Here is a 144,179-nt window from a genome sequence, read left to right as displayed (position 1 = left end):
ATTGACTTTTCAAGGAGGTTTTTTTACTGTTTACCCAGTAACTCCATTCTTTACAAATGATTTTGCTGTTTTATCTCACATCGCTCAAATTGTCCAGTCTATTTATTGGAAAAATTACAATTTAAAAAAATATACGATAGGAAGTGTCATGTTGTGAACTACGAATAAACACCTGAGTGGCCACAGAGTACAGAATGGATGAACACCAAAGGACATCAGCTGCTTTATTGGGGGAACCCTTTAAATGACAAACTTTGTTTAATTCACCTACATTCTATTTTTGTTGTGCAGATTGACTTTTTTAAATCAATATTAAAATCAGAATGTCTTACAGCACAGGAGGAAGCCATTCGACCAGTTGTGGATTGGGGCTTCTTTAATAGGCCAGCCAATTGAATCCCAGGTCCCAGCTTCTTTCGCACGATCTTGCAAATTTGTCCTTTTCAAGTATCCATCCAATGGCATTTTGAAAGTTATGGCAGAATCTGAGTCCAACATTATTTCAGACAGTGAGTTCCAGATCATACTATGGCCTCTGGTTATTGACACACTTTGTGCTTTATATGCTCTGTCTGAGGCCAGAACTCTCCATTCACCTGACGAAGGGGCTAACCCGAAAGCTTGTGAGTATATTATCAAATAAATAGGTTGGACTAAAACCTGGTGTTGTCAGACTTTTTACTGTATTGACACACTTGCCAGAGGAAACAGTTTCTCCTTAAATGCTCTATCAAAGCCCCTCATAATTTCCCAGATCGCTATTACATCTACCTTTAGTCCTCCTGCTCAAAGGAGAACAATTCTAGCTTCTTTAATCTCTCCACATAATGGAAGTCTCTCATCCCTAATATCATTCTGGTCAATCCCAGAACCCAGGACCTTGACATCCATCCTATGATGAATCATTGAGTAAATTGGGCCGATATTCTCTGGAGTTTAGCAGAATGACAGCTGATCTCTTTGATTCATACAAGATTTTAAATGAGTTTGATAGGGTAGACACTGAAAGATAAGGCAGAAGTTTCTGCCTGCTCTCGTCCCAAGACTGGAAAATCCTGCCCAAGGTCAATGGACCTTCGCAAGGTCATGTCCTGCTCGCTATGATTTCCGTGGCGGTGGGATGGGAAAATTTCGCCCATTGTTTCTGTTGTTCGGGGAATCTATAACACAGGGGCACAGTCTCAGGACAAGGTGTGATTCACTTCACACTGAGGAGGAGGAAGAACCTCATTCAGAGAGTTGTAAGTCTTTGGAATTCTCCAAAGTTAAATTTCTGCACTTTGGAAAACTTTAATATATTAATGGCACTGTCTATGTGATAACCCCAGGGCTTGCATGTGGAAATCACTGATTATTCACCCTGTAGGACTTGTTGAATATGAGCTCCCTGGGGTTGGTAATTAACTCATACAAGTCCTGGGGTTATCACATAGACAATGCCATTAATGTATTAAAGTTTTCCAAAGTGCAGAAATTTAACTGGAAGGAAAAATTAGAAGTTTTTTTTAATCATTGCCATGTGGTCTTCCTCACCCTTTTGTCCAGGCCAATGGTTGGGGTTGGTAAGAATGAGCAGGACATCCACAAACCAGTCTGTTCACTCCAAATTCAGAAGGCTACTTACATTTGCAAAGTGGAATAGGAAACAAATATTAGTCACTAAAATGGTAAATGACAATAGCAGGTCTTTGAGGCAAAGTTAATGCTGGCACAAAACATGCATCCTCAGCCAGCTTTGATGAAATATTAAAAGCCTTTGATGAATATTTTAATGTTCAAGTTGAGGAGTACTCAGAGTTGAATAAGAAGGACGGTAGACTCAGCTTGTATACCGAACCTTATATAAAGCAGACCCCTGAGTGGGTCCATCATTGTATTGTCCTGGTTGGGACCTGTTTGCATTCAGTACAGTTTTGTGGTTTTGCTTTACTTTATTTTGTGCAATGGAGCACTGGAATTATTATAATCTAAATGCAAGTTCTTGTTGTTCTGCTACAGATGTTTCTTCAGCCTGCTTAATTCTCCTGCTCTCTACCTATAAAGGTGGAAATATATACTTCATTAAATACTTTGACTGATAGGAAGTGAGATCGTGCAGAATTTCCGTCACAGTTAAGCCACATGTAACAAAATTAGACACTACAATATGGCTTGTGTCATTGTCTTATGTTGTTTGGTAAATGCAAGGAAAATCAACCTGTTACTGGCTGGCATATCACGTTGTTAAACACAATGACTGCTGGTTTTGTTGCAAAAACAAGACAGTATAAATATGCTGTGGTTAGGTCTGTCCACAGTTTGCAACTTAATGCATCAACATGCAGAGATAGCGAGCTCTGAATTTAGTGTTGACCTACCTGCATGTGGAAACCAGCTAGTGGTGACAGCTGAATAGCGAACATAGATTGATTTTAACATGATAGATCAGTTTGCACGTGCTGGAATATATGTAACATCTTCGTTATTTTGTGTTCTTCAATGTCTTTGAAAAATAAACATTTTACAAATATTTTTCATTGTAAAGCAAAGGCCCACCTTATTGTTTCCTCTAATTTTGTTGCACGAGATTTAATTATGATGGGAATTCTGAACCGCCTTTTGCTCTATCTCACTCCCCAACAATCAAATTACTTTACTACAGTAAGATATTTTGTACATTTTCACCTTTACTGATGGAAAGCAGGAGGAAACTTGAACATCTTAAAGAAACGCAGAACAATGGCACAATGTTTATCACTGCTGTCTCACAGTGCCAGGGACTCGGGTTCGATTCCCTGCTTGGGTCACTGTCTGTGCGGAATCTGCACATTCTCCCCATGTCTGAGTGGGTTTTCTCCCAAAGTCCAAAAGGCGTGCTAATGAGGTGCATTGGCCACGCATTCTGCCGAACAGACAGCAGAGTATGGTAATTAGGGGATCTTCATAGTATCTTCATTGCACTGTTAATGCAAGCCTACTTGTGACATGAATAAATAAATAACTTCCATTTAGATAATGTTAATGTATTAAAGTGTTCCACAGTGCAGAAATGTTAATAGAAGGAATATTAAAAGTGTTTGGATTTTGGTGTGTGGCCCCCTCTACCTTTTTCCTCTCTGCACTTTGTTTAATAACCACACAGTAAAGATACAAATCTACCTCCAGTTATCTGGCTAACCATAACATAGATTGCTGTCCCACTGCTGATGCTTATTATACCTGCGTTAGTCCAATATTTCTCTACATACTATGGCTGAAGACTGGCAGACAAAAAGCAAAGTAAGAACATTCTCAGTGGAACCAAATTGATTTAAAATAGTATTATAATAGAACAAATATTTACAATATCAGTAGCATTACATCCTTTTGAAATAAACAGTGACTAAATTCCCAATAGCATTAATTACATTAAGCATGTTAACCATACAACTGAACTTTCAAAGAAAATGGCTCAAGGCTATAAAGCATATTTCATCTCAGAAAGCAATGTGTTTGAAAAGATTATCTACACAGTGATTTTCTTTTGGATATAGAGGTACAGTTTGAAAATAAGTACTATGGTGGTGGTGTTTGAGACAATAATCATTGTAGTCACAGTTTTGTATTCAGGGTAGGAAGAAGGATGGTAATAATTTAAAATCTTAGTAATACCGTGACTACATTTATCTGAATCACAAATATAAAGCGAGAACATTAAATTTGTTAAGTGGGCATTTCTGGTACCCTTGAATCTCATTTCTTTTGATTTTTAAATACGATATATGTATGATGTATTTTTGAAAGTATGTGTGTATATATACACACATGTACCTATATCAGTCATATTACTTATGCATTTACTTTCAAAAAGGCAACTTTCCAATGGGTGTATCTACAAAGATATCACTATATATAAGCAGAATTACACCACAGACTGCAATGCATAAGAACTGCAACAGGAAATATTGGCTCAATTAAACTTATTGTGAATTACAGTAGCAAAGCTCCTCGCCAGCAAGTGACAATAAATGTTGAGAATGACATTTCTTTCTTTATGGGAACATGTGCGATTCAGTTGTCAGGAAATCAACAATAAAAATCAGAAGTGAGAAAAATCAATGGACTAAAATTACAGTTTTGAAAGGAGAAATAGGCTAAACAAACTAGAAAGCATTACATGACAATGATTCATGTGCATGGTTTTAATTTAGCATTTATGAAAGTTAAGCAAATTTCGCAAAGGACACTGGGCACAATTTTCTGGTCCTGTTTGTTGTGGGCGCAAGTCCCTTTATGGTTGCCAATTCTCGTGAGAAGGCCATGACAGGATTTGTGCCAGCGTAATCTCAGAACGAGACCTTACCCATTGGCGAAGCAATCAGTTTCATGCACAGTGACTGTATGAAACTGATTTCCATCAATTTAATATATTTAAATGTAGAAATGCTTCACTCCACAGCTTCTGGGTTCCCCATATGTTCCCCACACCCTTGCTGGCGTGACGGAAAAATGGAAACCGGTCACGATGACCATGCCAGGGACTCGAAGGGGAGAATAGCCCCCAGATGGTGCAGGTTAATGTCTGGGCATTGCCCCCATGGGCTTCCTATTATGTGAGAGGAGGCCCAGTGATGACGGTTCAGTGAGTGGGTACTCTGATGCCAATGGTGTCGGTGATTACATGGAGGGCTGTCTACTTTAATTTGAGATCAGGGTGTCTGCCGACCCTGCCAGAATCTTTATGTCCCACTCCTCAGGAATGATGGCACAAAACATTCCTCCCTGCTTTTGCTTTTGACAAAGTGGCAGAAAACCTGGAGACACAACCTGCCAACATGTTGGTTTTGAGTCAGAACATGACACTTTGCCATTTTCTGGGAAGTTTCTGTCTTGCAGAATTACTTCTAAATAACGCTTTTCAATTTTTATTTGTAATATTTTCACATGTTCCTGTTGACCTTGACATGCTTGTAATAACTTATTTTGGTCAGCTAATTGATGCTTTCTTCAACTATGCACATTCCCATTCATATTGCATCATGTAAATTTTAAATGCTACCTTAATAACAAATTGGAAACATCAAGGCCTCTAAATGGTTTGGAAAACTTTGATGCAAGTGTGTTTGTTTCAAATGTACTGGTCATAACGAAAATGCTAAGAATTTTACAATATCTGCTCAAATACAAATTAAAACAACAAATGCCCATCTCAGCCCAAAGTATATTGTGCAAATGATGTGGCAGTCCTCAATTCTCTTGTCAAATACATACTCTTGTGCAGAGTACAACAATTGGTATTGGTATAAAGATATCCACTACATGTGTTTTAACTCAAAACAATGATTAAATGGAGCTTTTGAAAGGTTTTTTCTTCCTTAATCTTGTTGCTGATCCAAATGGTATGGTATTCTAGTTCTCAGGAAAGAAACAGTTTCAGTAAGTGTGCTGTGTGCCACAATCAAACACTCCCAGTGCAGATATAGCGGGACAATGAGAAATACCCGCTTCCCCTAAAAATGCCCAAATTTATTTTGCTTGAAACCCTTATAGTTAGTATGGAAAGAAGACTTGCATCCCATCTCCCTTGGTTAGATTTAAACCCAGGTGTAAAAGTCCAATCCTCTTCAGTTGCCATTTGCAAAATAATAGATGGTTCAAAACTCTATTGCTAAGTACATAATTATAATCCAACATTGGGCCACCTGTTGCCTAATGCAACAGATATACAACGTATTAATGTTTTATCGAGTCAGTTATCAATAGGATGAGGTCTGTGCCCCCAGGTAGTAACTCCATGGTGGGGGATGGTGGGCACAACATCAATGGAGTGCCCACGCCCCTCCCCCCCATCAATGCAATAGTTGTGACGGCCAAATCACTTTCAGTTTTGGATCTCATTAACATTTCCTCGGGAAGCATCAAGTGATTGTTCTGCGGAAAATCAGTCGACAAAATGACTCCAGAAGATTCCCAGCAGATTTTCAAGTGCCTAGTGAAAACATTTTCTTCCTGATAAGAAACAGCCGGTCAACAATTGCGAGTCTCCTTGTTGCAAATTTGTCACATCTTCCATCAGGACAGGTGGTGCATTGCACAGGGAAGACAAATAGGTGAATGTGTCATCTTTCTTACAGCAACCAAATGCAGAGTTGCACTGATGTGGAGTTGCCAGTGTTGGACTGGGGTAAACACAGTAAGAAGTCTCACAACACCAGGTTAAAGTCCATCAGGTTTATTTTAAATCACAAGCTTTCGGAGTGCAGTTCCTTCATCAGGTGACTCACCTGATGAAGGAGCAGTGCTCTGACAGCCCATGATTCCAAATAAACCTGTTGAACTTTAACCTGGTGTTATGAAACTTATTAAAGAGTTACATTAGCAGAGGTTGAAGAACATGCCCACTCTATCATCTGTGAACAGTGACTATCAAACTGTTGCTGTTTAAAATTGGGTAGAATCTTTCCAATGATGGGCAACAAGACCAGACAAAAATGTAACAATTTATTGATGTGTGTTCACATTCTGAAATAAATAAAAATAATAATTTTCTTTCATTTGATGTCATGTGAGAAATAAGTAAGATGCTGTGTGCTTATGTAATATTTTAATACTGCGGCAAGCTGTACCATTTATTTTGTCAGCCAGTCCGTGCCAACAATATAATCTTGAGTACATTGTGGATCCATCTATGCAACAGAAATAGACCCTGTTCCATTAGCACTATTTTGCCAGCATTCTTAATCTGACATTATTCCTATAATCAAATCAGATTATATGCAGCCTTGAACAACTAACACAATACTGCGTTCATTTCAATCAAAAATAACACAGATTTCTGCTGCTCTATCTGGTGTCATCCTAGTTAAAATCTTTCCTCAAAGTTTATTTTCTCACACGGGCAAGTATGCTTTAGGCTTAAACTATATATTTCATCTTGTTCCTGTTGCAAACAAAGCTTTTATAAAATCCACCTGAAATGTGTGTGCGTGTGTGTGTGTGTGTGTGTGTGTATGTTGGGGGGAGGGTGGCATTGAATTAAGCTTAGAAAACACATAATCATGGGTTTAAGAACACTAACACAATACTGATTTAGGAGTGAATGATCTACACTATAGAGAGCCCTGATAAGAGCTGTCATTATAGTAGATAGCTCTAACTGAATAACAAGGATTCCTCATTTAAAACATATTTTGAATTTATAAAATGGATGCAGTTTGCTTCTGGAATACATTTTGTGGAACTTCAGCAATGGCAAGTTACAGTAAGGTTTGATGGGATAAGGTAGCAAACAGGGACTGCATTCTGTGGGACAATGGTTCTATTGAATGCGGCTACCTCATCAGCAGTTGTCTGGAACAGGATGGCTACCAATGCCAGTTTGATGAATAGAACTATACAGCTCCAAGCTGATAACACAGGTGCAAGGCAGACATAAGGATTTTCTCAGGGTCAGATGAGTGTCACGTGGATTTGAGTAGTTGGGAATCATTTTCCGATCTCACTGTCAAGTGTCCTGCTTTGCTGGGCAACAAAAGAGAGGTAACATCCATAATTAATGACAAATGAGATCCCATGAGGTCAGGATGCATATTGTTACTGGCTGGAATTAGGGACAATGATGATTATTGACTGATTTGTATTAATGTTTACTGGATTATGCTCACTGGAAAGGTGGGAAATATGATTTTGGAACTGTACAATTGCCCTCACAGGGGCATTGTATTTTAAGAGTGATATTGGGCTACCGGCATTCTATACCTTGAGTGCTGGGCAGCTTTATATCATTCTCCCATTTGATTAATTGGTTAAATAAAGTCACATCTTAAAATTAGTACGCTGAGTTTCATGAGTCTCTGTATTCAGCTTAAGTTTAGCAATAGTCAGCTTCAAGATAAAACCCCTGTCACCACCATCCATTCACACAGGGTTAAATCAAATCTGAGGATGCCACAGTTTTATTTTTGCCAGAGTTAATTTGTAGCCAAACGCCAAGGCTGCTGATTTGGGAATGGCCAAATAGTCTGGTGAAAAAGCAAAGGATAATGTTGCATGGAAGATATAGATAGATAGACAGGCTGACTGACCAATAAACAGAGAGTGAAAGACTGGCAGACAGAAAGAAAGTTTTTCAAAGTCTATAAGAATTCACGTGTAAAATTTTATGTCACAAAATCTATTCTGTACATTTATTTAACTGTTTTCTTTTACAGAAGACAATATTTATAAGCATTGTCACTGGTCTAATAGATTACATTAATACAGGTACATTAATATGCCACAATGTTTCATGAAATAATGATTTAATAGAAGACATTTTTCCCCTTTTACTCAGATATGTGGACTGAAAAGCACAGTAATTAAAGTATGGTTATTTGCAAACGGCTTTAACCTGTCCATTTTAGACAGCACCTAATTTCCGTTCTATTGAAGTCAATGGAGAGTAAATGTGGGCAGCTTGTAAAATGATCAGATGGCCAAAACTGTTCAATTTCTCAGTCAGCAGTTCAGGTTAGAATGACCCCTTCTAAGGTATTAGAACCAGTAATAAATCAAAGTACAGTTACATTAAAACTTTCTCTTATTTGTAAAAAGACACAACCAGATCATCATTTTTTTTTAAAGCAAAGTAATTATTTCCATGAAACAAGCAAGGGATTATTGCAGTTTCTACAAAACTACATTTGAGAAGGATATTTTGCATGATCACTTTCAATTAAAGGAAATAATGGTTGGGTAATCTCTTGAAAGGCACCTTTCACCAGAAGCGGCACATGAAGAAATGTCAATCTTTGCTGATGAACTGGGCACAAAGATACTAAAGTACAAATGTTTTATGTATTTTTGAGGGGTGATTTTATGCTTTATGGTGAAGAATGTCAGTGCTGGTGGAAATGAATAATTAAATACTTCTCAAACTCTACTGGAACACTAAACACTCCTGGCACATTAAGTACAGAGTTAATCTTCCTTTATCACAATCCAACAATATGCCCTGATGTCCCCCCTCAGAACAGCTGCTGTCTACAATTCCAAAGCTGCATTTTGGTTTCTATTACCAGTTACCAAGTTAGTGGCAACGAACACAGTCCTGGGTAGATTTGTAACCTAAATTTAGGTTAATTGGGAACTGGGAAATATTATCCAAACTAACTGCAGGTATTAATACAAGACACTTCCATATTCCACTTTGAATTTAGGTCCAATATGGCCATGGGCTTATACACTATGAAGGGAAATTTCCTGTCCCACCCGCCATGGGCGGGAGTGGAGGGGGTGAAGTGGAGTAGACCATGCAAAGGTCCATTGGTCTTGGGCAGGATTTTCCCATTTTGGGGCAAATGCGGCCAGAAAAGTCCACCCTATGACTTACAAGCACCCACAGAAATCTTTCTAATATTTGTACATGAAGAATCATTGCCCTTTTGGGGCAGAAATAATAACCTGTAGTTATATGGCAAGTGATTTTAGAATGCACTGGCATAAAATATAAATTAGATCAATTGCCCTTTGTAAACTGAAGAAAATAGGACAAGTGAAGGCAAATATATAGGAATCACCCCAACACTTAAGCCTTGGTTTATAATCCTGGTGAGAGCTCTCATAAAATACTTCAATGGAATACTCATCAGGACATGTTCCTACAACAGCCTTATCAACCTAATTAAAAAGGAAATTTTTTATCATTAAAAAAAAACCTTCAATTAGAACAGTAGAAAGAGAGAGGGACTGGAAACTGGACAAAGGAAATTCCACTAACAGTTAAAAAAATCTTAAGATACTGCAAAATTAAGGTGCCAAAGGAAGGAAATGGAGTGTTTGTTCAGTGAGCTGTGTAGAAGTAGTGGATGCAATTTGTTAAAGGTAAGACCACATTTGGCTGCAGTGAATGTTCCTCCATGGGTGAGTTTGGTACAGTAATGATCACTGCAGTATCTTACAATGTATTAGGGGACTGACAGCTGGTATACAGATGAGCGGAACAGTGGTTAGCACTGCAACTTTACAGCGTAAGGGACCCAGATTCAATTCCGGCCTTGGGTGACTGTCTGTATTGAGTTTGCACGTTCTCCCAGTGTTTGCGTGGGCATCCTCTGGATGTCTAGTATCCTCCCATGTGTGAGTTAGGTGAATTGGCCTTGTTAAATTGCTCCTTAGTGTCCAAAGGTGTGTAGATTAGAAAGATTAGCAGGGTAAACGCATAGGCTTATCGGGGTAAAACCTGGGTAAGACACTCTGACAAAGAGTTAGTGCAGACTCAATGGGCCAAATGGCCTCTTTCTGCCCTGTAGGAATCTATGATTAGATGGGTTTGTTTAATACAGATATAAAATGACTCAGTCAACAGAATAGATTTCTCCCTCATCAGGTTAACACTGTTAAGATCAGTGATGCTTCGAAGATAAATTTTATCCTCAGCTTGTTAATGGTCAGAGGATCTGTACTCCAAATAGGAGGCATTTACAAACTTCATGCCAACGGGAGTTTAAAAAAAATCGCATGCTAATTAAATTAAATTAAAAAGCAACAGTGCCAACCACAATACTCTGAGTGGTACAAAGTTGCATATATTTGCATTTATTTAGTTAACCGATCTCTAGGTTTCATAAGCAATAATTTGCTATTTGTATTGCATCTTTTGTTTTAATAAGGAGCATCTTCATAAATGGCAGATGACTCATTCACAGGTAGCTCCTCAGTAATGCAGTGCATCGCTGTTTCACTCATCAGTTTCCTCGTAAATTACACTCAGGATGATGTGAGTGGCATCTATCTCCAGAGCTCATTGTGTTCCAATTACCCCAGATAGTCCTTCACTGTGGGCGTATTGCAATAACTATTTCCCCAAATTAACTGAGGTTAACTGTGAGATTATAGATTGTTTTTATATGAGCTTAATGAGGAAATTGATGCTGATGTATGATTCACAAAGGAACATCCTCTCTTTTTGTTCAACAAATCAATGTTTTCTCCTTCAACAACAAAAACAGAAAATGCTGGAGAAACTCAGCAGCTCTGACAGCATCTGCGGAGAGAGAATAGAACTAACGGGCCCTATTCTACCAACGAATTGTGCCCATTTTTGGGTGCGAAATCATGATAAAGTCAGGCGTGAGGCCTTTATCGTGATCTGCACCTGAGTCTGCGCAGATCGCCACTTTACCGAGACCCCACGAATGGCGGGGATCCGTTCTGCACACAAATCGGGCGCAATGACAATTTAGATGCATTTGCATGCATTTAATTTGAATTAATGAGCTGCCTGCCCAAGTCTATTAGCATTTTCCCCATTACCACTGCATTTACCAATCTGGAATCGCGCTTTTTGGGACCTGTTGAATAAAAGTCTGAGTGGGGTGCTCCAGCTCTGAAGAGCACATTCAATGATTCCAACAGCTCTCTGACTCAGATCAGTGGTGGAGGAGGGAAGAGGGGAGTGAGGTCAGATCGTTGTCTGGTTGGGGGCGGAGGAGAGGAGGAGGCGGGTCAGATGTATCTCTGGCGGGGGGGGGGGGGGGGGGAGGTGTGCCGATTGTTGTCTGATGGTGGGGGGAAGGCTGATCGTTGTCTGGTGGTGGGGGGTGGGGGGGAGGCGGGACAGATGTTCTTCTGGAGGGGTAGAGGAGTGAGGTCAGACCATTCTCTGTGGACGGAGGGGAGTGAGGCAAGTTCGTTGTCTTGCGGGGGGAGGAGGAAAGCGGGTCAGATGGGTCTCTGGTTGGGGGGGGGCAGATGGATCTCTGGTGGGGGAGTGCAGATAGATCTCTGGTGGGGGGGGCAGACGATCGGTGGGAAGGAAGAGGGGCAGCGGTGGCGTCTGTCTGGGTAGTGGGGGGTTGGATAAGGGGGTGGATATGTGTATGTGTCCCCCTTATCCACGCCCCGCCCCACACTACCCAGCGGCAGCGGACCCCCCCCCCCCCCCCCCCCCACCCCGCTCCACCCCCCAATCAGAGATCCATCTGCAACCCCCACCAGAGAATCATCTACCAGCCAACCCCCTCCGGAGATCCATCTGCCCTCCCCCGCCCCCAGATACATCTTAACCCCTCTCCCACCCTGACCCTGAGATACACACTCACTCCTGGGCTGCTTTCTACAGCTCGGGAGTGATCAGACATGGGCGCGCTTTTTCAAATCTTTTTCTGACTGCGTATGCGCAGTTCAGGGCTCCAATCGTTCCAGCTGCGCTAAGCCCCGCCCACAGCGCAAATGGGATTGGAGACGGCTGAGAGCGTATGGGGGCACCTGAAAGCGGATTTCTAAGTTGAATCTGTCCTACGCCCAGAATCAGCACTTAGAATGAAAATGGTAAAATCGGCCCAACATTTCAAATCTGGATCAAAAGGTTTCATTAGAATTAATCCTTTACGTAAAGGATTAATTCAACTGATAGCTATTGAGCATGCATCTAATGGGTCTATGTCAGAGTGATGTCAGTCATGGAGAGAAGATGACTGAGATGCATCTGAAAGAGTTGTTGCAGTTATATTTTGGCCTTGTTTAACCTTTGTAAATAAATGAGTTTTCAACAAAAGGCCTTCAGCAAGGTAAGAAGTTAACAAACTCCGAGATAAAACTACAATAATAGATGGTGGCAGTAATGATTACATCCACAGAGATACAATGGAAAATGGCAGGAAAAGCCTCAAATGAAGGCCAGCAATTGCAGTTTAGTGGGTGGAGGATTCAAGGGCAACTCAGCAACCATACAGAAATGACAAAATAATGAGGGCAGCCCAGTTGTATAAAGGATGTTTGCAGTATCATTATCTTCAATTATGAAAATCAGTTGGATACTACTGAAACACAACTAGTTTGAATTGGTCAGGTACTCATTTATATCAATGTCAGCACTCCACTGCTGATATTCTTTTATTTCTCCTAAGAAGGGAAGACAAGAAGCATGGGACAAATACAACCTTGATTCAGGGTAAGAAATGGCTACAACTTCACCCCTATAAGAATCAACTCAGTGTATCAATGACCCCAGGCAACATGAGCAACGGTAAAATTGGCAGACATTTTACCCAATGCTGTAATGTCTCAGACGTTGCAAGAAATGAGAACAAAGATCTAGTTAGCACTTTGCTATATGTTGTTGGAAGTATAACAGATGATTTGATGAGAACTTGGCCAAACTTAATATAATGCCTACAGTGCAGAAGGAGGCCATTTGGCCCCTCAAGCCTGTACCAACATCAATCTCACCCAGGCTATATTCCCGTAACCCCACATATTTACCCTGCTCATCTCCCGGACACTAAGGGGAAATTTAGCTTGGCCAATCCACCTAACCCACACATCTTTGGAGTTTGGTAGAAAACCAGAGCACCTGGAGGAAACCCACACAGTCATGGGGAGAATGTGCAAACTCCACACAGACAGTCACTCAAGGCTAAAATTGAACCCAGGTTCCTGGTGCTGTGAGGCAACAGTGCTAACCACTGTGCCACCATGCCACCCCTTGCAACCATCTTCACTAAGCATAATGCCAAGAGTAGGTTTTGCCAATTGCCAGGTGGTTAAAGCAGTACTGTTCAAATTAACTATGCTTATTGCACCCTTTGGACAGTATTGCTTTAACCACCTGCCATTTGACACCATGTTGGTCCCTGAAATATTCTAAAGGATAAGTCCAATATACTCCAGGGCATTGCTGACTTTATATCCCACAGAAACATGGCAAATAAGTCAAGGGAGTCTAAATCATGTTGCAAAGAGTTGGCTTAACACTCAGTAACATATGTGAGTTTTTCCAGTCCCACAATAAAATTCCTAGGGCGCATTACACAAGCAGCTGAGATTACTTCAGACCCATAGATAATGGAAGAAAGGAATGGCTAGAAATACAACAGCACTACAAAGCTTTACGGGAAATCAACAAGGATGCTTCACTTTGCCCAGATAAAAGTGTTAGTCATAGTAAGTGGCTGCTGTGGAAGAATCACTTTCAACTGGTCTTTAGCTTCAAGTTGGTTAACTGTAAGACATTTCCTCAATCCACGAGAAGCACAAAGCCCAAAGTGTTCCAGCTGCCTCTCTTTATGGTACAATCAATATCACACATTTAACCATTGTCTTATCAAGGTTATTGCTAGACACTGTGATTAGTAGTATATTAAAATGGGCACCTCAGACTCCTTTTACAACAGGACCAGGCATGATGCTGGACTAATCATCAGCAGCAATCATTCATACAAGTCACAATGATACTAGCATCTTCAGAGGTGCCAGCCCTCCCATGACTGTAGCAGTTGATGCATCTGCGATGTGACAGGGAGATGTATCACTCCAGGACTAAAGTGATGGCAAAAGACAACCTGTTTACTGCACACCCAGGTCATTAACCGAACAACGCTATGCTGTGATTGAAAAGGAAGACCTCACAACGATATGGGGATGTGAGAACTCTCCTGTTATCTACTGGGCCTGCACTTTGAGAATGAGGTCAATCACAAGCCATTAGTTTTCCTAGAATCCCTACAGTGCAGAAGGAGGCCATTTGGCCCATCAAGTCTGCACCAACCACAATCTCACCCAGGCCCTATCCCCATAACCCCATGCATTTATCCTAGCTAGTCCCCTGACACCAAGGGTCAATTTAGCATGGCCAATCCACCTAACCCATATATCTTTGGACTGTGGGAGGAAACAGGAGGAAACCCAAGCAGACACAGCAAGAATGTACAAACTCCACACAGACAGTGACCCAAGCCAGGTATTGAACCTGGATCCCTCGCACTGTGAGGCAGCAGTGCTAACCACTGTGCCACAGAGCCATCAAGTTACTTGAAAGAAATCTCAAAAATACCACTCAGGATTCACACAAGGACACACAAGAAATAGAAGCAGGGATTGGCCACAGGCCCTTCAAGCCTTCTCTGCCATTCAACGCGATCATGGCTGACCTATACTAGTCTCAACTCCTTTTCTGTGTCTTAGCCCTTTATTCCCCGATTGATCAAATATTTATTCAGCTCCATTTTAAATATGTCTAAGGATCCAGCCTCCACTACCCTTTGGGGCAGAGAATTCCAGAAATTCAACACTCTTTTGTGCAACAAAAGTTCTACACACCTCAGTTTTAAACTATCGGTTCTTTGTCTTGTTGCTATGTCCCCTTGTTTGCACTAGTGCAAACATCTTACCATCTACCCTCAGCATCTTATATGTTTGAATAAGATCACCCCTCACTCTTCTAAACTCCAAGGAATACAGGCGCAGACTATTTAGTCTCTCTTGATAGGTATACCTGTAATCCCATGAATTAGTCTGGTGAATCTCATTCGGAATGCCTCCAGTGTTACTATGTCCTTTTTTAGATAAGGGGAACAAAACTGTAAGCAATATTCCAGGTGAGGCTGCACCACCACCCTGTACAATCTCCCTATTTTTAAACTCCAGCCCCTTTGCAATAAAGGCCAGAATGCTGTTTGGCTTCAGTGATTCCAATTTATACGGGTGCAATACAATGTTATGTACAGGATAAATATCAGACCATGACATATACGCTGTCCAGGAAACTCACCCCTTACCCAGTGCTGGAACACAAAACCTTCACAGCAGAAGATGAAGCCATGACAGTTTTCATTATCAACTATTTGCTGGCAACAGATTAAAAATTGTGTAAATTTTGTACAGCCCAAAGACAAGCTGACAAATGCACCCAGATCTGCGAGTACTGCTCGGACAGTTGGCCATAATATACCCCTAGAAACCCTGTCTTGAGGCAATATTTTAAATAGTGGCACCACTCAATACAATAGTGTATGATATGAGTGGTGGTACCACAGCTCTCCATTTGGAAGATCCACCAAGGGCATTTTGGCATAAACCAGTGTTGACTTGGGGCATTGCAGTGTGCATGATGGCCAGGGATTTTATACTCTATTGAATAGGTTGTCTCTAAGTGTGTCACCTGCACCTCACTATCCACAGGCAGGAGCAAAGAGAGCCACTTCTGCTCTCCTCCTTCCCATCAAGGCCTTGGGACCAACCTGGTATGGACTTGTTTGACTCAAAGAGGAAAATACCTCTTGTAGTGGTAGATTATTATTCCTGCTAAATGGACGTGCAAATTCCACAATGGCTCATTCTGAGGCTGTTAATGACTCCTTGAAGAAATTGTTCTCTACACATTGCATTCCAGATGTTATCATTTATAATAATGGATCACAATTTTTCAATCCTTTGTAAAACTGTATGGATTGGTACTTGCCACAAGATTCCTGAGTATCTGCAATGTGACAGAGGAGCTGATCGGGGACTACGCACTGTCAAAAACATCTTAAAGAAAACTGATGATGTTGAGCTTGCTCTGTTTACTCGTCGCTTCACACTATTACATGGGTATGCTCCATGCGAGCTTCTGGTGGGCCACAGGGTAAAGATCCAGCTTCCTTCCCTGTCCCACACCAAATGTCACAGTGGAAGACCATGATGGAGCTAGGAAGACAGAAGAAGCCTACTGAGCGAGTCAAGCTCGCACATTTCATCAGAGCCATAGGGCTCAAGACTTTCTCAGAGGGATGGATCAGAGATCAGAGCTGTGAAGGAATGGTAATTGAGAAACCACAGCAGTCAAGCTTGTATCTGGGCAAGACACAGTCAGATATCACTTGAAGAACCATAGCTGCCCGCATTTTAATGGAAAGAAAATCCATTAATAGCAAGAGTAGCAAACCCTGAACCTCAAGAGAGCAACATATCTACTGAACCACAAATGAGGTAGTACAAGAGTGACAACCTCCACAAACTGACCTCAGAGCAACGAGTCCCATTTGCCTCAAAAGGAGCTTGGCACGTATTCAGTGAGACAGATGAGACTGCTAAAGAGAGACACTTTCCCATTCAGAGAAGAGACTTTAGAAGGAGATGTGGAGAAATTTGTACATAATAGTGTGGGGACAAGCGCTCAAGGGGTGACAGAAGGTAAAAGGATAACTGTAACGATTGCTACTGAGCATGCTCAAAAGGAGACCTGTCACAACGGTGTCACTCACCGAGAGATGACGGAGAAGTATGTAAGAGAGAGCAGCTCCAGCTGTGCCTCTGGCTTCTTTAACCTTGGTTAGTAGTATACTAGTAATTATATAAATTTCTAACAAAAGGGCTTCTTCTTGAGTTAAAAGTTAATGCATCCTTAGATAAAACCACAATAATGGTTGGAGGTGTCCAAATGTCCATTGTATTTTACTGCCTCGCCTGCCCCAGAATCAGAGCGGTGAGGCTCGCAGAACGGAATTCTCCATCGGCCTTGAGGAGGATTTTATGAGCCTCGCCCAAGCGAGGTCATAAAATCCATAGCAATGCACTTAGGACTGTGTCGATAAAGTCCTTACATTGATTTGGAATTGTCTTTGCTGCTATTTCTACTGTTGTTTACAATATGCAGGGTCACAGGGAAATCTGGTCAATTCAATTACACATATTTATAAATGTTTCTGCCACATTTCTGCCACGGATGCAATTTTTGGTGTAAAGTGAACTTAAAAGAGACTGAACATCTACTGGCATTGTGGAATGCTACTTCCTAACCTTGCCCCAGAATTTCTTTCTACCCCTACTACAAATAGGGCCAGTGATGTAGGATGATGTAAGGGCCAGAGGATGTGAGTCTCAGTCCTGGCACTTCCACATACCCGGTTCTTCAAAAGCCTGGCCTATCTGGTGAAATGAGGCATATTAGACCCTAACGACGGGTGTTTGAGGTCCCAGGTGGTTTGAGCACAGCCCAAGGGTGCAGCCCAAAGATGCAGCCTGGGTCTCCAAAGAACAGCATCCAGTTTGTAGCACAGTAATTCTTAGGATTATGGGGTGGCGGCAACTGTAATCATTCTACGGGTTTCTTGAACACCCACTCACTTCCTCAACCAAAATCCACAACTTAGCAGGCACTGACATCTTGAACAAATATCACAATGGCAGGGTCAGTCCTGACCCCACAATGTCAGCATAGATAGCGAATGCGAGTGAGTGTGAGCCTGTATCAATTCCGGAATGACTTTCCTCTGAATATTTGGCCCCTTCAGTGTTTCCCAGACTTATCATCCACAATACAATTCTGCACAGTAAGACACAGTTGGTAGACATGGAGTATGTGAATAGAAGGTTTCATTTATTAAGGACAACAATGTACAAAATGAAGAAGAATACCTGAATCAAATAAGCTACAACTTGTGCAATGGTATTATATGGAAGGAAATGAAAGAAAAAAGGATGATCTTACACTTATATGGCAACTTCCATGACCTCAGGACTTCCCATGTGCTCGACAGCTAATTAAGTATTTTTGAAGTTTAGTCACTGTTGTAATGTAGGGGTGGAATTCACTGAAAGTCGATGGGAATAAATTTACTGTTTTTCTTTTTTTTACAAGTCCATATGAAACAGAATGAACATTTATATGGATTTTGTAAAGATGGAAATCAGTTTACAGTACCACTCAAATGATTTTTGAGGACAGGTGTACTTAAAAACAGTTCAACTCCCAAATGTATCTCCAGGTCTTAAAAACTTTGCAATATATAATGTAGTTATTACATTGTATTTTGGTGGAGGAAAGAATAACTTGATCAAAGGACATGCTCAATGCAATTTCTCAATCGGCATATCTGATACTTGGGATTACAATTTTGATTTTAGTTTTATGACAGTAAACATTTTTTATTCTACCCAAGGTTTACGTTCACCTGTAGCCCTGTTCTTCCTTTACTCGAGGTGATGAGGTTCCCTACTTCCAGCTGTATTTTCCAAGGCAGAAAATGGAGAGTCCCTCAGATTTTGGAGATCACTTATTCACCACAGGGGGCAAACAGAAGAAACTCCAAGTCAGACTGAATGGTAGTCAATCACACATGACTCAACCATTGAACCACCCAACCTTGCCCTTCCCATTGCATAGTGTGAGTGGGAAGTTGTTTTGAGCTGAGGCTTTGCTGCATTTTTTTTCAGAATTACTGCAGTGCAGAAGGGGGTCACTTGGCCCATCGAGCCCGCACCAGCAACAATCCCATCCTGGCAGCCCCACTCATTTACCCTGCTAATCCTCCGACACTTAAGGCCAATTCACCTAACCTGCAGGAAACCCACACAGACATGAGGAGAATGTGTAAACTCCTCACAGTCACCCAAGGCCGGAACTGAACCTGGGTCCCTGGCGCTGTGAGGCAGCAGTCCTAACCGCTGTGCCACCGAGCCACCCATTTCTTGTTAAACCACTCTGTAAGTGAAACTTGCTGAATGCAATCAGTTTCAAAGAATGGAAAAGGGAGAATTTCCACCTATCTTAATTTTATTTACAGCAGTGCTCTGCTTAAATACTTCAACTCCCAGTGGCCCACCATTCGGTTCCTCCAGGATCATTCAGTTATTATTACCTCATTACAACCTTGGTCCAAGCTTGGACAAAAGAGTTGAATCCAAGAGCTGAGGTGAGAACAACTGCCCTTGACATTGAGGCAGCATTTGACCAGGCATAGCATAAAGGGACCCTGGTAAGAATGAAACCAATGGGAATCAGAGGGAAAACTCTCCACTGGCTGGAGTCAAACCTTGCACAAAGGAAGATGGTTGTGCTTGTTGGAGGTCAAGCATTTCAGCCCTGGGACATCATCCTCAACTGCTTCATCAATGACTCTCCCTCCATCACAAGGTCAGAAGTGGGGATATTCCCTGATGATTGCACAGACCTATTCTTAATTCCTCAGATACCAAAGCAGTCCATCCCTGCATGCAACAAGACCATGGGCAACATTCAGGTATGGTCTGAAAGTAGCACCCATTACCCCATTACCACCTAGTCGGACAGTGTCACCAGATGCATGGGATCACTATCACGCTTCCAGCCCACACACCATCCTAACTTGGAACATTGCCATTCAACCATTGTCGCGGGGTCAAAATCCAGGAACTCCGGACGGAGCAGCACTGCAGGAGTGCCTTCAGCACACAGACTGCGACAGTTCGAGAATGAGACAGACTGCCACAAATTAAAGGTCAGTTAGGGATTGACAGTAAATACTGGCCTTGCCAGCAGTGCCCGCAACACATGAATAAAGAAATAAAATCAATGAGAAAACATGCTACATAAACAAAAATATCTAGAGTTGATATTCAAGCATGTCTGCTCCACTTACAGATCAAGCTCGCTTGTTTCATTTATGTTGCTGCTGCTAAAGCTCTTTCTTTCTCTTTAACCCTCGCTTGTCTGTGTTTGATGTGCAATTCTGATATCCAACAAAGATCGTTTTTTGTGGTAACACTTACTGCGCACATCGGTATTCAGTAAATTTTGCTTTTTAAAAGCACTTGGATTAAAAGCTCTGACTGAATTACAACCAGTGTATTCAGTGTCAAGAACAAGCTGTACCTTTTTTTTCATTTCAATATGCCAGCATAAAGAGGGAGCCTTCCTTAATTTGAGCTTTTTACTTGTGTAGAACGTGAATGCAAAATCTGTGCAAAAGGTCATGATGTCTGTTAATAGCAATCTGTGAAAATGCTGTTTGCTCTGAGTGTATCACACTGATCCATAGCTTCAGTAAGTCTAAGATATATTTGCAACTCAGGAAGTTATCAAGAAGCAGGGAAGGATACTTTTTGACATAGTTGGTCTGAGGTACAGACAGTAAAGAAACAGCACACAGCAAATATAATAAAGGAAAAGGCTGCACTGTGGCACAGAGTTTAGCATTGCTGCCTCACAGTGCCAAGACCCAAGTTCATTTCCAGCTTTGGGTGACTGTCTGTGTGGAGTTTGCACATTCTTTCCATGTCTGCATGGGTTTCCTCCGGGTGCTCCAATTTCCTCTCACAGCCCAAAGACGTGTGGGTAAGGTGGATTGGCCATGATAAATTGTCCCAGGGGGGTGAGCGGGGTAAATATTTGGGGTTATGGGGATAGGTCCTGGGTAAGATGAATTCAATGCAGACTTGATGGGCCACATTGCTGCCTTCTGCACTGTAGGGATTCAGTGTTCTATGGCATGAGTTAATTGTGCAATTTGTCTGAGGTAAACAGCTATTTTAAAAAGGTCAAATCTAACACAGAGAACAGATCCAGACACACCTAACTTGAAATGTCACTGCATTGTAAAGGCTGTATTATGTAAAGATGTTTGACATTCTAAATAATTCAATGTTTGCTTTTTGAGCTGAATTCAGCTTAAACAAAACTCGTCACTGATCCTACAAAGAAGTTGTTCCTTTGCTCGCTGTCTGGAATGCAGAATATAAACCAGGAAATGTCATACTCAAAATTTCTTCATTACTTTTATACTAATGTTTAATTCACTGCCACTTCTCTTGAAGGAATGCTCACTTTGAAGGTGTTCAGCTCTTAGCTGTGTGGCTGTTTTGCCTTGGCCACTCTCAATGCTTTCTATTTCACTTCTGTTTTGCTCAGCTTTCCACCAAACTCACTTTCACGGCCACATCTCTTTCATCAGCAACTGTCTCCATCTCTGACTTACTCCACATGGATTGTAACTGGAATTCCACTCTGAGCGTGTCAGGTCTGCCAATGATTACGGATATCTCCAAGATCTTTGAACCACCAGAATCCATGCTCAATGCCAACACAGCCAAATGCACACTCTCAAATGCTCTCATTGGCAGTACTGACTCACTCTTTCTCAGAGCTGTCCTGGTCTGCAGTTCCATCATTCTCCTTATCAGATGTTGCAACTTAAAATATTCTCTTCTGCTTTTTAGGTGTTTGAAATCAGAAGTTTCAGCAACTCATAAATACCAATGACCCTCCAGCTCCCTCTTCCCCTTAATTTCTCTTTGACTCCCAACCCTTCTTCCAATCTTATCCTTGTTGGGTTCTCACTATATCGTCTGAAGTTCACCTCTCTTGTCCCCAGACAATCAGCCCTCAGTGAAAACCTCAGCTTCATCCCCTTGTGCTGCTATCACTATGAACTTTAATCTTCGCATGATCTGGAACTCTTATATCACTCTGATGTCCATGTCCACTTCTTGGGTCAAGAGTCTTTCCTGCACATAATGGAACTTTTCTCCCAACTTCAGAATTCTCATTCCAACTGGACCCCTCCCTGTCTCCTCTGTATTGAGAACTGCTGTTATGAATCTAGCTCATTTTCTCTGCTCACCTCAACAATCCAGCCAACCTCACTCTAAACTCTCAGCACTACATTCTTTCAGATCCATCCCTCTAATACCGTAAGCAAACCTGCTGACATGGATGACATTATTGTTTGGTCTACCAACTTCTCTGTCTCCCATTCTGGTGATAGGCTGTCGACAAATGTTCACCATAAGCCTACAGATTCACACAGCTGCATTCACACTCCGCTTCTGCTGAACATCAACTCACTGACACCTCTTCCTACTCCCCACGCACTGTGATTGCACCGTCCAGCACCAAACCATCATTTCCAAGACTGTCACTGAACTCATCACGTCTGGGGATACTGGATGGGATTTACAGTCCTTTCTTTTGGTAGGATATTCCAGTCCCACCAAAGTCAGTCTCTGCTGCTGGGATCCCGGCAGTGGGCAGGGCAAGTCAGATTCCTGGCACTAACCTTCTCTTCTTCGCAATGGACATCGAGGGGTGAATTTTCCCATTCCGCCTGCCACGTGGGCAAGGAATGGACCATGGAAATTTCTGTTGACCTCAAGTGGGGTTTTCTGGTTTCAGGGCGAGTGCGGCTGGAAAATACCACCTCCCAGTCTCTTGAAACCACCAGAACATCTTCAGAGCTCTCCACATTTTGGAGCCTCAATTAGGCAAATCCATCACCATTCTCCTCCAGCTGGCTGAAGATATTTTAAACAGCTTCTCATTTGACTTTACTTCCATTCACTTCCTCCAGCAGTGTTGTTGCTGTGGTGCTTCTATGGATCCTTGCTGTGCCTAACGCCCATCTCTTTGTAGGTTATGTAGCACTTTGTTCGGGTCTACTCGGGTTTCCTTCCTAATATGTTTCTCCAGTGTATTGAAGATAGAATTATTCCTTTGGAGCCCTGCTCCAAAATAAAACATTAAAAAAAAATCAACTCTGCTTCCAATTTTCATCCTGCTCTCGCCTTCACATAGTCCATCTCAGACTCTTCCTCCCCTTGTCTTCTCTGTCTCCATTTCTGGCCATAGGCTGCCAACAAAAGTACATTGTAAGACACATAGCTGCATTCACTTCCTCACACTTTGCTTCTGCAAAGACTGTATTCAGGTCTGCATGGTTTTTGGCATCAGTCACATGGGTTTTCAAAATGTCATCTTCTATTGCTTCTGATAGATAATCCCTTTTCCTCAACTGCAGCTTGCCTGCACCATGGTTGACAGGGCTCTCAACCAGGTCCGTTCCATATTCTCACACTTCTGCTCTCAACCGTATCTGCTCCCTCCAAGAACTAAGAATGGGTTGGCCTCGTCTTCAATGTCCAATCCAGCAGCCTCCACATTCAATACATCATTTCTGCCATCACTTGCCTGATGTCACTGCCAAACACATCTTATCCTCCTTTCCAACCAATGGACCATTCACTGCACAACATTCTGATCTACTCCTCACTCACCTCAAACAATACTCATCCTTCCAATCGTACTTTGCATGCAACGCCTGGCTCTTTGAGCTTTTTCCTTTCCACCAACCAGGGCCAAACACACCTTCACAGTGAAGCAATGATTTGCTCAATTTGTTTTGTATACTGCTCATAATACCTCTTTGTGTTGTGATAGGAAGCCGTGATAGGAAGAAATCAGTGGAAAATTTGGGTTACTACTTTATGGAACACCTCTGTTTGATTCCATAGACATGACCAAGTTCCTGGTTGCCTGTTTTGTTAATTCCCTGTTCTACTCCCACTTTGATCTCTTAGCCTTTAGCCTCCATTGTTCCAGTGGAGTAAAATGGAGGAACACAACTCTGCAGCTTTCCATTAGACACCTTGTAACCTTTCAAACTCAACACTGAGTTCAACAATTTCAGGTCACAGCCTGTCCTCATTTTTTGGATGGCAGCTATGGGTGATGATTTTGCTTTTCCCATTTACAACTCTTCTCATCCCTAATCTTTCTTCATTTATCCCACTGCCATCAACATTGGCCTTGCACCAACCTCCTCTTCCTTTCATGGAATCTCTCCTGTCTTCCTCCCTTTGATAGGCTTCCCTTTTGTCCCTTTTCCCCCCTTTCCTCCTTAATCTGTCATTGTACCTGTTTATAAGCAGTTACATCTCTAACTTGTTTCAATTCTGATAAACGATCACAGGCCTGAAACATTAACTCTGTTTCTCTCTCCACAGATGCCGCCAGACCTGTTGTATTTTCAGCAGTTTCCGTTTGAATTCTAAACTCATTACTCCTGTCGCTTTGCGTGCAGTCAATAGATTGGCTGGCAGATGTTGCAAAGCCAAGCAGATTTGGAATTTGTGGGAATATTGGTATAGATTTGAGACAGGGAAAGCCAAATACTGCAAGTGTCAAAAATCGGAAACAGACTAGCAAATGCTGGAAACACTCAGGTGAGGCAGCATCCGTGGAAGGAGAAACAGAATGATAAAATGTTAGGTGCATTCTGATGAATGGTTACTGATCTGAAACACTAACTCGGGGTTTATTTCTCTGCAGATGCTGCCTGAGCACTGTATTTCCTATACTACTTTTTTGAAAATTTTATTAATCTGCCTTGTTAACAACTAACACAGGAAGTATACAAAGACATGATGTATACAAGGACATGGTGTACACAAGGACATGGTGTACTCTAGCACATTGTAAAACAAACCTGCAGTTAGGTCCTTGAAGCTGATCTGTACTGTGTATGCATATAAGAACTGTTCGAAGAATCTGTGTCGGCAACTTTATGTACAGAAGCCGGTGCCAACTTCAGACGGACAAAGAAGTCGGAAAAGAAGAAAAATCAGTTGAAGGTCTCCAATTACAGACAAGGATTTCACTGTTCTCTGAAAGACTTTAATATAAATCAGTTTGATCAATAAGAATCGTTCGCCCAATGATAGCCACCAAATTGGAATATTATCTACTCAAAATTGTAACAGCCTCAGTGTAAGGACTCTCTGTACTGCCACCCCTCCCAATGACTTGCTTTAATGTTATTAAAGGAACCTGCTTTTACCATGCTGTATAATATCATAATCCACTTTGCTACTGCAAACGTCACAAATACTGGACACTCATTCCTATAGCATTTCCCATTTGTTTTGCCATTACATAGCCCACTGCATATTACACATTTTTCTCGGTTAATACATCCCAGCAAGTCAGAATTATCTTAACATGCAAGCACAACTTAATACTTTTCACAATCTCTCGGCGCAAACAGGCTCAGCATCAGTCCCTCTGAATACATTGGAAAGCAGCAATCTGGACCTAACGGCTCGATCCCTTCTCTCCTGTTTTGAGCCCTTGCCCTCAATGATGTTCACGACACCTTTTGGAGTGCTTCCTTTTTCCCCACTTTAGTACTGTTCCAACCATTATTTATTCATCTTTAATCCAGTGTCCACCTGGATTTGGGGATGATAGTATTTTTATTAAAATTGACATTATTTAATATATTATTGAGTTTTGTGCTCAAGGTGAGCCCCGTGTCAATGCTGCAGGAAAGGACTCTGTTCCCTCTGTTCCTATCCACTGTGAGTATCATTCAATCCCAGATTAAGTGCACCAGCAGGAAGATGGCGCGCAAAAACTTCCTCCACATCCTCCTGGCAACTTGCCTTAATTGCAAACTCTGCAGGGCATTTCCCCCCAAAGTGCACAGCTGCAATATTTCCCTTTTCACACCAGCTCAGACTGCTAATCCAGCTGTTGTGAGTGCTAACTTGCGGGCAAGGTTTTGTGCTATGGACCCGTGCTCACTGAGAACTCGGTTGAGTCTTTTTATTTAAAACTCATTTCATGTTGGCTTTTTAACAGCCATTTCAGAGCGAGAGAGAGGAGATGCTTTGTACAATTGGCACTTTTGTAGTTCTGTTTGTGTCTTTACGTGTTTTTTTTTCTCTGTATAGAAAGGCAGACGGGGGGGACGTTGAGGGGAGAATTCCATCCCGTTCAGCTGGGTTGCATTCATATCCAGGTCCCCAAAGTAAAGGGATAATTTTCCAATTGTTTCTGCCACCCGATCCCCAGTAAGAAAGGTTCATCGTAACAGACAAGGAATTGGTGGGTAGTAGAATGATTTGAAATTCTAACTGTACTCAGCACTTTCTAGACTGCAGATTTTTGGAGCGGTTCACAGTTTTTGAGTGTTAAATCTGCTTTTTTTTTCCTTATAATCTATTTTCTAAGACCAGTGACAAAAATTTAGCTACAGTCACAATGCCTCCGTGAAATGTACCACATTAAGAATATACCACTCGGAAGTACCAGAACGGAAAGATAACTCCAGTGAAATTGAATGATAAAACTTTCACTGACTTGTAAGTCTGGTATTTTGTGTGTCCTGCTGAACAGTCATTTTTCTAATTGAAAGAAGAGTTAAAAATTCAATGACTGCGGGATGCTTGCAGCAGCATGCTTCTTGGGGGCGGCGGGGGGGGGGGGGTTCTGACCAGAACACTCTCCGTATTGTTCTTTCACTCGGATGCATTATAAAGAACTTGTGCACAAAATATATTAGACCGCAGCTTCATTTTAAAAACTGAAGAAAATATAATTGGTCCACCGTGACAACATAAAGGAACACAAGAGGAGTGTTAACGCTTGCTAGTGCTGAGGCCAGGCTGCAGGTTTCAAATTATTGCCCGAGGCCCGGCTTTGTCATCCCTTGTACGTAAGAAGGTGAAGTTGTAAATAAAGACGAGGCTTTTGCCAAGTTGGCACTGTGCAATGTCAAAGCCTGGTTTGGGCTTCGGGGATGTAGATTTCAATGCTATCTGCACTCTCTGTGGCAGAGTTTTGGCGATATGAAGCTGCCCTCTTAGCAGCCATGAGCCTTTTCCTTGCTTCCTGCCTGTGTCTGTCTGCAAGCTCCAATGACTTCTCCCGCGCCGGGGGTAACCTTCCTTTCGACGGTTTCTTTGGTATAGGAGGCGGGATCTTGGTTTCATCCTGTCAACAGAAACATTGGATTAGCGAATCACCAAAGTCCAATTTCCTCCTTACTTTACCTCCTTTCCTGAAAAGCCTGAGGTCACTGCACCAACCGGCTCAAAAACACAATGGACCTACCTGATATTAAGCAGACCTTTCCCTTCACCCTAGCTATGACTGCAACACTATTGCTCAAACTTTACCGCCTCGTAAGATCCCACCCGAGGCCAATGGAGAATGCCGTTCTGTGAGCCCATGCGTCTAAAGTGCTGGCATATATTCTGCACCCTCTCCTTCCCTTCTCCCCTCTATCAAAATGCTATATAAAATGCTGGCATATATTCTGTCCCCAATCCTTTCCTTCTCCCATATATCGTATATTCTGCACCCTGTCCTTCCCTATTGTCAAAATACAATACACATCATTTTAACCTGTGCTTAACGCTCTCTCCACTTACATTATCTGTACCTTTGAGACGTGATTACCTGTAAAGACTCACATTCCAATCATTATTTTGTAAATTGAGTTTGTGTCTTTATATGCCCTGTTTGTGAACAGAACTGCCATTCACCTGTTGGAGCTCCGAAAGCTAGTGGCTTTTGCTACCAAATAAATCTGTTGGACTTTAACCTGGTGTTCTGAGATTTCTTACTGTGTGTACTCCCAATATACTTGACGGTAATAAATTAAATCAGAATATATTAAGCTGATCTTTCTCTACACCCTTACTATGACTGCAACACTACATAAGAACATAAGAAATAGGAGCAGGAGTAGGCCATCTAGCCCTTCGAGCCTGCCCCGCCATTCAATAAGATCATGGCTGATCTGTCGTGGCTCAGTTCCACATTCCTGCCCTCTCCCCATAACCCTTAATCCCCTCGCTTATTAAAAACCCATCAACCCGCGTCTTAAAAATATTTAGCGAGGTAGCCTCCACCACTTCAACGGGCAGAGAATTCCAGAGATTCACCACCCTTTGAGTGAAGAAGTTCCTCCTCACCTCCGTTCTAAACCGCACCCCCCCCTCTATCTTGAGGCTGTGCCCCCTAGTCCTATTATCCTTTCTGAGCGGGAAGAGTCTCTCCACCTCTATCCTATCCATCCCATTCATCATCTTATACGTCTCAATGAGATCTCCCCTCATTCTTCTAAACTCTAACGAGTACAAGCCTAGTTTATTCAGCCTCTCCTCATAGCTCAACCCCCTCAACTCTGGCATCAGCCTAGTAAACCTCCTCTGCACTCCCTCCAAGGCCAAAATATCCTTGCGTAAGTACGGCGCCCAAAACTGCACACAGTACTCCAGCTGCGGCCTCACCAATGCCCTATACAGCCGCAGCAAGACCTCCCTACTTTTATATTCAATCCCCCTTGTTATGAAGGCCAGCATCCCATTCGCCTTCTACTACATTCTGCACTCTCTCCTTTCTTTCTCCCCTATGTACTCTGAGTAGTATGCTTTGTCTGTATAGTGTGCAAGAAGCATTGTACACGAGTACACGTGACAATAATAAATCAAAGTTAAATAATTTCCATTTATTAACTGGCCAACTTCTCTTTTAGGCACAAATTCACACTGTGGCATGATTGTACGTGCATCAGTTGTTCTCTGGCACCTTATCCAATTGCATTGCGACATGCAGTTTGACTATGCCAAGCTTCACAACTGAAATCAACCTTGTCCCCAGATAACATCAGGGACATGTGCACTTTCAAACTCGCTTATCTGTAAAGTTAAAGGCAAAATACGGCGGATGCTGGAATCTGAAACAAAAATGAAAAATGCTGGAAAATCTCAGTTGGTCTAAGAGCACCTGTGGAGAGAGAATGAAAGAGATTTTCCTGCAGTTTCTGGTTTTGCTTCATTTATAAAGTTTAAGGGTGAGATTCCCACTTCCATCCCCTGTTTGCGGCATGTTTTCTGACAGTGGATGTGGTCTGCCATTGGCCACTGGTACAATCTTCCAGTCCCACTGATGTCTATTAGTCGGACTGTAAGATACCGTCGGCAGGAAGGGCTGGGAAACCCCACAAAGTTTGACAAACTGGGGTGATCTATAGCTTCACTGGACGACATGGAGTCCAACTGAAGGATTCCTCCCTTTCTAACCAGATCAGCCAAATCTACAGGAATTGCAGGTTGAACTTGCAGTTTTATCAATCAATATATGTCAGACTCACACTGAGTGGTGCATTTGCTATTGATTATAACTGGGGAGCTTTACTCATACTTGTTACCTTCTGCCCACTGCTTGCCATACTTGTGGGTTAGTGTACCATGAGACTCCCGATTACGGAAGTCATCATTTGAGAGGCCTGCCACATTTTTCAATTTTCTCTAAAAGGCAGTAAATACCAAACCATGGGATTAATGCATTCAGGCAAAAACTAATAGTGGGATTTATTTATGATAAGACAATACAGGAGAACCAACAATATACTGCTGATGTATATATCAACATTTGAAACCTCGGAAAGTTCCTGCAAAAATGGGGGTTGACTTGTCTGCCAAGTTTAAGTGAATCACTGACATGGGTGTGATCAGACGCCATCTTTGTTTGCCACTTGTGGTCTACTCAGATCAGCATGTTTTAAACCCCCATGCATCTTTGCAACACCGTTTGTTACCACCCACATAGTCTCTTGCACCTATTTATAAGGGTTGTAAAACACCCATTTGTGGCGTGAAAAATTGAGTTCTAATGACAATATAACATGTTGTGACATAAGGGGAGTTGACTTGTACACCAAGCAAAAACATGATGTTGGGGCTGAAAACAGGGTCATCTTATATTCCAGTTGACTTATACGTTACCATCTGTAATTATATATGTATTAAAATAGAATCAGTCCATATAAAGTTAAGACCAGGCATACATACTTTTTAACCAACTAATGATTTCCATACATGCTCATGAGTAATGTAATTTTTATACTACTCCCATGAAATACCCTGAGAAATTGCATGAGTGAGACATGGCAGAGGGCTCGAGAGGAACAAGCAACATTGTGGTTTCCAACGCTTTCTATCATTGGTGTTTTCCTCACAACATGTCTGGGTCTAGTGTAAACTAATTGCTAACCTTCATTATTGACTGCCACATTGGCGTAAGGCAAACTAGATGGACTTTGGTCTTGTTTTGTGTCACAATTCCACCTATGCTCCGATTTGAAGCCCATAAATGATATTGAGAGAATACTAAACAAAGAATTGAGTAAATGGCTAACAATTCCATTTCCATCGAGAAGGAGAAGGGCAGCAGATAAATGGGAACACCACCACCTGCAAGTTCCCCTCCAAGTCACTTACCATCCCGACTTGGAAATATATCGCTGTTCCTTCGCAGTCCCTGGGTCAAAATCCTGGAATTGTCTCCGTAATGGCATTGTGGGACAACTCACAGAACATGGATTTCAGTGATTCAAGAAAGCAGCTCACCACCACCTTCTCAAGGGCAATTAGGGATGGGCAACAAGGGACACCCCAGTCCCATGAACAAATAATAAAAAAAAATCAAGGAAATTCAAAGACATGGATGGGATTCTCCCAAAAAAATTCTAACTGTCGAATTTGTGTAAATGCTGGAGTAAACCCTGACTCGTTTTCTCAGCAGGAGTTTCAAAATGAATTTCCCACACTGTGTGCACTGCAGAGTGAACTAGCATGAGTCATTCCAGAAACCAGTGGGTGGGGCTTATTCCTGCTGGAGAGGCTGCCAGTTTAGTGCTGAGGGAGCCACTGCACATGCACTAATTTGTCAGTGCTGAGATCATGCGTGCGCACTGGCCCCTGTCTGCTAGCCTCCCGATTGCTGGCCAGCGACCTCACATTGCTGCCCTGCCAACTCTCCCTCGGCCCAATTGCTGGCCCCTGAACATGTCTGAGCCCCAGCCCTGATGCCCTCCTTCCCGGCCCACTGCGATCTCCAGTCACCCCAACTGTTAGTCCCGAAACCTCGCAGTGCTTATCCCTTCCCCCCCACCCACAGCACTGACCCCACCTCCCCCATCCCAATGGCCAGCCCCGATCACTGGCCTCCCTCCCTTCATCCTCCACTGACCCCGACTGCAAAGTGGTAGCGTGGCCCCGTGCCCACAGACCGGCCCCAGATTCCCCAATCAGGCCCCACTCCTCCCTTTAGGCCCTGCCCCATGATACTGCCCTGTGCAGTGCCAAGATGCCCCCTATGCATTGGCACGTTGTCACTTTGGCAATGCCAGGCAGCTTAGACTGGCACTGCCAAGGTCTTCATAGCCAGGGAGCACCACCACCCACCCCTCCCCCCACCCCGGCACCCAACCCTCTGGGGTTCACTCCAACAGGGTCAGAGAGCCAGTTCTTCGCAAGTGGGGAGCTAAACTTCACTGGAGTGAACCACTCCTTGAGGGGGAGAGGGGAGAGGCTACCAGGCCCAGAGATTTCAGTTCTGGGTCCGTTAATAGGATTTAAATTACATTAAAATTTCCTGCTGCATAAATTAGGCAGCTCTGTGGTGATTTCCGATGAGGGGCTGAAGGCACCGGAAATTTGGCACTGGGAGTACGGAGACTCAGACTCTCAGCACAAAATTGGTCGTCGCTGGAGTCTCTTTGTCTGCTGTGCCAAAAATGCAGCACAGCGGGATGGGAGAATCACCCCCACAACGCTTGTAGATGCCTGCACTTTAAATATTTGGATGATCAGGAGCACATCCTTGTAATCGAACCCATTCTGATTTTCCTACCATTCATCACAATACTCTCTGAGCCATCTGACTGTTACCTATAGTTCACAGAAGATTCATAGCACCTGGGTGCTAATCCAGGAATTATCTCCACACCACCCACCCCCCCCCACCACACTCTGCCATTAATTAATCCAGTCAATGTTTAAATAATTAACAAGTTAAATCTAAGACTCTCCCTCAATATCCTGACTAAATCAAACAAACTGGTCTGTATTTTGGAGCTAAAATGGGTTCTGAACTCTGAACTGAAATCAGGCAGTGAAAAATATTTGAATCAAGTTACTTCAAAACTCCATATCATCAAATACAGATATGTTCCATTGTGGCAGTTCATTGCTTCCCTGGGAATATGGTTGCTCACTGGTGCGTGTATGCAATGCTTACAAGAACTTTCCCCTTGTTATACTTGGGCGAACAGCTTGATAATGTTGTCACCAAGTTTTTCCGGTTAAACCCCTCCAGGGGATAAGTGGAGAATTTCTGGGTTTAAATTTCAAGCAATGTCATGTGATTATGTGGCATGGATCATACTGGGGACAGAAGTGCTGCATTTGACCATTGTGCCAGCTGCTTCACGTAGCACAGTGACTGTGTAAATGCTTCTTACATCTGTACCATCTGCTATCGCTATCTGGAGACTGTCCAGCTTACTACCATTGGGGATGCCCCTATCGTCTCAGACATGGTTAATAATACAATGGTCAGGTTTCAGCCTTTAACAGGCCAGGCTCACAGGCTGAATTTCTCAAGGGAAAGAAACAAGGAGTGACTTTATGAGGAAAAGCTCTAAATGCATAGCTAGCCTGAAAACAGGAGAGTTTCAGATGCGTTTTTTGGGCCAGTCCAAATTGCATATCTTATGCACTTAGAGAAGTAAAAAATGGACTAGGCTATTTCTAAACACAAGAGAGAGGGGGCAGGGGTTTAACTCATCAGCAAGGCTGCTGCAGCAGCAGAGGGTGCCATTACACATGCGCAAAGGCAACCAGCAGAGGGCTGAGAGATCTGTCAGCTCTCTGGTGCTGCAGCTGGCCTCAAAGCCAGCACCACCACATTAGCTATCGGGGCTCAGGGGTCGGGCACGACCGATGCGGGTGTACCCTATCCCAGACTGATTGCGCCCGCCCCGCCCCACATCCCTCCCACCCCAGAATGATCGCCCCCGTCCCCCCCACATCCCTCCCAACCCAGACTGATAGTCCCCACCCCCCCACATCCCTCCCCCCAAGACTGATCGCTCCTGCCCTTCCCCTCCCACTCCAGACTGATTGCCCCCACCCCCCCATCCCAGATTTATCACCCCCCCCCCCCCCCCACCCCAGACTGATCACCCGTGCCCTTCCCCTCCCACCCCATCCTTGGTCAAATGCTGCCTTGATATCAAGGGCAATCACTCTCGCCTCACCTCTGGAATTCAGCTCCTTTATCCATATTTGAACTAAAGCTTTAATGAGATCAGGAGCTAAGCGGGCATGGCAGAACCCAAACTGAGCATCAGTGAGCAATTTATCATTAAGAAATTGCCACTTGATAGCACAATTGATGACTCTTTCCGTTAATTTGCTGATGATAGAGAGAAGGCTAATAGTCGGTAATTGGCTGGATTTATCCTGTTGCTTGTGTACAGGACATACTTGGGCAATTTTTCACATTTCCAGATAGATGCCAGTGTCGTAGCTGTATTGGAACAGCTTGCCTAGAGGTGTGGCAGTGCCTTCAGCTGTTTCTTGATATCACATGGAGTGAATCAAATTGGCTGAAAATTGAGATTTGTGATACTGGGATCACCGAAGGAGACTGAGATTAATCACTGACTTGGCACTTCTGGCTTGAAGATTGTTGTGTATCTTTTGCACTAATACTGGGCTCCTGCATCATTGAGGATGGGGGTATTTGTGGAGTCTCCTTCTCAAGTAAGTTTAATTGTCTACCATCATTCATTCATCATTCAGAAGGTGGTAGGACTACAGAACTTGGATCTGATCTGTTGGCTATGGAATTGCTTAACTCTGCCTATTATTGAGTGCAACGAGTCCTGTATTTTGGTAGCAATAATAGGAAGACAGATTACTTGAGTGGGTGTAAATTGAGAGAGGCGGATACTCAGTGAGACCTTGGTGTCCTTGCGCATCATTCACTGAATGTAAGCACGCAGGTACAGCAGGCAGTCAAGAAGGCAAATGATATATTGGCCTTCATAGTGAGAGGATTTGAGTACAGGGGTAGGGATGTTTTGCTGCAATTGTACAGGGCATTGATCAGCATCGTGTGCAGCTTTGGTCTCCTTATCTGAGGAAGGATGTCCTTGCTATTGAGGGGGTACAGCGAAGATTTATCAGGCTGATTCTTGGAAAGGCAGGTCTGTCACATGAAGAGAGACTAAATTGGTTAGGATTATATTCACTTGAGTTTAGAAGAGTGAGAGGAGATCTCAGAAATTTATAGAATTCTAACAGGGTTACACTGGGTAGATTCAGAAAGAATGTTCCCAATGGTGGGGGAGTCCAAAACTCAGGGTCATAATTTGAGGATAAGGGGCAAACCTTTTAAAACTGAGGTGAGGAGAAATTTCTTCACCCAGTGGATGATGAAAGTATAGAATTCACTACCACAGAATGTAGTTGAGGCCAAAATGTTGTGTGATTTCAAGAAGAAATTAGACGTAGTTCTAGGGGCTAAAGGGATCAAAGGATATGGGGGAGGGGGTGGAGGGGAGAAGGGGGATCAGGATATTGAATTTGATGATCAACCATGTCCATAACGAAGGGCAGAGCAGGCTTGAAGGGCCAAATGGCCTACTCCTGCTTCTAGTTTCTATTGTAGCTTCACCAGGTTGACACCTGATTTTTAGGTAAGCTCCTGGCATGTCCTCCAGCCCTCTTCATTGAACCAGGGTTGAATCCATTGCTTGCTGCTAATGGTAGAATGGGGGATGTGCTAGACCATTAGGTTACAGATTGTGGTTGAGTACAATTCTGCTGCTTCTAATGAACCACATGGATGACCAGTCTTGAGTTGTTGGGTCTGTTTGAAGTCTATCCTATTTAGCATGGTAGCAGTGCCACACAACATGACACATTGTTAAAATCGAGCTGTCATCTTCAGGCATCTTGCAGACATGTGTCCACCTTACACCTGTGTCCACAGAACCAATTTTCTGGCTCTAGTTGGCATAATGCTGCCCAATGTATGTTGTGTGCAGGAAAAGTGTCTTCAAGAAAGAGGAAAGGTCCCATAACTGAAAAATGGCATGAAATGAAGTATGACTTAACACCATAATCTGCAAGCCCCAATTATACAGTGTAATTCAGTGAGTTCAATTGAACTTTGTTGTCCACACTTCCAAAGCCCTCCATAAATTTACTTTACCCTATGAAGGCGATCCCTTCCTGACTTATATTCCTGCATGCAACCTTATCATCAGGCTACATCTTGTCACTTACTCCCTATGTTCCAACAATGGCCAGTGCTTATTCAACAGCTAAGTATTGTTTCTTAATTCATTGGATGTGAGTGCCTCTGGCTGAACCAGCATTTATTGCCCAACTCTAATTGTCCCTGAATATAGTGGCTTGCTGGATCATTAAAGAGTCAATGACATTGCTGTGGATCTGGAGTCACATGTAAGCCAGACCAGGCAGATTTCCTTTCCTAAAGGACATTAGTGAACCAGATGGGTTATTATAACAAACCACAGTAGATTCATGGCCATCAATAGAACTTTAATTGTGGATTTACTTCTATTGATTTCAAATTTCACCACCTACTGTGGTGGGATTCGAACGGGGGTCATTACTCTGGGCCTCAGGATTACTAATCCAATGCCAGTACCACTACACTACCAGCTCTCTGGAGCTTCCCTTCTAATTCTATCCCATTTGCTAAGTCCTCCTGACTTTCAAAAACTTCCCCAAAATCCTTCTCTTCAATTGTGACTTCAATCCCCGCATTGTAACCCGCTCCATTCTCTCTCCCCCTTTTGAGTTGTTCACTGTCTTGTCCAATTTAATTTAAAGTTCTTGTGAGAATTCCAGTGTGAGCATTAAAGTTACTATTGATTTTCCTGATGTACTGTGCCACTCTAATTGGATATGCCTATTAAACATTGTTGGTGTCTGTGACATCTTTCATTTATAACCATTTTATAACACATTTCTTCTTATATAATATTGCTGTTGGGGAGATGTTGCCCTTTATAATTTTTCACTGCTGAAAATTGGATTGCAGTCATTAAGGAAAACATTTCACCTTACTAAAAATGCATGTTCCTTTTGTTCCTTTTCATTTCTCTCACTATAAATAGTTCTCTTACTCTCTTGGCGGCAGTTGGGAGGTCTTTAGCCAAAATCTGCTTTGCAGTCTTATAACCACTTCAAAAAATGCACTTTTAATCGTATTTTTATTTCTGCAGTGATAAAATTCCTGAAAAATATATCCATGACCACTTTACCATTCAGTTAACAAAGAGCAAAACCAACAGCAGCATATTTGGGCCTACCTTTCTCTCTGGAGCCTCTGGCAATTTCCAATTATTGGCCTTTATCTGCAGAAGCTCATCAAACTTCAACGTCACATCCTCAACCGACAGCTGCAAGAGATCCCAGAATCCTGCGAGGTCCTGGGAGGTAGGCAAAGGAAAAGCATTCGGGTCCTGAGGAGAAAAAATGAGCAACAAAAGAAAGGTTAAAAACATGTTTCTTTTCCAGTGAGTGCACACACTCAAAAAGTGTCCCAAAAATTAAAATTTGCACATTTGACCCTGGCATATAATTTTTGTGTGGGAGGGAAATGGGAGGATTGTAAGCTTTAATCCACATTACCTCTTCCTGCCCTGAAGACAGTGATTCATGTGCTTGTTAGAGACACTGGGAAACCTCGAATACCACGTTCAAGTAACTACCCTTCACGTTTCAGACAAGCAGAGTCTAAGTATGGCCCTTGCCTCTTTCAACATTGTGGAGGTCACTTACGACTTCAGTGCAGTTGCGGCGGGTGGGTGGGGGGGGGGGGGTTTGGGGGGGGGGGGGGTCATTAGAAAGTGTGCACAGGCTGCTGATTCCCCAATTTCCTCATCAGAACTGCAAATTACTCTCCCACTGTTCCTCCTCAACACCCAGGAGGCCATAAGACGGAGGAGAAAAAGTAGGCCATTCAGCCCCTTGAGTCTGCTCTGAAATTCAATACAACCCATGACTGATCTGATAATCCTCAGTGCCACTTTCCCATCTCATCCCCATAACCTTTGATTCCCTTCTTGATTAAAAATCTGTCCTATCTCAGCCTTGAATATATTTAACAACCCAGGCCTCTCCAGCCCTCTGTGGTAAATAATTCCACAGACTCACTATTCTCTGAGGGAAGAAATTCCTCATCTCTGTCTTAAATGGGTGACCCCTTTCTATGAGATTGAACCCGCTGGTCCTACGCTCTCCCACGAGGGGAACCAACCTCTTGTTATCTACCTTGTCAAACCCTCTGAGAATTCATACTTTGATCCCTTCCAATAAGTATCATTACCTTTTGACTCATTTTATCTTTCCCTTGCCTGAAGCCATTGAAACCAATTCCAACAGTCCTATTGCTTCCCCTGCTGAAATCAATTGGTGACAGGAATGAACCCCAGAGTGGCTAGGTTAAAATGGTCTGTAAATCCTTTTTATTTTTATTTATGCATTCCATCTGTATTCAGGCATGGAATGGGTTGAATTTTCATCAGCCTTTGGAGGTAGATATTGTGGGGCAGGAGGGCAAGCACATTCCAAAAAATAGGCACTTGGTAAGAGCAGAGATGGCTTGATTAGCTGTCTCCTGTAAAGTTAAACCTACAGTACGCTGTGACTGAACACACGCTGAACCTGGAAATAGTTTCCTTCTGAATATTTTCAAAGTTCTGTACTTCATCCTTATGTTTCTCAGGAATCAAAAAGTCAAAGAATAACATATGGTGAGAAAACATGCAAACCTGAAAGAGATTTTCTCATTTTTCACTCTTCTGTCTTTACTTCCAGTCAAAACATAAGTGAGGAAAAATCAGTGAAAAAGCTACTATAAATCTTTTCCTGAAGGATTTACCAAAGATTGTTTTTAATATGGAGCTACCTATAGAAGGTCAGGGATACCAGGAGTCAGAAAATGCTGTTGGGAATAGTTTACAGACCCTCCCCGCCCCCCCCGCTCCACCCCCAACAGTAGTTATATAATTGGACAGAGCATTAAACAAGAATTTATTGGTGTTTGTAACAAAGGCAATGTGATAATTGTGGGGGAATTCTATCCTCATAGAAACAAGAACAATCAGATTGGCAAGGATGGTCTAGAAGGCGAGTTTGAAGAACATTTTCATGACAATTTCTAGGAACAATATCAACTAGGGATAAAACTATTTTAGATCTAGCGTGGTGTAATGAGAGAGGGTTAATTAGGAATGCTATATGAAAAGATCCATTGGAAAATAGTGATTATAATACCACTGAATTTCAAGGTAAGTTTGGAAATGGTACATTCCAAATGACAAATAAAAATTTTAAACTTAAACTAATTATGTAGTTATGTGGGAAGAGCTGGTAAGGCTTACAGGATAAATAGATTAAAACGTATAGTGGTTAATGAACAGTGGGAAACATTTAAATAGATAATTCAAACTGTTTAACAAAAATATATTCCATTGAAAAACAATAACTCAGCAAGAAAGATCCATCTGGGATTCACTCAGTAAGTTAAGGATAGTGTTTGATTTAAAGAGGAGGCTTACAAGTACAAAGAACAATAGCAAGACAGAAGATGTTTTAGAAACCAGCAAAGGGCCATCAAAAAGTTAGAAAAGGGGAAAAATAGGGTGTGTGTGTACACTAACCAGAAATATAAAAACAGATATTAAAAACTTTTATAGCTATATGAAAAAAAGGATAGGTAAACTAAACAGATGACATTATCACAGGAAATGAGGAAATGGCAGAGGCATTGAGTAAATATTTTGTGTCAATCTTTAAAGTAGAAGGCACAATTTGGATACCAGGAATGAAGGATAATCCTAAGACCTAAAAAGAGTAAGGAAATTAAAGCAGTTAATATCAGCAAACAAAAAGAACTGCAGAAACTTCGGTGACCAGATTATGACAATTGATGGCCTATACCCTAGGCTTCTGAAGGAAATAGCTTCAGGACGCATGAGCTATGATTTTGTAAAATACCTTAAATTTTTTGAAATGTCCCATCAAATTGGAAGTTGGCAAATGTAATAGTATGTTCCAAGAAAGGAAGGAGAGAAAAAAACAAGGAAGTACAGGCTAGTTAATCTAACATCTATTTTTTGGAAAAATGCTGGAATGTATGTTAAGGAAATCTTAACAATGCACTTAGAATGGTATAACGTGATTTGAACAGATCAACATGCTTTAGAAAATGGAAACCCTATTTGATAAATTAATTTATTTTTGCATGAATGCAACAAATAAGAAAGATAAAGGTGAATCAGTAGATGTAGATAGAAATCTAGATGTACCTAGATTTCTACAAGGCATTCAAAAACGCGCCACATAAAGTGTCAATAGGCAAGATAAAGGTGGAGTTGGGGCAATATATTAGTATAATATGGATAGAGGATTGATTAATATACCGGAGGCAAAGGGTAGGCATAAAGGGGGCATTTTCAGTTTGGCAGGCTATTAGTGGAGTGCTGCAAGGATCAGTATTGGGCTGCAGCTATTTTATTCTCAACCTATATTAGTGATTTAGGAGACAGAGATCAATGTATCTGAGCTTTCTGATTGTACAAAGCTGAGTTGAAAAGTAAACTTTGGGGAAGACAAGAGAGGCTGCAAAGAGATTATAGGCAATTTAAGTGAATGGGCAACAAGGTGGCAGATGGATTATAATGTAGGGAAGTGTGAAATTATTCACTTTGATCATAAGAATAGAAAAGCAGAACATTTCTTAAAAGGTCTGAAACTTGCAATTATTGATGCTTTGATAGACTTTGATGTGCATGTACAAGGAAAAGAAAAAGTCAGCCCGTAGGTGCAGCAGGCAATTACACATTCGCCTTTATTACAAGGGGACTGGAATACAGGAATATTGAAACAAGTAATATTCTGAAGGGATTTCGTAGGATAAATGCTGTCAGATTGTTTCCAACGGTTGGGGAGTCTAAAACACAAGGGCACAATGTCAGGATAGGGGGCTAGTCATTTAGAACTGAGATGAGGAGAAATTACTTCAATCAAAGGATTGTGAAACTTTGGAATGTTCTTCCCCCAAGGGTTGGTGATGCTCCATTGCTGAATATATTTAAGGCTGGGATAGACAGATTTTTTGGTTTCTCAGGGGATTAAGGAATATTGAAATGGGTGGGGATGTGAAATTGAATAATCAGCTATGATCGTGTTGAATGGCAGAGCAATCTCGATGAGCCATACTCAGATGCATACACCTGCTCCTATTTCTTGTGTTCCATTTCTCAGACAGTAAACTATCAATCTAAGATGGGTAGGGCTAGACAGTGGCACTGACTGATTACTCGGCACAAGGTGGACCAACTCTCTATCCTATTAATCATGTATGCTTAACGGAAAGCAGCAGTGGGGTAACAGGACAAAATGGGGAAGAACTAATTTGCTGAAATCCTGGGGAAGTATCACTGTGATCCTTTGGCTGAACTGTAGCCATTAGTAACTGTTTAAATGTCACACCAACAGGAAACTATTACCATGTGAGATTTATCCAAAACTTCACCAGCTAACCACAGATGTATTGAACTGTTTAAAGAAAACCTGTTTTTGTAAAAAAAACTCTAAAAAATTAATCAAAAATGGCTGCCATGAGTCACTTGATGTCTATACATTGATAACTTCTCTGAAAAGTTCCGAAATGAATTGCACTGCAGAACTTATTGCATGGAATTTCACACCTGGGGTGTTAAGGTCCACTTCAAAAAGAACTCTCTTGAAAGGAAGGCATTAAAAATGCAAAGTGTTGGACTTTGATCAGCTGTGGTTCTATCAAGACCATTGGAACTGTTAACTTGCCAGAAACTCGTCAAACATTCAAAACCTGCTGTGGGGATGAAATAACTCCAATTCCTGTCAATTTCTGTCTTGAAACATGTCAAAGGTTTTGGAGATGATAACATCGGATTGCTTGCTCTGCAAGATGTACGAATCAAATTTTTTATGGGAATATGCAGACAGGAGTTTTAAAAGCAAAATTGGAAAGAGGAGAAAGACATTTGGCAGTCATCTGAACACACCCTGGGAGAGGGTAGTAAAATATCTCTCTCTGAAGCGTATCTTCAACGAAGTACAGACTTGAATGAAGACAAATCCAGAATTTTCCTGGAAACCAATTAACTTCAAACGGTTGCAATGTTCAACAATTTATGCCTCGAAGACAAGCAAAGGTCTTAATCATATATACTTTTAGCTTTTCTTGTGGACTCTAACGTTCTTACTTTTGGTATGCACGTGTGCATATTTGTGTATGTGTGCATGTGTGTACGTATGTATGTGTACACATGTGCGTAAATGTGTGCGCCTGCGTGTGCACATGCACCTGTGTGCGAGCGTGTGTGTGCATGTGTGTATGTGGGTCTGTCACTGTGTCTTATTTTTTCTTGGGTTTAGTAACTAATAAATGCATTCATTGACTCAAAAAAAAAAATCCGATTTGATTGGCTCCTTATTAACAAATAAATACATTTGGATTGTGACCAATGAAGGAGGTGAATAAAAGGGGAGCCAGTTCACTTTTCCTCACCCTGCCATAACCTAAGGATGGCATCAACGTAATCGAATAGAAATTATGCTGCAAGTAGTGAACTCCACTGTCGTGAAGCAGAAACAAAATATTAACAGTTAAAGGTTGAAATAAAAACATGAAACGGAGAAAAGTCAGAGCAGCTTGGTCAGCATCTGAACAAATAGATTAGATTAATGTGACAGGACTTCCGATTAAGATTATGGCCCATGTCCCACACAGAAATATTAAGCTGTCTTTCTCTTTTAGATGCTGAATGAGCAGACTCCCCGAAGCCCAAGTACAATCGAGATAATTTCTCCCATATTACCAATAAACTAGTTGTTCCTTGCAATATACAATTATCTTTTTTCCAACTAAGTTTACAAACTTAGTTAATTGACAGTGAGCCAGTCCAACTTTCCTGGTTGCCTACCGTTTTGAAGTTTACTAGGAAAAGCACAAGGAATGTAGAAATGATGAGTTTACCTCTGCATGCACTCAGCACATTTGATAATTGTGATTTCTGCGCAGTGGTCACATTTGTCACAAAGTTTTTTTCTTTACATGGGATGTGGGCATCGCTGGCTGGGTCAGCATTTACTGCCCATCCCTAACTGCCCTCCATATCAGAGAGTCAGCCACACCGTTGAGGATCTGGAGTCACATATAGGCCAGACCAGGCAGGAACAACACCTTTCCTTCCCTAAAGGACATTAGTGAACCAAATGAGATTTTGTGACAATCGACAATGCTTTCATGATCGTCATTATAGTTTTAATTCCAGATTTTTATTCAATTCAAATATTACCATCTGCCATGGTGGGATTTGAACCTGGGTCTGCAGATCTTGTCACTAATCCAATGACAATACCACTATGCCACCGCTTCTCCATAAGCAACAACTGCAGAAGCTTGAAAAGGAAGTCTCATCTTTGGTGCCATTTATTCAAATATCAAAAAGAACTATTGTTCACTTTAGCATCATTTATCCCCACAGGTGGAATATTTTATTAAGTGATTAGTGCTGGGAATCTTTTTAGGGGACTTGGCTTGGGCGGGGTTCTTGAGATGCAAAATGTGAGAGGCAACTCACTTCATGCATCTGCACATTTGGATCCTGCATATCCCAAGTAAATTGCTCTTCCAGTATGAAAATATCCCCATCTTGCTGAAGTCAGTAACTCATAAGAACATAAGAAATAGGAGCAGGAGTAGGCCATCTAGCCCTTTGAGCCTGCCCCGCCATTCAATAAGATCATGGCTGATCTGTCGTGGCTCAGTTCCACTTTCCTGCCCTCTCCCCATAACCCTTAATCCCCTCTCTTATCAAGAACCCATCAACCCGCTTCTTAAAAATATTTAGCGAGGCAGCCTCCACCACTTCAACGGGCAGAGAATTCCAGAGATTCACCACCCTTTGAGTGAAGAAGTTCCTCCTCAACTCCGTTCTAAACCGCCTCCCCTTTATCTTGAGGCTGTGCCCCCTAGTCCTACTGTCTTTTTTGAACTCCTTGAGGGAAATTCCCCTGATGGAACACAGGAAAAGGAGTAGGCCATTTAGCCCCTTAAACTTGTTCCATCATTCAGTGTGATCATGGCTGATGGCAGCATTTCCAGAAAACATTGCAAACTAAAGTATGCTTTTGGAAAAAATAAATAGGAGTACAGATTGTGATTAATGATAATTTCCTGGAACTCTAAAGAAGTGCAGGTTAGGTTGATTGGCCATGCTAAACTTTCTTTTCGTGTCAGGGAAACAAGGAGGGTGGGGGGGACGGCTGGGGTTACGGAGATAAGGTCTGGTTGGGATCGTTGTTGGTGGGGCAGGCTTGATGGGCTGAACGGCCTCCTCCTGCACTGTGGGGACTCTATGATTCAATGGAACTGAGTTTTACAAGGAGTGGTTTTGGAGACACTCAGGAAAGCAATTTGGCACATACAAATAGCTATTGCTGCAAAGCCTTGGGAAAGACCAGTCCCTTTGTTACCCAAAACAACTGCATACAACCCACGTGGTTTACCATATTCTGCTGGCATAGTCGATAAAACTGCTGGAACTTCTGCGACATGAGAAGCTGGGCACTGCCCACTGCACTGCGAATCTTCTCAAGTACTGAAAACAGAAGAGAGAGAATGCATTACATTCTGGGGACAATCATTGCAACAAGTTGGAGAGAGTTGTTAATTACGAGTAACTGAAAATCTAAATATCTCTTGTTGAACACGTGCCAATCTCCAGAAGAGGGAAAAGGTCAAGCAACCTGTTCCCAGGTCTCTATCAAAACCACTCTTGAGCTGATCGGAGATGCATTTCTTGGTGCAGTGATATAGACAGATGGACATTAACTCACACTATCATCTTACTAGTTGTAGAGCCTTTCAAAATATCAAGAGACTGAGAGAGGGTGAAAAAATAAGTAAAAAAAAATTTTAAAAAAGATTTGAAGAGGATGAACCTCATTAGTATTGTGATCATTCCATATGATTCAGGAGACGATAGATGCTGATTTTTATGTGACATTAGTAGCATCTATTCTTTTTGTTTCATGCAACGCCTTGTTACAATCTAGATTGCGCTGTTTGAAAGGGTGGTGGAAGCAATTCAAATAGCAATCTTCGCAAGACAATCGGTTCCTTAACTTTCAAATGAAAATGATTGTAGGATTACAGGGGAACAGCAAATCTTGTGCATTATATGACTATACTGTAGGTTGAATCAGCGTGTTTGTATCAAAATTAGAGCTATAGCACAGTCATTTTATCTTTGGATTAAGCTTAACAAAAAAAACCATTTTTTTTTGCTCATAGCTCCACAATTTTACTGTATCACAATTTCTTATACAATTAACAATAAGTTGTTAATTCATTAACAATAAAAATGCAGAAATTCCCTGGTACCTCAATGAGTCCAGCTATTCCCATAGTAAGGTTCTATTTTTGATGCATGGTAAATATCCACAGTGCCAGCCTTTAAACACAAGTGCGTTATGCCCCAATCCACTTATATTTGTGTTTTCTTTTAAGCTGATTCGATTTGTCTACTTCAGACACTGCCCAGAAACTCACCATGATCCCCGGTTGAATTATTGGATTCTGCCAATTGCACCGGTTCAAGGGGATTTTTTAAATTGTCCTCATTTCCTTAAATTTACAGGCATGTCTTTAAAGGCATTTCGTATCAAAAGATATCTAAACTACTAAGAAACTGACTGGTGCACAGTGGTGAAATTATTAAATTATTCAATATAGTTTCACTCACCCAAAATCGGGTTCGTCACGAGCGAAGGACTGAGCATCTCTTATGAAAAATGGTTCTCTTTATGATAAGCTCACTTCCAGGTGCATTAATAAAACTACGTCAGCTTACCATTTAAATACACAATCGAATGTAATGATACCCAGTTGTTTTATATTACTGTTTATGTTCTAGTGTATCCTAAAACTATAGGCAGGAAATTTGGGTGCAATGATGAGATATCTCAGAGTTATGAGATGCAAAGGGTTCTGGGTATCCTAATGCATGAGTCACAAAAGGTCAGCATGCAGGTGCAGCAAGTATTTAGGAAAGTTAGTAGAATGCTACCATTTATTGTGAGGGGAATTGAATACAATAGTGGGAAGGTTAGGCTTTGAGCTGAGACGTGCATTGCTGATTTGAATTTGATTTATTATTGTCGCATGTATTAGTATACAGTGAAAAGTTTTGTTTCTTGTGCGCTATACAGACAAGGCATACCATTCACAGAGAAGGAAACAAGAAATTTATTGAGTGCTGAGACCACACCTGGAGTACCATAGTACTGGTCTCCCTATTAAAGTTTATTTACTAGTGGCACAAATAGGATTATGTTAACACTGCAGTGAAGTTACTGTGAAAGTCCCTTGGTTGCCACACTCCAGCACCTGTTCGGGTACACTGAGGGAGAATTTAGCAAGGTCAGTGCACCTAACCAGCACACCTTTTGGACTGTGGGAGGAAACAGGAGCATTCAGAGGAAACTCACAGACACACAGACTCTGCAAGCCAAGAATTGAACCCGGGTCCCTGGCGCTGTGAATTATCAGTGCTAACCACTGTGCCATCCGAAAGGAAGGATGCAAATGCATTGGAAGCAGTCCAGAGATTTACTAGACACCTGGAATGGGCAGTTTGTCTTCTGAAGAAAGGTTAAACAGGTTAGATTTGTATCTGCTGGAATTTAGAAGAGTAAGAGACAACTTGATAAAAATATACAAGATCCTGAGGAGTCTTAAAGGGTAGATGTGGAGAGGATGTTTCCTCTTGTGGGAGAATCTAAAACTAGGCTGGAATCTGGGAGTACGGTGACATCAGGTCAGCCATGATCTTATTGAATGGCAAAGCAGACGCAAAGGGCCAAGTGGTCTTCTTCTGTTCCTCATTTGTGTGTTTTCTGGTGTGTTTCTATGTAAGTTATTGGTTGCAGGCTCACCACAGAAATGGGTTTAAACTTCAGTGCCATTCCTTTGCAAGCCCAATCCAGGTATTTTTGGGTCTTAAGTTCTTAACTTTAGTCATGGTGTAGGTGGGGCAGAGAGGAAACCAAATACAACGTTAAACCAAAAGAGTAATTCCTGTGCATCTCCTGGTGAAAGCATTCTGGGCAGAAGCCTAAGAATGGGTTGATTAAATTCACTATCATGAGGCACGTTCTCAGTATTGAAGGTTGAAAAAGTAACCAGAGAGTAGCTGAAGATGGATGAAAATGATATAATCACAGGTATCATTCTTCTGAATATTATGAACAGAAGAACACATTGAATGTGAAGGAGAAACAAAAATGTCTCCAATCCATCTGGCCTGTCCTACATAATTTATGATTTATTACACATATATAGTGGGTGAGGGGCAGATCAATTAGGGACTGGCCTGTGTGCATCGGGCCAGGATGTCACTCCACCTTTGATTTTGCTACCTGGCTTCCAAAACCTAAATCCATCTCTCTCCATGCCATCTCGCCCTCCCCCCAACACCCCACACCCCTACCTGGGATGTCTGACCACATTCCACCCTAAATTCTCTGCACCTACATCACTCTGGTGGATTGCTCTTCTTTGTGGAAATGTTTGCAGTCTTTGGCAGTTCCCAATACTAAGTTCTGGCACAGCTGGGACAGCTAGAGCTGCTGGCTGCTTTTGGGGGCTGGACTTCCTGTTCATGGAGGTTTAATCCTTAGCCTGGTTATCATAGAATCACACTGTGCAGAAAAGGTCCTCCGGCCCATTGAATCTGCACCAACGTGCAAGAGACACCTGATTTCCCACCCAATCTCATCTGCCAACACGTGGCCCAAGCCTTGAATGCTATGACTTGCCAGATATTTTTAAAGGATGTGAGACAACCTATCTCTACTACCCTCCCCAGCAGCGCATTTCAGATCGTCACTACACTCTGGGTAAAAAAGCTTTTCCTCACACCCCCCAAGCCTCCTGCCCCTCACCTTGAACCTATATCCCCTCTGAGGGGAACAACTGCTCCCTATCCACTCTGTCTATGACATTCATAATCTTGTACACCTCCAACAGATTGCCCCAGTCTTGTCTGCTCCAACAAAAACAAACCAAGCCGATCCAACCTCTCTTCATAACTTCCATCCCAGTAGCAGCCTGGTGAATCTCTTCTGCATCCTCCAGTACAATCACATCCTTCTTATAATGTGGCAACCAGAACCATACACAGTACTCCAGCTTTAGCTCATCAACTTCAACACGACTTCCTACTTTTGCCACCAATGGTGTGTTATTACTGTGGGGTAAGTTCTTTGGAAGTTGGCCTTTTCATGCCTGACTTTTCATATGAGGATTGGAGACTTTTACAAGTTGATGATTTTCCATCAGAACTGAAAAGGACTGGAGATATCACAGGTTTTAAGTAAATACAGACAAAGGGGAAGAGAGTGGAATTAAGGCAGGACAGATTAAATTACAAAGGGCTGATAGTACAAGGCCAACAGAAATGGTAGTGGGACATGCAAGGAAACTACATTTCAGATTAGAAGATGTGTAAATGGGGAATAGCTGAATCATTATTTTAGAATCCCTACAGTGCAGAAGGAAACTATTCAACCCATCAAGTCTGCACCAACAACAATCCCACCCAAATCCCATCCCGGCAACCCCAAGTATTTATCCTGCTAATCCTCCTAGCACTAAGGGGAAATTTGGCACGGCCAATCAACCTAACCTCCACATCTTTGGACTGTGGGAGGAAACTGGAGCACCCTGAGGAAACCAATGCAGACACAGGGAGAACATGCAATCTCCAGACAGACAGTGACCTGAGGCTGGAACTGAACACAGGTCCTTGGCACTGTGAGGCAGCAACGCTAACCACTGTGCCACCGTGCCGCCTGCTATCTAGGAACAGGGCCGGGGTCATCTTCTGAAATTGTTGGAATTGAATCTTAAATCTGGAAGGTTATAAAGTGCCTAATCCAAAGATGGAGGAGCTGGTCGTTAAACTTCAGTGATGCCTCAGTGGGACAATTTAGGAAGCCAAGAACAGAGAGGTCAGAGTGGGTGTAGAGCGGATAATAAAATGACCAGTGATTTGGTGTCACACTTGAGCACAGAGTTGATATATTCCTCAAAATGATCATCCAATTGGTATTTGGTCTCTTCAGTGTAGAGGAGATTGCTTTGTGAACAGTAAATACAGTATATTACATTGGAACAGGTGGAAGTATATTGCCGATTTACCTGGAAGGAGTATTTGGGGCTCTGGACAGTGGAAGGAGAGAAGGTGTTTTATCTCATGCAGTTGCCTGAGATTCCCATAGCTATTCTGATACCAGTTCCATCCATCCTTCTTCCTGTAAGGACTCTATTCCATTCTCACAGTTATTCCATTGGATCTGTTCCAACAATGCTGCACTCCACACCAGTGCTTCCGATATGTATTCCGCAACCATGCCCTCCATCGTGTCTGTCCCATTTCCCACGCTTCTGCTCTCACCACTTCACCTCTTTTCATGATCCATGACATGGTCCTATTATCCTCACCTTCTGCCCCCACTGTCTCCATGGAGACCTCACCTTCCACCCCACCTATCACCACAGATCATCCTCTGCTGTTTCTACAAACTTCAGTGTGATGCTTCCACCAAACACATCTTTCCTTTCCCTTTCAGCATTCGGATAAGTTCCTGGTGACACCCTGCTCTATTATTCAATCACCCTCTCAGTCCCCCTCCATTTCCTATGGCAACTACTCCTGCAAACACAGGAAGTGCCCCTGCTCCATTGTCCGTGCTCCTTCATTTCCATCCTTCACGTGGTCCAGGGCCCCAAACATTCATTTCAGGTGAAACAAGAATTTACGATTTTTCTGATTTATTACACCGTACTTACTGCAGTCCCACTACGTTTCGGCAAATTGGGTGATCATTTTGTGGAATACCTCTCTTCAGTCCATAGCGTAACCCAGTGTTTTGGATTGCCTGTGATTTTAAATCTCTTCTCTGTTACATTCCCACTCTGATTTGTTCTGTGCCAGTGATGCAGAATGCATGCTCAACAATCTCACCTTTCCATTAAACACATTATATATGACCTCTTCCCTCAATATTGAGTACATCAATTTCAAATCATGACCGTTACCTCGGGGTAGCACAGTGGTTAGCACTGCTGCCTTACAGTGTCAGAGACCCGGGTTCAATTCTCGGCTTGGGTCACTGTCTGTGCGGAGTCTGCACATTCTCCCAGTGTCTGCATGGGTTCCCTCTGTGCGCTCCAGTTTCCTCCCAAGATGTGCTGATTAGATGCATTGGCCATGCTAAATTCTCCCTCAATGTACTTGAGCAGATGCCAGAGTGTGGCAGCTAGAGGATTTTCACAGTAACTTCAGCTGCAGTGTTAATGGAAGCCTACTTGTGACACTAATAAATAAACTGTAAATCTATTTTCTCAGATGGCTATTGTTGGTGGTGATTTTACTTTTCCCATTTACACCTCATCCAACCCCATTTTTTGTATCTTTATTTGACCCATTACCACTCTATTTGGTCTTACACCATCATCCCTTTTGTCATTTAATTTGTCTTGCCTCCCATCCAACCACAAACCTTCCCTTTTGTTCTTTATCCAATCCTCTGTGTGGAGTTTGCAAGTTCCCCTGTGACTGCGTGAGTTTCCTCTGGGTGCTCTGGTTTCCTCCCATAGTCCAAAGATGTGCGGCTTAGGTGGACTGACCATGTTAATTTGTCCTTAATGTCCCAAGGTGTGTAAGTTAGAGTTATTAGGGTAAATGTATGGGGTTACGGGGATAGAGTTAGATGCTCTCAGAGAGTCGGTGTAGACTTGATGGACCGCATGGCCTCCTTCTGCACTAAATGGATTCTGTGATTCACTCTTTTCAAGTCTCTACATTGAAACCCTATAGTGCAGAAGGAGATCATTCAGCCTATTGAGTGTGCACTGACAACAAGCCCACCCAGATCCTATCCTGTAACTCCACATATTTACCCCACTAATCCTTCTAACCTACACATTATAATCTGTTACATCTCTAGCTTTTTCCAGTTCTGATGAAACCACTAACTCTGTTTCTCTCTCCACAGCTGCTGCCTGACATGCTGAGTATTTCCAGTATTGGCTGCTGCTGTTACAAATAAGGGGTTTGGCCAGCTTACTGGCTTGATGGCTAGTGTGCTGTTCAGAATAAAGATAGTGGCGTGGGTTCAATTCCCCCATTCTGGCTAAGGTAGACTTAGGACCTACCTCTTCAATCCTGCCTCCTAAGAATGGAAGACAAAGGCAAACTATATCAGATAAAAAAATTAGCAACCACAGACCTTCCCTGTGGAAAGATACAGATAAAACATTAGCAGAAAATGAGCATTCAGAGAACACATGGAATGGAATAGGCTCACCCTCTTCAGGTAGGTCATTCTCCTCAGCTTCCCTCTCCATCTGCTGACACCATCCTTCCAATCGCTCTACTTCTGCCTGCAGCAGTTTGATAAACCAATCGCCATCTCGGTGGCATGGAGATATTCTGCCAGGATCTGGGAGACTGTGAACACTGGATTCCCCCCAGTGGTCCTGGCGCTGGGTGTCAGCATTGTCATAGCGCATTCTGTAATCTTCCTTGTATGCCCATTGTCCTTGTGTGTGAACAGTTCTGAATGAAGTGTACTCATTGGAATGCTCCGGCTCTGAGGAATGTCGCTCAAATGATTGGCCAAACTGAAAACCCTTGTCCTCTGTGCTCACACACAGCCCTGGGATACCCTCCAATTCAAGGTCTGCTTGTACGCTTGTTGTCACGCTGTTTGAACGCTTAAACCTGGCATGCCTAGAAGAAAAAATAGAACCAGAATGTAAGCAATTAACGGACAAACCACAATACCTTCTGGCATTTTACCCGGTTTCCTCCCACACTCCAAAGATGAGAGGGTTAGGTAGTTTGGCCGTGCTAAATTGCCTCTTTAGGGTAAATGTGTGGGGTTATGAGAACAGGGCCCTGGGTCGGATTGTTGTCAGTTGGGACAAATGGTCTCCTTCTGCACTGTAGAGATTCTATATACAAGTCTACACCATGTAAGGTATGGCAATCTAGCCCAATCATCTTCACACACAAAATTCACATACATACATCTCACACTAGAAGAATAAGGAATGGGATCCTAGGTTGGTTTGTTGACATGTTAGGTCAGTGGAACTGAGGAAACTGTAAAACTACACTCCAGTGTTATTAGTTAATTCAATGCAGACTATAATGAGCTCAGATCTGGAATAGTCTTCAACACTAAGGCCAAATACCTTGCCACACACTGCTCTTTTGACACTGAGCCAATATGGACTGCTGGCCAATGTAAAGATAACAACAATAAACAGGGAGCCTTCATTGAAACAAAAGGGGCTGGATTTTCATTTCCCGGTGAAGGTGCGAACTGGATTGGGAAATGTTGAACATAGCTTCCTTTTTGCTGGAGAAGCAATTTCCCAATGTTTTTCCAACCCCACACCATACCAGCTTTGAAAAAGGGTCATCTGGACTCGAAACTTCAACTGTTTTCTCTCCTTACAGATGCTGCCAGACCTGCTGAGATTTTCCAGCATTTTCTCTTTTGGTCCCACACCATTTCTGTACTGCCTTTTTGGTGAGCCAGGAAGGTTTTGGGTACAAAGCTCACACCTCTTTCTGAGGTCAGGGTCCCATTGTGAGGACCAACCATGGAAAAATTGGATTTCCTGCCACACACTATCTTTGTGTGGTAGTTTGGGTTTTACAAGCCCGAGAAAATCCCGCCTCATTGGAGAGTTTGTGACCATTGGGAGAAGCCAGCTGAAGAGTTGGGAACATTCTGAAAGACAAGTGTAAAATGTGTTGAAGACTTCAGACGACACTATTAGATGCTGTATTGCAACAGAGATGTGTTCTTAAAGCAGCGATTCATCAAAGGGAGCTGTCCAACAAAGGTGAGTTGACCCTAACCTTGACTGGTATTGTATAATTGTTGTTATGCATGATGATACTTCTCCAATTAAAAATGCCACATGAAATAATGAGGTGAGGACATCTTCAAACTATTTTGGCAATTGGTTTGCTGTGTTGGTTGAGCCAAGATGGGCTTTCTAATTGGTCGGCCTTCTTATCCACACTCCACTGTGGGATTGAACTGCAATCCCAACCCCCGTACAAAAGTAAAGACCCCGGCAAAATCACACATGGGTCAGCTGCAGGAGGGGCGATTGGACAAATACAGGAATAGAATGGGAACAGAGGGATATGGTCCCGGGAAGAGTAGAGGGTTTTAGTTCACACAGGCAGCATGGTTGGTGCAGGCTTGAAGAGTCAAAGGGCCTGTTCCTCTGCTATAATTTTCTTTGTTCTTTGTTCTCTCAAGTGCACAAGTTGGGTTTCCCGCACCCACACAAGAATATCTGGGTCATACATTCACAACAGTGGCAGCATTTTCTCTCTTTTCCACAGCATTTCCCCCATGCAGGGAAATGGCTGAATGTGCTTATCAACATGTGTACACAAAGCCAAGCGAAGGTGGGTATGAGATAGGAATGATCAGAAAGAAGGCTAAAAAGGAGCAGAGGGAATAAGAGAATGGTCAAAAAGAATAGCCTTGAAGGTACAGAGTGGCTGTACAGTAGAAGGAATTCCGGGCAGTGATGTTGGATGGCTGAAGGTGCAGCTACCTTTGGTGGATTTTTTAAAAACTCATTTTTGGGTATGCGGGCTCCGTTGGCAAGGTTAGCATTTATTTCTATACTCTTTCTCTAAATAGGTGACAGTGAGCAATCTTCTTGAATGGATATTGAAGTGTTGTTTTTCATAACAGTTATATAGAGCTGTATAGCTCACTTCAGAAGGCACTTAAGAGTCAACCTTATTGTTCTGGGGCTGGAATCACACACAGGCCCAGACCAGCTAAGGATGCCAGCTTTATTAAAGTCATTCATGAACCTTCTGAATTGCAACAATGCAATATCTTTTTGGCCCACTTTTACTAATATCAGCCTTTTATTCCCAGACTTATTTTTTAAAATTTAATTCAGATTCTCACACTGTTGTGTTGGGATCTGAATCCAGATCCTTTGGATTAATGTTCAGTCATATCAGCAGACAACCAAAGCCGATGTTGAAACAAGAAGCAGGATGGTGTCAGAGACACAAAGGATGGAATTTTGCTCGACAGGAAAGGCCATGTTTGCCTGTGATGTCCATTTGATAAAACTCTCTCTGATTTGTTCCAATTACGAGGCCTCTCCCCATACTTTTCCAGTTTCCTCATTGTAAAATGTTTCTGACTCCCTTTAAAAGTTTTCATGAATGAGTGTCCAGATTACTAACATCATCGCCTGTCCTGGTCCCTCCATGCCGAAGCTCCAGTTAAGGAATCCCACCAACGCCTCTACTTTCTCGGAAGACTAAGGAAATTTGGCTCGTCCGCTACACTTTCACCAATTTTTACAGATGCACCATAGAAAGCATTCTTTCTGATTGTATCACAACTTGATATGGCTGCTGCTCTGTCCAAGACTGCAAGGAGCTACGAAGGGCTGTGAATGAAGCCCAGTCCATCGCTCAAACAAGCCTCCCATCCATCGACACTGTCTACACATTCCGCTGTCTTGGAAAAGCAGCCAGCATAATTAAGGACCACGTACATCCCAGTCATACTCTCTTCCACTTTCTTCCATCGGGAAGATGATAGACAAGTCTGAGGATATGTACCAACCGATACAAGAACAGCTTCTTCTCTGCTACCATCAGACTTTTGAACGGACCTACCTCACATTCAGTTGACCTTTCTCGACATCCTAGCTATGACTGTTACATTGTATTTTTTACTCTCTCCTTTCCTTCCCTATGTATGGTATGCTTTGTATAGCACGCAAGAAACAGTACTTTTCACTTATGCTAATACACGTGACAATAATAAATCAAATAAAATCAAATTGAATTCTGTTCCCAATATATTTTAGAGGGTTGTTGTAGATGCAGGAACAGGAAACAGAGATTTCACATGAATGGGTCATTTTCTGGTTGGTGAGATGTGATGAGTGGTGTAGCACAGGGTCAGCGCTGGGGCCTCAGGATCCTACAATTTCTATAAATGACTTGGGTGAAGTGATGCTTGCTAACTTTATTGATGAAGCAAAGGTCGGAAGGAAAGGAAGTTGTGAAGAGAACATAAGGAGGATACAAAGGGATATAGATAGATTAAGTGTGTAATGGAATATAATGTGGGAAAATGTGAAATTGCCCATTTTGGCAGAAAGGATAAAACAAAGCATATTATCTCAATTCAGGGGGTTCTGGGTGTCCCATAGTACATAGATGGTAAAAGTTAGAATGCAGGTACAGCAAGTAATTAGGAAAGCTAATAGCATGTAATCATTTATAGCAAGGGGAATGGAATACAAAAATAGGGATGTTTTACTTCAGTTATCTAGGACAATAATGAGACCATATCTGGAGTATTGTGTACAGTACTGGTCTTCTTATTTAAGGGAGAATGTAAATGCAGTGGAAGCAGTTTAGAGAAGGTTTACTAGGTTAACACCCGGAGAATGTAAATATACTGGAAGCAGTTTAGAGAAGGTTTACTAGGTTAATGCCTGGAACGGGTGATGTGTCTTTATGAGGAAAGGTTGGGCAGGCCAGACTTGAATCCACTGGAGTTTGTAAGTGTAAGAGGTAACTTAATTGAAACATGTTAGATCCTGAGGGGTATTGACAGGGTAAACATGGGAGAATCTAGAACTAGGGGTAACAGTTTAAAAATAATGGGTCGCTCATTTAATACAGAGGTGAAAATATTTTTCTGTCAGTGTGTACAGGGTCTTTGCAACTCTTCCACAAATGGGAAGAGGAAGTCTTTGAATATTTTTAAGGCAGAGTATGATTGATTCTTGATAAACAAGGTGGTGGGGGGGGGGGGGGGAAGGTTATTGGGGGAATATGGAGTTGTGACAATTAGACTTTTAATTCCAGATTTTACTGAATTCAAATTTCATCATCTGGTGTGGCGGGATTCAAACTCTAGTCCCCAGAGCATTACCCTGGATCTCTGGATTACTAGTCCATGACAATACCGTTATCTCCCTAAATCACATAAAGGAATATGGCGATAGTGCGGGAAAAAGGCTTTGAAGTGGATGTTCAGCCATGGCCATACTGAATGGCGGAGCAGGTTTGATGGGCTGAATGGATGACTCCTGCTCCTATGTTCCAAAAATGCAACTCTTAAAAGCAAAACAAGAAAATCAAAAATCCCAAAATATGGGAGGTACTTCGTCAGCAGTTTGTTTTCGAAAATCCATATTCACAAAAACTACAACGCATCATCCATGACTGATGCTCTCATTTCCCCAAGAAGCTCTGAAATTTGACAGATATGACTTAACTTTTATAAACCCGTTCTACTTGTCCTTGATTAACCCATGTCTCTCTAAGTGAGTATTGATTTTGTCTCTCTGGAAGCTCTTGACATTTGGCTGATTAATCTATAGCTATCTGGTTGATCCTTCACATTCTTTTTGAACAGAAATATTCCAGTTCTCCAGCACACTTAGTAATGTTTGAGAGAGTTGCGTTCAGAGGCTCTGCTATTACCTCCCGAGCTTCCCTACAGACTCTAAGAACAAACCATAGGATGCAGTGGCTTTTCCACCACTCACTTAGGATAATTAATTGAGTTATTCAAACCAATTGCTCCAACTCATCATCAACCTGAACCCATTAATCTGCAGTATCGTAAGCTTATGGGAAAATTGAGGTAAAGCGCTCATTTAATGAGGTTCTTCATCCTCCATACAGTGATTTCTCTTTTCATTTCCATTTGATCCTATATTTTCTTTAAGTATTCTTTGATTTTTTTTAGGTGTTTATAAACATCTGCTGGTGCCTGGAAGAATTAGCTGGTGCAGATGAAGCAAGGTGGGATAACGGGGGAGAAGAACAAACACAATAAAGTTAATTCAGTGAGGCACAGAGAACCAGGGTTAAGGGTGATCAGGGCTTGGGCCTATTCTCAGCAATTCAGATTGAAGATCTTTGACCTGTTTCACACTCCACTGATGCTTTCTAACCAGCTGAGTATTTCCAGCATTTTCAGTGTTGACTGCAAATATCATAGAATTCCTACTGTGCAGAAAGAGGCCATTCAGCTCATCGATTCTGCACCAGCTCTCCAACAGAACCAATGTCAGGTTACCTCTCCTGGTAACCTGATATTTCTACTCTATTAATCCCTCAACATACATATCTTGCAAAACTAAGGGGCAATTTAGCATGGCCATTTAACCTAAACTGCACATGTAAACTTTGGACTGTGCGAGGAAACTGGAGCTCCCGGAGGAAACCCACACAGACACAGGGAGAATTTGTGATTTTCACACAGATAGACAGTCACCCCAAGGGTGGAACTGAATCCAGGTCCTTGGCATTGTGAGCCAGCAGTGCTAACCACCGTGCCGCCTTCAGATACCCAACATCTGAATCATTTTGCTTTTGTCATTGAATCATAGAATCCCCACAGTACGGAAGGAGGCCATTTGGCCCATCAAGTCTGCATCGACCATAATCCCAGCCAGGCCCTGTTCCCACAATCCCATACATTTACCCTGCTAGTCCCCCTGACGCTAAGGGGCAATTTAACACGGCCAACCAACTTAACCTGCACATCTGTGGACTGTGGGAGGAAACTGGAGCACCCAGGGGAAACCCACGCAGGCATGGGTAGAACATGCGAACTCCACACAGATAGGCAGTTACCCGAGGCTGGAATTGAATCTGGGTCCCTGGCGCTGTGAGGCAGCAGTACTAACTGCTGTGCCACCGTGCTGCCCCTCAAAGTGTTTGGATGACTTGAGTTTTGCTGGAAAGCAGAATGTTTCAACTCACACAGATCTTAATATCGACCAAGCAGGGGGGAAAATAGAATGATAATAGCCTTGAGGTTGGCAGAGGACATGGTGCTGAATGTCAGTCTTGCAACATGCGGCAGCAGAATTTTATTTCCCTCATCCCACTCTGCGAGGTTAAGCAGGTAACTTGCTGCTGGGAATGTTTCTCTGTAATCAGCACAGTGAAGCTCTGCGCATTACACAACGCTCGCTGATGATCATGCCACGCCGGTGGGGAACTGGGGAAATGAATCATCCTCCTTGCTGCGGAGACTGTTTTATTTCACAGCTGGATGGGAAAACGACTTCTCGAAGGAAGACACTAATCATCCACAAAAACTACCGCAGTGGGAGAGCAGCAAAGGCTGAGGAGAACTCCATATCCGCCTGGGCTTCAAGCAAGCATCTGGGGACTAATAGACTTTCAATGACTGGCATGAATCAGAGAATGGGTGCTGGCAGGTGAGCAGTTATATTCCTCTTTTGAGCCACTGTGCTGATACAATGGGAACATTCAAAATGTTTCAAATGGAAATTGGAGAATCACCCCTTTGATCAAATCTATCAAGAGTGGTATTTTCCTCAATGCCTTGGCTGGTGTTGTGATTTGCAAGATTATTACAATTCCAGGACCAACGATTTCAATAAAAAAGAGCCACTAACTCCCTCCAGTGGCCTTGTGGTAAATGCAACACTGAACCATGGTCAACTGCTTTGGTTCTCACACTGTGCTGGGTTAATCACCCTCAGTCAGCACAACAGGGTCACAGATTATAGGGCAACGATTGCGTACAAAGGACAAAACAGTACAGGGAAAGGCCCTTCTCCCACCAATGCACAGTTTCTATTCCTCTGTTTGCCTCCTGTTCATGTGTCTATCAAGATGCAGCTTAAATGATGCTAATGTGCCTGCTTTCACCATCTCCACTGACAGTGCATTCCAGGCATCCACCACCCTTTGTGTGAAAAACCTTCCTTGCATGAATCCCTTAAACTTACCACCTCTCACCTTAAACCTGTGACCTCTTGTAGTCGACCCTTCCACCCTGGGAAAAAGTCCCTGACTATCCACCCTTTGTGTGCCTCTTATAATTTTGTAGACCTATTTATTCCATAGATATTAGGCTTGGCATCAGTAGCCTGGGCTCGAAAAGGGGATGGGGGAATAAATTAGGTCAGGATCCTGACAGCTATCTGCTCGGATTGTGAATTCACAAAATGGATTGGATGAAAAAGCATTTGGCAAGCCCAGTGTGATTACTCACAAACACAAGATAAGCCAAAATATTGTACTGCCTTAGTTGTAAATGGCACATAAGAACATAAGAAATAGGAGCAGGAGTAGGCCAACTAGCCCTTCGAGCCTGCCCCGCCATTCAATAAGATCATGGCTGATCTGTCGTGGCTCAGTTCCACATTCCCGCCCTCTCCCCATAACCCTTAATCCCCTCTCTCATCAAAAACCCATCAACCCGCGTCTTAAAAATATTTAGCGAGGTAGCCTCCACCACTTCAACGGGCAGAGAATTCCAGAGATTCACCATCCTTTGAGTGAAGAAGTTCTTCCTCAACTCTGTTCTAAACCACCCCCCCTTTATCTTGAGGCTATGCCCCCTAGTCCTACGCCAGGGACCCGGATTCGATTCCTGGCCTGAGTCACTGTCTGTGTGGAGTCTGCACATTCTCCCCATGTCTGCTTGGGTTTCCTCCAGGTGCCCCGGTTTCATCTCTCGGTCTGAAAGTTGTGCTGGTTAGGTGCATTTGCCGTGCTAAATTTTCCCTCAGTGCACACTGCCAGAGTATGGCGACTAAGGGATTTTCACAGTAACTCATTGCAGTGTTAATGTAAACCTACTTGTGACACTAATAAATAAACTTTAAACTAATCTGATGGAAATGGCATTTGTTATCCATTAGCTACCATCAGGAAGAAATTATGTTAAATCATAATCTCTGCATGCTCGAGACATTTTTACAAGACCCAGAAAATAAGACTTTAAAAAATGGAAATGCTAATTAAGTGTTTTGATGCAGTGAATTTGATTCTGGGTGCAATGTCTGGCAAGCAGATTGAAGAATAACGTTTTTTTATTTGTTCATGGGACATGGGTGTCACTGGCTGGGCCAGCATTTATTGCCCGTCCCTCATTGTCCTTTAACTTGTTAGGCCATTTCAGAGGGCAGTTAAGATTCAACCACATTGCTGAGGATCTGGACTCACATGTAGGTCAGACTGGCTAAGAACAGCAGATTTCCTTCCCTGAAGGACATTAGTGAGCCAGACAAGTTCTTCTGACAATCGACAATGGTTTCATGGTTCACTTCCAGATTTTATTGAATTCAAATTTCACCATCTGCCATGGTGGAATTCAAATCTGGGTCCCCAGGGCATTACTCTGAGTCACTGTGGGAGGTTAGGGAGGGCAGCCCGGTGGAACAGTGTATAGCGCTGCTGCCTCACAGCGCTAGGGACCCGGGTTTAATTCCTGGCTTGGGGTCACTGTCTGTGCAGAGTTTGCAATTTCTCCCTGTGCCTGCGTGGGTTTCCTCCAGTTTCTTCTCACAGTCTGAAAGACATGCTAGCTAGGTGCATTAGCCGTGCTAAATTCTCCCTCAGTGTACCCGAACCTGAGCCGGAGTGTGGTGACTACAGGATATTCACAATAACTTCATTGCAATGTTCATATAAGCCTACCTGTGACACTGATTAATTAACAAACTAGATTACTAGTCCAGTGACATTACTACTGTGCCACCACCTCCCCCCAAAAGGGAGTTAGATATATACTTGAAGTGAAAAAAGATATATGGTAATAAAGAAATGGAGCAGGACTAATTGGATTGCTCTATCAAAGACCTGGCATAGAAGAAAATGGGCCGAATGTCCTTCTGGTCTGTATGACTCTGAAGGATCTAGATAGGCTGGGTGAATGGGCCAGAAACTGGCAAATGGAATTTAATGTTGGCAAGTGCGAGGTGGTCCACTTTGGTAGGAATAATGGTAGGAAGGGCTATTACTTACGTGGCGAGAAACTGCAGCAGGCGACGGTGCAAAGGGACCTCGGGGTCCTTGTGCAGGAGTCGCAAAAACCCAGCCTGCAGGTGCAGCAGGTGGTCAGGAAGGCGAATGGGATGCTGGCCTTCATAGCGAGGGGGATTGAATATAAAAGTAGGCAGGTCTTGCTGCGGCTGTATAGGGCACTGGTGAGGCTGCAGCTGGAGTACTGTGTGCAGTTTTGGTCGCTGCACTTACGCAAGGATATTTTGGCCTTGGAGGGAGTGCAGAGGAGGTTTACTAGGCTGATGCCGGAGTTGAGGGGGTTGAGCTATGAGGAGAGGCTGAATAAACTAGGCTTGTACTCGTTAGAGTTTAGAAGAATGAGGGGAGATCTCATTGAGACGTATAAGATGATGAATGGGATGGATAGGATAGAGGTAGAGAGACTCTTCCCGCTCAGAAAGGACAGTAGGACTAGGGGGCACAGCCTCAAGATAAAGGGGGGGGGGGGCGGTTTAGAACGGAGTTGAGGAGGAACTTCTCCACTCAAAGGGTGGTGAATCTCTGGAATCCTCTGCCCGTTGAAGTGGTGGAGGCTGCCTCGCTAAATATTTTTAAGACGCGGGTTGATGGGTTTTTGATATGCGAGGGGATTAAGGGTTATGGGGAGAGGGCGGGAAAGTGGAACTGAGCCACGACAGATCAGCCATGATCTTATTGAATGGCGGGGCAGGCTCGAAGGGCCAGATGGCCTACTCATGCTCATATTTCTTATGTTCTTATGACTCCATGATTCAATGAGGAATAAACAAATGTCTTGTTGAGTTAAGGTGACAGACTTACCGTTTATTATCTTCAACTTGCACTCCAATGGAATGGAACTCTCGGAGGCCTTTGCTATCTGTGTCAGAATCAGTCATAGTCTCTGAACTATCCACCTGACACATCAAAAGACAATGACATCTTGTTATCAATTCTGCACCGAACAAAACTGGTCAAGAACAAGGAACTGCTCTGGCAGCCATGACTAAACTAAGAAAATTGATTTTGAAAACTTTGGATTATACAGTAAGATGTCATTCGCCTATGCATGCACATACATATGTGAAAAATATAAAGCACTTTTATCTTAGAATTTTATTCTCCAAGGTGCATAGTAAACACATTTAAAATTAGGGTTAACTTCAAGGAACAAAACAAGACAGGCATCTTTATTGATTGATCTCAGGGAGGCATACATTCAGAAACTTGAGAATCTGTACCTGCTTGCTTCCAGCCCATTAAGTTAAAAATGCCATTACTAATATGTGTTCATTTGATTCTTTAACAGTGGCCAAGTAGGACAGGATAGCATGTTCCTCAGGCAGCAGATCAAGCCTTTCAAATTGAAACACTAACACCTTTCGTGTATATTTTAAAGTACATTTGGTTGACAACTGACTGAATTTGAGAGATACATTTGTACATTTCCTATATTCTGGTGTAGCTAAAAATAAATTTTAAGGTGTTTTTGTAGCTTTTATACTTAACCATTCTAAAGCCACTTTAGAAATGGGCAGACAGTGGCTGTAATTGTAACCCTCTGTTTTGCACCTTCTCCTTTCCTTCTGTATGAATGGTATGCTTTGTCTGTATGGTGTGCAAGAAGCAATACTTTTCAATGTATCCCAATACAGGTGACAAGAATAAATCAAATCAAATCAAAATAAGGGCCTACTTGGGCGGTCAGCAGCACACCCACTAGATATACAAAGAACAGCTAAGATTTAGGCCAAGATTGCAGTGAGGAATAACAAGAAAAACAACAGCAACTTACATTCATATGGTGTATTTACTATAATGAAATATTTCACTTTACAGGAGCACATTGAAACAAAGTGTGACACAAATTCACGTTAGTCGGTTGACCAAAAGCTGGGTTAAGGCAGTAGTTTTTAAAGAGTGTCTTAAAAGAAGAAAGCGAGAAGTCTAAAAGCCTGAACGAGGGTTTCAGCAGCTGATGGGCTAAGGCAGGACAAAGTTGGGCAACGTTACGGAGGTGGAAACAGGCAGCCTTGGCAACGATACAAATACGAGGTCAGAAACTCACCTGGGAGATCAATTGCGGTACCAAAATTGTGAACGGACTGGCTTAATCTCAGACTGTTGCCATGGCGAGGGATGGAATGAGTAGATAGGAAATGGAGTTTGGAGATGGTACTGGAAACAATTGCACCACTCTTCCCAACAAATAAATGGAGGAAATTCCTGCTCATCCACTACTGGATGTCGGATTAGCAGCCTGATAATTTAGCAAGAGTGGAACTGTTAAGAGGGATGCTGGTGAGGTAGAGTTGAGTGGCGTCAGCTTACATGTGAAAATTAATGCTGTACCTTTGGATGGTGTCACCAAGGGGGCAATGCTTGGGTGGCACAGAAAAAACCATTTTAGTAATTATAGACATTCTGAGGGAGAAGACCAAGTTCTGTATTACTGTAATTCCACTGTTGTAGCCAATATAATAATTTATTTATGCAAAATTTAGCACTTTCTAGCTAAATCTACATTCTAACAGTGTTTACTCTTTCACTTTCCTAAGGGAACCACATTGTGTCACATGATATATACAGTATGCCGAAACATAAAGGCAACAGTTCCAATGTTTTGTTCGTCAGACAGTGTCAGGAATGCACGTTAGGACTCTGCATTCAAGGACCACGACTTTGCTGGACTTTAAATGGATAGAAAGTAGCACGCTGGGAGTTCTCGGTTGGTGATACTGGGCAATTGGCTTTCAAATTGCACAGGATACCTATTTAAGGAGGAGAAAAAGCCAGGAAACCTTTACAACAGTTGAGATACGTTCTCGATGATGTTGCAATGATTACCTTGATGTCACAAGGTTCATTATGATATCACAAAGCAACTAAATTACCTTAAGTGTTTCAACATATTTAAAAGAGATGGTCTTTTAAAGGAGTCTCACCATTGGTATTCCCTTCATAATGACATTGTTTTGGCAGAAGTGTGATAGCAGTCAGAACCACTGTGCAGCAGTTTCATGTCACCATATAATGTAGCTCAGATGATGACACGGTGTGATGTAATCAGATGTTTCAATGTGACTTGAGTCATCATGTTAGAGCAGCATTAGAAAACAGATTTCCTCAAACTGCTTTAAGTACATTTTGTGTAAGACGAGGGTGGAATTCTCCAGCCTCGTCCAGTGGCCAGCATCAATCCCGAGGCCCCACTGGGCATCGGCCCAAAAAAAAAATCGGGAATTGGGATGCAATTGGGATTTACCCTGCCTGCCTCACTGGCCCCAATTGGATTCCCGCCAAGAGCGCAGGCGGCAACTCGATAATTATTCAAAACCTCTCATTTCAAATACGTGAGCGGGCTGGATGGCCCACTTGTTAGGCCTCCTGCCATATACTCACCCTCACTGCCAGAGGTCATGTGGGTGTAATTTGGTGCTGCTTTTCAAAAGTAGGCACCTGGCTGCAAGGGATCCGAGGGGGAGTAAGGAGGTAAGAGATCATTTTAAAACTGCTTTCCTTTGGGTGGGGGGGGGGGGGGGGGGGCAGGATTGTGCGTCTCTACTGAAGTAGGTGGGGTTCAAGGGAAGGGGGTGATTTCAGGTGTGGGGGGGTTCTCTCCCCAGGATGGAGAAGCCTTGGCAGATTGTATTCATTCATTCAGTTTCCGAGGTGTTGCAGGTAATCCCATCCATGTCAGTTTCCGAATCCTGTTTAAAACAGTGCATTTCTCTATGTATCCTCTGAAATTTAAGCTGGATACAAACCTCTGTACCAAGGCCATATGGACCCCTGCATACTAGTACCAATTATGCACTCACAATTAAGCCTAGTCTTGGCCTCATGGAGAAACCCCAAACTCAAGCCAGTCCTTCCTGAACTCCCTCTGCATATAGCGAGTGTCAGTAACCCAGGGCCTCTCTCCCTTTAAACCTTCCATGAGCACAGGCAGCTGGAACAACTCATGGAGCTTCTCTCATTCACTGACCCATACCAAATGAGGGAGGGGATTTGAAAGGTGAGTGCACACAAGGATCTGGTGGTCCAATAGCAGCTAAACGATGAGCTGCAGGTAGCCCATATCACATAAGGTGGCACACTGTGGAGACAGTCAGGACGTGCTCCAAGAAGGATGATGTTCTCTGCCTTTGCCCAGGAGCAACTCCCTCTGGTCTCATCCTTATCTGACTGGGTAACATTAACACTATTGGAACCTTGCTGGATCGCAGCCAAGCTTTCGAATGGAACTCACATTTGAGGCAGTAACTGTATCACTCATTGCAGCTCAGCTTCCAGCATAGATTCACATCTCTGACTGAAAGAATCCTTTAATCTGTGGCATCATTGCAGCCTCTTCAGGAGGCTCTTCTCCACTCGTTTAGCTGCCACAGCCATAAGGGCACCTCATCATCAAGCACTGCTCCCCACAACTGATTGCTTGGGAGACACTAGGGAAGGGACACAGCAATTTTCATTAATGCCCAATGTTGAACCCCTGTGCTTCCTATGTGAGAGGGAATTTGACAACTGAGGCATTTTGAACCAAGGTGCATCTGGCAACTCCCTGAAGGGTGCAGGGCTGTCGTGTCCAGTTTCTGGATGGGGCTGGGGGTTTGGGTCTGTTGGGGTGACGGGGATTGGGGGGTGTTAAAGGATGTAATGACTTCAATCAGTCCATTGAGGTTGGCCTAATGGAATCTGAACTCCCTGATTAAGGTGTCAATTGATGAGCCAAACAGGAAGTCTTTTGCTTGTATTTAACCAGGAGAGTCAGTTCCTGTAAACTGCTGACTGATAGCACTCTGTGTACTGCTGTTGGAATTGTAAATAAAGGGATTTTGGTGAAGGGACTTCTTCCTCTGAAGACTTATTACAGAGGGGCTCAAAAAACCCTGGTAGTTTAAAAACTAATAAGATTACTAAATAGGGGAAATTAATTTAGATTAAGGACCACAATATGCTTTATACTTATTTTATACAAAAGTAAGATACTTGCACAGATACTCACATAACTACTGCTATGGAAATTAAGCATATATTTTAGATTTAAACAAGTATTTTTGGATATATTGTGCACCTTGGCCAAAATGTAAACTGGAGCAAAATGGGAAGTCTGAACTAGACAGGCCTTTGGGAACAATAAGCCAAAGACTACAGTAAGAGGTCTCACGGCACCAGGTTAAAGTCCAACATGTTTATTTGATATCACAAGCTTTCAGAGCGCTAGTCCTCAGAATAGGAATGGAGAGTTCAAATTCTCATATTTTAGAAGATGAGTAGAAGTATTCACAATGTGTATAAAGTATTCAATTCTTACTGATAATAAGGCAAAGCGAGACAGTGCAAATGTCTCCTATTCAACTCTGTGGCTTACACTGGGAAAGTGACCTTTGAACCTTATGGATTTATGCAGGTGAGGTTGTTCAGTAATAGTGGGTAGGAACTTTCGGATGCTAATGGCCAATGAAGTCCTAATTCTGCTCGAAGGTAGGATGCAATTGGCCAAGGTAAATAAGGTGTACTAATGCAACTGGAGCATCCAGTTAGCTTGACAGGGTAAGCGGGAGAAATGAATTCTCGAAAATGTATAACTATTTTGCCATTACATTGTAAACTTCAGAAAGGAGTTGTTGTGTCTGGTTGTCATCCTCCCAGCACATGTTGATCAATAAATAAGTCTTTATCCAGCAGACTGTCATTTGTGACTCTTTGTGTTTTTGCTGTGTTCAACTCAATACTTAGCATTGGGCGAAAAGCCCCCATTTCAGGGGATGATGGATAAGGAACAGAGTGCTGCCAATGGAAGGTTAATTTCTGGGTTATTCAGTTGATTGATACTTCCTTGCAGTCAACCAAACTGCCTCAGAGAAGATGCAGTGATGCTCACCCATGAGGTTTGAGCAGGCATCCTTCCTGGCCTGTGAGAACAAGACAGACCTTCTCGCTTTCATCCGATTACTCATCTTCCTGGACCTGTCCCTCACCTTTGAGGAGACTGCAATCCCCAAGGGGCAACACCAAGTCAAGGCTCAGGGTGAGAGGTAGTCACAAGACAGGGCCAAGAGGCTGATGAGCATGGGGCAACCGAGTGTTCCACACTTTCCACCAGATCATGAAGCATTCCACTGCTGTTGTGGAGGGAGGGATGACGGGGACATGAAGCAAGATGAGGGGACGCGGGGCATCGGCTGGTGTGGACAGCAGCTATTATGAAGCATCGCCGTGCAGGGTCTGTCATTCTCCAGCCGCTGCATCAGATAAGTTTGAGAGAAGATGCTACAGTAAAAAGATGGATAGCATTGCTGACTGTGTCTCTCTTTCTCTCTTTTCCACACCCTTACAGACAGAAGGTGATATCTGATTTGGAACCAGGCCAACTGGCCTGATTATTTCTGACTGGTGTTGGGGAGTTGGGGTGGCAAGCACACCAGGATCAGCCCAAGCATGACCCTGCACCATAGCAGCCAGAGCTGGAAGATCAGGGAGCTGCTGCAGAGGCTCAGGTACTGGCTGACCATTAGGCTGAGGAGGGGGAAAGAAAACAGCGATACCACAGACACACTTACACTTCTAATTTTTGTCAGAAAATAACTAGAATCTGGAGCTTTGACGGAGCCGGACTCAAAACATTGGCTCTATTTTCTATCCACAGATGCTGTCAGACCTGTTGAGATTTTCCAGCATTCTCTGTTTTTGTTTGGAATCTGAATCTTTTTTTTGCTCTTTGAGCTGTTTTCTCGAGACTGCTGGGGTCCCTCTATAACCTGAAGCCCCATCGTGCAAACACATCTGGGACTGAGTACCCTTGACTGAAATTGGTGCCTTTCAACCAGTGCCGCATCTGTAGATAAACATTTCTGTCGGCTCTCTGAGTGATATGGAGGACAACTAGTGAGGGGAAGCAAGATGTGTGCCCACAGCTTTAATACAGCCACTAATCCACAGTGAAGCTGGCACAGTGTAGCTACAACACCAGACTGTTTACTACAACAGTATCGCAAACATCAGTGGCCAAGGAAGAGGTGACTAACTGCGCTGTGCAAGGACTTCGACACTTAGAAATGCATTTGTCAGGAAAATCAATTAGGACATTTCACTTTCAGTTTGATCTATACTGAACGAACCTATTGATGTGGAGATGCCAGCATTGGACTGGGGTGGGCACAGTAAAAAGTCTCACAACAACAAGTTAAAGTCCAACAGGTGTATTTGGAAATTTTATTTTCTGTTCTTGTAAATAAGTAAATCCAAATAAACCTGTTGGACTTCAACCTGGTGTTATGAGACTTCTTACTGTTCCTGTTGAGACTTCATTGTACTGATTTAAGGGACCATAGTCCACGGACACCTCTTGTACTTATAACCAGTCTAATATAATAGAATTGTGATAAATTAAGGCTGAGAGTTGGTGGTTTGGCTCTTTCCATCGACTGGGTCCATGCCAACTGAAAGCATGTGAGGAACAACATGTTGCATTTATATAGCACCTTTAACATAGTGAAATACCCAATGCAATTCACATGGAGCACTATCAAATAAACATAGTCACTAAGCCACAAAAGGGGTATCAGGACAGATCAGCAAAAGTTTGGTCAAATTGGAGACCCATCTGCTTTTTGAGCTGTTGCCTGGAATTCTCCGGTCGTTCATGCCGGCAGGATTCTGCCCTTCCGCAGGTTTCCTGGCAGCGTGGGGTGGCTTCAGTGGGAATTCCCATTGACAGCACCAGGACCAGAAGATCCAGCTAGCAACAAGTGACACGCCACCTCCTGCCATCGAGAAAAACACTGCGGGGAGTCCAGAGAATCTCACCCATTGCCCCTTTCTCCCCTTCACTAAGCGGGGGATGGGGTGAGGCGGGGGGGGTGATAGTGTTAAGGCTGGAGACAGGTGGCCTGACAAACCCCTGCTCATGCTAATTGAATCAGAAACTGCAAGATGCAGCTTCCCCCCAAACAGAGGTGGTGGTATCTCTCTACAACAGGGAAGGAAGACCAGGGCAGTGGGGCATACCCAGTGCTCCTCTTACTTGTTGGCTATGTGTTTGTGCTTAGTTTTGTCTGAGCTAATAGCCCACACTTGTTCACAGAATCACAGAATCTCTGCAGTGCAAAAGGAGGCCATTTGGCCCATTGAGTCCGCAGCAACAATTATCCCACCCAGACTCTATCCCCGTAAACCTGCATATTAACTCTGCTAACCCCCAGCTCTAAGAGGCAATTTAGCATGGCCAATCCATCTAATCAGCACATCTTTGGAGTGTGGGAGGAAGCTGAAGGACACCCACGCAGACATGGGGAGAATGTGCAAACTCCACACAGACAATGACCCGAGGCTGGAATTGAACCCAGGTCCCTGCTGCTGTGAGGCAGCAGTACTAACCACTGTGCTGCTCTGCTGCGGACTTATCTGGCTAAACAAACTGAAGAGGAGAAATACTGTTTTCTCTTTAAATTATGTTGAGAAAGTGCTTAGAAAAATAAAGATTAAATCAAATGATGAGATAAAGTTAATAGCTGGGATTTTCCAGCGGATTTTCCGGCCCCACTGAAGGCGATTCCCCCCCTGCCCCCCCCACCCTGTGTTGCAGACGGGGAAACAACGCAAATGACCATTGACTGTGCTAAGACTGGAAGATCCTGCCAGAGGTGACCAATGGCAAGCTGTCTACAACTTCAGCAGGGGGAGGAGGAGGGAGACGGGCAAGAAAATCCCAACCAATGTTTCCGCTAAATGCACACACATCAGCACATTTCTAATTTGTAATATTATCTGGATTGTGCCCTACGCACTGCACGCAAGCAAAAAAAAATTCAACAAAATAAATAATTAAGACTTAAACTACGAGGATGTGAATGGTGGCAGGTCTTAAATTTACACAGAGTGACAAGAGATTGAGGAAATACACTATTCTCGTTACAAAACGATTGAGTGAGGAATTCAATGTGTTCAGAGTGAGTGCAAGGAAGTTGTTCTGTTGAAGAATTGGAGACTTGGCGAAAGGCATAGAAATGCTAACTGAAATTTATCTTAGGGTGTAACTATTTTACAAAGCGACATTTAGTATATTTGGACTGTCAGCTGGTGCAGAAGAATGGGTAATAAGAATTTAAAAAGGTTAAAAAAAACTGTAGATTCTCATTTCTGCGAATAGTAGAGTATAGACCTCACCAAAGCTGCTAGAAATTGTCAAGATTCCAAGTAGGTCACACACATGTACCTAAATATTATAATGATAGAATGGTCAATTTTTTTTAATCGTATTTAACAAAATAAACTTTTAACATAATAGATAAGGCTTACCTGTATCCCTACAGATGAACGCCACTTTCTTTGGCGTGGCTGTAGCTTTGGTTCATCGCGATTCAAAATGCCTTTATTAATTCCAACTCCGTCAGAGCTCTTCACTGAAGAACGACTTGGGGCAAAGGATTCCAGGGCCAGGTGCAGTGCTTTGCTACTATCAATACTGTCTGTTGAATTACACTGGGACTTAATATCTTTTGACCAGGAGGTAGACCGATGTACCTCATTCTGCATATATGCATCCTGGGTTGACTCTGTGCTGCTCTGGGCTGTTACTGAGATAATTGGTTTTGTCGCCATCCGAGGAGGAATTGGAGGAGCTTTCTTGTAATTAAACGCTAGAAGTGGGATTCAAAATGAAAGCTCATTAAAACGCTTTATTGCACCATATTCTGCATTTTTTCATTCCAAATGCCATGGCTCCTAATGCAAATATTCATCTCCTTAGTACTGATATACAATGGGCACTGGTTCCCACACGCTAAAGTCTGATCAATTCAGAAAGGTTTGAATGAAAATGGAGTACAGGTATCATGGAAGAGAGATCGGGCGGCACCAAGACCTGGAGTGAGATCAGGAGACCCTGGAGACTGGAGAGAGTGGGAAGAAATTTTGGAAGGGGGTATGAGAGAGGTTGGAGGGAAATGGATTTTGTGGAGGGGGGGGGAAGAGTGTGGAGGGACAGGGAGGCCCCTGGAGGAAGACACCTTAACATCAATTCAATAAAAGCCTCTCACAGAAAGACACTGATAAATAATGTTGTTCTTCTACTTGAAATCTTCTATATTCTGATTCTGGATTGTAGCAACCTACTTACTCTTGATGTCCCCTCTTAATTAATCCCCTGATCCTTATTATTTGTCCAAAAGATGTACTGGTTAGGTGTGTTGGTCATGCTAAATTCTCCCTCAGTATACCCAAACACATGCCGGAGTGTGGCGACTAGGGGATTTTCAGGGTAACTTCACTACAATGTTAATGTAAGCCTACATGTGACACTAATAAATAAACTTTAAACTACACTTAGATTTAAGAAAGGGCCAATTTGGCAAGACTAACTACATGAAGCTAAAGTCCAACATGGGCCAGTCATTCTGGAGGACATGAGCAATGAAAGCTGGAACGGAAAATAAAAGTGACCACCCTTAATGGTTCAAGAGTGTATCCTTGATTAGAAATAGAATGATCACAGGAAGACTTAAACAAGGTGATTTATTTTGGATTGAGTATTCACATTCATTTTGAATCAGATGCTGTTCTAATGAAATCTGAGTGACATTGAAATGATCTGAATTCAAATCTGAACTCAACTCCATTTATGAATCTTCTATTTTGGCCGAACGAGTTTCTTGAAGTACAAATTTCTCTGAACGAGCTAAGTTGAGAAATGCTCCGAGTCAAACTGAACTAGTCCTTCTGGAAAATGGATCACTCGTTATTATTCTGGGAAAGTCAGTGCAATCAGTTGAACTGCTGATGACAATTCTCCATGGATGGTGTCAGAGAGCAACAAAAGAAAGAGGGAGTCAGGACTCTGATCATCCTGCAGATTTACTGACTCCTGATGTTGTACAATAAATCCCCGTGGCCTGTAGAAACTCATTAAATCCCCCTCAGACAAAGCTGTGACAGACAAATCAGGACCAAAGGCGACTGAAGCTAAATCTAAAAAATAAAAACGTAGGACAGCTGTCAACTTCACAACCATTGCCGCCATAGATGTTTATCATGAGTCTGAACGATAGAGAAAATATTGCAGTTTTTAAAGTAAGCTGAAAGGGTAAAATTAAACATGCAGTTTATCTGAAAATAAATGCTTTCAATCTGTAACAGTATTCAATAAACAAATTTAAACTACGCTTAGATTTAAGAAAGGACCAATTTGGCATGGAACTGTTGGCTACATGAAATGAGAATCCGATATGAGCCACTCATTCTGGGGGACAGCAGCAATGAAGATTGGAAGGGAAAATAAAAGTGATCGTCCTCAAGAATGTATCCTTGATCAGAAATAGCTAGACTTAAACAAGATGGTTTAAGTTTGTTTATTAGTGTCACTTACATTGACACTGCAATGAAGTTACCGTGAAAATCCCCTAGTTGCCACACTCTCGTAATTTAGCTCTTAGGTTGTCTTTTGATAATACTGAGATCTATCCAGAAACTTCCACATTACATTTCTGTAACTATTGATTTGTACTTGACTTTCAATTGTAATCCAAAACACAAATAGCTTTTCCCAAACCAATCGTCAATATTTCTCTCAGCAATAATAAACAGCCTACCATATCATTTTAATTGAAAAAAATCTATCTCCAAGTCCACCAGCTAGTTTGGCAGCTGCAATCTCGTCAAGCAGCACAATATAGACTTGATGGCTTCTATTTTAAACTAAGTGCAGTATTGACAGCTGGAAACTGCCGCTCAGAGACCTGAACAACAATTCAGTACCATTCACACACGGCTAAGGGTGAAAGCTACATAGCTGGCGCTGTGCGTTGGCTATGTGTCAAGTGCAGTGTGGAAGGACAGTTGAATGCATTCGTGTTAACAAAACATATTGGATGGACGCAATTAATATTGCACTCTGACATTGTGAATTTTCTTGTTCGGATTCTTGTCTGCTTTCTTACAGACAATTTTCTGCTTTCTGAGCAGAGACTGATAGCCAAGTTCTGCACACATGAGGACGGCTTCAACCGGGATCTGGGGTTCACGTCACACTATCTGTAATCCCCATGACTTGCCTGGGTTTGTAAAATCTCACTTCCTGTCCTGTCTGGAGACAATACACATCTCCTTAACCTATGCTTAATGCTATCTCCACTCACATTGTCTGCATCTATAAGACTTGAATAGCAGGTTAGCTGTAAAGACTTGTATTCTAATCAGTATTCTGTAAACTGTGTGTGACTTTATACGCCCTTCTCTGATCAGAACCTTCTACACACCTGACAAAGGAACACCGTTTTCAAAAGCTTGTGGGATTACTATCAAATAAACTGGTTGGACTTAAACCTGGTGTTGTGAGGCTTCTTACTCTGATTGTCCGTGAAGCCAATCCCTTCCAGCTTGGCTTCTATGAATTATCTATCCCCGCTAAGGTGCTTTGAAAAGTTTTCAGCTAGAAAGTTGCAGAGACAGAGGCAGATGGATCCTGCATCTGATAGAATGTAAAGCCAACACAGATCTAGGAAGCAACCAATACTCTGCTCTCAATGTCTAATAGTGTCATTTTCTTGGATCTCAAATGACAGACCCTTGTTTTAAATCAGGCTCATGCCCATGAGAAACTGAATTGAATCTGTTCCGATTGATTTGCAACATGACATCAGCCATCAGTCTGGATTCTGAAGCCAGGGCTAGACAGTGAGAGATCAGTGAGTAACTCACTACATCATCCCCTCTTGTTACTTTGCGCACTATCCCCACATGCATTATACATACCTCATTAAATATCACCAGATAATATTTGAGGAAAGGACATTAATTCAGTTGTAATGAAAATCAATGATTTGATATGATTTGTTTGACAACTGGTGTCCCTATTGGTCAAAAGGCTATCTCAAAGAAGCCCTACAGTGCAGAAGAAACCATTCGGCCCATCAAATCTGCACTGACACTCTCACATGTCTATGCAGGCCAGGGTTGACATATATGTATAATGGAATAAAAAGCAAAAGAAAAATATAAACAAAGGACATGTTGTCACAGGGAGGTGCACACCATAAGCAACTGCCTGATGAGGACCCATCCACCTAAATCTTCCATTCAACAAGAAAAATGAAACCAGAACTTCCAGACAATGCAAAACAGGACAGAAGATTGCAGCCCTACTTTCGACCAGACCTGAAGGTAAGGAAGTAAATAAAAGGGATCAATGTTGTCCGGAGATGTGATACAGGAGGAGGTAGAGTGGGTGGACATGGGTATTTATTCTAATTCAGCCTTTCCTTCTCTTGATGTTGTGTTCCTGCATTTCGATTACGAGTCTTGATGCATTGCGATGCATAACTGGCTCCCTTGATACAGTGATTGATGTGATCCAGTTGGGTGTAATCCATCACATGCCTTGTCGTTATGCTTACCAGACTTGTTCAATTGAAAATAAACTTGCACTGATCTGAGTAAGTCCTCGGTATGCATTGTTAAATTATATTGATTTTGGATCTTGTTTGCCTTGCTTATTTTTATATATATAAAAAATGAGGAGGTGCTATTACTGCACTGAGGTGCTTCAGAACACGGGGGATGTTGTGAAGTAGCTTGCATTTTGATAAAATAAATACCCTGCAGAGACTACAGTGCACAATTCACCTACAAATAGACTACGGGCCGTCCTCTTCCATTGCTATCAATGGCAAAGACTGCTTTTGGTTAAACTTCCTGTGCTAGTCTCAGTGGATCCATTCCTCATAACTACATGAAATTCAGCTTTCATGGAGAACACGAGGAAATATAATTTTTAAAGGGGTGAGTGATGAGAAATCAAAGGATTTATATCGAGGGAAATTCTTACCATCCCCTACATGCATCCCTATGCAAGAACATGTTTGACCAAATGTGATGTTATCCTGTTGTTGATTGCACGAGGCCACCTCTAAATAGAAATTTGTGGTGCAAGCCCTGTTTCCATGGTGACCACTTTAAAACACTGATGGCTCACACTGAGTCTAGAGGGTTGGTCTGTAGCACTGATAATACCCGAAACACTTCAATTAAAGATGAGCAATTGGTTTCATCATCCCTCGTTGTCAGTACTTACAAGTGCTGGGTTTAATAGCACCGACACTCGTAGCAGGCATCATGGGTGCTGACATAGAAAATACAGACAAGCAGTCATCATCCTGTGAGCATCCTGCCTGAATGGCACGTAGATAGCTGTGGCTCCGCATTCGGAAGCAGCCAGGCAGATCGAGAGCTTCCACAGCCTGGGATTCCATTTCACCAAAGACTGACTCACACACCACTTCGAACTGTCTGTTCTGATCAGCCTCACCAATCTGCGAGGAAAGCATACGTGTTCCTTATTAATGGAGGTAAAATTGTTTCATGTCAGGTTATCTCATTAAACATTTAACAACAATGACACCAAGTGCAGAGAGCATCCAAGCTGTGACTTGCACTGCCTACTTATCTTTTATGAAACGCGTTTAATATTTGTGTTCTGCTCCCCCCCCCCCCCCACCCCCCGCCACCACCACCCACCCCTCACCGCCTTTGCCCTCCGCCTGCCCTGCTCTTCTCAGGTCAAGACTGAGTTTATTTTTCTTGACTATATTTAAGTACGTCTCGAGGTCGAGCGGTGGCAGAGTGGATTGCACACTGCAATTTCATCTCTCAAATATGGGTTCAAGTCCAGGCCAGATCGATGGAATGAAATTGCCCACTGTCTGTTGTTGTAGGAGTTCTGTGAAACCCAGCAATTTCCATGTCGTGAGCAATCCGGCACAAATTGACATTTAATTAGAAATCTTATCTTGGAGCCCAGAGGAGGAGTTGGGTGGAAGCTGACTAAGTGACACGCTGGTGCTGTAGAGGAGGTCCTCCGAGACTGGGGTCGAGACTCACTTTATGGGGCAGGCTTTGTGTCTGAGCTATACACGTGGGAGCTTGCAAGAATTACTCAAAGTACAATGCAGGCACATCAACATCGATAAGGTGGACAAGTGGGTGGAAGGTATCGGCAGCAGTCTCAAATGCAGATAGATGTGCTGTCAACTTCCAGCATTTTCATTTATTTTACCTCAGTGTGTTTATTTCTTTTAATCAATGACAATGATTAATGTTGACACCAGGCACGCAAAATATTAAAAGATGCTGCCCTGACTTTCTGTAGGGGATCTCTGCTGGAAGATTTGGCAAAACCTCTGGAATTAAAAAATGGCCATTTCACTCAGAGTTCCACTAATCTTCTGCTAAAGCTACCTAAAGTGCAGAAAATTCAGCACTATTAGTAAAACAAGTATAGGAGGATATGGTGGCACAGTGGTTACCACTGCTGCCTTACAGCATCAGGTATCTAGGTTTGATTCCAACCTCGTGCGACTGTGTAGAGTTTGCACGTTCTCTGCATGGGTTTCTTCCGAGTGCTCTGGTTTCCTCCCACAAAGGTGTGCGGGTTAGATTGATTGGCCAGACTAAATTATCTTTTAGTGTCAGAGGGGATTAGCAGGGTAAATACATGCGGTTATGGCTGAGATTGTTGTCGATGCTGGCACAATGAGGGGTTTCTATGATTTCTAAGTACTTCACAATATAGTGCGGGATTTTCTGGCCCTATCTGCTCTGGAACTAGAATTCCGGTCCGAAGTCAACAGACCTTTATGCTGGTCCGTCAATTTTTCCGTCCCACCTGTAATGATTCCCTCTTGGCGGGTCTGAAACATTTAGGCCATACTTTTATTCTTAATATACACAGCTGTTCTAAAAATTCTAAATTTAGTCTCATGAACATCTTTCCCCGGTGCATAGGGACAATCTGACTGAATTTTGTGCACAGCGATGCAGAACTTGGAATCAATGGAAGTTTTTGTGCCGAATGAGTGTTAAAGGGAACATCCCACGTGGAAAGGGGTGCAGTTGGGTCAACTGACAGTGAGAGACAGTTCTCCTACAGATACTGGACACCTCGAGAGCTGCCACCTCATTGAGTGATTTGGATAACTTGTAGCTCGTTTTGAATGCCCGCTGCTATCTCTCGGCTCCGAGGAAGAAATGTACATCACTCAAAATGTTGACACAGATGCTGTCGGACCTGCAGGGGTTTTTCAGCACTTTCTGTATTTATTCTGACACTAGTTTTACTCAGCTTTGCAGTGTGCTTACTGGCAAAGAATGAAAATGTCAAAGCCTGACCCACATATTGTTCATCACCAATGGTGAAGCATCTAACAACTGTTAATATAATCCCCTGCACATTCATCAAATGATAATCTACTACAGGTTAAAAGAAATAATATGTTCAGTATGTATTGTAGGGTAGAAGCCAATTATGTAGGGCATGGATAAATGAAATGTCATTTTACACAGGCAATCACCTCAGGTATGATTTCCCTGAATGACGAAAATCCATTCATCCAGCTAAATGGACTGCAGGGGTTCAAAAAGATCGCACATCACCACCCCCTCAAAGGTAATTAGGGATCAGCAACTAATGCTGCCCTTGCCAGTGACATTCAGATCCCATGAAAGAACAATAATAAAAAGATGGTATGATTGTTGCGTTTCCATGATTTTCAGCTTAGTTTGAGTTACAGTTCACAACTAACTGTGCCTTTGACTGAACAAAAATCCAGGAAACAGAGAAATCATGGAATTGTCTAGATTGCTGTCATAATGATAATATCTCAAATTATTAATTGAGATCAAGATTTCTAAGCTTGTGTTATGGTTCTGTAGTCCCCAGTTAAGCCTTGGTCCCTGCAATAATCCCAGTTTTCTTCAACTTTTGAACAAGAAAGCTCTGATGAAGGATCATCCTGATTTGAAACATTGGCTCTATTCTCTCTCCACAGATCATCGAATCCCTGCAGTGCAGAAGGAGGCCATTTGGCCCAGCAAGTCTGCACTGACCCAATCCCACCCAGGCCCTATTCCTGTAACCCCCACACATTTACTCTGCTAACACCCTGCCACTAGGGTCAATTTAAAATAGCCAATCAACCTAACCCGCACATCTTTTGGATGCTGTCAGATCTGTTGAGTTTTTCCAACATTTTCTGTTTTTGTTTCAGATTCCAGCATCTGCAATATTTTGCCATTATATAAGAATGATTACATCACCAGTTAAGGGAAGAACAAGAATTATTACAATTCTAATTTCAGGAGACCTTTGTTAGTAGGTAATTGCAATATAAATGGCAGGAGGAACATTTCTGGTCATTCATGTAACTTTTAATTACTCTTGGAACAAAGCCAATGCAGATCCAAGAAAGCACCTGAAGAAGCACTCGGATTCTCATTTTGATTCTTCAAGTTATAAACCTGGCTTGCGCCAAGAAGCAAAATGATATTCTCAGGACAAGTGAAAGCAGATTCCTGCTAAGTTGGATTTTATCTCAGTAGTGAATGTAGCATGCAAGTGTAAATAAGATAACACTTACTATCATGCATGTGATAATAAGTGTTCTTTTCTAACACGTGTGTCCACACATCAAGTTCAACAGCCATACACATAACCAGCTGGAGAGGTTGACCCAATATTGTTAGTTGGGCAACATTCTCAGTGCACAGGCATTACTGATTTTGCTAACTCACATCCCTGCATTTCAAGCAAGCAAACATACATACAAGTCTATAATACCAGCTTTGAATTGCTCTAGCAGGGGGCTAGCACAAAAATAATGGCACAGTGCTGCTGCACTGAAAACATTTTTGGTTCATGCACTATCTGTTTTGCTGGATTGTCACTAGCCCACAGCCGCGACATCATTAAGCAGTCTTGTTGAAGTTCCCAATAAGTCTTTATTAACAATACTGAACTACTATTCACAGTAGAGGGTACAGGTATGGAGAGAGTTCCATGGCACACCCTTACATGTTGTGATCTAGCTCTATACTATTGACCTAAGCACGAGGTCAGATGCCTTCCTACATCACTAGTGGGCGGCTCTGTACTCAGCCCCAGATTAACTCTTAACGTACCACTTCTTTCTCCAATACCTTCCCCCAAGTCTTTATCCCCGGCACATAGACTGACATTGTTACTTACAGTTTGATTCAAGTCTTGTGTTGAAATAGGGTTTTAGTTAACTCTGAGCAACTTTGTGATTAATTTTGCAACATTAACAGCATGCATTAATAGAGTTCACATTATCCCATCACTCTCCCGCTTCAAGTCTTTGAAATCAGGGTTTGAGGTGGTCTGGAGGGCTTGTACCCCTCACACTCCTCAGTTGTCATCTAGTCAGGAGAGTGGTAGAATCTAGAGGCTGTTGATCTTGATAGCAGATCATTGGTTGGAGCTGCGGATAGGCATGTCTTCGTGTGTTTTTACCACTAGCGAGTGTTACATTATGCCTAGTTGATCAGGTTGCTGTTTTGGTGGTTAGGTACCAAAAAGTGGTGGTCATTTCTTTCTGGGTGGAGGGTGAGTATCTGCCCAGCTGTCAGTTGCGACCCTTCTTCTTTTTCCTCCTTTTCAATTAATGCTGCTGAAGGATCCTTTATTTCTATATTGGCCCCGTGAGGTTAGAATTGTATTAAGACATATGGCGAGGTGAACCTCAGTTCACTTCCACTTATTGCCTCTGTTTATTTCCTTATCTTTGATCAGTGGCTCACTCACCAAACTCACTAATTTCTTCTAATGTTTTATTACTATCTATTTATTAGTGTTACAATTTTAGGCTTGCATTAACACTGCAATGAAGTTACTGTGAAAATCCCCTTGTTGCCACACTCTGGCGCCTGTTCGGGTACACTGAGGGAGAATTTAGCATGGCCAATGCATCTAACCAGCCCGTCTTTCAGACTGTGGGAGGAAACCAGAGCACCCGGAGGAAACCCACACAGATACAGGGAGAACATGCAAACTCCAGATGGACAGTGATCTGAGCTGGGAATCAAACTGGGTCCCTGGCCCTGTGAGATAGCAATGCTAACCACTGTGCCACCATGCGGCCCGAACTGTTAATGTGTTTAGAATTGAGGCTGTAACAATGGTGTTTGAAATGGGAGACTGCAGCAAGTAATTGTGGAAGTTCTTGGTTGATACAGGGTTTTAAAGGGTGCATGTCTGTGCGTGTGAGACAGTTTTGTAACAGCAGGTTCTTTCTCCTGGGCTTATGGGCTTTCTGGAAAAAAAGATAACACGCAATAAGCAGTTTAGAATTGATAAGATATTGTCACACTGACTATCTTTCGCAGTGGAACGCAAACACTATTTTCAATCTGTTCAAACTTAAAGACCTTGGGCAGAGTCTTCTGTTCTGAGAGCAGAGTGATTCCCACTAGGCAGCAGGATGGCTGAATAAGCGAGATCTTGTGATGTTTAACTCATTATTTATGCATCTGTGATGAGCACAGTGAATCGCATGGCAAGAATTCGCCATCCCTACTATTATTTCATGTGGTCAAAGGTCCAGGTGCCATGTTTAAAGGGTGCTTAGACAACCATTCAATCACTACAAGGTCAGGAGCTCAGGATAACTTGTCAAAAAGGCCCCCAGATGTAAACAACGTGAGGACCACGGTTTAGTGCTGCCTCCTGGTAGATTCTCCTCCAGGTCATCCAGGAAACCTGCTAAAGTCCTGTTTCTGCATAATGGGAGGAGGCAATACTCCCAGCTGACTGTGGTGGCTTGGGAGGTGGTCAACTCGTCGGCAAGTGGCTGTGGGATCCAATGAAGAACCAATGTGCAGTGCAGAATAAAGGTGAATGATCTCCCACGTGCCTCTAGGGTAAGTGCCCTGTCCATTCACTGCAAACTGACATTGTCATCAGGCAGTGCAAGGGTCAGCGATTTCACACATGACCAGTAGATAGCACATCATCACTGAATGTGCACCAAACATTTTAAGCTCTCAATCTCATATTACTTGATGGAAAAAGGTCCTCTTAATCACTTTCTGGGAAGGGCTCAGCAGTTGCAATAGGCATGCACACTTCCAAACTGTGCATTTGTCCATTGGCATCACAATCAATCATTCTGTTTCTTTTCTGCAGGACAGTAACACCTGAGAGAAGTACAGGTGGGTCAAGATCGGAGGGTTTGTGGTCAGAATTAATCTGCTGATCACTTTGAGGAACAGGCCGTAGAGATAGCTGGGGAGGAGTGTGACCATGTCTGTGTAGAAGGTGAGATCGGACTCCGTTGGGAACCCATGAGGGATTATCTAGATCGAAAATGTTAACTCTGTTTCCCTCCACAGATGCTTCCAGACCTGATGAGTTTATCCAGCATTTTCTGTTTTTATTTCAGGTTTCAAACATCCGCAGTACTTTGTTTTTATCTGAGGATGCATCCGATCTGTAGCATTGATACACACACACTGACTGTGGGTTAACTTCATGAGCCTGCTAAGCCAATTGATAATATTTGCTCTGTTCCAGCTTCCATCAAGAAACAGGGGAAAAGAGCAACGCTGCAGCCCCAGTCACCAGCCCACTTTTGAAGAGGCAGCCTCAGAATCTTCAGTGGATGCACTGACATGGCGTTCACCTGCATCCTTCACCAATGCAGATGCATTCACCTTGGTGGGTCTCAATCTGATGAGTACATCACTGACATGGGTCCACAGCTAGCGGAGGCAGTGAAAGCCTGGGTCTCTGACCATCGGAGACAGCTGGAGACAAGGACCCTGCTCAGCGCAATGCAGGTGACAAGCCTCCAGGCTCAGCCCCAACAGATCTGCTGGTGATGCAGAAACAGGCAGGAACATCAAATATTTCCCCACCAGTCCTGCCTCCCGTGTCCTGCCTTGGTATAGCTTGTGTTGCTGCCACCCAATGTGAATGAAGTTACCTGCAGGAAAGTGAAAGGAGCATCTACTGATCTCAATGTCATGGAAGAGGTGAAGCTCACTTATAAACAGCTGTAAAACTGAACATTTCAATTACCTGCTGGCAGGACCTTAAATTGAAGCGGGTGCTTCATTTCTGGCGAGATGGTCTTTCACTGAGCATGGTGGCACAGTGGTTAGCACTGCTGCTCACAGCGCCAGGGATCCAGGTTCGATTCCTGGATTGGGTCACTGTCTGTTCAAAGTCTGTACTGGTTAGGTGCATTGGCCATGCTAAATTCTCCCTCAGTGTATCCAAATAGGCGCTGGCATGTGGCGACTAGGGGATTTTCACGGTAACTCCATTGCAGTGTTAATTTAAGCCTGTTTGTGACACTAATAAATAAACTTTAAACTTTATGCTTGGGATGTTAATGAATGCAAACAGACTTCCCAACATTGTTAGTCAGGAGGCTCAACCCGCTCTTAGCCAGCATTCAAAGTCCCAAGATTAAAATTCTGATTGTTCGTCCTGCCAGCGGGAAATAGATTTTTTTGCCTCCCACCAAATCCCCCCGCCTACCACGGTTCATAGAATCATAGAACCCTACAATGCAGAAAGAGGCCCTTCAGCCCATCGAGTCTGCACCGAACACAATCCCACCCAGGCCCTACCCCCATATCCCTACATATTTTACCCACTAATCCCTCTAACCTATGTATCCCAGGGCACTAAAGGGCAATTTCTTAGCAATGCCAATCAATCTAACCCGCACATCTTTGGACTGCGGGAGGAAACTGGAGAACCTGGAGAAAACCCACACAGACACAAGGAGAATGTGCAAACTCCACACAGACAGTGACCTGAGCCGGGAATCGAACCCAGGTCCCTGGAGCTGTGAAGCAGCAGTGCTAACCATTGTGCTACCGCGCCGCCCAGGTTCTCCCTACTGGCAGGGCTGGAAGATTCCTCCCCTTGTCACGATGATTATCATTTCACAAACAGGAGCACTTCTGTCACCATGAGCTTTCTGCAAACCTGGTACAGCTTCCCAGCTTATAATCCCTGTAACAGTGGAGCAGTTTCAGTTGCTACAAAACATGATTGTCTTGGAATAATGGCACACATTGAAGGCCACCTTCTAGTGCAATCCTTTGATACATTCTTCTGCATGGAGAACCAGAGGTCACACAACACAATGCTGCATGTGTCACTCAGTCGAATAGAATGACATACAATAATATCCTGATACCTGAAAATGGGAAAGCAGCATGTATGCTTTCAAGTAGTCATTTCTATTTGTGAATAAGGGGTTTTTAGTGAGCAGCTTTCCCTGAGTTAATATTAAGCATGTCTGACTTGTTTAGCCTGTCAGAATCCATCTAAGTATCTTCTTTTGTACTCCACTTTCAGCGAGCTATGACAACATTTGTGCTCCTAATACTCTTGTGTCAACCCAATTGTGGTGACTAAAAATAACCACCTTGGACAGGGATTTCGACTAATGTTATCTGATTGTAACCCAGACACCATGTAGTCAAGTCACTGACAGTATGGGATTCTCACTGCTCACCTTGGAGCTTTTCTTTTCAAATCAAATATCTTTGCCAAAAGCTTCCAAGCACAGTGGGGCTCTGCCAATCTCCCACTGATCTCCTCCCATGCTCGCTGGAGTTCCTGGCTCGCAGATCACCATTTAATGTATTAATTAAGATGGGTATTAGGCGACTGAGCAACATGACTTTTTCTTTGCAATGATTGCCTACTCGGTTGCATTGAACATGTCTAGATCCCCAGAATTCAGAGTAAATTCAATACATTATTGTAAATACGCTGAAGAAATGGAGCTAATATGAATTCTGATTTAATTCATAAGAGCAAAACATATGTAAATTGTACCCCCAATAATTCCCTGTACTTACCTTCTGTTAAAACTTTTAGCTCCTCATAGAATCCTGCCATTGCAGAAGGAGACCATTCGGCCCATCATGTCTGCACGGACCACAATCCCACCCAGGCCCTATTCCGTAACCTCACATATTTATCCTGCTAACCCCCCTAACACTAGAGTTAATTTATCATGGCCAATCAACCTAACCCGTGCATCTTTGGCTTATGGGAGGAAATCGGAGCACCCAGAGGAAACCCACGCAGACACAGGGAGACTGTGCAAACTCCACACAGACAGTGACCCAAAGCTGGGAATTGAACCCGAGTCCCTGGTGCTGTGAGCCAGCAGTGCTAAGCACTGTGCCGCCATGCCAACCCACGTCCTAACAATCTGCTTCTGAATATCTTTTGCATGTTTATTCTAATAAATACTGAACAAAGAAAAACCAGGGATGTCCTGAAACACCAAGGGCAAGATACACCGGCCTCCCAGCCATGTGTTCCTGCCGGCGGGAAGTGGTGCATTGTTTTTAGGTTAAGTTGATTTATTAGTCATAGATAGGCTTACATCAACACTACAGTGAAGTTACTGTGAAAATCCCCTAGTTGCTACACTCCAGCACCTGTTCAGGTACACGGAGGGAGAATTTAGCACGGCCAATGCACCTAACCAGCACGTCTTTCAGACTGTGGGAGGAAATTGGAGCACCAGGAGGAAACGCACACAGGGAGAACGTGCAGACTCTGCACAGACAGTGACCTATCCGGGAATTGAACCCGAATCCCTGGTGCTGTGAGGCAGCAGTGCTAACCACTGTGCCGCCCAGTGTTTTCGAATGGTGGGATTCTGTGGTCCCATCGCTTTCAATGGGAATTCCCATCAATGTCACCCCCTACTGGTGGGAATCCCACGGTCGGGGGTCTGCTGCCGGTAGAACCGGAAAATCCTGGCCATAATATTGGACACAGCTAGCACTACTTACGTTTAACCATTCTGGTTGTGTTACAATCATGTGAGCCTTGTCAACTAAAACTCATACTTCTACAGCAGCAACTCACCAAGACTCCTTCAAAAGCAACATCCAAACTCTACCACGTAGAAGAACAAGGGCAGCAGATGAGTGGGGATTCTTTCACCTACAATTGTCTTTCAAGACACACACAAACCTGACTTGGAATGATATGGCCTTTCCCTCTGTCACTGGGTCAAAATCCTTTCTGCCAGCACTGTGATTGTAGCTACTCCATTTGGACTGCAGCAATTCAAGGAGGCAGCTCCACACCACCTTCTGAAGGGCAACTAGGGAAAGTCACTAATTTAAAAAATGTGCTGGGGGAGACAGCGAAGCTCACATCCCGTGAAATAATAACAAAAACTTTATCGCACGCTGAATTGTCTCAAAGCAGGTCACACAAGAAATAATTGGAGGGGAGGATAGCAGCCATTTTGCTTCAGGATATCTCACAGGCATCAATCAATAACCACTCAATCTGTCTTTTTTTGGCAGAAGTTGCCAAGTCACCAGCAGAAATCCTACTTCTCTTCATGTATTACCATGGCAACTTTCAGCTGAACAGTTGGATAGGATCTCATTCCATCAAGAGGATGGCACATCAATAAATGCAGCAGAGGCTCAGGGGCCAATCTTACCAAAAAAATTCCAGGCACTGAACGAGCATGAAAATGGGAGAGAATTGCACCCATTTTTTGGGTGAGCACATATCTTATGGCATTTAGGAAAAAAAAAGATCTCAACTGTGGTTCTCATCAGTAAGGGGGGTGTGGATGGAGCCTATACATGCTGAGAAGTCAGCTGCTAATTGCTGGATGCGCTATTACACATGCACACCAATCTCTAAGTGCACTGAGCAATCTCTCACTCCTGTAGTCTCCTGGACATCATCCCTCCAACCCCCTGCCATTTGCCCTTCCTGGGTGCGAGGCTGATTATGCCAGCAAGTCAGGGCTGGTAAGATCGTGAGAGGCAAGAAATCGAGTATGAACCCAATTTTTCGCCTTTCGCCCAAATTTACCAGCTTGCCCCATCAATTGATTGGCATGACGGGCCAGTAAGATCACCCCCTCAGTGTCAGCTTGGCGGGGCACTCAAATATACAAGCTCCTGACCCAGAGACAACAACTGATCTGACAATTGACAGTTTACATATATTACTAAACAGATAAACTACAGCTTCCAGGAGATAAACCACTAACTGATCTAATAAAGTAACACACTTGCCTTTTAGTCACTGGAGACAACATAATATTTTGTATGGGTTAAACTAAATCTTGGTCGTGTACACTGGTTCCCATAAAAAGACCACGAATGAAGCCACTCCAGTCAAGTTTTGTCCCATTTCAAACAATTTAAGTCTGTTAGCCACCTTACTGCACAATTTCATACCTGATCTTACCTGATTGTTGGCACTGAGCATTCGACCGTAGCCCTGACCCCTGGGGAGAAGCTTCGATGGGGTGCGGAGACTAGACCGGTGCAGGTTATCCAGGCTGTAGTTCATTACAGTATGTCCTTGCAAGTAGGAGTGGTTGCAAATGTATGGATCAGAGCAGTGCTTACAGCTGAACCTGTGTGGGTAAACAGAAAGGCATTACTGCAAAAGATATAACACACAGAAAAATATCAGGAGTGACACTGGTCTTGCCAGTGTCAGCAGCAAATCAAGAGGCTGTTAATGGAAAAATAAATTCAGATATGTTGACTCACTCCCACCCAACGTCACGTTACCAGAAAATACCAATTTCACCCATTTTTTTTCCAGTTGAGAAAGGATTCTAACATTTCATAGGAACATAGAAATTAGAAGTAGGAGTGGGCCATTCGAGCCAGCTCTGCCATTCATTATGAACATGGCTACCACTGAGCCTCACATCATATTGGAAAAAATTCTTAGGGACAGGATTTACTCGTATGTAGAAACAAATGGACTTATTAGTGATAGACAGCATGGTTTTGTGAAGGGGAGGTCGTGCCTTGATCGAGTTTTTGAACTTGATCGAGTTTTTCAGGAAGTGATGAAGATGATAGATGAGGGAAAAGCAGTGGATGTTGCATACATGGACTTCAGTAAAGTCTATGGCAAGGTATCTCATGGTAAACTGGTATGAAAGGTGAAGTCCACACGGTAAATGAGGAGAGCTGGCAAGATGGGTACAGAACTGACGTGGCTATAGAAGACAGAGGATAGCAGTAGAGAGTGCTTTTCTGAACTGAAGCTATGCCTAGTGGTGGTTCCACAGGAATCTTTGTTGTTCATCGCATGTATAAATGATTTGGAAGAAAATGTAGCAGGTCTGATTAGTAAGTTCAAAGACAACACAAAAATTAGTGGTTTTGCGGATAGTGAAGAGGATTGTCACAGGATATAGCAAGATATAGACTAGTTGGAGACTTGGGTGGTGAAATGGCAGATGAAGGTTATTCCAAACATGTGTAAGATAATGCATTTTGGAAGGTCCAATGCTTATAGGAATTATACAGTAAATGGTAGAACCCTTAGGAGTATTGACGGTCGGAGAGGTCTGGGTATACATGTCCACCGATTACTGAAAGTGGCAACACGGATAGGTCAGGTCATCAAGAAAGCAAACAGCATGCCCCGGGATGCAAAGGTTAGAGGGATTAGCAGGGTAATATGCAGGGTTACAGGGCTAGGGACTGGGTAGGATTGTTGTCCGTGCAGATCCGATGGGCCGAATGGCTTCCTTCTGCACTGTTGGGATTCTATAAATAGACACGAGGCATACACCCTGCCCTGTCACACCCTTTTCACCACCTCACCTCCCAATGTCCCTTCCTGGTCTTATGTTACTTGCTATCACTATCACTTCCTCCTGCCCTTCAAATCTACCATCACATGAAGAAACTGGTATAAAGAAAGTGGTTAATTTGTAAAAACGAAAACAAACTCCTAATCAGTATCACATCAAAGCCAGCTATTCCTTTAATACTCTTAAAACTGCCAATCAAAATGTCAACTCAACGCCCCTGGTGAGATAAGTGGTTCTTGGAGCTTTTGGGACCAGCTGTAAAAACCACCCTTGGAAAATGTCATAAGAAAGCATATTGAAAGAGCAGAACTAGGTGTTAATTTTTTCCCCTAAAGTCTATCAGTCAATCCACTCCATAATACTTTTGTTTCAAGGACTGGAGATCTAAGCAATTTAAGATCATAAGACTTAAACAGCTCTTATTCATCTTTCAAAAGTGTTTATGCCTCCTCTGTACATATATGACTCTGACATTGAAGGGTAAGACAATTGCGACGGCTAAAATGGTATGAATTTGGACTCAGCACTAAGCTTAAATGAACCCCTGCTAAGTGTAGATTTCCCGCCCGTGTTAATCACGCTGCATATCGTGTCCTCTGGCACTTATTGGATCTGCTGGAAATCAGCTGGCATGTTTGTATCCAAATCCCACCTGACATTTTTAAAGGACTCTAGAGTTGGCTTAACTCTGCAAAAATCCAGCCCTTAGTTGCTTCTTCAATTATTAACTTAATTCAACATTAGATACTTTGGAGGAGAAATTTGTCTACATAGTATGGCTTCTAGCAAAACAGTGCTGGCTATGTTGATTCCACAGGCAGTGCCATTATCCAATATCTTTGTGACTTGGCCTTCTTCAATGATATTAATGTATTCTGCAAGCAAATTCCTCCTTCCCCTTTTGTTTCCTGACAGAATGTTGCAAATGGAGAAATGTTTTGTGGTGCTGTTTTAATCTTTAATCACAACAGTTATGGTAGTAACTGTGACACTCACAAAGAGCAGACACAGACTTTACTTACTGGCAAGATTTAGTGGACCCTGTGACTTTTCTTAACTGAAAATATTATAATTTTAAAACAATTAATTCTTAAAGTAGGGAGAGGTCAGCAGCATATTGCTTTGCTACTCAAATACGCAGCTCAGCCGTCCTCCTATTACACTGCCACTCTCACTCCCACAAAACACAGACACGGACATACACACATGCACATGCATACACACACACATGAACACGTGCATGCATGCACACACACATATACACATGCACACACAAGTGCATGAGTATGTATACACATGCATATACACACACACATGCATGCATGGACACATGTACATATACACATGTACACACACACCCATGAGTGTGTGTACACGTACATGCACACACACATGCATATGCATATACATATACACACACACACACACATTTGTTTTTTTTTCTCAGCTGGACAATGCAAAAGCAAGGATTGAGGAAACAAAGGTAAGAAAGTTAATATAAAACAACCACCTTATAATAATTGGCAGGGAACAATGATGCCAAAATCTAACAACAAGCTTTCTTCTCAAAGACTCTCAGGTGGGAAATAATTTGTAACACAGAAAAATGAATAATCAGTATCAGCAAGATCTTGCGACTGAGACAGAGGGTTGTGGGCTCAAGTCCCATATCAGAGGCTTGCACTCATTATACAGGCTCAGACTTCAGCGTAGTGCCCAGAGGGTGCCACATTGTCAGAGATACCACCTTATAGAAGAGAGACTAAAGCGAGAACCTGTCTGTCGTCTCAGGCAGATGCAGAAGCTGACCGTTTTGAAGAGGCGCAGGGGAACTCTCCCAGTGTTCTGGATAATATTTATCCCACAATGACCACTACTTCAAAAAAAAACAGAGGTCTAGTGCATTGCTCTTTGTGGCATCTTGCTGTGCACAAATTGACTCCTGCATTAAAATAGCATCCAAAATATTTTTGTGAATGCTCTGCGGTCAGGAAAGACAGCATGTGAATGAAAATCCTTTCTGTGCTTTGGCAAAGGGGGAAACCAAAAGCAAACCAGGCCTTCTGAAGCACATTGCGGCATCTTCAGCCTGTGGAGAGTGTGTCAGGTAAAATGTCAGCTGAATGGGTCTATTTCATTCATACAGTGCCTGAAATAAACTTAGCAGATGACAGCTATATTATTACTGTCACCCTTAAGTACACTAACAATACTTAAATGTCTCTTAAAATGACAGGCCTGGGATCTGTCCTAAAACATCAGTGCTCCTTGTATTACTGGAGTCAGTTAGAAAGAAGCTTCCATTTTCATTCCAATTTTGCGCGAATGCACAACTGTAATTAGGAAATGGATTGGACATAAAGATCCTAAATAGTGCTTTAAATAATAATCACTTTGTAACAATTTGACCAACCCTTCTAATATCCCTACACCCCCCTGAAAGATGCAGAGTATTCGCTTTCAACTCTCCCCTCCAGGTGGCAGCACAGAACTACCTAGTCACGGTTTAAAGTATAATCAATTGTACATTTTCAACCAAAAATCCTGCAGTGGGATGGATGTGAATGGTTACCACAAAAACATATGCACAATTCTGACCAGTGGTCAAAAATGAGAGAGGTCATGGGACAAAATCTGAATGCACGCACCCCAGACCTACTTTTTTCCACCTTCTTCCGTCGGGAAAAAGTTACAAAAATCTGAGGTTATGTATCAACCGACTCTAGAACAGCTTCTTCCTTGCTGCCATTAGACTTTTGAATGGACTTTCCATAGGTGAAGCTGATTGTGAGGGAAAAAGACAAAGCGGATAGTCGGAAACTTTTCCCTAGGGTGTAAGAGTCAATTACTAGGTGGCATAGGTTTAAGGTGCGATAGGCGAGGTTTAACAGAGATGTAAGAGGCAAGTTTTTGTTTTACACAGAGGGTGGTGGGTGCCTGGAACTTGCTGTCCAGGGAGGTAGTGGAAGCAAATACTTAGTGACTTTTATGGGGCGTCTAGACAAATCCATGAATAGGATGGGAATAGAGGGATATGGTCTTCGGAAGGTTTTAGTTCAGTTGGGCAGCATGGTCAGTGCAGGCTTGGAGGGCCAAAGTGTTTGTTCCTGTGCTGTAAATTTTCTTCATTCTTTCTCTACACCTTATTTCTGACTGTAACACGACATTCTGCACCCTCCTTCCCTTTTCCGCTATGCACTCTATGTCTTTGTACAGCGCGCAAGAAACAATACTTTTCACCGTAGCCTGATACTTGTGACAATAATAAATCAAAGCAAATCAAATCAAAATGTAAGGGAACTTATTAGTGATGCAGCAATTAAATTTGAGCACACAAAGCAAGCAGGTCTACTCTGGGGGATAGCACTAATGTATTTGGCATCTACTACCTCATCACATCTTGTCCAGGATACAGCACCGTCTCTTGTTCCGGTCCAACAAACACGATTCCAGATATTTCCAATGGGAGATTTTTTTAAAACCAATTTTCCATCAGTGCTTGAATTTGCTGGCTTCACAGCGATTGTAGTTATTAAAGCAGAAAATTACAAGTGGGCAGCAATTGCCTCCTATCCATTCCCCTGACTGAGCTATTGGCCTGGATTTGCAGCAGTGAGTGAACATACAAACTTCTCATTACACTTACACTTGCTGCAGACTCTCCACGCTAGATTTAATCCGGCTGGTGGGGGCTGAAAGCATGGAGTCCCAGCCCACTCATTCATGGGAAGGGTCCTGCACCAGTCTCCTGGTGAAGGTAAAACTTGCCCGGTTTAGGGCGGCAAGGTGGCAAGCGCTGCTGCCTCACAACGCCAAGGACCCGGGTTTGATTTAGGCTTTGGGTCACTGTCTGTGTGGAGTCTGCACGTTCTCCCTGTGTCTGTGTGGGTTTCCTCGCACTGTCTAAAGAAGTACAGGTTAGGTGGATTGGTCATGTTAAAGGTGTGGGTTACAGGGATAGGGTGGAGGGGAGGTGCCTGCGTGGAATGTGCTTTTGGAAAGTCAATGCAGGCTCAAAGGGTTGAATAGCATTCTTTTGGACTGTAAGGATTTATGACATACCATTGAATCCCTGCAGTGCAGAAGAGGCCATTTGGACCATTGAGTCTGCACCACCTCTCTGACAGAATATCATTCCCAGATTTTCTCCCCCATCCTGTGACTTGACACATTTAACATGGCTAATCCATCTAACTGTGGCATATTGGGACACTAAGGGATAATTTAGTCAGAGGATGGAAAGGGCTGGATTCTTGGATGCTGGCAGCCAACTAGATTCTTTAATGAGCCAATTGACCTGAGCCCACCACAATTCAGGGATTAAATGCACAACTTTACAACATCCTGGGTCTTATCCCCGTCACCCCACATATTTACCATGCTAATCCCTCTGAGATTAACAATTTAGCATGGCCTATCTACTTAACCTGCACATCTTTGGACTATGGGAGGAAACTGGAGCAACCAGAGAAAACCCATGCAGACATGGAGAACGTGTAATCCCCGCACAGACAGTTGAACTGGGTCCCCAGCATTGTGAGGCAGCGGTGCTAACCACTGTGCCACCGTGTCGCCCTGGATCAGTGAAGCTCCAACTAAGGTGTAGCTACAACAAATGGACTGCAGCGATTTAACAACATAGCTCACCACTACCTTCTCGAGGGCAATTAGGGATGGGCTACAAATGCTGGCCTTGCCAGCAATTAGCACATCCCAAAAAAGATAAACCTATATATAGCTTTCAGTAAAATATTAAATTAGTCCCTGCACTTCCAAAATTATCAGGGGATTGTCGGCTAAGAAGACATGGTTAATTCTGTTATTTTACACAAATATTAGGCTCAATTTCTAGTGGCTATTGTGCTCTAAGATATCAAGTGCTGAAGATCTTCACCTGTTTTGCATCGGTGGCAGTGTCAAGCACTCTTGGTCAAGTACAGCTGACTAGAAAGTAAAGCTGCCTCTACACTGCCCAGCAATATGCTTAAGCCCAACCTTGGAGCAGCAGCCATTCCTTGAAAAGCACCGGCTTGCTATTGTTGGTTCCCAGAATTATTATCCTTATGGTCTCTCTGAGTGAATCTGTCATCTGTCATGCAGAATTATTGGCAGTTTTTTTTTAACAACAGACATACAGCAATTGGACACTGGACAGATCCTGTCCAAGCTCATTTTGTCAGAGGCTCTTTTCCATCTGCCAGACATGGGATATTTATACCCATTGCACCTGACTGGAACACAAGCCCAGGTTGAAAATGCGATAACATTTTGCTGAGCATTTGTCAGTTTAAAGGTCCATTATGATCAGGAAACTCAATTGGGTGCAACAGAATGGCTGCCTGTAAATTTGAGTTAATCATTAGAAATAAAAATTGCAAGCACATAGCTGTGATTTTTATAACAATGCGATCAATTGTTACTGTGAACATTAAGGCATCTTTACGTGGTTGCCATTATTTTGGATTTCCCATATCAATTCTCTCTCTCTATGTGCAGAAATGTGTCCTTTTCCACAACAGAAGTGGCCCAATGAGGTGCTCCTTTTAGCTGGACTAATTGCTTTGTTGTGCTGGCAAACACTCTCTATAACTAGCCTCTGATAGCATGGCCACTGTGCGGCTATTCATCTATAGAAAATATTACCCCCTTGTCATCCACAAATGCACATTTCCTGTGAGTGCTATTGGATAGCTATCGGGTGTGAAATGCTTGGAAATCATAGTATCCCTACAAGAGCAGAGGAGGCCATTCAGCCCATCAAGCCTGCACCAACAACAATCTCACTCAGACCCTATCCCTGAAATCCCACCTATTTACCCTACTAATCCCCCTGACACTAAAGGATAATTTAGCATGGCCAATCAACCTAACCCGCGCATCTTTGGACTGTGGAAGGCAACCGGAGTACCCCAGAGGAAATCCACGTAGACATGGGGTGAACATATAAACTCGACACAGTTACCCAAGGTTGGAATCGAACCTGGGTCCCTGGTGCTGTGAGGCAGAAGCACTAACCACTGTGTCACTGTGTTACCCTTTCCTCTCCCTATTCCAGGGACAGGCTGAGATCAGTAAGTAAAACCCCTACTCTTGCACATACTGAATCCAGATAGCCCCACCATCCCAGATAAGGACAGTAGCTACATAAATTGAATCTTCCTTACAAATCATGCATCTTTACTGGGGAATTGGACATGCACCTTAATGTGCTGTATATATGAAACACTTATGACGTGTATCAGTTTTTCACGTGATGTGTGTTACAGGTCTCTGGAGTGAACGTTATGCAACCTAATTCACAAAAACACAACAGCACAGCCCAAGCTGACTGGGGTTCAGCAGACTGCGTAACCTTACTTGGAGCGACTCTGCTCACTGCTGCTTCCCGCACCCAACAATTTTGGATAGTTCTCGTGCTGAGAAGCTCCCTTTGGTGACATCTTTGGACTTGCATCTGAGTCTCCACTTTCGTCATCTCCCATTGCTTTGATGTAGCTGCCACTGCGCATTCTCCGACAAGGAATTTCACCGTCCTTGTTCACTCCTGGATATCCACCTCCCCATTCATCCTGGGGCACCTACATAACAAAGTAAAATGGAACAGTTAGAGGAGTTAAATCTCATGCAGTATTCAACATTGCTGACTGAAATAATACATATTTATAGAGTATTATGGGCATTTTGTCTTGGCTAATAATATTTCATTTTTGCCAGAAATCATGTTGGATGCTTGCATGTGATCTCAGTGGCTTGCTATCATTTGGTTGTTTGTTTTTTTTTGAAAAGGCACGAAGGCAGAATGTCTCCTTTGGTTTTGGAACAAGTACACAGATATAATCTGCACATCTTTAGACTGTGGGAGGAAACTGGAGCACCCGGAGGAAACCCAAGCAGACGCAGGGAAAATGTGCTCACTCCGCATAGAGAGGCATCCAAGGCCAGAATTGAACCTGGATCACTCACACTGTGAGGCAGCAATGCTAATCACTGTACTGCGTCTAAAAATAAAGAAATAGGAGGGAGACGGGATAGACCTTTTGGGAATGCCAGAGGTAATGTTGTGGGAGCTGAAAGAGACGCTTTTGAAGGAATCCTCTCGTAATGACTGGGTAGAACAGAAGCGGGTGTGTGCAGACCCACCAAGCTGGACAATCACCCAAACGCATCTTTATTTTTGTTTGTTTTGAGAAAAGAAGCTGGATTTTTTTTCCCCCTGCCCCCCCCACCACCCATCAAGCAGTGCAACTCTCCAATCCTTGGTACTGGTCAACTTGTCTGATATAATTCGCTGCTCTTGGTTTTGGCAACACCTACTTTGCTGAAGTAAATCCAGACGCCACGCACTGTGTTTCTGTACAATTCCCTGCGGCTTGGCCTTATGTTTTCTCACAATCTCTGTCATTCACCATCTGTCTAAGTGGCTTCACAGCAGAGTTCCAGCTGCTAGCATTTATTGACCAGGCAGGTGACCTGAAATCACTGCTCCTCAGTGACACATCACAAGGAACGCCGTCGGACAGAAATATCCAAAGTTGCTCAATATTTGAGGGCCAACTTTTCAATTTATAGGTTAAATGTATATATACATCCTGAAAAATATAGAAAGCAAAGAGCTAACAGAGAATTGCATGAACAGCTTCACAGTCTGTCGGCTGATCTTTCCTGAGAACGTGGGTAGCCATTAGGCTTTCAAAGTCAACACGTGTGTTTTCAGAAATTGACCTAATATATAAGACAGCAGCGAAGAAAATACGTCAAAAGTCAGAAGTGCATAGCTTGGATATGAAAATTCACAATCTTAAACTTGTGAATTTCAAGTACAGGCTTTCTCCAACTAAGTTATAAAGCTAGAAATTGCAGCATGTGGCATTAGCCAAATCTACCTTTAACGTAGTCAAGTGCCATTCCCGTTTCCTATATTAGTCATGATGTGGCGATGCCGGCGTTGGACTGGGGTGGGCACAGTAAGAAGTCTCACAACGCCAGGTTAAAGTCCAACAGGTTTAATTTGGGATCACGAGCTTTTGGAGCGCTGCTCCTTCATCAGCTGAGTGATTCCTGTTGGACTTTAACCCAGTGTTGTGAGACTTCCTATATTAATGAATTAAAAAGATGAGTTAAGGCCTACAGTAAAACAGCAGACAGCAGATCATTGTGAAAATGGGGTATATGCTCAGATGCTGCATTCACTGGTGGTCATTTTTGTGCTGCAGTGAGGAAAACCAGAAATACGTCAAAGAAGGACGTGAGCTTACAACCTTGTCCTGCCCAACTTTCAGCGAGGTGAGGTGAAAAGCTAAGATGGGAGGCGAAAAATCAGAAAGACATTTTTCTTTGCCTCCCCTGATTGTACTGGCCCTGTTTTGTCGGCGAAATAGGTTTACATGTCATTAACAAGCCCTAGATGCTGTCATCCGGGCTCACTTAACTTACCACCTCGCAGGTTGAGATTCTCCTCGGTGAGTATGGTCTCCATTGTTGGGCGGTGGGGGCAGGGCTGGGGCACTGCCTGCGCAATGGCGCCCCTAGAGCTCGGCAGCCAGCTTCCCTGACAGGCTCAGGCTCCACTCTCATCCCCGGCAAGAATCACATCCTGGCATTTTGTTTTGCACCAAGTGCCTGAAGGTTTTCAAACACACTCAAAAACCGAATCTGAAACTTTCCCGTTTTCACACTCGTTCGGCACTTAGAATCTTTTTCGTAAGTTCGTACCCTTTCACTATTGCGCATCATTTCTACCCATGCCCTGAATTTGCTTGGCTTAGTAGGAACATTTCTGCCTCTGAATCAGAAGTTTATAGATTCAAGTCTCAGTCCAGGATTGAAGCATATCATTTGCATGCGTAAGCACTGCTCTGCCAGAGAAACCAAGAACCTGTCTCCCTGTCTGACTGGCGTGTTAAAGCCTTTTTGATAATCTTCAGAAGATGAGCAGTTCATCTGGCCATTCATTCCTCAATCGGTGCCCCTAAAATAAAAGATTAACCGGTCATTCATCTCAATTTGTTTGAGGCTCCTTGTGGTCTCCAAATTGGCTGCCACAATTGACCATATAAGATATGTGGTTAGGTGGATTGGCCATGCTAAATTGCCTCTTAGTTTCCCGGTATGCAGAGGTTAGAAGGATTAGCAGGGTAAATATGTGGAGTTATAGGGATAGGGCCTGGGTGGGATTGTTGTCATTGCAGACTCGATGGGCTGAACGGCCTCTTCAGCACTGCAGGGTTTCTATGATTCCTATGATCAGAAGTAAACCATTGGTTAGCAAGTGTCTTGGAAGGTTCTGAGGCCACAAAAGGTACTTTTTTATATACGCAAGTTCTCTCCTTAAGTCTTGAAGGTGACTTGGTGCCAGGCACGTTTTAACCCGGCTCAGGTTTTGTAATATCTCGGAAAGAGTGGCGATACCAAGTGGAGGCACTGAGGAACTGTTTATTAACAGGAGGAACTATATACAGAGAGTGAGAAAGATGCCAGTGTTTACTTCAACCTCAGTCTCCAGACTGTTTGGGAGGGCCCAGACTCAGGATTGGCGTGCTTCAGCCTGATTGGCCAAATGGGTCACATGGCCCTCTGAAACCTCACCCCCTAAAAGTTGCTTGCAACTACAGGTTCATACCACTTGGCTCATCCTTCCAGTGCCATCTCTTTGGATGAATGATCTGATTCGTCCTGAAACTCCGGCTATTTCCTCAAATCCGTGTTAACTTTACACTTCAAATAATACCCAATTTACTTATTCTTAAGAAAGTAATTTAGTAAAACAGGTAACGAAACACACCAGGGCATTGCTATAACATGGTCCTTGGGGCCATGTCTCATTACATGAAGCCACAGTGTGGCATCAAGGAGCCCCAGCAAAACAGGAGTCAATGGGTATCAGTGGGATAACTCTCTGCTGGGTGGAGTCATACCTGGCACAAAGGAGGATCGTTTTGGTGGTTGGAGGTCAATTATCGAAGTTCCAGGGCATTGCTGCAAGAGTTCTTCAGGGTAGTGTTCTAGGCCCAACCATCTTCAGCTACTTCATCAATGACCTTGCTTCCGTCATAGGTCAGAGTGGGGATGTTCCCTGATGACCGTATAATGTTCAGTATCATTCACAACTCCTCAGATACTGAAGCATTCCATGCCAAAATGCAGCAAGACCTAAATAATCCAGGTTTCAACAGACAACTGGCAAGTAACATTTGCACCATACAAGTGCCAGGCAATGACCACCTCCAACAAGAGAGAATCTAACGACTGTCCCTTTACATTCAATAACATTACTACCACTGAATCCCACACTATCAACATTCTGGGGATTAGCATTGACCAGAAACTGTATTGCACTAGTCATACAAATACTGTGGCTATAAGACCAGGTCACAGGGTCAGAATCCTGTAGTGAGTACTTACCTCGCGATTCCCCAAAGCCTGTCCATCATCTAAAAGCACAAGTCAAGAGTGTGATGGAATCTCCTCCCCTGAGTGCAGCTCTAACAACACTCAAGAAATTCAACACCATCCAGGGGCAAAGCAGCCCACTTGATTGGCACCCTATACACAAAAATTCACTCCCTCCAACACTGATGCACAGTGGCAGCCATGCGTACCATCCATAATATACACTGCAGGAACTCACCAAGACTCTCCAATAGCATCTTCCAAACTCACATTGGTACCATCTAAAAGGACAGGGGCAGCAGATACCTGGGATCACCACCACCTGAAAGCTCCCCTCCAAATCACTCACCATCCTGACTTGGAAATATATTGCCGTTCCTTCACAGTCACTAGGTCAAAATCCTGGAATTCCCTCCCCTAACAGCACTGTGGGTGTACTTACATTTCAGGGGCTGCAGCGGGTCAAGAATGCTGCTTATCATCACCTTCACAAGGGCAACTAAGGACAGGCAATAAATATTGGCCTAGCCAGCAATGCCCACATCTCGAAAATGAATTTTTAAAACTGTCCTTTCAAAAATGCCAGGAAGTAGCCAGTATTCTGTAGCTCAACTTCCACTTTAAATGTTAGTATGTTTGCTTGTGCAAATTATCTAATTATAAATAACTTCTTGGCAATGTAGATACACAACTACTGCATATTCCCTTTAGCTCTTTCTTCAAAAGGAATTCTAATGATGTTTGCCTTTGTTAAATCCATGGTGGCTGTGATTTATTATCTTCTAAACTTTTAAATACTGACTGATTTGATCTTGAGGTTTGAATTTTAAACTAACTTGTCTGCAGCTACTTTGCTTATCCTTCTGTCAATTATTGAACGCTGTGAAGCTGGCGACCATCCAGTCAGTCAGTACCGTTCACACATCTAAGAAAATGGAAGAATTAAGTTCAGAGCTGTTGAATTCTTTCAACAGTCTGAAATATGTGTCACCAGGCCTTAGTGGTTTAGACACTGAGTTCTGTTCATCCTTTTCAGAGCCGAGTCCTTCTCTACATTTGTCCCAAAACAGATATTCCATCCCCACTCCTATTCTCTGTTAGCACATGAATATTCTTCGTTTCATCATGTTTTGTATTAAAGAAGAACTGGGAGCAGGAGTAGGCTATCTGGCCCCTTGAGCCTGCTCCGCCATTCAATAAGATAATGGCTGGTCTTTTTGTGGACTCAGCTCCATTTACCCACCCGTTCATCATAACCCTTAATCCCTTTACTGTTCAGAAATGTATCTACCCTTGCCTTAAAAACATTCAAAGAGGTAGCCTTAACTGCTTCTCTGGGCACTGAACTAAAATTTCCACAGGTGTGATTTTATGACCTCACTCGTTCCGAAATGCTAAAATCCCACCCAAGGTCAACAGACCTTTCCGTGGTGCGCCCCTCCCCTACTCCAATTCCCATGGTGGACGGAAATTCCTGCCCAAAGAAATTTCCAACAGAAATTTCCGTGGTCAGACTCTTGCCCACTCTGATTCCTGTGGCAAACAGGGCAATAAAATTCCAACCGAGTCTCTGTTAGGCCTTTACTTTTGCAAAGAGATTATACGCCAGAACTCTACCATCTCGCAAACGATGAGACACGATTGTAACAATTTGTGGAAATGTACCTTGGGCCCCAAATTGAATGAGGGGTATCCAACTTTATAATCTATATTATTCATACCTGACCATCTGGAGTGTGCTGGACATTTGTATCGTCCAGCAGAATATTGGTCTGAAATTCTATTGTGTGATAACAGTATATCTCCTGGGCAGAATTTGATACGCTTCCCAAGCTGGGTTTGGAGGCAGGGAGGATGTTTAATTGGGCAAGAGGGTTCTGAGTGGGGAACCAAACATCTTCAGGAAGACCCCCGTTTCCTCAAATACTCAGATAAACACAGCCCATTGTGTTCCAATCTCTACTGATGTAATGACCTCAATGAGACCCATGAGGTTGGCCTCTTGGAGTATGAGCTCCCTGATTGAGGTAATGCTTGCCTGTCCAATCAGGGAGACTCACTTTTGCATATAATGAGGAGTGTACTGAAACTCCAGATTCTGACTTTGTACCTGAAGCACTCTTAGGAGTGGAGATTAGCTTCTAAATAAACGGAATCTGGTGAAGGGATACTGGCCTCGGTGGAGTTATTTTAGCTACTTTATTTGTGGCATTGGCTCAAATACCATACATTAATTCACACTTCTGCTAAAATAGAAAGAAGAATGCATTTGTTTTTTCACACTTATGTTTTAATATCAGAGGGTCTTTATACTTCAAAGATGACTTGATAAGTAAGCTAAATCTGGCTTTCTCTCCTCGAGGTTCCTGAATTGCCACTGATATCACCCACAACAATTAATTCATTATTGTGGCCCTGAATTACATCTTCCTCTTTACTGTGTCAGGAAAATGCCTGGTTTCAGTTCAGTTATGGGTTCAAATGTAGTGTTCTTAACAAGTCTCTGTGAACCATAATGTTGCTGAGATTTTTTTTTGCATTGCCCAATGTTCTTGTGGCAGGACTGAGTGGAGGCTGCTCCAGTGCAAACACGAAGGAGGCTTGCCTGGCATTCCATCTCATTCTTTTTGGCATCTGGCCATGGGTCACAAAAAAAGGCAGGATTGGTATTGCACCAAGACGCCTGTTGACACGGAGACCTGTAAAAGTCTCGAGTGTCACCTAAAGGTGGGTCTCTTAAACATCTTGAAAATATTCTCTCCCAAAATAACCTTGAAGATGCACATTCTTCTGATGTTGGCAGCATAGGTCTGCAGTTTCTGTTTCCATTATGCATTGCATAGTCCCATCATAAGCATGTGTCAGAGAGTGGACCTGTGCCAGGAGTGCACTTGGGACATGGAAATGGCACAGGGCAGGAAGCTCGGAGCATGTCCTTGGTTACTCTGCTGTGGTGGAAGGGTGGAGAGTGATTGTAATTAGATACAAGGTCATTGGGGGGCCTGAAAGTAAATCTTCTCAAACTTAAAAACGATATATTCCCATCCCGAACAAGACCTTCATTTCGGCTTTTAATTGGCTGCTGCTTTCAAGCTATCCACCAACCTATAATAAAGTCCTTTGTTCTAACTTTTAACTTCAATTGCCCATTAACCCCTGGCATTAACCCATTCATGTTTATGCAAGACCTGTGCAAGACCATGGTTTAAGTTATGGAGTATTTCTTGGCATTTTAACAGTGTCATTCAGGCGTGCCTCACAATTTACATTTTGTCAATGGAAAAATATTCATTTTCATGGCACCCTCCTTACACATAAGAAATTCTCCTTACGCATAAGAATTTTAAGAGGCCTTGCTGATGTTCTCTGAACCTTCTCCAATAAATCAGTAGATTTGAAGGTGAGGCCATCATGTTTTAAATATTGCCTTACGGAGTTAGAGTAATCGGTATTGAATTACAATAAACACACTCAGGATATAGCCCAGTACTTGATCAGTTGATAACAGGTCTCCTATTGACTGGGTACATTTATTGTTTCGTCAATAATATTGTCAGGTTCCTTCTCCTTTCTCAACTTTATCAATGGACTTGTCTTCTAAAATGCATCACTTTAATTTCCCCAGTCTAAATTCTATCTGCAATTCCCTGGATAATGCAATTAAGTTGTCTCTTTCGCACAATGGATTTTGCCTACGTCTATTACGTGACCAGGTGACTGGAATCAATCATCAAATTTTGCAATCTCACAAGTGTTTCTCTGCCTGAGTGCAATTTTGAATAATGTAAACAGGAGCGATCCCAGGCCAGATTCTAGTAGAATTTTCCCTGCATTTTTTTGTTATTTATTCACGGCAAGTAAGGATCCCTGGCTTGGCCAGCATTTATTGCCCATCCCTGAGAGCATTTTAAGAGTCAACCACATTGCTGAGACTCTGGAGTCACATGTTAGGCCAGACCGAGTAAGAACGGCAGATTTTCTTCCCGAAAGTGAGTGAACCAGCTTTTTTCTACAACAATCAACAATTTCATTATTAGATTCTTAATTTCAACTTTTTTTTAACTGAATTCAAATTGCTTAACAGGGGTTTTGAATTTAAGAGCCGTGGCGTTATGCTGCAACTATACAGGACCTTGGTGAGATCACATTTGGAATATTGCGTTCAGTTCTGGAGGATGTGGAAGCATTGGAGAGAGTGCAGAGGAGATTTACCAGGATGCTGCCTGGTTTGGAGGGTAGATCTTGGGAGGAAAGGTTGAGGGAGCTGGGGCTTTTCTCTTTGGAGAGGAGGAGGATGAGAGGCGACTTAATAGAGGTTTATAAGGTGATGAAGGCGATAGATAGAGTGGACGTGCAGAGATTATTTCCTTGGATGGATGTAGCTGTTACTCGGGGGCATAACTATAAGGTTCATGGTGGGAGATATAGGAGGGATGTCCGAGGTAGATTCTTCACTCAGAGAGTGGTTGGGGTGTGGAATGCGCTGCCTGCTGTGATAGTGGAGTCACACACTTTAGGAACTTTCAAGCGATTATTGGATAGGCACATGGAGCACACCAGAATTACAGAGAATGGGATAGCTTGATCTTGGGTTTGGACATAGCTCGGCACAATTATGTTCTATGTAAATTTTACCATTTGTCAGGGATTCAAACCCTGGTCTCTAGAGAATTTCTGGATTACTAGTTGGGTGACAATACCACTCTGCCAATGCCTTCTCAGTAAGAAATGAACAAAGTGAGAAATGATGCTTTTCCTGCCAGCCGCAAAGTTGGCCTTTTGTGTCATATTATCCGTTTCCTGCCACTCCTGCCTCATTAATAATGTGTGCATGGGAAACATGTCAGATCGCTGGCGGGCAGTCTCAGCTGTGCCCGCCGCATTATGAACTCAGCACGTCCTTGCTCCAGGCTGTATATTAAAAACATGCTGAGAACTGTCTGCTCAATGTAAACACACCAGGAGCGCTCGAGGCAGGAAAACGGCAGCCCCCAGAGTTAGTAATGCCTCACTGCAGCATCTTTTGGTGGATGTTAGGGCCCACTATGATGTTCTCTATCCTCTGCCCTGGCCGCAGGAGATCCACCACCGTCACCAATCCATCCTGGGATGTGATGGTAGCAACGGCCCATGGTTCCACTCAACCCAGAAACATACCACGCATTCTCATCATCCACCACGGCTTGCATTTCCCCCCATCGCACCCCCCACCAACATCCCCCCATCGCACCCCCCCCGACACCCCCACCTCCCCCCCCCCCGCCCCCGACACCGCCGCCCCCCCCCCCCCCCCACCCCCCCTCCCCCGCCTCCACATTCTTTCCAATTGTTTGCATACAGAAGAAGCTGGGTCACCACAGGAGAAAGAGGCCCCAAGACCAGGGGTGGAGTTGCTAGTGTGACACACCTTACTCACTTTGTGGAAGCTGTCATCCCGCTGGCCGGTGAGGACATGGACCATGCCTGCAGCGACGGTAAAGTTAGCGGGAAACACAAATCTGAAGATTCTGAGGCAGATTATCACTCTTTCAACGCCACTATGAGTGCTGTCTCCTGGTTTTGACTCCATCCACTCATTATCTCTGCTTTGATTCACAGGAGCTCTGTCAAACTGACCGACACTCGCCGCCAGCCAGTCCCTCAGCTCCATCAGCTCCTCCGGGTACTCCAGTTTTCTCCCACAGTCCAAAAATGTGCAAGTTACGTTGATTGACCATCTAAATGGCTCCTTAATGTCAGGGGGACTAGCAGGGTAAATGCATAGGGTTATGGGAATAGGACCTGGGGGGGGTTGTGGTCAGTGCAGATTTGATGGGCCAAATGGCCTCCTTCCGCACTTTTGGGATTCTACAAACTCCTCACCTCCAGTCGACAGCACACCACCTCCATTGAAGAGCTGGAAATAAGCAGCCTGGAAGGCCCATTACCACAGTTACCCACACCCTCGACTGGCACAGCGACATGCACCCTGAGGGTACCTAGCTGTACAGCAGGCTTGGGTTTGCAATCTAGTGGTCATTGAACAGACCGGTGCCCACAGCAGGAAGAGGCAGGTTCAGCCGAGTTTCCAGGTGTTTGGAGAACTAATGGAGAAGAGGTATATGTGAGTTCCGAATCGGATGGTGAGCCTCTGGATTTGGCCTTTCATGTGTGTCCCCATCATTGGGGGTCAGCAGAAGGTGGGAGAACATCAGGCAGAGCTGTTGGAAGTCCTCAATAGAGTGGCACGTGAGTCAGAGTAGTGCATCTACCTGCTCTTTGATGAAGCGCTGTCCATATACACACTTATGGAGGTCTTCATGGGAAGGGTGGCAGATGCCATAGGGACCCTGATCCATCAGAATGTGAAAATACGGACAGCATGATATCCATGAGTGAGTTCCTACAGTGGCAACAGGAGAGGGAAACGGGACACTTCAACACCCCTCCAGGTCTTCCCTTCCCTCAAGGAGTCTGGGTCCTTTGGATGCTCAAAGGGAAGATGAACGACAGCTGGACCTCCATGGGTCACCTGTTCAGGAATCTCAGAGGCTGTCCATTCCCTCTGAAGCTCCTATGCCTGTGACCTCGTCAGCCTCAGCCTCATCCTCATCCTCTGGAGCAGCTGGCCCCCAGAGGGACAGTCAGTTCCTGCCTGGACCCTTGGGCCTGGATTCTCCTAAGGTACACACAGAAGTCATCAGAGATAACACTGCTAACCACTGCCCAGGTGGTCTACAGCCTTGCTGTGGATGCCAAGGCAACACTCGAAAGAAATGGTAGATTTACAAAAGTTAAGAAATGTTGATCATGCATGGGTGAACACATTTTGTCATTTATAAATTGAAAATATATTCATTTTCCCTGCAAATGTATAATGTTGTCTTTCAGTTTCATTCACAGGCTCTACGAGTGACCCCCTCATAACTCCCACTGGCAGCTCGGCTGCACGCAGCTGGGCCACAAGTAATTCTGGAGGGAGAGGTTATTGTCTGTTTGAGCTGACCTGTATCTCCGCCACCCACTGAATTAACTCCAATGCTGTACCTGTGCCTGTCCATCATGAGGCTTCTCTCACTTCGGATTTGTGCAAAATGGTTGTAGTAAAGTTTCGGATCAGCTCTCCCATTCTATCCCCTACCCGATTCACCCACATCCTTTCCTCCATCACAGTGGGCACTCCCCTGGCATCACCTTTAACCTCCCCACTGTTTCCCAAAGCCTGAGAGCCTCTCCTTCATGATGTCCAGGTGAAGGTGTACGTTCCCTCCTTGCCTGAAAACCTCATCCCAATTCACATTGACCTTCCTGACCTCCCCCTTTCCACCCAGGGGTCTATATTTGCCAGAGGACTGGGCGGGAACCCATGCAGACATGGTGAGAATGCGCAAACTCCACACACAGCTACGCAGGGAATCGAACCCGGGTCCCTAGCACTGTGAGGAGTGTTACAAATTGTGCCAATATGCTGCCATCGCTCATGCCTGTGGCACTACCGTGCTGACATGGCCTGCCATATTTTGCCACCTTTTACCAATCACCTTGAATTTATGCCATCAGGTTGTCACAGCTTCAGCCATTAGCAATAATTTCCCTTTATTTACTCTATCTGAACCTTCACAGTTGAAATATTTCGTGCTCTGGGTGAAACGTTAAAGTAAATCCCTAATATTATATTTGATCAGCTGAATGCATTATTGCCCTTTAATCTAAACCTGCCCAAAACATCTTAGCAGCATTTAAGATCATTCAATCAACTAAGTCTGTTCTCTGAATATACATTGTTGAAAAAATTGCTTGCCGTGTCTTCAATTGTGTGCTGATTGAGCCTAATGGACCAACCAGTTCCAACCCCCCTCACGGTAGGATTTTTAGATTTATTGGATTTATATCAGTGCCTCTGAATGCAATGTATAGCTGCTATAGTATTCTGATGATACTTCTCTCCTTAATTGGGATAGATAGATCTTGGTAGATTTGATAGTTTGGAGATTTAAGATAAATACTACCTTAAATATTGGTGGATCAACTAAATATCTCTCTGATACTTGGATTCTCTTACAGAAATACCTACTTTTCCTAGAACTATCAATGTTGTGATTACCATCAAACATGAACAACATGCTTGGTTCTTTAATAAACTTGTAATTGAATTAGAAAATATACTGCCTCAAATAGTCTTCTTGAATCCAAAGTTCAGAACCCATCTCCATACACTCTTCAGTGGAGAGAATCATGCTTTTTAATCTTGTAACCTTTTAGAGCTGGATTCTTTTATAACTCTATATTTATAGCAGCATTGCTTCACAGCAGTATCCCAAATCCCATTACAGATATACACACATATAAGATCTCATGGAATGACTAGGTGAACAGATAGTTCTGGTATCTTGGCCAACATTCCTCCCTGAATTAACATCACCAAAAATGGATTATGTAGCCAATTTTTCATTTGCTATGCCTCACTGAACTTTGTTGAGAAGAAATGCCTGGACCCACCTGGATTGTTACAATCTGGCTGAAACTTATTAAAAACGGCTGTAATATTTTCTAGCATTTCTCCACCTTCTGAAAGAATTAAATGAGTTCTTCAGACCCCAACTTAAGTGTATGTGGGGCCTGCCTTTCTCAACTTTAAGTGAGAGTGATCATCCCAGGAATACATCTGATAATGATATAGTCCCAAAAGAGGGGTAGAATTAAAATTCACTACAGCTGCAACCTTCTGTATCTGAACTGAGACCATTACCAAATGAACTAAGAAAATATTCACAGAAATATTACATTTGTTTAAATTTTCTTTTTGTATATTTGTTGCTATTCACTATTATGATGCACATTGTAAACAAATTTAAGTTCATTTATTAGTGTCACAAGTAAGCTTACATTAACACTGCAATGAAGTTACTGTGACAATCCCCTAGTCGCCGCACTCCAGCACCTGTTCAGGTACACATGTGGCTGTACAAATTCATAAACTAAAACTATCTCCCATTGCCAGGTACCCAAACTCCATTGACTTAACAAACAAGAGCATGCAATCATACTAAAAGCTTTGTCAGTAACAATTACAAACAAAACGGCAACATAAAGACAACAAATGATTACCCAGACACAGAGCAATTAGATATTAATAATTTATCAGGTTTTTTTCCCCAACTGTAACTCATTTGAGAGAATAGGTTAAAAAATGAAAACACAGTTTGTTCCGTTTTGGTGAATGCACAGGAGTGAAGAAAGCTGAAAATCCAATTTATATAATGAAGTTGCTAATTTTTGCCATTCAATTTGGGTGGCACTGTGGTTAGCACTGCTGCCTTACAGTGCCAGGGACCCAAGTTCAATCCCAGCCTTGGGTCATTGAAGCTTGCACTTTCTCCCCATGTCTGCGTGGGTTTCCTCAGGGTGCTCCAGTTTCCTCCCACACTCCAAAGACATGCAGGTTAGGTTGATTGGCCATGGAAAATTGACCCTAGTGTCAGGAGGATTAGCAGGGTAAATGTGTGGGGTTATGGGGCTGGGGCTTGGGTGGTCAGTACAGATTCGATGGGCTAATGGCCTCCTTCTGTACTGTAAGGATTTTATGATTCTAATGGCTGTTATAGAATAGTGTTGTGTTTGCAACCTGAACTGCAAATCACTCTGAGGGGACTCCGTATAATCGCAAATCTCCTTGAGTGTAATTTCTCCCTCCCTGCTTCCTGGAAGGACTGTACCCCATTATTCCAGTTCCTTCAATTCTGTCATATCTGTTCTGAAAATAGTCGCTTCCACCAGCGAAAAAAACAGCATGGGTGCGACTTAACCACCTCTCCACATCTGGTGAACAGCGCAGCAAGCTGGGGAACTGGTGTGTGATGCAAAAAATCTGATTGGTGCCCAGCACCAGGCGGTTTGCTATGTTCCCAACCCTCACCAATGGCACGATCCATTTCCAGTCTGAAAGGGTGCAAAGCCGATTTGGCTTGAAATGCTATTTTAAATATGCACAGCCTGTTCAAAACCCAATGCAAGGAATCTTCCGGCCTTTAGGTGCAGTGCCATAATTGCGAGAATCAGTACTGGCCGCCACTAGTGCAGACCTGATACAGTAGTGGCGCCGGGTGGTTTGGAGGCCATTGAAACCCACCCCGGATGGTTGGGGGAATGGCTGGGCAGTGTCCACTTGGCGTTGCCCACTGAATACCCTGATGACGCCCACTAGACACCCTGGCAGTGGGCAGCAGGCAGCCAGGCAATGCCAGTTGGGCACTGCCAGTGTGCCAGGGACAGATAGTAGGACCTGGGTGGGCGCCATGATGGGTGGAGACTATGAGGGGGAATCATACATGGATGCACCATGGGGGGGAACCATGATTGGGGGTGGGGCATGCCGGGTGCCACAGTAGCGGGGGGGCGGGTGGGAGGGGTGGTTCATGTTGGGAGTCTGGCAGGGGCACCCATCAGGAAGGTGCTGATGCTCCAATATGGGTGGCCCATGTCAGGGGATGGGAAGCATGCCACTGAAAGAGAGGGGGTAATCCGATGTCCGTGGGAGGGAGTCTCCCAATGCACTGTTAGATAGGGGTGCCCTTGGGAAATGGCGTTCGAGCTCTCTGCAGCTGCTCACCAGTGTGTTTTGGCTCTGACCTCCTCAGTATCGGTGCAAAACTCCCAACTCTCCAAAAAAGTGACTTGAGTGTCAAAAGATTGCAATGTGGAGAGACTGGCACAATTCACCCTATTTATCTCGCCTTTATGACGCAGAAATTTTGGGAGAAAATTTTGCCTGAAGGCTTACTTCCATACAATACCTCTCACTACCACCAGACACCATTAAGCATTTTAAAGCCAATTAAGTACTTCTGCAGTGTAAGTGAATATTACGAAGGAAACGGTGTAGACTAATGGGTTCAGTGGTTATGTTAATGAGCCCATGATGGACACTAAAGCAAGCATTGAAATGCAACATTCAGCAAGTGCAACTGGTACCTTGACAGAAGTAGGGAAGTCATCATTTCTCCATATCCTGTAATGCCATCAGGATATTCATCTCAGATATTGAATACTTTTATCATCATCACAGCTGTGAAATTGTTGAAAACGCTTCACCTTCTCAATCAGGCCTTTCCCCAGTTTGCAAAGCAGGATCCAAAGATTACAGTGAGAATGTCAGTTAGCTCTCTCCCTATTCAGGATGGTTCGGTGTGTATGTCCTGAAGATTTTTCTCTTGAATCATCTTCCATGGAATGGGTTTCACAGCCTTTAAGCCAGGCCATCTTAATAATCACAGCCCAGGTACCAGCTGTCATTAAGAGCTGCCATTCCACACCACTAAAATTCCAGGAAGAAGTCCCACAACACCAGGTTAAAGTCCTACTGGTTTAGGTGGTATCACGAGCTTTCAGAGATGAGTGGAAGGAGCAGTGCTCCGAAAGCTCATGATACCAAATAAACCTGTTGGACTTTAACCTGGTGTTGTGAGACTTCTTACTGTGCCCACCCCAGTCCAAGACCAGCATCTCCTCATCATGACAACATTTTAGGAAAAAGACAACGTCCTCCAACAGAGCTGAGAAAACTGATAAAAATTAAAGACTCAGGTTATAGTGACTTGGAAAAGAGCAAGGTTGGGAGTTGGATAACAGTACCTGAGGTTTACAGACATTGGAAAATGAAATGGAAATAGTTTAACAAAAGCATGCAGCAGTTTGAGGTTATACTAGAGAGGGGATGTAGAGTAATGGGTTAATTGTTATATTCATGAGGTCATGATGATGTTAATGATGTAACTGTGTCAGATAATCAAGAGACTCCAGGGAGTTAGGAGGTGGAGATACTGGCATTGGACTGGGATAAACACAGTAAGAAGTCTCACAACACCAGGTTAAAGTCCAACAGGTTTATCTGGAATCACGAGCTTTTGGAGCATTGCTCCATTATCATGTGGGTGGACGCTGGTTCCTAAACAAGGCTTACGTATGTTGGTGTTTGTGAACTAAACTCCACTCATCTGATGAAGGAGCAGCGCTCCGAAAGCTCGTGATTCCGAATAAACTGTTGGACTTTAACCTGGTGTTATGAGACTTCTTACTGTCTGGGGAGTTAGACACTGAGCAGGCTAACTCATGAATACTACGTGCTTATCCTGACATCTTTGTAAATTTCTCTTAATAAACTGTTTGAAGTTAAACTATACTGATTATCTTGAGTCCATTAAAGGGAAATGAAGCCTCATCATGAGTTGTGCGTTTTCCCCAGGTCTGCATGGGTTTTTTCCGGCTGCTCTGGTTTCCTCCCACAGTCCAACGATGTGCAAGTTATATGGATTGATCATGCTAAATTGCCATTAGTGTCCCAAGATGTGTAGGTTAGTGGGATTAGCAAGGTAAACATGTGGGACAACGGGGATAGGGCCTGGGTCAGATGCTCTATTGGAGGGTTGGTGCAGATTTGATGGCCCAAATGGCCTGCTTTTGCAAGAAAGGGATTCTATGATTCAATGTACGTTAAAACTGGAAAGCATGGTCATAATAAAATCTCACTAAAGTTCAGCAACAACATTGAAAGAAACACTTCTGATGTAACTTCCTTTATCTTCGACCAAAGTTTTCTTCTAACCCTGGTTGACAAGTCCTGGACCGAGTCCATTCCATCAGTTCTCATTCCTTCTTCTCCATCCCAGAGTGATGAGCGAATTCCCCTTACCCTCAGAAACCACGCTACCAGTCTTCATATTCAACAGATAACTCTCCATCATTTCTGCAGCATGATGCAATTCTTCAATCAGCTCCAACAACATTTAAGAAACTTGACACCATCCAGGACAAAGCAGCCTGCTTAATTGGCACCACATCTACTAACGTTCAATCCCTCCACCACTGATGCCCAGTAGCAGCAGTGTGTACTGTCGACAAGATGCACTGCAACAATTCATTAAGGATCTTTAGATAGCACCTTTCAAACCCATAACCGCTTCCATCTAGAACGACAACGGCAACAGATACATGAGAACACCACCACTTGCTAGTTCCCCTCCAAGCCACTCACCATCCTGACTTGGAAACATATTGCCATTCCTTCGCAGTCGCTGGGTCAAAATCCTAGAATTCTCTCTCTAACATCGTGTGAGTCAACCCACAGAACGTGGACTGCAATGATTCAAGAAGGCAGATCACCACCATCTTGTGAAGGGCAATAGGGATGGGGAATCACCAGGATAGGATCGCCAGCCAGCAATATCCATGTCCTATAAATGAATAAAAAAGAACCACCCCCCACAACACTTGCCCTTCTCGTAACACCTTCGGAAGCAAATATGGGAGACATAACACACACTCTTTGACTGGAAATGAAATAAATAGTGGACATAGATGTGCCATCACATGAACCCATTTTAATTAGTTAGCAAAAACAGTAACCAGATATAAATGCAGTGACTGAGTTAAAAAATTACTGACAAATAAACTGCTGAGATTTTTATGTTCGTGACACATTGGCAACCTCTCCTGGTCGGTTCTACAATTAAAATTCAGCACATTAACTTTGCTTCTCTCTTCACATATGTTGCCTGATTTCTTGGGCAGTTGGGGACCTGTCACCTTCCCACCTCCACGCTGATTAAGCCTGTGATAGGGAGGATGCTTCTTGCCTTTGCCTTTAAGTAGGCATCCCACTGTCATGATATGAACCTCGTCGTTAAAATCAGGTCTTAGCATGTGGGGAGTATGACAAGCAAACCCATTGCCAAATTGCTTGAAGGCTCTTGTTAAAATGGCACTCAGTGCTCGTGTAGTGGCGTAACTGATTAGGATGTGTATCCATAGCTTTCAGGATAAACCAAGATGTTACGAGAGCTCTTTCTAAACATGAAGGGAAACATAGTCAACTACAGGCATATATAGCCAGTGCATGGGAATAAAAATCACAAGCTATAAAACTTAATGGCCTTCACAGCTTGGGCAAACATGGTGTTCTGGGGATAAGGAAGCAAACAGCAGCATCAGAAGGAAATAGACAGGGCAAGATGTGAAATAAGCTCCTGAGGCCAAATGCTGATAACAGGGGACAGTTGCAATACAAGTACCCCACTCATTGATTACATGACGTGATGTATTTTCTAAAGCAACATCAGTGATTGAGGACAATACCAAAATAGTGTGTTGCTATGTGAGAACCAAATTGTGGCACAGGCTTTGTTTCAGAGAGTGATCCTTGGGAAAGCAGCCAGAATGATTTCTTCAGCAGACACTTGAATAAAATCTTTGCTTACTGGAAACTGATAGATTTGAATGGTCACTTACTACATAACAGCTTATTGGAGGACTCGATTGGCATTAGAAAGGTGGAGCCCACTGAGTGTCACTCCCCTGCCTTGCTGCTAACCTCCATCCATGCCTACCCCGTCTCCAGTGACACTCACCTTATCCTTCCACCATCATTTAGCCTCTGGTCTTGGATTCAGTCAGCATTTTAGGCCTCAGGTGTCATACCAGCAGCAGCCACCACCTCCCAGTGATGCTGCTGTTCAACTGCCAGCCTCTGATTGGCCAGCAGCTTTTGTTGGCCAGGACTTCCTGGGCCTTGTCAAATGCCTGAATGGAACAAGAAGCAGTGGGGCTTCATGAAAGGAGGTGACGTGGGCCTGTCACTTCTTCTTCAGCCAACAGCTGAGATCCCCATTGCACCCACAAGATTTCACCCAATATCACTCAATTAACTCTAAAATTGTCCATGCCCTACTGCAAATCCTTCCAATATTTGCTTCCGAAGATCTATTCTCTCCAGGGCTGAACTTCACTTTGTTATTGTTGTTTGCCTGTACACCTGAACATTGCCCATTGATATTCTTCAGGCCTCTGTTCATATATAACTCCAGTGTTCAGAAAAGTGCCAGACAGGTAATCTACGATTAAATTTAGGTTATTAAAATATAGCACGTTTTCAGGAGATCCAACTTGGAGAGATGGTGGTGTAATGCTGTTGTTGCTGGACTTGTAATCCAGATGCCCAGGGTGAGGAGTCACCATGGCACAATGGTTAGCACTGCTGCCTCACTCAGCCAGGGACCTGGGTTTGATTCCCAGCTTGGGTCACTGTTTGTGTAGAGTCTGTACCTTGTCCCTGTGTCTGCATGGGTTTCCTCCGGGTTCCCCCACAGTCCAAAAGGCGTGCCGCTTAGGTGCATTGGTCGTGAGTACTAATCTTGTACTCACTGCTCCATTTAACATGAAGAGTAAAATTGTGAGCATGATCTTTTAAAACTGATTTACCATTGAGTTAACCATTGTGAATGGAACAAGCCTGCTTCCTATTTCTAGTCCAAAAGTTTGGCCATGCTAAATTCTTCCTCCGTGTATCCAAACAGGCACTGGAGTGTTGTGACTTGGGGATTTTCACAATAACTTCACTGCAGTGTTAATGTAAGCTTACTTGTGACACTAATAAACTTTACCTTTACTGCTCTGGGGACCAGGGTTCAAACCTCACCATGGCAAATGGTGAAATTTGAATTCAATAAAAACCTGGAATTAAAAGTCTACTGATGACCATGAAACTATTGTCAATGGTAATAAAAACCCATCTGATTCACTAATGTCCTTTCAGGAAGGAAACCTGTCATTCTTACCTGGTCTGGGTTGTATATGACTCCAGACCATGGCAATGTGGTTGTTTCTTAAAATGCCCTCAGGGATAGGCGATAAATGCTGGCCCAGCCAGCAACACCCACATCCCTTGAACAAATTAAAAAAAGCTTCTCACCCAACCCTGAAACTCTGAGCCCAAAGTCTTGGACGTTTACATTAAGCCCTAGCTTCAACTCAATTCCTGAATGGTGTCTGAGTAATGCCATCAAGAATCCCCTGTGCACATGCACACATCAACTACAATTTACCTCAAGAAGGCTTGTACAATCCAACACGAGTTGTGATCCCAGTGGCAAATAGTAAATGATAAAATATTGCAGCATGCTGCTGTGCAGAGGGACCTGGTTGTCCTTGTGCATGGATCATAAAAAGTTGGTTTGCAGGTGCGGCAGGTAATTGAGAAGGCAAATGGAATTTTGTCCTTTATTGCTAGAGGGATGGAGGTCATGTATAAGGTGCTGGTGAGGCCACACCTGGAGTAAGTTTTGGTCTCCTTACTTGAGAAAGGATATACTGGCACTTGGGGGGGTGAGGGGGAACAGAGGAGATTCACTAGGTTGATTCCAGAGTTGACAGGGTTGGCTTATAAGGAGAGACTGTACTCACTGGAATTCAGAAGAATGAGGGGAGATCTTATAAAAACGTATAAGATTATGAAGGGAATAGATAAGATAGAAGCAGAGAGGTTGTTTCCACTGGCAGTGAAGCTCGAATTAGGGGCATAGCCTCATAATAAGGAGGAGCAGATTTAAGACTGAGTTGAGAAGGAACTTCTTCACCCAAAGGGCTGTGAACTTATGGAATTCCCTGCCCAGTGAAGCAGTTGAAGCTACTTCATTGAATGTTTTTAAGGCAAAGATAGATATATTTTTGAACAGTAATGGAATTAAGGATTATGGTGAGCAGACGGGTCAGCGGAACTGAGTCCATGAATAGATCAGCCACGATCATACTGAATGGTGGAGCAGGCTCAAAGGCCAGATGGCCTACTCCTACTCCTAGTTCTGGTGTTGTAGATTCTAATCTAACTAATCACAGCTAGCTAACTCACGATATGCAGAATTCCTGATCCATGCATAAATCTTAAATACAACTCTGGTCCATGCAGAAAAAAGTGAATCCACAGTCAAATATCGGCAAGAGCAATTCAAAAATTTTGTAGGTCTTAATTATATTTGTGTGAAATATTGGTTGCTGTTGGATTGTTCGCAGCTGAATAACTGATGGGACTAGACCACCCTACATACATTTTCCAATTACCTCTTTTTTATTTGCAATTTATCGAAGCCTTGACCCAACAGCCACCCCATTTCTTCAGAAAGCAGTTCTATTTTTATCTGAAAATGACTTTAGAGAAGGAAATCTTGCTCCGGATCCATTTGTTCCCTGTTCAGTCATTCTTATATCCTGCAAATGTATCATCTGGCTGCAATACATATCTTCTTTGTACACAAGACTCTGAAATCATTTTAACTGGGAACAAGGAGGAAAACCTGGCAGGGCAAGTATCAGGTACAACAAACTGAGGCATGGATTACTCTAACTTCCATGTCCTATTTCAATAATCTCGTACAATGTCTTGTGGAAGTTGTACAAGATGTTGGTAGCGCCACACTTGGAACACTATGTGCAGTTTCGGCCACCCTATTATAAAAAGGATATCATTAAACTAGAATGAGTGCAGAAAAGATATACTAGGATGCTACCGGGACTTGATGGTTTGAGTTATAAGGAGAGGCTGGATAGACTGGGACTTTTTTCTCTGGAGCATAGGAGGCTGAGGGCTGATCTTATAGAGGTCTATAAAATAATGAGGGGCATAGGTAAGGTAGAAAGTCAATATCTTTTCCCAAAGGTAGGGGAGCCTAAAACTAGAGGGCATAGTTTTAAGGTGAGAGGGGAGAGATACAAAAATGTCCAGAGGGGCAATTTTTTCACACATAGGGTGGGAAGTGTCTGGAACAAGCTGCCAGAGGTAGTAGTAGAGGTGGGTACAATTCTATCCTTTGAAAAGCATTTAGATAGTTACATGGATAAGATGGGTATAGAGGGATATAGGTCAAATGCGGGCAATTGGGATTAGCTTAAGGGTTTAAAAAAAAGGGCAGCATGGACAAGTTGGGCCAAAGGGCCTATTTCCATGCTGTAAACTTTTATGACTCTATGACTAATCTAGGTTTAACTCTCACTTGAAGCTGATGTTAATGATGTAGTTTTGGCAGACAGGAGCAGGCAAGAGTGGGTGTAGGTCACACCACACATTAGGGTGGTTCCCAACAAACATTAGTCTAGAGGTTGGGATTGTAGAAGCAACTGCTGCTGGGGGAAGGATTGAGGGGAATCCTGGGATGGGGGAGTCCCTTGGATTTCTTGTGGAATCAGAAAAGAACTCTTGCTCCCCCTGGCCCAGTCAAAAATCTTCCCATTTGAATAACTTATCTTTCCATCCCTTTCTGGGTCTGCTGTTGTTGCCTGTTCTGTAGTGAGTGGCCTCAGTGTTGAACATGTAGTGATGTGCTAATATATCACTGGGGTCTGAACCGTGTTGTGAGACCACCAACATTTACTAAATGAAGCCTGCGGCGAAGGCTTCACAACTATCGAAACCCTGGAGTAAAAGTCATGGCTGACTGGTGCCTGTAAGGTAAACCCGTGCCCATCCGCCCCACGGTATGCCTTGGTTATTGCAGTTTATTTGTTAGTGTCACAAATAGACTTACATTAACACTGCAATGAAGTTACTGTGAAAATCCTCTAGTCGCCACACTCCGGCGCCTGTTCGGGTACACCGAGGGAGAACTTAGCATGGCCAATGTGCCTAACCAGTACGTCTTTTGGAAACCAGAGCACCTGGAGGAAACCCACGCAGACATGGGGAGAATGTACAGACTCTGCACAGACAGTGACCCAACCCAGGAATTGAACACATGTCCCTGGCGCTGTGAGGCAGCAGTGCTAACCAATATGCCACTATACTGCCCCTTATGGAAGGTAGGGGAGGCGGGGGGGGAACGGTAGAGGGAGGAATTAAAATTGGCTCTTTAACTCCATTAGACTTCTGTAATAGAATTGCAATGCTATATTCTCATTATGACTTCCCGCTAATCAGGCACTGGCATTATTCTGCGAGGATAAGAAACATTAATCTCTCACAGTCCTTAATCAAGATCGCTTTACTTTTGTGTATGCTTAGCTTGATTTCCTCCTTATTAAGATATGGTTCCAGACAATACAAAATGATAGTTGGTTGAAAGTGAATAATAAGCTGTAATTTAATCCTGGAGTTCAGGTGATGTGTGCAAACCTCTTCAATGACGGTTTGAAATTAAAAAGATATTAAATTGTAGGCTCGCACGGTTCTCAATCTTCCCTCTTTTACAAAGCAACGTAATTTAATTGAAACATTAATAATCAGTTTGTCGAAGTGGAGGAATGGATGTTTTGTTTGAAGGGATCCGAGTGCCATGCGCGAGACGCATTAGATGATGATAAATGGCACCGTTGATGGAAACTGTTGCTAAGTCCCAGTTGCCCGGCTGGAAGCTTATTTGTCCAGCTGGGGCTGGGGGGTGGGGAGGTGGGGGGTGGTGCCCTTTGTTGAATCGTTCTGCATTTCTTCGGAATTTTTGTGTTCAAATTTGTGCTAACCGAGGTGAAGCGAATGCTGTAAACAGTTGGCGGAGTCTGAAGCTGCTTGCTTAACACACCAGAGACTATTTGTCTCTCAATCATCAGTAAGTAAGTGCTCATTCTTCTTTAGGCCTGCACTGCCGAAGGGCAGCCATCACATTAATCATGCTCTTCCATTTGCGGTTTTCACTCAGAACAATGGTTAAGGGCGATTATACGCCAATTGCCCGTCTAACCTACACAACAGCAAATTGGATTTCACTGAACTGTCATACGCAAAGTGAGGGACGGTGACTGGACACAAGCTGGTTTCTCCTGCTCTGGCCCACCTCCTACATTTCCTTATTTTAAAACTGTCAGTCAGATGTAACCAGCGGACGCCTTGTGACATTCTGATGCAAGAATATGCTTCAAGATTTTAATTAAATTTGCTGCAAAGCCACTGTACAAATGAGCTGACAGCTCTCGCAATATGTTTCTACGCACCCCAGAAACCAATCAGATACTGCCAATTGAGTGGTTCAGTGGGATTGAACATGAGAGCAGTTGTCACACAGCCAGAATATAAAGTCAGGATAAAAAAAAAACTCTCCTGGAGATAGCTCGGGATCACGACCATCAACAGGAGAATTCCCTCAGGAACTGATTGATCCCACTCAGATTGAATCTAATTGGTCCACAGTCAACCTACTATGATTAACTTGGGCTAACTGTCCATTTGAAATCACTCATTTTTAAAGTTTATTAGTGTCACAAGTAGGCTTACATTAACATTGCGATGACGTTACTGTGAAAATCCCCTCATTGCCACACTCTGGTGCCTGTTCGGGTACACAGAGGGAGAATTTAACACGGCCAATGCACCTAACCAGCACATCTTTCGGACTCTGGGAGGAAACCGGAACACCCGGAGGAAACCCATGCAGACATGGGGAGAAAGTGCAGTCTCTGCACAGGCAGTGACCCAAGCCACAAATTGAACCCGGGTCCCTGGCACTGTGAGGCAGCAGTGCTAACCACCATACCACCCATTCTCTATTGTTTTCAAAGTTTAAGGTTTCGGCAATAAAGCTATTGGATTTATGGTCAGAGGGTGTCAGTCGTGCTTCTCACTGTCTTGGCCGTTACAATGAAATGTCACTGTAAAAACAGTGAAGCAACAAATTTATACCATACGAGAAGACACTGCCATGGAGAATGCACCAGTTGATGGTGACTGAAAGTTAACTGTTGAGCATTGTTTAAAATTTAAATTAGGCAGCTTGACTTGGCTTTGTCAAGGCATTGCCCTGAGGCAAATAACTGTCACTTATTTAGTTTAGCTGAACCTGGGGCAGATTTCAAACGGATTGGGAGAGAAATAGAATTTATTTATGGTTATTACACAGAATGTAATGGACAATAGTCTGCCTTTAAAAAATGCATAGCAAGGCTTAGATAACGATGATGTGATAAAGGGATTTGAACACAAAGGCAATTTTAGGCAACTTATTTCAAAAGAAAATAGAAATTCGATTTGAAATTCTTCAGAAGAGAATGACCAGGGAATTCCAGGCTAAAAGGACTAAATTGTAAGAAATGTTGAAAGGATTTTAGTTGAAGAAAAGAATGAGAAGAGACTTGAATAGGTTTTATAAGAAAATAGAAATCGTTGAAGAGGTTGAAGTTAAACTAGGTTGAAGAAAGAGCTTAGAACAAGACACTTAGAACACTCTTCACATCTAAAGATACATGAGGCAGAGAAACCCACATGCTTATATCTATCTCCTTTGCTTGCTTTTCTTGGAACAAGAAAAGCTTCAGGGTTGTCACTCTACATCAAACATTGGCTGCCCAGATGTCTCTCCCACTCTCACCACCTACGTTGGCGTATTGGGAAGATCTGTAGGTTGATAATCAACCTGCTTGGCTGCATTATGGCCATCAAGCTTCTGGCTCACAGGTAGGGATGTTACCTATTGCACCCAAGACCACCTTAGAATTAGAGGTCATAGGGTACTATGGGTATTTTTGCACCACATAGACTATAACAGTTCAGCTCATGAGGGGTGATCTCATTGCAGCATAAAGAATTCTTAAGGGAGCTGACAGGGTAAATACTAAGGGAGTGTTTCCCTTCATGGGGAATCTAGGACCAGAGTGCATGTCCTCAGAATATAGGGCTGCTAATTTAAGACTGAGATGAGCAATTTTTTCTCTCAGAGGGTTGAGTGTCTTTGGAACTCCTTGCCAGAGACAGCTGAAGGGGCAGAGTCCTTGTGTATATTTAAGGCTGAGATAGTTGGACTTTTGATCATTAAGGGAATCAAAGTTTATGAGGAAAGGGCAAGGAAGTGGACAGGAAGGATGTCGGATTAGCCATGTGCCTATTGAATGGCGGAGCAGGCTCTAGGGGCCAAATGGTCTATACCTTTTCCTATGTCGAATGGTCTTATTTAGGAGATAGAGATCATAAAAGGAAAAAGGAGGCTTATGTCAGGATGAGGCTTGAAGGCTCAGGTAGTGCACTGGAAAGCTATAGATTAGCCAGGAGGGAGCTAAAGAGTGAGTTAAGAAGGGCTAAAAGAGGACATGAGAAGACTTTGGCTGATAGGATGAAGGAGAATCCTAAAGCTTTCTTTAGATATGTTAAGAATAGAAGATTGGTTAGGGCAAGATTAGGGCCAGTCAGAGACAGCAGTGGGAAGTTATGTGCGGAGCCAGAAGAGATTGGAGAGGCACTGAACAAATATTTCTCTTCGGTATTCACGCAGGGAGATGTAAATGTAGTTGTGGAGAACACTGGGTTACAGGGTTGTAAACTGGATAGTATTGAAGTAGATAAGGAGGATGTGCTAGATATTCTTGAGGGTTTGAAAATAGATAAGTCCCCTGGGCCGGGGGGATTTACCCTATGATTATCTGGGAGGCAAGAGAGGCGATTGCAGAGCCTCTGGCTCTGATCTTCAGGTCATCGTTGGTCACAGGTATAGTGCCAGAAGACTGGAGGATAGCGAATGTTGTCCTATTGTTTAAGAAGGGGAATAGAGACTTTCCTGGGAATTATAGACCAGTGAGTCTTACTTCTGTTGTGGGCAAAGTATTAGAAAAAATTATTAGGGATAGGATTTATAGTTATTTAGAGAGTAATGAATTGATTGGAGATAGTCAGCACGGTTTTGTGAAGGGTAGGTCGTGCCTTACTAACCTTATTGAGTTTTTTGAAAAAGTGACCAAAGAGGTGGATGGGGGTAAGGCAGTTGACGTGGTATATATGGACTTTAGTAAGGCGTTTGATAAGGTTCCCCATGGAAGGTTTCTGCAGAAAGTGCAGATGTGTGGGATTGAGGGTGATTTAGTTAATTGGATCAGGAATTGGCTAGCTGATAGAAGACAGAGGGTGGTGGTTGATGGAAAGAATTCGTCATGGAGTTCGGTTACAAATGGTGTGCCTCAGGGATCTGTTTTGGGGCCACTGCTGTTTGTAATTTTTATCAATGATCTGGATGAGGGTATAGAAGGATGGATTAGTAAATTTGCTGATGACACCAAAGTCGGAGGAGTGGTAGATAGTGAAGAGGGGTGTCATAGTTTACAGAGAGACTTGGACAAGTTGCAGATCTGGGCCGAGAGGTGGCAGATGGAGTTTAATGCGGAAAAGTGTGAGGTAATTCACTTTGGCAGAAATAACAAATGTGTAGAGTATAGGGCTAACGGTAGGACTCTGAATAGTGTTAACGAACAGAGGGATCTAGGTGTATATGTGCATAGATCCCTGAAAGTTGGAAATCAAGTCGATAAGGTTGTTAGGAAGGCATACGGTGTCTTGGTGTTTATTGGTAGGGGGATTGAATTTCGGAGCCGCAACGTCATGTTGCAACTGTACAAAACTCTGGTGCGGCCGCACTTGGAGTATTGTGTACAGTTCTGGTCCCCACATTATAAGAAAGATGTGGAGGCATTGGAGAGGGTGCAGAGGAGGTTTACCAGGATGTTGCCTGGTATGGAGGGAAGGTCCTATGAGGAGAGGCTGAGGGATTTGGGATTGTTTTCATTAGAAAGAAGGCGGCTAAGAGGAGACCTTATTGAAACGTACAAGATGATTAGAGGTTTAGATAGGGTGGACAGTGATAGCCTTTTTCCTCGGATGGAGAAAGCTAGCACGAGGGGACGTAGCTTGAAATTAAGGGGTGGTAGTTGTAGGACGGATGTCAGAGGTAGGTTCTTTACCCAGAGGGTGGTAAGGATATGGAATGCCCTGCCTGCTGCAGTTGTAGTTGCGCCAAGTTTGGGGGCGTTTAAGAGGTCCGTGGATAGGTTTATGGATGGAAAGGGAATGGTTTAGGTTAGAGGGTCATTGCTTTTTTCTTAATTGGTCGGCGCAACATCGAGGGCCGAAGGGCCTGTTCTGTGCTGTAACGTTCTATGTTCTATAAAATGTTTTTTTTTCCCTCCTACAGGATGGTTATATGTGCAACAAACTCCCAAAACAGTTAACTATTTACCTTCAGAAAGCAGCGGATTGATATCTGTTGCAAATGAATATTGATGATCAGAGAAAAATTAAGAACATTGTTTGAGGGGTGAGAAAATGAACAGATGTTATGTGATGGGACATCCAGGAGATGAGAATCATCTCAGGCCATTGGATCAAGCAAGCTTGATGGGCTGAATGGCATTTCTTCATTCTGGATATGATAATTATGTTCAACATAACTAAGCAAACTCATGTCCAATCTCTGCTGCACCTTTGCCACACGGGCTGAGTTAATTCTTGGGACTTGCTGCCTTGCTTTGCTCCATAGTGATACTGTGGCATTAACATTAGCAATGCTCAAATGATGAAACTGTTACATGAGGAGGGAGAGACTAAATACCTCCCTCCATTCAGAACAATGTTGAATCTCAGATGCCTAATTAAACATGTAAATTGAAAACAAAAAACAAGACTGAGAGATGCGGGGAGGCAGTGGCATAATGGTATTGTTACTAGACTGGTAATCCAGAGATCCAGGGTAGTGCTCTTTGGACCCAGGTTCAAACCCCAACACGCAGATAGTGGAATTTGATTGCAATAAGAATCTGTAATTAAAAGTCTAATGATGAAACCATTGTCGTATAAACCCATTTGGTTCACTAATGTCCTTTAGGGACGGAAATCTGCCATCCTTACCTGGTCTGGCCTACATGTGAATCCAGACCCACACAGCAATGTGGTTGACTCTTAAATGCCCTCAGGGATGGGCAATAAACACTGACCCAGCCAGCGTTGCCCACATCCCACGAACAAACAAAAAAAAAATCAGTGTAAGGTACAGATATCTCTCTTCATGGCAATTTGAAGATTGTGACAGTGTGGGTGAATAATGTATGATTTTGTACATGGCCATTTTCATCGAAGAACCATATCTGTTTAATCCCATTGAACTGCCAATCTTGAATAGCAGAATTCATTGGCATTCCTCTCTTGAATTCACAGACCAAAATGTATTTACTTAAACATCTATTTTAGCTTTCTCGTTGTTTAAAGTTACTGTTTGCAATTTATACTGTACATCAACCATCATGCATCCATCGTATGTGTCAGCTAATCTCTAACCTACTTGGTACTTTCGTCGTATTTGAAAGACTGTTATTTTAGACGTGACATAAATTTAGATTGTGTTACTGTGTCTGCTGTGTGAATGTAGATTCTGGGATTTTCTGGTAAAAGTCTGAGTTTGCTGCATTTTATTGACAGCTTGCTGTGATGCATATAGTAGCGCAGCCTTCAACTGGAAATAAATGGCAAAAAAAACAATTGGGACAGAGTATCTTGGGGTGTAGTCGAAGTAAATGAACAATTTATTTGCTTAGTTCTTTTGACCGAGAATAGGAGTCTTTTATTTTAGCGCCCTCTGAGTTTCCCAGTAAGGTTTTATAATCAGATGCATGTTTTATGTTCCCCTCTAACCATCCATATTCTGAGTACTCAGTTCTGAAGTGTGGGTTCACTTTGGAACTGAGACAGAAAGGTGCTTTTACAATATTACGGTGGTGGTGGGGGGGTGGGGGGGGGGGGGGGATAGTTTTCCCATCCTGTCCGACATCTGAATCGTAGGGGGGGGGAGGGGGGAGTAGGTTCATTGACCTCGGGCGGCATTTTCTGGATTTGGGATGAGCGCAGCCATAAAATCCCGCCCTAAGGGTTCGCTTGAGACCTGCTGACTTCTGATGTGCCAAGGGCACTGGTTGACATTTAGTACTGGCATCAGATATTGAAGCACTTTGACACAATGCAATATGATCGATGCAGAAAACGTTAATATCATTGCACTTTCTGTAATGGTCATTTCGAAATGTCTGTCATGTTCTTTTGGATATTTTAGCGATAAGCTACATTTTTGCAAAAACAGTGGCAGCTGCTGGCCTCTACTTTTGCAGGAGGCTAAGGAAATTCAGCATGGCCATTACGGCTCTCAGTTCTTACAGATGCACCATACAAAGCACTCTTTCTGGATGTATCACAGCTTGGTATGGCTCCTGACTAAAACCATAAGAAACTACAAATGGTTGTGAATGTAGCCCAGTCCATTACACAAACCAGCCTCCCATCTATCGACTCCACCTTCACTTCCTGCTGCCTCGGAAAAGCAGCCAGTATAATCAACGATCCCATGCACCCCAGGCATGCTCTCTTCCACCTTCTTCCACTGGAAAAAAGTCTGAGATCACATAACAGCTGACTCATAGAATCTACAGTGCACAAGGAGGCCATTTGGCCCATTGAGCCTGCGCCGACAACAATCCCACCCAGATCCTGTCCGATCCCCGTAACCCTGCACATTTACCCTCCTAATCCACCTGACATTAAGGGGCAATTTATCATGGCCAATCAACGTAACCTGCACATATTTAGACTGTGGGAGGAAACCAGAGCATCCGGACGAAACCCATGCAGACACGGGGAGAATGTACATACTCCACACAGATATTCAGCTGAGGCTGGAATTGAACCCGGCTCCCTGCAGGAGTGAGGCAGGAGTGCGAACCACTGTGCCACCATGCCACTCAAGAACAGCTTCTTCCCTGCTGCTAGCAGACTTTTGAATGGTCCTACCGTATATTAATAGGACCTTTCTTCACACTCCATTTGTAACTGCAACATTATGTTCTGCAAAGTCTCCTTTCCTTTTCCCCAACATACTCTGTGAACGGTATGTTTTGTCTGTATAGCGCACAGGAAACAATATCTTTTGCTGTACCCCAGTACGTGTGACAATAATAAATCAAATCAACTGAAAAAGAGCTGCCCTTCTAAGGCTTTTTGCCTCATTGAAATCTGACAGGTGAGATACGGACAGGATATCAGTGCCCAGTAACAGCTTGCCCATCCTCAGCCTCAGGAACGTCAATAATACCAGAACTGGCATCCAGCTAGACTCTCGGAGGGTGTTACAAGATGGACGCGTGGTAGGTCAGTACTGGTGGTATTTTCCTTCTTCGGATTCGACAATTAAAACAAAAATTCTGATCTTTCCTGAGATGATTGCCAGTCCACATGGGTAGAGCAGGCCTACTAAAGGCCCCACCAACACGTCCCTTCAAGTTGCCAGCAGGGTTCTATAATTATATGGCACAGTGGGTTAGCACCATTGCCTCAGAGTGCCAGGGACCCTGCTTGGGTCACTGTTTGTGTGAAGTCTGCATTTCTCCCCGTGTCTGTGTGGGTTTCCTCTGGTTTCCTCCAACAGTCCCAAAGACATACTGGTTCGGTGCTTTGGCCATGCTAAATTCTCCTTCAGTGTACCCGAATAGGTATTGGGGTGTGGCAACCAGGGGTAACTTCATTGCACTGTTAATGTAAGGATACTTGTGACACTAATAAAATAAAAAACTAATAAATACAACTGTTACTGTCCATGAAAAATAGCCAAATGACTCACTCAGTTTGTGAAGACACCTCTGCAGCTAAATGTTGAACTTCCTCAAGCTCTTGGAAGATTTGTGACATTAATTGCCTTCCTGGTCCGACTAGCCCATGTTGAGAACATTAATAAATATTAGAACCCTGAATTGCACGGAAAAGAAGCTTCACTCTTGTTTCAGTCAGGGGCATCTGTTATCAGTGGTACAGGCCTCCATGAAAGTTACAAAAAGCTGACGACTGGGGTCATTGGGATTACCAATCTGCCTCAATCCTGCGGGCAACGTCATTGAGCATTCACTGTATGCGCAGCCTTGAGATCATGCCCCATTCAGGCACAATCCAGTTTCTAGGCCATCGTGTAAGTTATATCCATCAATCAGATGGTCAGCATTTTCAAAACGTATGACGGCTGTTAAAACAGCACAAAGCAGCAGGGGAGACACCTACCAAGATATAAGCAAGTTGCAATCAACAGAATATACAATGGGAAAACTGAGATAGTAAACTTGTCCCTCCTTCTACCTTTTGCCTTTGTCACTTCTGTGTTATCAGACATGATCCCAGCTTTCTCCCACTCTGCTTTCCCTGGGTCCCAAGTCATCTCATGACATGGGGAAAAAAAGTGTTACAGTCAATTAGTATGAAAAGCCATTGCATAACCAAGTCTTTGCAATAACAAATAAGTATTCAAACTCAATTCTCAGCTTCCAATATCTATATGGAGTTTTGTCGAGTGTTACAGTTGATTGCAGTGTTCACATTTAAGCTGTAAATACAGTAGCTCTTCAGACTAATTGTTGTTGAAAATTATCTCTCTCACTGTCACGGGATGAATGAGGAACAGCCTGAGAATATTGTCCCCGCAGTGACATCAGGAGCAGTGGCCTCTGCTGGGACTGCAGTGAGGTCAAAAGGAAAGTATCAGCATTGGAACCAGGATGTCAAGTGTGTTTGGAGTCTTGATGGGGCTAATCTTGCAGGCCCAGTTGAGAGTGTGATGGGGTAGGGGCCATGGTTGAAAGTGTCAACAGGAATGCAAGGATGGGGGAGGGGGGAGCTTTGATAGGTATAGGGGTCCAGTAAGGTGCAACAGATTTTACCTGGTGACCAGATGTGGGCCTCACCCACTGAGGGTAAGATTACAGCAGAGGCCGTAAACCTCTTAAGGGCTTCAACTGGCCCATGGGCAATGGATTGTTCGATGTCTCCCCATCACTGCAGTTGGTGCAAGACTGGCAGTTACAGAGGTGGCACTCAATTTTACAACCCTATCCCCCATTTCACCCTCACCTTCTGCCACTCTGCCCCATGGATGTTTGTAAAATTCCAGTCCATGTTTCAAAATTGCTTCCAGTAATTAAACAAAACCTAGAATCTGTTGAATAAATGGATAATAGTTTTACAAAGTGGCAGGATTGCATTAATATGTTCTTCTGGCGCTCAAAACCTACCCACTTGGCTCAGTTAGTTTCCAGTGCTTGTTCTGGTGATCAGTAAGATTTTTTCAAACTTGTGATCTTCAAAAATAATTTTTAATTGAGTGAAAAGCAAATTTAAACATAGATGTTGGGGAAGGAGTCTTTTACTCAAAGTGTGATCATCATATGGAACAGTGACAGAAGCAAATGGATATGAAATATTCAAGATGCTACAGGATTTTCTATCGGAAGAACAAGACTACGAAATGGATGAGGATGACTATGGTGAACAATGGGGTGGGATTTTCCAGCCTTGAACACCACCCCCATGGCATGTGTTCTGACGGCAACGCCATTGGGCGCCTGTGGGACCTTCCGGTCCCACCAATGATGTACGGCATTTGATGTGGCTTGCCTGTCCTGCCGTGGGGAATTGCCTTCAGCAGGACTGGAAGATCCTGCTGCTTGGAAGGGCTGGAAAATCCTGCTCCATGTCCTTACCCTTGGTGATATTTTTCCACAATGTAACTCTTCTAAATAGATTCGAGTCCAACTGAGACTGCTAGGATAAAACCTTCCGTATCTCGAAAGCGGTAAATGTTCAAACTGGGAGGTTACGCAGTCCAAACCCTGTTCCCAGTCCTAGTCCATGCCACAAAGCGGCACAGAAATCAGCACACACACAGCAGCACTAAATTAGAAATCACACTCGTGAAGGGCACAAGACTGGCTGATCTGGGAAATGGAAATCGCTCTTCGAGGCTGGAGTGAGGTGGGGGATGGGGAGTGCTGGGAGTTGGTGAGCGGTTAAGGTTTATTATTGAGGTGGGCTGCAAGGTGGTGACGGTGGTTGGAAAACATGAGAGGAAGTGTTCCTTTCCCTTGTCAAAAATAACAAAAACATGACAAAAAAAGACAGAAAAAAAAAACCCACTGAGAAACTCCATCAAGTTGCTGCACAGACTGAGTGAAAGCTTCGATTCCTCATGCTGATTGATTGCACTGCTCTGCGTCGTCCTTCTAGAGTGTGCCTATTTCTGGTATCAACAAATTAAGAGCAGACTATAAATATTATAACCGCGCTGGAGGGTTTTTAACTGTAAATGAAGCACTTTGTCCCTTATTAAAATAATGATCCTTGCTAACGATTTCAGTCCTCAGTGCAGTGATCTGTTCTGCGATGAGTCGTATCAGGTTATAGCTTAGGTTCCGATGCAGGCACACCGACTGCAGCAATGCAGCTTATTGTCTCCTTCAGCGCTACAGGATCATCAATCAATCTGATTTGGCAAGATCAGGCTGACCATTTCTTCAAATCGGTTGAGAATAGGACTTGAGATGATTTAGTTTTGAGGGAATAATTATGGAAAATAGACAGAAGCATATTTGTAAGGGGTTAAAAACAATTTAAATGATCTCGGTTAAGATCAATTCCAATGCCGCCATGTTCTCAGGGAATCACTGGAATCCCTACAGTGCAGAAGGAGGCCATTCAGCCCACCAAGTCCGCACCGACCACAATCCCACTCAGACTCTATTCCTGTAACCCCACATGCTTACTCTGCTAATCCCCCTGACACTGAGGGTCAATTTTTCATCTGCACATCTTTAGACAGTGGGAGGAAACCAGAGCACCCGGAGGAAACACATGCAGACAAAGGTAGAACGTGCAGTCTCCACACAGACAGTCGCCTGAGGCCTGAATTGAACCCGGATCCCTGGTGCTGTGAGGTAGCAGTGCTAACCACTGTGCCATCTTCATGTATGGGAAGGGCCTCTCCCAAATTGTTGCTCCACAGCCGCTCCTCATTCAGTTCTATCATGCCCCTCCTGTGATTTTCTACTGAGTCTTTTCTGATTGCTGGATTTACATTCTCAAGGTGAGGAGCGGGAGTTGGGAAAATTCCCACCTCGGCCTACCCATTGCCTCAGGAGAAGGTGCCAGTTAAGTAGGGTTTTTCATTCCGGGGGGGTGAGGGGCAGTTGCAGGCTGTGGTCAGGCTGGCGGACTGGGGACAAAGTTCAGAGGCAGCCACAGGGGCTGCCAGATGCCAATGCAGGCAAGTTAAAAGGCCCGCTTCAGTGCTGTGGGATGTTAATGAAAAAGGTGGGGCTCCCTCGCCTTTATCCTTTACAGCCCCTCAACTCCCACACAATCCCCATGCCCCATCTATATTCGGAAATATATCACCATTTCTTCACTGTCTTTGGGTCAAAATCATGGCATTATTTCCCCAACAGCATTGAGAGTGCCCCCTACAGGGGAAGTAGCAGTTCAAAATGGCAGCTTACCATAACCTTCTCAACAGCAACTAGGGATGGACAATAAACATTGGTCTCAGCAGCAACATCCATATCCTATAAACGAATGAAAAAAATTCCGTGTCTCCCCAGCCCCCAAAAACCAAACTTTATGGCCAATCATGCGTCCACATACCCCTCGATGTCTGACTGTGGCACCTCCATGCCTATTCACCCACTCGAAACTGCATTGAACCAATTAATCCCTCAGTGATAAGCAGGGATATAAAACATGTTTTAAAAAACACATTCATTGATTATTTTTCATTTTCTTTGAAAAACAACTTTTAACTTTAGACCAATAATCAATCATCCATAGTCTTTATTAATAGCAGAAACTGTAAGCACTTGAAACCCCAACCCCTTTACCTTGTGTGTAATTAAACATTGTGCAATTGTCCAAAAAGATTGGAGGGGCAGAAAAATGTCAATTAACTAATGTTTTTTTCTGGGACTCATCTGCTTTTAAGATTCTAATGGATTTGTGGACTTTCATTCAAGCCTTATTATGTATTCTTAGCTGCGAGGCCAGAAATCCATTAGATTGTTGAAATGGCCAGGCTGTAGGAAAATATGGCTGGAGTGACTGCTCTGACTTTCTGATCTTTTCTGTCAATTGCACAGAACTTTATCTCATTCATTTATGGGATATGGGTATCACTGGCTAGGCCAGCATTTATTGCTCATCCCTCATTGCTCTTGAGAAGGTTGTGGTGAGCTACCCTCTTAAATCGCTGCTGTCCCCGAGCTGTAGGGACATCCACAGTGTTGGATGTCCCTACAGTGGGGTTTTGGGGAAGGGGCAAATCCCGAAAGCTTGTGGGTTTACTATCAAATTAACTTGTTGGACTTTAACCTGCTGTTGTGAGACTTCTTACTGTGTTTACCCCGGTCCAACGCCGGCATCTCCACACTGTGCTTTGTGGGCAATGGACAGGCTTTGAAGAGTGAGGTGAGTTACTCACCACAGGATTCCTAGCCTTTGACCTGCTTTGGCAGCCACAGTATTTATATGGCTAACCTAGTTCAGTTTCTGGTCAATGCCCATGCTGGAAATATGCAGATCATCATTCAGTATTTGTTGACATTACAGATGACTTAATGTTTTTGGTAGAATCTCTTCATTTTGAGGACCCTCACCACTATTTTCACATCCTACACGTAGCATAGATTTCAGCCAATCACAACCCGCACCACAAAAAAGGCTCATCTTTTTTTTCACCTGACCTCTCTGACCTTCTTGGCTCATACTCTCGTTACCGGCTAAAATCCAAAATCCTCAGTGTTGTGTTGACAACTGGTCATGATATTCCCAGTCTTTGTAACCTCCACTAGTCCCCAGACCCTCTCAAAGTTCTCTGATGCCTCTTCTGCATCTTCCTCCCATTGCTTAACCATGCCTTCTGCTTGCCTGGGTCCCACATTCGAAAATTCCCTTCATCTCTTCCCCCTGTTTGAAGACCCTCCTTTGTCCAAATGGATTGGCCATGCTAAACTGCCCTTTAGTGCCCAAGGTTAGGGGGAATTAGTGGGGTAAATACATGGGGACTGACTGGGTAGGATCTCGTGTCAGAGAGTCAGTACAGATCTGATGGGCCAAATAGCCTCCTTTTGCACTGTAGGGATTCTATGATTAATAACCATCTCTTTTGCCAAGCTGTTGGTCACCACCACCAACACCACCGACCCCCCCACCAGTCCCACACCCCTAATATCTCTTTCTTTGCTTGGCATCTAATCTACCCCTCTCCCCATTTCTTCCCCTCTGAAGTGCTTTTGAATATTTTTCCACATTGAAGGTACATTATAAATGCATGTGCATGTATCATGTATCTCATGCCTTGTATGATATTTATGCAGCAAAGGAACTTGAATAGTTTCTCTTTTTTCCCGTACCCCACACTGCTGGCAATAAGTCTTGCTTCTGAGCTGTATCAGTCAGGCATGTTTCCCGAAGGGAGCCTGGTGTATAAGCGAACATGGTTATACCTGGCGTGAAGCACAATTTCTCTGGTCTCTCAAGTGTGCCGCTGAGAAGATAAAATGAAATTTACTGCTCACAACAGCATGTGTGCGAGAATTAAACAAACATTTGCAATATTTAAAGTATAAATTAAATATAATGGAATAAAATGAAGGGTGTATACAGCAGCACACATGTCGCAATTTTAATTATGAAGTGGAGTAATTCAATTTCAGTGAATTTTGAATCAATACAATTTTCGTCATTAAATTGGAGGGTTCAATGGGTCATTTTTTAAATTACATGCTTAAGCTTTGTGTTATGTCTGCTATCCTTATCTAATTCCACCGTGCAAAGAACCATTTTACAGAATATTGATCAGTCTGTTTAAATATATTGATGTGAGTGCACACAAACGTTGCTGGTCTGTTTGAGGGATGGCATCAAATATTTTGCTTTCCTCTTGTTATCCTACAATAGTAATAAAGCCCCATGGGTCAGCAGAACCTCTGACAGAGCCAATGAAAAATAAGGTGCACAGAAGCAAATGTGATGTGGTGAGCGCTGTTGAGAGGATAGGTCTACAAATCTATACCACAGAAAATGTATGCATTTCTATGCCGTAGCAGAACACAACTCAATCCCTGAATTACAATACAACAACAATTAGTAATGTCATTTCTCGTGTGGTATTAATTGCAGTGAGGCTTCCAATTCTAGGGTGTAAGTACAATTGTTTGAATAAGGGGGATTCATTCTGACTTCCAAATAGGAATTTTCATCATGATTTGCTGTTGTCTCATCTCATTTATGGAACATAGCAGAGGACCCCCAAAGGAGATGCTATATGTGGGCAGCACAATGGTTAGCACTGTTGCCTCACAGCGCCAGGGACCCAGGCATGATTCCTGCTTGGGTCACTGTCTGAGCGGAATTTGCACACTCTCCCCATGTCTGTGTGGGTTTCCTCCGGGAGTTCCAGTTTTCCTGGAAGACGTGTTGGTTAGTTGATTGGCCATGCTAAACTCCCTCCGTGTACTCGGACAGGTGCCAGCATGTGGCGACTAGAGGATTTTCGCAGTAACTTCATTGCAGTGTTAATTGTAAGCCTACTTGTGACACTCGTAAATAAACTAAAGTATAACTTTAAGTGAACACATTAACATAATCTGATTCAATATTCACATCGAGGAAGTTTCCAAAAGTCAAATTCAGTTGAGTACGTCTCCAATATTATGCTAATTAAAACTAATTTGAAGGAAGCCATGTGGGAAATAGACAGCTGGAAGCAAGACCTTGAATGATGCAGAAAACATTCATGGTATTTGTGTTTTGACGATACAGCTCATTTCTAATGCTGACAATTGCTTACCTGAAGATAATGGTAAGCCCTTTCTTGTGCCTTGGTATCCTGCAGCATTGAAGCTTTGTCTTGGCTCAGTCCTGAGCCAGGATAGGCCTCTCTGGCCTGGTTTACCGTCATAGTGGACCACATACTTCTTTTCATGTGTTGTGAATCAGCCAACATTGGCATAGCTGCACAGGCTGAGCATTTCCCTTCACTGCTGCTTTTTAAGCTCTTCAGGGTCAGGTCTCTGCAGGCACTTTCGATGGGTTCTGTACAGTACTGGGTGGGCTGTTCCATGGAGTGCCTACTGGCTCCTGTGGCCACCATATAACTGCTGTCACTGTCCAGGTTGTCATCTGAGCTCCACCAGCCGGTTATCTTAGCTCTGTGCTTAGAGTCAGATTTGCGCTCCTTGCTTTTGCTCCTCTTTGTTGACCTTGACTGATGATGGTGCTGGTGATGCTGGTGGTGCGGGTGGTGATGGTAGCCGTCCCCGCCTCTCCCCTCCACCTTTGTACCGTTTATGTTTCCCTTGGAAGGGGCTTCCAGGGAGTGAGACTTGGCGAAAAGCTTCTGCACAGAGTGAACCAGGTGCCGGATCCTGCTGGGGCTTTCACTCCGCTGCTCCGCTGAACTTGCCCGCTGGTACTGAAGCGTGTGAAACCCATCGTGGTGGAGGGGCAACTGCTTCTCAAACTGGTCCAGCAGGTTGGGCGGCAGCCGGTTGATCTTGCTGGCCGTGTGAGTGGCAGCCATGCAGTCGTCACAAGATTCGTACTGTGGGTTATGGTGCATCCTGGGAAAGGTACTGCTGGAGGACATCTGCTCAGTCATGCTAAGCGGCACCGCAGCACACTCAGAGGGCATAGTACCCCTGGACATGCAGTAGTGATGGTCCATTGAACAGGATTCTGTAGGGCTAAGCATATAACTCTGCCGGGGGTCTTGGCTGTGATGTAAATAATCATGGGAATGATCGCAATCCTCAGGCATACAGTGGCATGTGTGCGCAGAAGAGTGCTGTGACTGGCTACGACTTCCATTGTATCCCTTCATTGTGTTAAAACTGTACGGAGTCCATCTTCATTCTTCAGGAGAGTGCTGAATCGCTGCCCCAGTCATCTGTAAAACACCAAAAACCACAAATCAAGACTGGAAGGTGGTACGGATGTCAAATCTGAATCGTCAGAATATTAACACTAAGAACAAAATAAAACAGACGGGGATATACCAAAAAATGATAAAGTTTTTTTGAAGTTTAACAAAAACACGTCCAAGATGGGATCTCAGAGGCCACATTTAGTGAGGCACCCCATTGGACTATCCCCATAAATCAAGCAGGCATCTAACATAGTGAGTCCCTGTTGAGTCTGAGCCTACTGGGAAGGGTAGCTCCAAAGAACTCCCACAGAAGGCAAGCCACTGGAACAATAGGGTTTATTCCCAACCTTGTTTGAGATTTACGGCATGGCCACAGACCAGATGGAGCCTCTGCCTTTTCTGACAAGGCTGCTGATGCAAGAGGGCAGGTGCTTCTATACCAACTCCAACAAATGGACACAGCCTTAGTTTAATGTCTCCTTAGATGGATCATATCTCTCACAATGCAGTACTCCCTCAGAAAGAAGTGCCAGCCTAGATTATATTCTTAGTCAGTGGTGGAGTTCAAATCCACAGCTTACTGAATCAGAGACAGGAACCTGACTATCTGAACCAAGCTGCAACTCGGTGATTGTATGATGTCACTTAGCATAGCTGCTTTGAGGCACAGAGGTAAATGTACAACTTTTGCTGCCTGAATGGTCATCATACCATAAGATATAGGAACAGAATTAGGCCATTTGGCCCATTGCATCTGCTCCACCATTCAATCATGGCTGACAAGTTTCTCAACCTCATTCACCCACCTTTTCTCCTCTAACTTTTGATCCACTTACCAATCAAGAATCTATCTCTGTCTTAAATATACTCAATGACCTGGCCCTCCACAGCCTTCTGTGGCAATCAATTCCACAGATTCAGCGCCCTCTAGCTGAATAAATTCCTCTGGTCATCTCTTGGTGTGGATGCCTCAAGATTTATGGAACTGCCTGATTTTCATTCTATTGAAAGCAATGTCCTGCCAATTACCATCTGAGTGATTAAGACTAAATCCAACATTGGGGAAGTATTAGGCATGAAATACATTGAAATTCTCATCTTTCAGACAGATAAATCAAAGCAGATTTTATTCCTAAATGAAAGTGTTTTGTTCCAAATCAGATCTGATAATGGCAAATATTTCACTGCAGGGAATCAGTCCAGACTGCTTCTACAAGGCCTAACCAAACATTCAGATCTTCTATCAAGATTCTCCTCAGTTTGATGATCATTTGTTCTGTAGAAGGGTCATTTACACCTAAAACTTTTTTGTGGGGAGGGATTTCTGACCTTCGTGACCTGCCACCGCTGGAAGCAAAGACGAAGAATGTGGCGTTTAGCCAAATCTCCGCTCATTGCAGCAGAACCAGAAATTCCTGCTGGTGAGAACGGCTGAAAAATCCCCCCCCATTAACTCTGTTTCTCTCCACAAGTTGAGTTTATAAAGCATTTTCTCTATGGAGTGCTGATTTCAAGCATCTGCAATATTTTGCTTTTAATTATTTTGATGACTATTTGTGTTGCCCTGAGTACTGTATTTACCATTAATACTCATTGCTGTTTATGAAGGTACAGAAGGGGATTAATAGATTTAATTCCCACAAAATAATTGGTTTAATATAATGATCTTGCAACCTACAAATTGATATAAAGTTTATTTTCTTTATTAATTCTTGGGAAATGAGCATCATTGCCCATTTCTAGTTGTCCTTGAGAAAGTGGTGGTGAACCATTGCAGTCTTTGTTGTGTTTGTGCCCCCGTAGTGCTTTTAGACAGGGAATTCCAGGGATTTTGACCCAGCACCAAAGTTGGAATGGCAACATAGAATTCCTACAACTTGGATGGACGCTTGAAGGTGTTAGCGTTCCCATGCACCAGCTATCTTTGTTCCTTCAAGTGGTAGAGGGGTTTGGAAGGTTTTGTTGAAGGAGCCCTGGTTGAGTTGCTGCAGTGCATCCTGTGGATGACATGTACTGCTGGCATTGCATCAGCATGATGGAGGGAGTGAATAATTACAGTGGTGAATGGGCAGTCCACAAAGAGGTACGAGTTTCCTGATATTCGTTAGAGCTGCACTCTTCCAGGCAATTGGTAACCCTGTCATGTTTCTGATTTCAGCCTTACAGATAGTGGGCAAGCTTTGGGAAACCTGCTACAGCATCTGAGGAACTATTAATGGTACTGAACAGTGCAATCGTCAGAGAATATCCCCACTTCCGACTTTCCAAGGAAAGGAAGGCCGTTGATGAAGACAACCTTGAGAAATTCCTGCAGTAAATGTCCCGATTTTGAGATAATTACTTTCTGAAAATCAAGATCAGCTCTCTTTGTGGTGGGTGTGACTCCAGCCAGTGGAGTATTATCCTTAACAATTGTCAAGGGGCACAAACTATAAATAATATCACTATCAATAGCTTCAAATATAAAATACTCTCTGATGATCAGAGAAGCTCTCTCGTGTTATGGGATGCAAGAGTAGAAATTGCATGATTCAAAGAGGGTAATGCTTCCAGATATCCAACACAGGTACCTGAACTTGGGAGGAAGTCAGATTTTCTATCCATTGCTGACCTGCAAGGAAACTGCAGCCCAATAGTGAGATGTTGGGGACTGAGTGAGATTAGGGGGATTAGCAGGATAAATACAGCGGGGTTACAGGGTAAGGATGTGGGTGTCAGTGCATGCTCAATGGGCTGAATGGCATCCTTCTGCACTGTAGGGATTCTATGATTCTATGAAATATGTCATTATGCTAGCATCCGTCACATTGTTAAATAGCTCTGAGGATATTTCTGGGATGCATGGCAATGGAAAGTACATTATCACTGAATAAGAGGAAATAGAGATGCTGTATTTCCTAGTGGTAAGTTCCTGCCTCCCACTGTATCGCTGAGGAGACTACCGATTAGAGGTTGGGCATGTTTCACCTAGTCTAGACAGTAAAATCAGGTCACACTACACTGCTTTCTACTCCCATTTTCACCAATTCCATCTTCTTTCTGATTCTCCATTTTTACTTGGGGGACCCCACAATGCCATTTGATCACCCTCCTTCACCACCTCCATTTCCCATATATATGGAGACAATGGAGAATAGATTACATCATCTTGCTGGCTTTTAAGTGAGAGAACAAAAATATATTTGAAGTTGTCCAAGCCAAATTATATCAAGCACGTCAATGCACCTGGTAAAATTATAGAGAGAAGTTGAGAAGGGCATAATTATCATTTCAGTCTGATTGGAGTGGTAGAAGTTTTGTCCCTGACATCACAGCACGGTGGCACAGTGGTTCGCACTGCTGCCTCACAGCACCAGGGACCCAGATACAATTCTGACCTTAGGTGATTGTGTGGGTTTCCTCCAGGTGCTCCGGTTTCCTCCCACAGTCCAAAGATGTGCAGATTAGGTTGATTGGCTATGCTCCATTGCCCCTTAGTGTCAGGGGGATTAACAGAATAACATTTGGGGTTACGGAGATAGGGCCTGTGTAGGATTGTTATCGATGCAGGCTCGATGGGCCAAATGACCTCATTCTACACTGCAGATATTCTATGACTCTGTGGTCACTTCCACTCAAGATTCAAAGACAGAAGTTGGGATTTTCTGGCTGCACTCGCCCCAAAGTTGAAAATTTCGGCCTGAGATCCCTGCCTGCCACAATTCCCATGGCGGGCAGGATGGCAAAATTTCACCCAAAATTTACATATCAGTGCAATACTTTAAAGTTTATTTATTAGTATCACAAGTTGGTTTACATTAACACTGCAATGAAGTTACTGTGAATATCCCCAAGTCGTCATACTCTGGTGCCTGTTCGGGTACACTGAGGAAGAATTTAGCATGGTCAATGCATTTAACCAGCACATCTTTGGAGTGTGGGAGGAAACGAGCACCTGGAGGAAACCCATACAGACACGGGAAGAACGTGCAGACTCAGCACAGACAGTGACCCAAGCTGGGGATTGAACATGGGTCCCTGGCACTGTAAGGCAGCAGTGCTAACCACTGTGCCACCGTGATGGCACGAGGGAGGTGTAGCTGTGTCGGTAGTGCTGTCTTTTAAATGAGCTTTTAAACCATGATCCACTTTCAAGTGGATGGAAAAGAATACTATTACGAAGAGGAGCAGGCAGTTTTTCCTGCAGTGTCCTGGCCATTACTGATCTTTTAGCCAACGTCACAGAAATGCATGAGTTGGTAATGAGCACACGGCTGTTTGTGGAACCTTGCTGTGTGCAAATTGGCTGCTGCATTGCCTAGATCATATTTGTGTCTACACTTCAAAAGCACTTAATTGGCTGTAAAGCGCTTTGGGACATCATGAAGTGCAAGTCTTTTTTTTCCCCTATACAATAATATAGCCAAAAGTAACTTCTACTCTCGGCATTTTTAAGCATTGGTTTTATTCCAAGCTGAATTTTACAGCATATTCAGCATCTTGTGAAACTTGGTAATTGCTAATACTGAATGATGTACAAAATTGGACAAGTGATCTTTGAAGTTACAAATTATTTTCCCTATGTCAGGAAATGGATGAATACAGTGGATCTTGAATAACACAAAATCAGTTTAAAAAGATATTTTATGCTTGGGTCAGGGTTTCTAAATACTACACATCGAGATGACCTGTCTGCAATATGTATTTTCATCCTTTTATAGTGTAAATTTTAACAGCAATAGAAGGGGACTCATATCAAAACCATAAGTCCGGAATCCTAAACCTGCTGCCTAAATTACTTTGGTTAGAATATTTTATATTAAAATACATTGCCAATGAGGTATTTGGCTGGACACATAATGAAGAGTGATTGAGACCTTTGTTCATGCAATCATAGACTCCTACAGTGCAGAAAGAGGCCATTCAACTCATCAAGTCTGCACTGCCCACAATCCCTCACAGGCCCTATCCCCATAACCCATGCATTGACCCCAGCTAGTCCCCTTGACACTGAAGGACAATTTAGCATGGCCAATCCACCTGACCTGCACACTGTGGGAAGAAGCCAGAACACCCGGAGGAAACCCATGCAGACACGGGGAGAATGTACAAACTCCACACAGGCAGTGACCCCCAAGCCGGGAAGGGCCAATGACATATATTCATGCAGATCACAGACAGGATCCGGGTGGTGTTCGGATAGTCGTAATTAACCCATAACTTGGAATGTCTTATTGAAGTTATACAAGACATTGGTAAGGCCACATGTGGAATACTCTGTGGCTTTCTGGTCACCCTATTATAGAAAGGATATTATTAAACTAGAAAGAATGCAGAAGAAATTTACTGGGGTGCTACCAGGACTTGATGGATTGAGTTATAAGGAGAGGCTGGATAGATTGGGACTTTTTTCTCTGGACTGTAGGAGGCTGAGGGGTGATCTTACAGAGGTGTATAAAATAATGAGGGGCTCAGATCAGCTAGATAGTCAATATCTTTTCCCAAAGATAGAGGAGTCTAAAATTAGATGGCATAGGTTTAAGGTGAGAGGGGAGAGATACAAAAGTGTCCGGAGGGTCAATTTTTTCACACAGAGGGTGTGAGTGAGTGGAACAAGCTGCCAGGGGTATATGTAGAGGGGGTACAATTTGGTCTTTTAAAAAACATTTAGATAGTTACATAGGTACAATGGGTATAGAGGGATATGGGATTAGCTTAGGGTTTAAAAAAAAGGGCAGCATGGACAATTTGGGCCAAAGGACCTGTTTCCATGCTGTAAACCTTTATGACTCTATGACTTGAGGGCAAGGGACACAGATACAAATGAGTGATAGGCAGATTCAGGGCTGATGTTGGAAGACTTTTTTTCCACAGACAGTGATCAACAGAAAGAGTGAACTTCTAATTATGATCAAAGAGGCAGAGACTGCAATCATTTAAAAGACATTTGCTGATGGGAGAATTGCAGGTTCTTGCTAGTGGCAGTTAATCTTCATTGGACCAAGTGACCAACCTCATCTGTATCTATCTGGTAATTTGTGAATTTGTAATGGCAGAGAGCTATTATTGCATCAATGATTTTCCCATCCCACAGTCAGTAAATCCCTAATCTCAACAGGAAATGCTGAAGACTCCTCTTCAGCGATGCTGTAAGTCCATATCTTGCCTTACCCACCCTTAGATAACTGGGAATATATCCCCAGGTTACAGTTGTAGTGTGGGTAATAATAATGGATTAGAATCATAGAAGGAGGCCATTCAGCCCATTGAGTCTGCATTGACTCTCCGAAAGAGCATCTTAACGAGGCAACTCCATGCATTTACCATGGCTAATACCCCTAACCTACACATCTTTGGACACTAAGGGGCAACTTTGCACAGCCAGTCCACCTAACCTGTACACCTTTGGACTGTGGGAAGAAACCAGAGCACCCAGAGGAAATCCAGGCAGACACAGGGAGAACTCTACACAGACACAGTCACCCAAGGCCATAATTGAACCACAGTACCTGGAGCTGTGAGGCAGTAGCACTAACCATTGTGCCACCATGCTGTTTGTTTGCGACATAAGAATGATCTAATTTTCATAAGCTATTATTTAGAAGTATTTCAAAAGCATGGAAAATGGAGAGGGAAACATTAAACCAATCCAATAGGGATGAAAAGCAGAAACATTACCACAGCAGGACTAATTTCACCTTCATAGTTAGGTCAAAAGCTGCTTTACACAAAGAAAGTTCATCAAGATTTTGAATGGGATTGATAAAACATAAAATGCACTCAAGGTTAAAAACTACCATTAGATATTTTAACAAGTGAGCACTTACGTCTTTATCTGGAACTCTTTCCTGGTATTTTAATGGTAATGCCAACTGTTTATATTAAACAAAATAGCTTTGCACCATACAGTGTTTACATAAATATAAATACTACATATTGTAGCGTGTATAAGTGCACTGGGGCAGCATGGTGGCACAGTGGTTAGCAGTGTCACCTCACAGCACCAGGGACCCGTGTTCAATTCCTGGCTTGGGTCACTGTCTATGTGGAGTCTGCACATTTTCCTGTGTCTATGTGGGTTTCCTCCGGGTGCTTCAGTTTCCTCCCACAGTCCAAAGATGTGTGGGTTATGTAGATTGGCCATGCTAAATTGCCCTTTAGTGTCAGGGGTACTAGCTAGGGTAAATGCATGGGGATACAGAGATAGGGCCTGGGTGGGATTGTGGTTGGTGCAAACTCGATGGGTCAAATGGTGGTATCCTTCTACACAGCCAGTCCACCTAACCTGCACACCTTTGGACTGTGGGAAGAAACCAGAGCACCCGGAGGAATACGATAACATTATATTGTACGTCATGTAATATTGAATAAGCTATTACAAATCATATTGTTTGTTATAGGGTTTAGAGTATTAAATGGTGCTTATGTGTTATATAATGTGTAGGTTTTCAAACTCAAGAGGAAATTTAGGGGATCCCAAAGGTCTTGACATTTTTATTTTTTCTGCATTAGCTAGCACTATTTCTGTCATTCAACGTTGCTACAATTACTGAGTTCACTTGAAGGCAGCTATTCAATTTGTCATTCACAAACCACTCAAGTTTCACCGTTTGTTACACTGACAGAATCCATCGCCTGAGTGATCACTTTGTAAAATCACTGCTAGCTGGTTATTATCCAATAAGCAGTGAAAGGGAAATGAAAAAGGCCCCAGCAGAAGAATTAAATAAACAGAGAAGAACAACGCAGCAGCCTTTTATTGGATTATCTTTCACCTTGTGTGATTCCTGGCACATTCACAGCAACAGTCTTGAACTATTACATAGTTACAGGCGCTGATTATTTACAGAAGATTATTCACTGCATGAGCCAAAGGTTGGCCACATCACAATACTTTAATTGATTAGCCTCTCGGACAGTAGCATAACAAAGGTGAGAGAGATAATATAGTTATAATTGGATACCAGACACAACCAACATGTTGCAAAGTGTGCACATTGAACTGAAGTACAGAACACATTCACATTGTTTTGTACCAATTAAAGGAGGTATATAATTTAGTTTAATTTTGATAATTAAAGTTTCATAAACTGTGTCCCGCCTCTGAGTTGGAAGGTTGCGGGTCAAGCTTTGCTTCAAAGATTTGGACACAGAATCACACTTCATTGTGGTGTTGAGGGAGTGCTGCACTGTTGGAAGTGCTGTCTTGTAGATGAAAGATTAAACTGAGGCCCCAGTGAGTCCTTTCAGATGAACTGTAAAATATTGCTTGGCAGTATTTGAAGAGTAAGGGAGTTAGATTATCTGGCCAGTCATTTGCTGTGCCTTGAACAAGGTGTTTCAGGATGTCTAAGAGGATGTTTGAATATTCTGCATCAATGCAAGTCCCTTATTTAAAGAGATCATGGCACAAATATTCTATGGCAGCACAATCCTGTTCTCAGGAATTTTGGAGCGGCGGGGTGGCACAGTGGTTAGCACTGCTGTCTCACAGCTCCAGAGACCTGTGTTCAATTCCGGCCTTGGGTCACTGTCTGCATGAAGTTTGCATGTTCTCCTGTGTCTGTGTGGATTTTCTCTGGGTGCTCCGGTTTCCTCCCACAGTCTAAAGATGTGCGGGTTAGTTGGATTGACTAAGCTAAGTTGCCCCTTCGTGTGCCAAGATTAGATAAATTAGCCATGGTAAACGCATGGGGGTTACAGGGATAGGGCCTGGAAGAGGGCCTGGGTAAGATACTCTGTAAGAGAGTCAGTGCAGACTTGATGGGCCAAAAGGCATCTTCTGATTTGATAATTGTGAAAATCATGATCATTGACATTGCTTTAGCTCTTTGGCCACCTTGGTCTCAATTTTCAATCACTGTCCCTTCTCCCGCTACCCCAGAAATGGTAAGGAAGGCTCACCTGCAGCCAACTGATGGCTCCCACCTCAAGCCACACAGTCAATCTGGCTAGTTAGAGGAAATGAGGCCAGTTATTGAGATTTCAAAGGCCTCATTGACTGGCTTTGCTGGGAGTTTCTCCTTCTAGGGTCCTCCTGCATCTGTCCCACCTTCCCGTTAATGCTGGGGCAGTTGTTACACATTGGTGTGTGTGCTGATGCTCAGTAATGCACAGTTCAATAAACTAAAAAAAAAATCAATTCAAGGCTTTCCTCAAAACATCAGTTCCTGGACATCATCATGGTTTATGCTCTCACCTGTTTAAAGGAATTGGAAAGCTACCCACTTTTCTTTAGAAATTAACAATATCACAGGGATTCAAAGCTTCGAAGAATGCAAGTCTTGCGAATCACACCTCGTCAGTGGGAATATAAAAAAACTAACTAGTCACGCTGCACCTGTGATAATGATCCTGTAAGATTTCACACGCAGCTAAAGAGCCACTTAACTCATGTAAAAGTCGAGAAGTTCATTAATCAAGCTTTGGATTGCAAAAGCAATATGCAGAATGGCAGAACAAATGGTGAGATGGTTAAATTATTCACAGCAAATCCTAGAGACACTGCTTTGTTCGGAATAGCTGACTTGTGAATGGGCCCTGAATAGGCAGAGAGGACAAATGAGGACATAGAGTTGATTATGCAGACTGCCGATGCAAGGTCAATACTTTGGAGGATCTGGTCGGAAGGCAGCCAGAGAAAGCAAGGAAAGGTATAAATATTTAGTGTGAAGTAGAAGCACAGGATACATATGGACATGAAGAAAAGTAACAGCTACGAAAGATGTTTGCTTTACTATCACAACAAGATGTACACTGATGACACTATCTCTACCACTACCTCTCTTGACCCTTCCACTTTTGTTAAATTGTTACACTGCTTATCTGACATCCAGTACAGGTTGAGCAGAAATTTCCTCCAGTTAAATTTTGGGAAGATCGAAGCTATTGTCTTGGGTGCTCGTTCCAAATTCCGGTCCCGAGACACTGAATCCATTCCACCCTCAGCAACTGTCTGAGGCTGAACTGAACTGATCCTAAGCTGATTTGGCCCTGAGATGAGCTTCCCACCATATATTCTAGCTCTCACTAGGATCATCTAGTTTCAACTATATAACACTGCCAAGCCCACTCCTGCCTCAGTTCACCTGCTGAAACCATCATCTATTTCGTTGATACCTCTTGAACTGCTTATTCCAAATGACCTCCAATCAACATTCTGGGGCTTACCATTGACCGAAAAATTAACCAGACCAGCCACATTGATACTAGGCTTAGAGGGGCAGATCAGGAGATGGGGTTCTGCAGTGAGTAACACACATTCTGTCTCTCCAAATCCTGTTCACCATCTACAAGGCTGGAATGTGATGGAATATTCCCCACTTGCCTAATGAGTGCAGCTCCAACAACACTCAAGAAGCTTGAAAACATCCTGAGCAAAGCAGCCTGCTTGACAGGCATCCTGTTCACAACGAATGTACATTGGCAGCAGTGTGTACCATCTACAAGATGCACTGCAGCAACTCGCCAAGCCACATTACAAACACAGAATGTCTACTGCTGGAAGAAGGGTAGCAGGTGAAAGGAAGTGCATCACCTGCCAGCTTCCCTGCAAGTCACACCCCATCTCAACTTGGAAATACATTGCCGTTATTTCACTGTTGTTGTGCCACAATCCTGGAACTCCCTCCTTAATAGCACAGTGGCTAGGGTACACCTGCAAGGGTATAAGGAAGCCATTCGTCACTAATTTCTCAAGGAAATTGTGGGTGGGCAATGAATGCTGTTGTTCGAAATGCTGGATGCTCACATCCTATGAATAAATAAATCAATTCAAACCTCTGCAAAGTTACAGCCATCCAAAACTCTGCTGCTTGTGTCCTTACTCACACTGACCATTACCCCTGTGCTTGCTGATCTATATTAGTTCCCAGTTAAACAACATAGAACCCTTACAGAGCAGAAGGAGGTCATTCAGCCCATTGAGTTTGCATCGACCACAATCCCACCCAGGCCCTATTCCTGTAACCCTCCATATTTACCCTACTGATCCCCTGACACTAAGGTCAACTTAGCATGGTCAATCAACCTAACCTACACTGTGGGAGCACCTGGAGGAAACCCACACAAACACAGAAAGAATGTGCAAACTCCACACAGACAGTGACCGGAGGCCAGAATTGAACTCGAGTCCCTGGTGCTGTTTTCTAGTTCTCATCCATCTTTTCCGATGCCCTGATGATCTCACAGGCTCTCAAATGTATTTCCTCCAGCCCCATGAACTCTCCAAGATATTTGTACTCATCTAATTCTCGCCTCATACATCCTGTTTTAATTTTCCCACTAATGGCGGCTGTGCCTTCAGCTATCTTGGTCTGAACCCCTGGAATTCCCTCCCTGTCTCACTGCCTCTCTTTTCTCCCTTAAGAAACTCCTTGAAACCTACCTCTGATCATGCTCCTGGCCAACTGCCCTATTAGCACCTGAAAATGTAAACAGAAAGTTCTGGAAAAACTCAGCAGTATCCATGGAGAGGGAAAGGGTTAACATTTCAAGTCCATGTGACTTTTCACTGGGGTTCCAAAGAATGACTTGGCAGGGTAGATGGAGGAAGGATGTTCCCGATGGTGGGGGAGTCCAGAACCAAGAGTCAGAGGATTCGGGGTAGACCATTTAGGCCGAGATGAGGAGACATTTCTTCACCCAAAGAATGGTGAGCCTGTGGAGTTCATTACCACAGAAAATAGTTGGTGCCAAAACACTGAATGTATTCAAGAGGCGGCTGGATATAGCACTTGCAGCAAATGGGATCAAAGGTTATGGGGAGAAGGCAGGATCAGACTATTGAGTTGGTCAATCATGCCATGATTGTGATGAATGGCGGAGCAGGCTCAAAGAGTCAAATGGCCTCCTCCTGTTTCTACCTTCTATGTTTCTATGTAAGACTGCCACTGGGCACAAAACATTAACTCTGTTTCTCTCGGTGCAGATGCTGCTGGAGAGATTTTCCAGTACTTTCTATTTGCATTTCAGATCTTTAGCATCTGCAGTACTTCGCTAATATCACCTGATATATCTTGGTGCAAAAGTTTGCTTTATAATGCTCATGCGATGTATCTTGACACATCTTATGATGTGAAAGGTGCTAAAGTTGTTAGTGCGTAATGTACCTGAAGTCAGAGTAGCAGCATCCAAAATATCCAGGATAGAATTGTGAACAATAATGTCTTGCAGAAAGTATCTTCCACGGGGTAAAACAACTTTGTGTAAATTTTCTCCTCTCCTTGGGGAGAGGATTTTCTCCTTGGGGAAGTTAGCAAAGCTCAGGG

General features: G+C 43.3%; 1 protein-coding gene across 1 annotated transcript; it reads right to left on the bottom strand.

Moving 5' to 3' along the window:
- Positions 1-26,578: 26,578 nt before the first annotated feature.
- On the bottom strand, positions 26,579-131,936 carry LOC145358028 (disks large-associated protein 2-like). Its single transcript, XM_080211733.1, has 10 exons — positions 130,855-131,936; positions 92,645-92,865; positions 84,913-85,084; positions 73,927-74,164; positions 69,159-69,499; positions 60,678-60,772; positions 50,338-50,762; positions 43,471-43,562; positions 36,216-36,368; positions 26,579-27,004 (listed from the first exon to the last, which is right to left on the bottom strand). The coding sequence occupies exons 1-10, from the start codon at positions 131,884-131,886 to the stop codon at positions 26,786-26,788; spliced, it is 2,988 nt and encodes a 995-aa protein (XP_080067859.1). The 5' UTR covers positions 131,887-131,936; the 3' UTR covers positions 26,579-26,785.
- Between the last annotated feature and the right edge of the window lie 12,243 nt (positions 131,937-144,179).

This window comes from Carcharhinus amblyrhynchos, chromosome 24, assembly GCF_965287045.1.
Source record: "Carcharhinus amblyrhynchos chromosome 24, sCarAmb.v2.hapA, whole genome shotgun sequence".
Lineage (NCBI taxonomy): Eukaryota > Metazoa > Chordata > Chondrichthyes > Carcharhiniformes > Carcharhinidae > Carcharhinus > Carcharhinus amblyrhynchos.
The sequence above is the reverse complement of the archived record's forward strand: the minus strand, read 5'-3'. Positions and strand labels throughout refer to the sequence as shown.

Coding starts and splice junctions, on each gene's coding strand:
- LOC145358028 (XM_080211733.1), bottom strand. CDS start 131,886: ATGAAGGGATACAATGGAAGTCGTAGCCAGTCACAGCACTCTTCTGCG. Junction 85,085..92,644: donor AGTGAGCAGAGTCGCTCCAA/GTAAGGTTACGC, acceptor TTACCCACACAG/GTTCAGCTGTAAGCACTGCT. Junction 69,500..73,926: donor TGCTATTAAACCCAGCACTT/GTAAGTACTGAC, acceptor TCCCACTTCTAG/CGTTTAATTACAAGAAAGCT.